General features: G+C 36.6%; 7 protein-coding genes and 1 long non-coding RNA gene across 11 annotated transcripts in view; 5 read left to right on the forward strand and 3 right to left on the reverse strand.

The window, feature by feature from the left end:
- The first annotated feature begins 11,063 nt into the window (after positions 1-11,063).
- On the forward strand, positions 11,064-11,945 carry LOC132791760 (odorant receptor 47b-like). The gene is made up of 4 exons (XM_060800811.1): positions 11,064-11,150; positions 11,223-11,439; positions 11,504-11,672; positions 11,736-11,945. Exons 2-4 carry the CDS (start codon positions 11,309-11,311, stop codon positions 11,853-11,855), a joined length of 420 nt encoding a protein of 139 aa, XP_060656794.1. The 5' UTR covers positions 11,064-11,150; positions 11,223-11,308; the 3' UTR covers positions 11,856-11,945.
- LOC132791759 (odorant receptor 47b-like) lies at positions 11,842-14,037 on the forward strand. The gene is made up of 3 exons (XM_060800810.1): positions 11,842-12,257; positions 13,482-13,845; positions 13,902-14,037. The coding sequence occupies exons 1-3, from the start codon at positions 11,929-11,931 to the stop codon at positions 13,953-13,955; spliced, it is 747 nt and encodes a 248-aa protein (XP_060656793.1). The 5' UTR covers positions 11,842-11,928; the 3' UTR covers positions 13,956-14,037.
- An 8,730-nt stretch (positions 14,038-22,767) lies between these two features.
- On the reverse strand, positions 22,768-58,397 carry LOC132791968 (dual specificity tyrosine-phosphorylation-regulated kinase 1A). Its single transcript, XM_060801137.1, has 4 exons — positions 56,989-58,397; positions 26,057-26,722; positions 25,818-25,946; positions 22,768-24,702 (listed from the first exon to the last, which is right to left on the reverse strand). The coding sequence occupies exons 2-4, from the start codon at positions 26,520-26,522 to the stop codon at positions 24,104-24,106; spliced, it is 1,194 nt and encodes a 397-aa protein (XP_060657120.1). The 5' UTR covers positions 26,523-26,722; positions 56,989-58,397; the 3' UTR covers positions 22,768-24,103.
- A 3,507-nt stretch (positions 58,398-61,904) lies between these two features.
- LOC132793129 (chymotrypsin-2-like) lies at positions 61,905-64,909 on the forward strand. Of its 2 annotated transcripts, none has more exons than XM_060802809.1 (3): positions 61,905-62,176; positions 62,245-62,510; positions 64,202-64,909. In XM_060802809.1, the coding sequence occupies exons 1-3, from the start codon at positions 61,938-61,940 to the stop codon at positions 64,489-64,491; spliced, it is 795 nt and encodes a 264-aa protein (XP_060658792.1). In that variant the 5' UTR covers positions 61,905-61,937; the 3' UTR covers positions 64,492-64,909. The 2 variants fall into 2 exon arrangements, with proteins under 2 accessions (XP_060658792.1, XP_060658790.1); XM_060802807.1 differs by lacking the exon at positions 64,202-64,909 and adding an exon at positions 62,564-63,155.
- A 28,851-nt stretch (positions 64,910-93,760) lies between these two features.
- Positions 93,761-96,120, forward strand: LOC132793282 (uncharacterized). 2 transcript variants are annotated; one of them, XR_009633107.1, is made up of 3 exons: positions 93,761-94,268; positions 94,327-95,950; positions 96,028-96,118. It is a non-coding gene; the product is annotated as an uncharacterized LOC132793282 (long non-coding RNA). The 2 variants fall into 2 exon arrangements; XR_009633106.1 differs by having other exon boundaries at positions 93,763-95,183; positions 95,285-95,950; positions 96,028-96,120.
- Positions 96,121-105,770: 9,650 nt separating this feature from the next.
- On the reverse strand, positions 105,771-107,231 carry LOC132790850 (uncharacterized). The gene is made up of 2 exons (XM_060799587.1): positions 107,138-107,231; positions 105,771-107,071 (listed from the first exon to the last, which is right to left on the reverse strand). Exon 2 carries the CDS (start codon positions 107,024-107,026, stop codon positions 105,830-105,832), a length of 1,197 nt encoding a protein of 398 aa, XP_060655570.1. The 5' UTR covers positions 107,027-107,071; positions 107,138-107,231; the 3' UTR covers positions 105,771-105,829.
- An 827-nt stretch (positions 107,232-108,058) lies between these two features.
- On the reverse strand, positions 108,059-109,049 carry LOC132792736 (E3 ubiquitin-protein ligase RFWD3-like). The gene is made up of 2 exons (XM_060802192.1): positions 108,836-109,049; positions 108,059-108,760 (listed from the first exon to the last, which is right to left on the reverse strand). Exon 2 carries the CDS (start codon positions 108,730-108,732, stop codon positions 108,130-108,132), a length of 603 nt encoding a protein of 200 aa, XP_060658175.1. The 5' UTR covers positions 108,733-108,760; positions 108,836-109,049; the 3' UTR covers positions 108,059-108,129.
- Positions 109,050-136,753: 27,704 nt separating this feature from the next.
- LOC132792466 (uncharacterized) overlaps positions 136,754-144,179 on the forward strand; it is an 87,197-nt gene continuing 79,771 nt past the window's right edge. For both annotated transcript variants that reach the window (XM_060801863.1, XM_060801864.1), the window contains exon 1: positions 136,754-137,423. The gene's annotated coding sequence lies outside the window, so the exon portion shown is untranslated. The remainder of the gene's footprint in view (positions 137,424-144,179) is intronic.

Here is a 144,179-nt window from a genome sequence, read left to right on the forward strand (position 1 = left end):
GCTGTGACCCGGCCTGACAACAAGCGTTTGCATTTTCGATTTTGCCACATGCGAAACTCAATATATGTTATGTTATGTATGCAACCCAAAATGTGGCACGAGACTTGCAGCTGTTGCTTATAGTTGTTGCCAGTTGCTGCCGCACTCTGCCAGCGGCAACAATGTTGGACCAACACCTTAATAAGCCATTGGGCAGCACTTGGACTCGAACCTTAGTTTTAGACCTTTGGCTAATTGCGAGGCGTTTGCTGGGCGACTATTTTCGCGCCTGCCACATGCCGCATGCCGCGGGGCACAGACTGGAATCGAGGGCATCAAGGATTTGCATAAACATGCAACGTGTCTAATACAACGTGTTTTTGTTGGCGGCCCAACTTCCGTCTCAAGGCCAAAACTAATACGAAATTTCAATTAGCAATTCGCCTAGCCAACGACACGAAAAGGGCGTTACCACCGGCTGAAAATCCAAACTAACTTGCCCGAAATCGTAAAGCAAACGCAAAACAAACACTAAACAACTTTCAGGCTGAATAAAAAGTTGAATCGATATCGCATAGTTTATGAGACGACGTTAAAAGTTATACTAACCTCCTGTCGTGTTTTGTTAGGTAGAATCCAACGTTCTTGAACTTGCCCCTTGTTTTGTGGCAACAACAGTGGCAGTGGCAGAATGAGAAAAACTACCTACCGCATTTTGTGTGCGAACCGCGGGGCAGCCAAAAATGGTTGACGACGTCGACGTCTTCGGCGGCGTCTCGCAAGTGGCGTTTTGTCAAATATTTTGCAGACGATTCTACTTGCCTCGATTCGCCAGCTCTTCACGACTTTTATTTAATGAATTTCGCAAATTTTTTTGATGCAACTGCCGCAGCAGCCGCACTGCAGGGGCAGCAGCATCTCACGCATGCGGCTCTCGCTTCAACGGCAACTTGTCTTCGCATACACGATGTGCAAATAATTGTCTCAATTCCTCAGATTCCATGATCTGCAAGTCGCAAAAAGAACTGTTTGCCATCGAGTCGAGGAGGGGGGAAGGTAAGGCCTCACTTGCCACAAGATTATCGCAGCGCATGCTTAGGTAACACACACAAACTTACCACATGCAATCTAGTAGCAAGTTGGCAATGCCACAACTGCCACAGAAACATGCTTAGAGGGCATTATATGCCAAACATTTGATCAGCATTTCGCAGATAGCTAATAATGTGAGAGAACATTAATATCCATGGAGACCACAATGTGCGTTTCAAGAGATTTAATATACTGCTTTATAATGAAGACCTAATGAGAGCTGGCCAATTTATGCGAAGAGCAAACTTAATGAAATAACTAAAATTCATTATTTTTTTTTAAATTGTCTTCAATTCAATATAATTTTGTCAATAGAAAACAATTCCACTTTTATTGAGTATTACGAACATCATCAACACGAGAGCAAACTTAATAAAATACATTTAATATTTCTTTTAATATTGTCTTTATACTCGAAAGTTCATAAAAAATAGTAAAAAAGAAAGCTGTAAATAAATTTCGCTGAAATTTTTATACCCGCTACCCATAGGGTAGAAGGGTATTATAACTTTGTGCCGGCAGGAAATGTATGTAACAGGTAGAAGGAGGCATCTCCGACCCTATAAACTATATATATTCTTGATCAGCGTCAACAGCCGAGACGATATAGCCATGTCCGTCTGTCCGTCTGTGTGTCTGTCCGTCTGTCCGTATGAAACACTGGATCTCAGAGACTATAAGAGATAGAGCTATAATTTTTTTGCCACGCCCACTTCCGCCCCCGCAAATCAAAAAAATCGAATAACAAGCGTAATTTTAAAGCTAGAGTTCCGAATTTTGGTATATACAATAATAACTGAAAATTTGGTTGCAATCAGATAAAAATTGTTATTAAAGAAATACTTTTGTATGGCCAAACGCCTACTTACTAGGGGTCTAATTTGCTTTGGCCGACAATCTGGTACATTGTGCCGTCTATGGTATATTTTGAATGCGGTACTATGTCGATATACCAAATATACCATTTGGTATATTTTTAGTATTTTTGCAGTATATTCGGTATATTTTGAGAAAATACCGCAAAATATATTTCTTTTATTCAAAATTTTTGTGTAGAATAGATATCTAATTTACTTTGAAAATATCTAAATACACCTTTCTGCAATAATTAATAAAAATAAACATAGCCTAATTCACTACTTAAATAACAATTCAGGACTGAAAGACAATCCTTGATATAAAAGTTTCAGCCTTACAGTCCGGCTGTGTTAGTTCTTCATTTAATTATTTCCTTTTTTATCTTTATTCTTATTAACTTAAAATGTGATTCAACGGTTCTCAAATCTATAGTAAAATTAATCGTAAGAAGACGCTTTAAAAAGAAATCTGAAGTATAGATTAAAATTAAAACGTAATGCCTAATTAGGCATCTAATTAGATGACATTACTTTATATGAAGGATTCGGGTAGTGATAATAGCTTTTTTTCAATCATTAACTCCAATAGTAATTCTATAGACATTCCACAAATTAAATGGAAAATAAATCGTTTGAAGCCACTTTATAAAAAAATCGAATCTTTACACTTAAATTATAATTTAATGAATGATTAGAAGACAATCATCAATATGAATGTTTTGGGTAAGGTGTAGAACAGTGATAAGTGATATTTAATTAAATTTTATTGAATAGACAGTTCAAAACACTTTCTGAAATGAAGTCTGAAGTATAAATTTATTATGTAAGTTCTAATTTTTTTAAAGTATACTTATGTATATTAAATACTAGTAGTGCTTCTTAAAATTGAAGCAGCTTACCTCAGACATTTGAGGCTTGAGCAACTTGCCACATGAGTGGGTAGACTGTGAGCTGCAATTACTATGGACTTTAATAGTTTTGCGTAGTCTGAAGCACTTCACGATCTACGTAAATTGCCAATGAGCCGAAAACAGTTGGCCATTTAGGCTCGTCTTCGGGCGGTTTGGCTTTGCGTTCACTAAACGCAGAAGATGACAATGAGCCAAGTGAGGCCGGACAAACTTGGCCCTGAGAAGGGGAAGCAAGTCAAGGCAAAGTTCTCCGCTTACTCTCTCTCGCCACAGAAGAGCGAACAAAAAAAAGAGAGAAGCTAAAACAAAAGAAAAACAATCGTCAGTCAATTGCTAAACGATTTGGGGTATGCGCGACAGGTATGCCTATGAGGCTCGGTTTTGTTTTGAGTCGCGAGGTTCAGCTTCAGCTTCAGGTTGAGGTTCAGTTCGTTGCGAATCGAATCGAGTTGGCGACAATTTTGCAATTGTCTGTGGCCAAACAGAAGAATGGCAAACGACAATGACAACGACGACGATGGAGGTCGTCGCATTGCTCGCATAGCCGACAATGAAAAGCGCCGCAAATTGCAACTTGCAACTTGCAACTGGCGAAACTGGCAAACTCGCAACTTGCATACAAAAATCTGTTTTGGGCTTTTTCGGGCTCTGATAATTGCCATTGAATGGAATACTCGCTGAAGCTGAAGGTGAATGGTTTTGCTTAAAACCTGACCAAAACACATTTAATTGTTGTCGCTACGGTTTTCTCGCTTCCACCTTGAACCTGTCTCTGGGTCGATGTCAGGGTTAGCTTACCAATTGAGGATTCAGTTTTCGGTTTGGTATTCTGTATTTTGTGCGTGGGCAGCTTCAATTATGCGCTCTCGCTCCCGCTGTGCTGCATGCTTCAGCGAGTGCGAAGCACGGAAAAAACAAAACTAATTAATAAATTAATTATGCTATTACAATAATACAGACACACACACACACCGAGTCAGGTGTGGTCAGAAGCCACCCTTGTGTGCACCAAAGAAAGACGCACACGCACTTTAATTATGAATATTTTCATGCTGAAATATGCATGCACTTGTTGTTGTTGTCGATGTTGTTGCTGTTGTTGTTGCCACGGGAGTTGACTTAATTAGCCACCCAGTGAGACAGTGCAAGGGCTTCCTTCTCTCTTTCTTTACACTGGAAAAAAAAGAACAGCTTCTAAATGTTGTTCTTAAAAGAAGTCCACTTTCCAAAAAAATTACTGAAACTTAGAATATTAGTCTAAAAAATACCAAATTCTCGAAATGAGACCGAAAATATTAGATAATAGATTACAAAATTCTTTAACCCATCGAAATTCCTCTAAAGGTTGGTATATTTTGTACTCTGTGGTATATTTCGAATTTAGTAATTTATAAAAATACCAAATAGAGCCTCGGCTATATTTAAGTTTTTTGTGGAAGAAATACAACAATAGTTTGTATTTTTTCTCAAAATGGGTTGTCAGGTATATCAAAGTCGAGCACACTGGACTGCAGCTTTCTTACTTTATATATAGATTTTTGTGTTTCATCTTTTCTTTTTTTGTAGTCTATGGCTGACTTTCTGATTTCTAATGCTGCGCAAATCAATGATAAGTATTTCGTAAGAAGAGTGATCAACAATATTCAATTATGTAATAAACTAATAAAAATTAAAAAAAAAAACAATATAATATAGTGTACTTTTTTATTTAATATTAAGACTTGTGTTTTTAAAACTATTACATTTTTATCTCATATTAACAAGAACTTTCTCTTAAATGAAATTTTCTTGAAATTAAGATGTGTTTGCAAACTTTAAGATATTCTTGAAAACTCTTAGTACTAACGCCAAACTCTTGATTTAAGATTTTATTTTCAGTGTAGCTATCTCTATTGTGCTGCTGACTGACATGAGCTTCAGTTGCGTTCAGTTTTCAGTTTTCAGCTTCAGTTGAGTTTTCAGTTTTCTATTTTTTCGGGTCTGCTAATTAGCAGAATTTGTATATATTATAAAAGAATTTTCATGGCATTTTTTTGACAGCGGAAAAACTGTGTTTACCATGCCATAGAGAGGGAGAGCAATAGAGAGATAGCATGCATTTGATTTGAATTTTATTTCCATGTTAACAGTTCTATTATCCTTGTGGCTGTATCTGTCCAGACACCAGACTGTGACTGTGACTACGACTGCGACGGCAACTTGGAGAATATGGGCAGACAGGCTTTGGCCAGGCACCTTTGACTATGATAAATCGCGCCATTTACCTGTGTGCGCCCAGGTAAATATATCAGCTAGGCAAGGTCATAAATATTAATTGTGTGTTTCGGGTTTGGGGCCGTTCAGGAACTGGAACTGGCCTTTAATTTTGCATGTCTCGCCTGTTATGTTTGCCTCTGGCCAGTGCTTGTTGTTGTTGTTCTTGCTGTTGTTGTTTCTGTTGTGGCTTAAAGTTGTTGTTGCCATTATCAATCGATCGAACGCGAGCTGCATTTGCTTAGCGGCCACAACGCCACTCGAATCAATAACAACAAACACAGAAGAACAACAACAACAAGTTGCCAATATATTGTTAATAAATATTCCAGATTGCAGTCGCTACAGCATGTGTTCTATCAGCTCAACTGATACTCTGCAAACACATGTGACCAAATGCAATTGCAATTGTGGACACGGATATTATCGCGCCATTATTCGCATAGTTGGCAAACAACGATTCTTAATATGAACAGCAACAATTTAAGGTATTTTTCATAGTAAAATATTTGAATTTTAATTTTTGTATACAATATTTATTAATAAATCTCTAGAACAGATTACCTTTTGACTTTCTATTTTTAACACCAACCAGACTAAAAGATCTTTAACTTCTTGAATAGTAACAAGACTAGAGAATTTATTTATTGAAGTTGTTTTTGTTCATCTTATCAATGAATCGTATTAAAAACGAATTCTTAGATTTTTCATTTCATCGTTCTGAATACAATTCAATATAGCAGCTACGTTTAATCCTCACTTAAGATTTTGCTTTCTTGGTTCAATTTTAAAATTTTTCTATTCTGAAAACAAGGATATAATCTTCCTATAATCTATAGTCATAATCAATCTTATATCAAATATATTTAATCTTAATTTAACCTGGAACGTTTAATCTTCATTTAAGATTTTGCCATATTGGTTCAATTTTAAGATTTTTTCATTCTTAAAACAATATTATTATCTTGAATTTCAAAAAAAGGCAATCTAGTTTTTTCTATAGATTTTTGATCTAGATTTAAGAATAAACCTTCCTTGTTTAATTTTGGCATACAAACAATCTTGATTTAAGGTTTTATTCTTAACTTTATTGTAGTACATTTTTCCTTTCTTTGTATGATTAAGTATATATAATTCAGATCATATTATATTAATGACTCTTACATCAATAAAATGAATTATACATCTACAAATCTTACTACTCTTCATACCACATTTCAAGCATGAAAATAAATTTCAATGTGTCTTTTATTGCAAAATTTACAATGTGCAATAATGATCTTTATTGAATAGCTTTATTTTTTATATAAGTTTCTGACTGTCACGTTTGCAAGCTTTAACTTTGCAATTTTTTCGATTTAATAAAGCACAGAAAAGATACTCGAAAAAAAGAGAAGTACCAGCGAGTGCTTGGAATGGCTGAAATAAAGCGTAGAGAGAGTTATATGAGGGGGGAGTTGAGGAGTCGAGAGTTATTCATAAGCGTGGCGCTGCTGTGATTAATATCCGAGGAATGCAGTTTATTGTTCCATGGTGCAGGAGCCGAGGCGTGGCAGCAGAGAGAGAGAGGGAGACACATGCAAGTGCTGGTCAAACCAAGAGTGGGAAGGGGGCAAGTGGAGAGGTGGCATATGTTAGACAGAGGGGGCAGGAGAGTCACTGAGAGCGAAAAGCAAACTCGACGCTCGAAGTTCAACGCAAATTTGTGTGCATTATTTTTTGGTTGCCGCAAAGCTTTTTTCTCGGCTATTTTAGCTCAGTTATAAATTACGACGGCCCAAAGGCAATCTAAGCGCGCGAGTGTGTGTAGAAAGATATACTACTATGTGTGTGTGTGAGTGTGTGTGTGTTGCCTGTATAATCTGTGTGCTGAAATCTTTGGCATCCACTTGCGCATATGCAGAGGCCAAAGCTGTAGCCAAAGCAAAGGCAAGTGCAACAATGAGCGGCTCCAGACTCAGCACCAACAACTACAACTACAACTACCTTTCCCCCTCCCCTTGTTGCTAGAACAATAGCCACGGCTTGGTGCACCACAATGGAGCCACAACGGAGCTGTTGGCGGGAGCGTAGCTGGAACTGAATAGCCGCCACTCTCATAATAGAGTCATAAAATTTTAGTGCGCCGCTTGGCAAAACTCTGCTACGCTTCCCTCTCTCTTTCTTTCTTTCGATCTCTCTCCATCCCTCTCCTCCCTCACTCTATGTTTGTCCATGCAACCCCCCTGTGGCGCCACAACCCAAAGTCCAAGTCCAAGTCCAAGTTTAAGTCAACGTCCACATTCAAGTCAAAGTCGTTTCGCATTGTTGGCCATTGTCCGGCCATCATTTACTTTGGACCATAGAAATATATAATTGTGATTAATTATACGACATAAAAATGTTTTAGATTCAACATTTTGATGCATTTATTAACCGAAAAATCACTTGAAATGAGCGGCTTTTAAATAAAAAACACACAGTCCAATATCCCGCAGGGAATGTTTGGTACGATCTGCACACTCACACTCACACAGATCGTATTATCAGTTGTAATAAAAACGAAAAGTTTACTTTATTTCGGGGCGTTGCAACGTGCAATGTGCAACTGCAACTTCGAGGCATGTCTTTAGTATGCCATCCAATAGAGTTTTTAGTCTATCATCATGAATACTTTGGAATAGTTTCGAATCATTTTCGAGGAAACGTAAACAAGTAGTTGAGTGCCTCGCGATAGGTGGGCTTAAGCTTAATTGAGTTCATAGGCTGTGCAACATGTTGCATGCTGCAATGACTGACTGTCAGATTGTCCAACTGACTGACTGACAGAATGACGGACTGACGATCTGTTTGTCTTTTGCGTTTGTTGCCGCGACAAAGGCGCACTTAAGAGGCAGCTTCGTTATCACACAACATGTCAGCACATGGGAATTGTTGCCTGCTGCAGATGCCGCCTAAAAACAATGAATGAGGACAACAACAGCAACAATACGAACAACAACAACAATACATCAACTGTGCCTGGAGAGACATTTCATGCCCATCAAATGCATTGACATTGAACAATTGCGCGTAATGTTGTCGTACACTTGACAAGCGCGCAAATTGTAGTGCTACCTGTGCCAGGTACCACGTTGCAAGTTGCAACTTACCAGTTGCTAGTTGCCTGTTGCCTGCTGCAAGTTACCAGTTGCCAGTTGCTGGCTGCCAAGCTGCAACAAAGTTGTCTAGCTTTCAGCCTTGCCTCTGTCTACCGACAAAGCGAAAGCTACAAACTCAAATCTCGAGCAGCCGAAAAATACGATTGAGGATAACTTTAATGTGTCACTGATGAAATGCTCTTCAAAATTCGCAGCTAAAAAAAACTATAATTTTTGTAGCTCTAAAATGTAGCTGGAAACAAGTAACATATAAGAGATTTGGTTGAATGAGGTATCTTAAAATAAAATATTGGACAACATTTTTAAACTTTAAGGAAATTATACACTACTTATAAAAAGTTTTTTGAAAACCGATATAAAACTATTTCATATTGAAATATTAGTGTTAAGCATACGATAACTTTATGTTTAGATATCGATATTCAACTTTGAGCGAAATAAGTAAATATCAAATGAAGTAAAAATAAGAATAAAGCAAACGTAATCCAATCGTGAAAAACTGGTACACAATATCTTTATAAATTGAGAATAGTTTCATTTATTTGTCTTTGAACTAAAATTTTGTCTCAATACTTTGCAAGAAATCTTTATCTCGATAGGTTTTCTTTTAAGAAAAATAACATAATTATATACAAAATAATTAAATAAATAACTTCCATTGTATTTCGTTTAAGTTCAAAGTATCTTGTGGCCAAAGTATCTTGTGAAACACAGAAAATATCAAATCAAGATCAAAAAATCTAGAATTATTCTGCTTTAAATAAGATTGATTTTGACTCAAATATGGAAAACAAAAACATCTTTAATTCAAGAATATATTCCTAATTCCAGAAATGATAGAAAAGTCCCAAATATCCATATTTGTAATATACTTTTCCATCTACATTTTTTTCTCTGTTCAGACTTTCATAAATAATTTAAAACAAGTTGATGTCGATCTGTTTTCTCTGAGTAGTCTTTTATCTACAATTTGATTTACAAATATTTCGTTTAATATAATTCTAATAAAGTTTTCTTATTATTAAACATAAAATCAAATAATTTAATTTAATTTGATCCTAATTTTAAAGTTTAAATACTATATATTAAAATACTTATGTATTTTCTGTAAAGTTTAGTTTTTTAATTTCAGCAACGTTTTCTTAGCAAATAATTTCCAAGGACCTGCCGTTAGTGTATGAAGTAAACACACAAGTTGAGCAGAATTTGATGAAAATTGTCAGAGTTTGCCTCTTCGTAGAGCTGTCGTGGTTTCGTTGATTCAACAATGTTGCGCTGGTTGCTGGTTGCTGGTTCCTAATGAAGCGACGACGACGACGACGTCGACGAAGCTTGCAACGTTGGACAAGCAGCGACATGTCAGTTGCATTGGCCATTTGCCAAATACGAATGCGAATACGAGAGTAAGACAAGGCTCAGCTAAATGCTATCCAGATTAATAAGACCCGTGTCTGGTGTATTGCGGGTGACGACTGAAACAGTTGAATTGAGTTCGGGTCGGAAAAGATAGCAAAAGTCAAAAGTCAGCAGAATGCACAAAAAGAACACTAGCTGGCCAGCTTAGCTAGTTGGCTAGCTAGTTGGCTAAAAGGCAAACATAATAGAACCGAACAGGCGATGCGATGCGACGTTCTAGACTTCATCCATATCGTTGACTACCAAATTTGGCATTGGCAATATTTTTGCAAGCCGTTAAAGATTTGCGCTTGCAAACGAGAGGCAACAACAAAAGCAAAAAATGGAAAATGGAAAACGAACTGTAAAATGCATTTTTGTTGCCTTAAAAGGAGCCGAGGAAAAAGTAAGCAAAACGCACGATAAAAAGTGCAAACTTTGTTGCCACTGCATCCAACGTGCCACATGCAACATGCACTATACACCACCATTCACTGAGATATCTACGGCGGTGTTTTTGTTTTCCTTTTGCTCAATGCTGAAAATCGTGTTATGGTTTCTTGATACTTATAACAGAAACTGCGTATCAGTAACCTAATTGGCGCCCTCGACTATAATTTTCCTTTTTGCTATATGCATTGTTTACGTCTATGCCAAATGCCATAACAATCATCGAGTCTCTCACCGCAGCTGGAAGCATTCTATCGCGTTTCTCATTATGTGGGCGTATCGCTGCAAATTGCTTGAGAAATTTACAGAAAACAGGGCTGAATTAATTCTGAGATTAAACTAGACTCAAGACAGTTTGAAGCGTATCCGAAATTTACAGAACTCTCCATATTAATGAATATATATCAAAAAGAGTTATTTCCTATTAGAACAGAAAGAAACTAAAAGAGTAAAAGCTGCCTTATAAAGTTATACATATCTCCTTGAAACTTAGAGAAATTTGAAAGTCAATATTTGTATTAAACATCAATCTATGATACAACAAATTGTTTGAGAAATTCATAAAAACATTTCTGAAATAATTCATAGATTGAACTGGGCGCCAGAGTGAGAAACTTATGGAATGGTTAAACAAAAATTAAAAAATTTTAAAATATCGCTAATCAAAATTAGAAGAATTTCAAGAACGAAAGGAAATTAAATCGGCAAAGTCAAAAAACTCAGCATATTGGTGAAATTTTTGAAAACACTTGAATTATTTCGATAACATTAAACACAGTTCCCAAAAGGATCAAGAACTGTATAATTTTCGAATATAAAGAAAAAAAAGAGCTAAAAATTGAATCAAAAGTCATCTTAGAAAATCTTGAAATTGATGAAATTTTGAATAAACATGAAATATAAAAATAAAAAAATATATATTTGTATATTAAAATAAAATCAAATCATATAAAATAATCTTCATAGATTTAAAAATCAATCATATAAAATAATCTTCATAGATTTAAAAATTTAAAAATTTCAATTACTTATACTGCAGCCCTGTAAAATGTCCTTGTGATTTATCGTGTTAAGTTAGTCATGCCTCTCCCATTCATTAATAATAATATATAATACTAATAAGCTCATACTCTATCGATTTGCAGTTTTGCATCCCTCAAGTTACGTCTATATAAGCAACTGACAAGATGTTTTCCAGTTGTCAGTCTAATAAGTAGCTAAAACACGTGCAATGTCTCTCATTGATGAGCTTCAAAGGATATGGAGATTGCTCCGCGTACATCCCATGGAACTGTGGGTAGTATTACACAGCAATGTGCATCCGGAGCACACATCCATCCACTACAATCGCCTGCAACTAATGTAAAGTATTGCACATAAATTTAAATAAATTAATGTAAGTCATACTTTGTTTTCTATTAAGCAGCGCCTGGGGCAGCTTTCCGATTAAGTCGGAAAGTCGAACGTTGATTCAACGGGCTTGGAACCTTTATATTTTATTGCAAATCAATTTCTTCATTGTGACAACTGTGTGGGCGCTACACGAGGACGAAGATTTTGTGGCCTTAGGTCAGGATCTTTTGTGGAACTGTGGAGTAAATATTAAACTAAATTCTATATATTATATAAAAAAACTTAAATTAAACTCTCTACCTTAGATGGTTTACTTGATGACCAAATGGCACTTTTTGTACTTTCGTGCCGATAAAGTCGATGATTTAGTCAATAGATTGGATGCCTGTCATCGGGAAGTGAAGAAAAAAACATTCAGCCGATGAAATTCGTGCTATACAACGTTATCATTATACCATAGAATCGTCTCTAAGTGTGCTTTGGTTCTTTGGTGTCGGCATGTTTATCGGCTTGATTGCGACTCTTCCTGTTTATACGAATCAAAAGTTGCCCTTTCATGCGATATTTCCATTCGGTTGGCATGATCCCGATAGACATCCTTATGCTCACGCTGCTGTCTATGTGTGGCAAATTTTTGCATTGATTAACAATATGTACGCATTGCTCTTCTTAGATTTGTTGAGTGTACACATATTTTTCCAGCTGGCTGCCAACATGAAGATCCTGTGTGTGGAGCTGCGTTGCATGTCCAAGCTCCATCGTCACGATGTGCCACACTTTCGTGCCGAGCTGCGACGAATTTGCATATTTCACCAGAAGATCCTTGGGTGAGTAAAAAGAAAAGAACACCAATTTCAATCCTTTCAAGTCAAAGTTAAAGCCGAACAATTTAAAAGTGAAGCTAAAAATTCTACAACATTTTTGATTCTCGAGACTTCTTTTATTTATTTATCCCATTAATTCAAAAATATTTATTTTACTTACTGATGAGCTAAAACGGCAATAACACTAGACATTAGATCGCAATTTCAGAAAAAGGAAATTACAACTTTGACACTCCATTTCTTGATGATTCTTGTTTTAAGATTTTTACCAAAGAAGTGTTTCAGAATGGAATTTTGTTACAATAAGTTTTAAAAATTAAAATCTTGTTTTTTTTTAGGATTTAAATACTAGTTTTTGAATTTGAACGCATTTAAAATAATTGTATTTTTGTGACTTTGGTCGCACTTAAAATATTTTTATTATTATACCCGCTACCCATAGGGTAGAAGGGTATTATAACTTTGTGTCGGCAGGAAATGTATGTAACAGGTAGAAGGCGGCATCTCCGACCCTATAAAGTATATATATTCTTGATGAGCGTCAACAGCCGAGACGATCTAGTCATGTCCGTCTGTGTGTCTGTCCGTCTGTCCGTATGAACACCTAGATCTCAGAGACTACGAGAGATAGAGCTATAATTTTTTTTCGACAGCATTTGTTATGTTTGCACGCAGATCAAGTTTGTTTCAAATTTTTGCCACGCCCACTTCCGCCCCCGCAAATCAAAAAAATCGAAAAGCAAGCCTAATTTTAAAGCTAGAGTTGCTGTAGAATAACTATATTAGTTATGATTCCTGAAAATTTGGTTGCGATCAGATAAAAATGGTCGAAGATATTAAAGACATACTTTTGTATGGGCAAAAACGCCTACTTCCTAGGGGTTTTAGTTGCTTTGGCTGACAATCTGGTATATTGAGCCGTCTATGGTATATTTTGAATGCGGTACTATATCGATATACCACATATACCATTTGGTATATTTTTATTATTGCATTATTTTTGCAGTATATTCGGTACATTTTGAGAATAATACCGCAAAATATATTGCTTTTATTCAAAATGGGTAGCGGGTATCTCGCAGTCGAGTACACTCGACTGTAGCTTTCTTACTTGTTTTTTTTTTTGTTTCATCATCAAATTTTGTTTTTTAAGATCGAAAAGTTATCAAACTTTAATCTGTATTCTCTCTATAGAAACATTCCACAATCACTAACTTTTTATTACAGCCTTGTGGAGCTCACCAACGAAGTATTCTATGGACCCATGATCATGCAGATGATCGTGTCCTTTTTCTTGATCTCCTTGTCCACATTTATCTCGCTGGTGGCTCGTCATGATCCCTCAGTGGCCGCAAGATTCATGCTCTTTATGGTGCTCAGCTTTTTGCATCTATCCTACTGGTGCATCGCTGGCAACATGGTCAACGAACACGCATTCAATGTGGCAGGAGCTGCCTTTGATGCCTACGAATGGTCGCCACCTGTGCCGGAGATTCAGCGTGATATCGCTTTCATAATACGACGGGCACAGAAATCACTCTCAATGGGTGCAGCTCCTTTTCCGCCCTTAAATCTCACTAGTTACATGGCTGTAAGTTAATGCTTTCTGTATATGAGGATATTGAGTAATATTTGATATTTTTGCAGATACTTAAGCAATGCTACAGCATACTCACATTGATGTTGGAGAGCCTGGATTAAATACTCTTGAAAACACTTAACAACGTATTTGAAATGCACCTGCTTAATATTATTCTTGTTGCACATAATACTCAATAAAATACACAAAGCACCAACCACTCTGGCGTATACTTAATGCATCCCTTTAGCTAATTTTAGTTAATTTTAGCATCATTTTTGTCTGTGTCTTTCAATCGCTGCTCATAAAGCAATCACAACTACTTATTCCCAGCTCTTTCTTGGCATGTTCGTTAATCGCAGCGGCTGCTGGGATTTGCCTCAGAAACCAATTTGCAGACGGTTCACTTTGGCAGCTCTGCAACAACTAAACAACCGAACTATAAGCGTTTTGTCTTCATACTCTTTTGAAGGGTGTAATGAATTTAGCTACAATGCTTGCTTTAGATTAACCTCAGAGTTTTGTATGCTTATTAAGTGCATTTTGACTTTCCAAGTCTGTAAAATTGCACACCTGCAAACTAGGCAAGTATGTAGCTAAATTGGTGTTTTATATTTTTAAAAAAGAGCTTCCTTTCTTAGCTCAAAACGTGCTAAAACCTTTTTGACATGAAAGTGTTCAATAATATATATTTGAGTGCAATAGTTGGTTACTTAAACCAGTAAACAGATCAATATATAAAGGAGCTTGATGAAAGCACGGAATAATTGCAAGCTTAAAGAAGCAATAAAGCTACAGTCTTGAACGCCAAAACAGCTTAATTGTGTAGCTCTAATTATGCAATATGCTAACTAACAGAATTTTAAATTGTATATTGTCATACTTCAATACTCGATCAAAATTCTGAAGAATTGCCTCAGTCGAGCTTAGTACCACCTATTACTTTGCATCTGATATATTGTCTTAATCAATGTCCTTAGCAAAGATTGTCTTAGTAATTCCTTTTCTCAATATCAACACCAAAGCGAAACTTTCACAAGATGTCAAGTGGCAGCCGTAACTTCTTAACACACATTTAAAACAATCCGGGGAAAATGGAGGCAACTTAAGAGCAAGAGTATCAAGTCTTCCGCAACCTGAACTCGAGAGTTCTTTGCACAGTTTATCAATAATTTGGGGCTATCCGAAGAAAGTTTTTGCAACGAGGTTGCATATTATGCATGCGACCCGGTGAGATTGCCCTGCGCCCCCGCAACAGCCACAGCTAACCAGCAGCCAGTTGCTGCGGCAGCGACAGCAGCAACTTGTGGCAACATGGAGCAACTCATAAATTGCAATTGTGTAGAGTATGAAGAGCATGCAACACGGCGAGAGCGCGGAAGGTGGCAAAGGAGATTGCAGCAGGTACTGCAAGCAGGTTTTTGGTTAGTTCAGACTGCTCCGTCATTAGCTTGATTGAATCTTATTGTTGGCAATTAACCTGAGCAGCTACGAGGGCAAGCATCTGCTGCAGAAGCAATTCTGTGGCAAGTCCAGGGGTAATAACTTCATTTGTTGCAACATCCAGCGGCATGACATATGACACAACATGTCATCTGCTTATGCCACAACTAATTGCCAGCGACAAGTCGCCACAATTAATTAGCAAAACGCCAACGGATCGGCAGCCACAGCCCTGTTCTGCTCTCAGCTCTCTATTTGCATGCAACGTGCAATGAGGATCATGACGTGCTGCAACCACAAAAAAGGCAAACGAAATGAAATGAACCCTCGCATTCGCTTATTGTACACCGAATTTCACTTAGGAAGGCGCAAGCAGCGCCAATCCCAGCTAGACGATGCAACAGACAACAAGACAACAGGACAGCAAAACGATGGCTAAGTCGAACAGCAAACGATTTGTCAGACAGCCATCTCTTGTGGTTTTGGCTGTCTTTTCGTTTTTCTCCTGCTTCTTTTTAGCTTATTTAAGACTCCACTTCCTACTTACGTTTGAATATTCGCAATTGCAATTGCATTTTGCCAGTGTTTACTTACTTAGCACAAGCGCAGCTTCCACTCCTTGCGTCCCGCACAGCGCACAGTGGCGCTGAAGTTGAGGAAAATGTTAACAAGTTTATTTAATGAATAAAATCATAAAAAAAAACATTTAATCGATTTGTGAAAATTATAATCTACTTTAAAGATTTTCTTATTCAGCAATATTATATTTTTGATATGATATGAACGAATCATTTTAATATAATCCAATAAAAAGCAAGAATGAAATTCTTAAATTTAGTTTAATAAATATTTTTCTGATTCGGGTATGACATCTAAATTTAGCTTAATAACAAATAAAAGTGATATAAAAGAGGTAGTTATAAATTTAAAATACAGCACATACATTTGGAGCAAAAAATTGTATGATAACTCTTAGCAGAAGTTCTCCTCTTTAAGTCTTCTAAAAGTGATATAAAAGAGGTAGTTATAAATTCAAAATACATCACAAACATTTCTCCTTTTTAAGTGTTCTATTCTTAGGGACATTTGTTTGATGTATAACAAATTTGCTTCAACTAACTTGAAAACTAAAAGCAAAGCTCACATTAATGTTAGCGGACAGACAAACATATTAAGTATACGCACATTATTTTTGTTCTATATCAAAACGCAGCAATATAATCGAGATATTACTAATGTATTTAACACATAGCTATAATAAAACCGATGTGTGGCGAATTTCAGGAAACTAATTTGGAAACTAAATGTTAGCGGACAGACAGACGGAGGCGGCTATGTTAAGTATACGCCTGTTATCTTAAGCTGCCGTAATATTAAAATCAATTTTCATTTATTTATTTAACTAATTTTGTCATTACACTCTTAAACGCATAATGCTCAAGCGCTTTTCATTTTTGTCACACTGTGCTGACAATTGCATGCAGATGCAGCGCCTTTGTCATGACATGACAGCAGCCTAATTCATCATTATGGAGCTACATGGCTTTTGCTTTTTTGCTTTAAGCCTCGGCAGCTCAATGAGAGTTTTGTCGCGACTTTCGCTAGACGTTTGCATGTTGCAGTTGCTGCCTGCTCCCAGTTCCCAATTCCCCTCTCGCTCGCATCTCTCTTTTCAGCGTAAGCATCTAAGCAGCGATCTCGTTAGACGGCGTGCCCGTAGCCTGGTTCCATGTGGTGGAAGTCGACAATCGTCAGTTGGCAGCTTCGCAGTCTGGCTTGTTGCACAGAGCAGTGCAGTACAGTGTCTCTATCCTCCTCAGTGATTCATTCATGCGCAGTAGTTGAAATTTTTTCGCTTGCATGCAGCTGACAATGATGATAATAATGATGATGCATGTGCCAGCATTTCGAGTGGCATTCGATCGTGGATCGAAGCCAAGGCAGGCAAAGAGAAAGAGGAGGGAATGATTCGCCTGTCGGCATCAACGACGACGACATTATCGTCAGCCTCTCAAGTCAGAAGTCAGCGATGTCAGTTGTGTGCCTCGTCTCCCTCTCTGCTGTGTACTTCTGCTTATCCGACAATGTATCTTTCGGTGTGGGCTTGCCACAGCCGAAACCAATGGAAAGTTATTGAAAGCCTGTAAACGTCAATCTACGAGCATTCATTGTGTACCTTGTTTTCCTCAAAATATACATATTGCCATGACTCTGATGGCATTGCTGAGGTCGCCTCAATAAATCAAACTAATCGAGCTGCAGCTTTCAGTAATTAAAGTGCAAGCTATCTAAATCTAATTAACCCCAGAATATATAACTTTATACTCAGAAACCAATAGTGCACAAGATTCAATTAAAATTTTAAAGTATTATTGTTCAATAATGAAAATCCCAAGTGAAACGAATTATTTTAAAAATGTTTAACTACTGAATTTATAGTGCTCTTTATTATTATTTTTTTTAAGATTTTGAACTAAGTAGAAGAGCTTCAATTTCTTAACAGGTTAATCTTCTTAGTTTATCTAATAAATTGTATATTTTAGGTATATTTAAAAGAACCCAAAAGTTAAGCAATACAATCATATTTTTTCTAAAATGATGTCTAAATTTATTTACAGATCTTCTTTGACTAAATTTCTTAGATTTACGGCAACCAATCTTCGTTATCTTCTACAATGTTAATTACCAATAATAATAAATTTAATATTATTATACATTAATAAGTAATTAGCATTATTATTACAAAACAATTTTTACATCAACATAAAATATCGGTGTCATTCTACGTAATTTATATAACTTATGTAGATAAAGTAACTATAAATTGTTTATATTAATTTTAAATAGTAACCCATCTCAAGTTAAACTTGATACCAACTATTAATTAATTTGTATGTCATTGCCAAACAATTGTCCAATTATATATGCATATAAATTATATAGACGACACAATCCTAAATATTTTTTGAGGATAAGTTGTTGATTTTAACCTCTTTTCATAACATTAACAATATGCTATATAATAAGTTATAATGAATTACCAAGCAATTCGTTTTTGAAGCTTTTTTATTAATTTATCTTAATTCTCTTAACCTTTTTATTAACAACTATTATAAATTTCTAATAAATCCTTTCGATTTACCTTAACAGTTCTGTATTCAGATAATTTAACATATAAATCTTTCTTTTACATTTTTTAAACTTTTATTAAAAATTTTCCCTTACCCTTTATAATTATGTATTTAGTTTTTTTGCTTAACTCTCACTCAATTCCCATTTTAAGTAGTATTGTGCGCCAATTCCCGCGACAAGCAAAAAGGTGTCAACTATTCAGTTGAACGAGTTGCTTGGTTAATCATCGAACCGTAGACAAGCTGTCGTATTTGGCATGCACGACTTCATTATAAGGCGACCTCATATGCATCATCATCATCATCATCGTCGTTGTCAGCTGCTGTTGCAGTTGCAGTTCCTGTGGCAACTCTCATTTGTGGCTGCTCATGGCTCGTGACATGTCGACCAGGTTCTGCGATTAGTTGGCCAAAAACTTCTGATTAGTTTTGTGTTGTTGTTTCTGGTTTGCTAAACTTTCGTTTTGTTTGACTGCTCATCAAGCGCTTGGAAAATGCACGAAAATGTGCCACAAATTTGTTTGTCAAACAACAACAACAGCAACAACGGCAACAACGAGAACAGGAGAGTGCAACTGCAACTGTGCGACAACTGTGCATGGAGTGGCCATTAAATTCCTTGACGGTTGTCGCTAATGAAGTCATAAAACCGCATGACATTTGCGCTGCCTCCACACGAAAAAACAGATCTCACTTTTTTCCCCTCCTTTTTTTAGTCAGACACAATCCTGTGTCTGTTTTTGGTTTTTTGGGCGCTGTCGAACACACAATTGTCTGTTGTCTGGTCCGAAAACGAAGCCTGGACCTGGGACCTGGACCTGGCTCAATCGTTCCAATATGCAAATCGCAAGTCGCCGCCCGCTGCCACCCACAGACAGAGCGACGTCAGAGGACCAAGTCGATCCATGTGTCCATATGCTCTCCATATCGTCTCTGAGATCTTTCGCTTTCGATTGGCTTTACGACGTCGTGGCTTAAGCGCGATGCAAACAGAGAGAAAGAGAGGGAATTGGCTGCGCTTTATTTTCGGCTTAGCTTTATCTGGCCAACAGATTTTTCGTTGTTGGTCTTGCTTCGCTTCGTGCTGCAAATATGCAAAAATGTTGCAAGCGAAAGAGAGAAAAAGAGAGAGAGAGAGAATGTAAGCACGTCGATGGCACACGTTTCGAGGGCCTTCCGTGTCATAAATGGCATAAATATTCCATCTTGACCGGGCAACCCAAATATTTCATTGCACTCTTCGCTCAGTCCCTGTCATTGCCAAGAGTAAAATTATAACAATGTGCGATCGGAAAACTTTCACTTTTTTGCCAAAAGATCTTTCGGGACTTGGGTTTTTTTTCTGTTGTTCACTTGGTTTATGAAAATGAAATTAAATCGTTTTTCATTTTTATGCATTTGCTTATGGGGATCAGCAAAAGTCAAGATAAGCTTTATGTTGGCAGCTCCGGGTTCAAACAGGCCACAAGCTATCATATAAAGAAAAAAAAGAATATACAGAGGCGTCGCTTTATAAAGCAGCTGATATGATGAAGTGTTTTTAATTGCACCTCGAAGTTATGAGTCAAGATAAGAGTGTAAACGAATCTGTTTTTTTCTTTTTAACGTGCGATATAATATAACTGTAATTTCAAAGTAATGAATGAAGTTGCTTTTTATTTAAAAGCAAGTAAGAAAGTAAAATATACCAAACTAATGTACCAATAAATTCTAAAATATACCAAAAGATTAATTCGGTATATAAATATACTCATACACATTATATACCACGAGCAAGTAAGAAATGTACATATACCAAACTAAAATACCAAAAGCTTTATTTGGTATGGTATATATGCTTACACAAAATATACCATAAAGTGCAAAATATACCAGAATGTCAACCCTCGAGAAAAAGCAAGTAAGAAATGTACATATACCAAACTAAAATACCAAAAGCTTTATTTGGTACCAGAATGTCAACCGAAGCAAATTACCCTCGAGACAAACTGAAATTTCAGAAATATTCTGTAGATATGTGTCAACAATTATGACTGTAACGGGTATAAAACATGTTCGAAATAATATGAACGTATTTTTAAGGTATACAAAATAAATAAAGATGCTTTTAGTTCAAGAAAAAACTTTCAATTTAAAACGAATTTATTTAAAAAGTTTTAAATAAAAAATGTAAAATCTCTAGCATTTATATTTTATATATAAAGCTTTAAGACTTACCGGCAGTTGAGCACAAAAAGTGTGAATTTATTATGAATTTTGTTCAATCCGTTAATGGATTATTCATTGGCTCAATTTGCTAAATGGGTTGCCAATAAAATAAAATGAAATGAAATGAAAACAAAGCATTTATAGGAATTATTATTATTTTTTGTTTGTTTTTATTGTATTGTATTTATTTTCGTTTTGTTTGAATATTCATTTTGCATTGTTTTTTCAAATTCTCCTCTGTGTGTGTATTATTTTTTGCTTTATTTGTTGAACAATTTAATGGAATTTATTGTGAAAATAATTATTTATAATTGTCAATTTGATGTTGCTTTTGTTTTTTGCTTTTTGTTTTTCGTTTTTGTTGCACATAATTAGTTGGGCTAAGCTAAATTGGAACATTTGTAGTTGCATTTAGTAGTAGTTGAATGTTGAATTCGCTGCAGCTTTTTGTTTTTCATAATGTTGACATTTGAGTTATTAATTATAGTTGCTAATTATCATTAACATTAACATTAGGCGTTATCATTAAATGTTACCATTATCATTATCGTTATCATTATTATTGTAATTGTAATTGTTATTATGATGCGAAACTGTGTGCATGTAATGAATAAATATTTAAAATACAATATTGCAGTTGTGTTTTTTCTTTCTTCTTTTGTTTATCTACATATATTAAAGTTCGTTTTTTTTGTTTCTTACTATTCAAATTAGAGTCGAATGGAAAAAAGAGTTGAGTTTAATCGAATTATATTAACTGGTAGAGCGTTGTTTTTTTCGTGTTCATTTATTTGATTATGAATATTATTACTAAATAGTTTGTACATAGCAACATTATGACTAGTCTTTGGTTGTTGTTGTTTAATCTTTCTCTTAAATTTGTGTTTGTGTGTTTAAACGTAAAACTTGAACTTTGAAGAGGAATGTAACGTTAGCCAGTTGCTCCAGCCTTTCATTATTCGTTTCTTTTTTTATTTAATGCTAATAATAATATAATTGTATTTTGTGGTAACTGGCAAGAGGCAACTCGAACTTTTCATGTTGCACGCTCTTTCAATTAATTGCTAATTGGAGCAAATTGCGAATAACAAACTCGAATTTATTTACAGTGTATATACAATGGCGCGAGTTAAGTACTTCTCTATTTGCAGTTGTAGTTGTAGTTGTTAAGCTTATTTGATATGCATGACATGAATTGTTTATGATTCACCTGTGTGGTAAGCAGCATTCAAAAGTTTTGTTCTTGTTTTTGTTGCGTTGTGTATGAATGAATGCTTAAGCATGTTACAAAATATTTAAATTTAAATTTTCAATTTTAAACCATGGAAAATCTTTTCCCAGACAAACGAAGGCAGCCAACTAACTTCTTTTTTTTTTTTGAAAGGCCCACAGAACATTACCGATATTTGCAAAAGCTTTCTCTATGTTGTGTATTTAAAGTTTTTCTTTTCATTTCCTTTCCTTTTTATTTTGTGGGTTTTCCTTTTTGGTTTCCTTTGCTCGTCTTATTTCTCATTTTAGTTTGAGCTCGCTTTGCCATGGCAATCGAAACTATTTGCTTTTGTAATTACAAAACAAGAGGAATGAAGTGAAAAGCCACAAAGTTTGGTGCCATTTGCAGCCGAGAACATGCTGAACAGCAGATACCAGTTAACACACACACACACACTCTCCCACACACACATATTCTCAAACACACTCCCAGAGAAACCCACATACAATAAGAAGGTTTTTGGGTGAAAATTATTTTGTGTTGCTAAGCGACATTTAAATGCTCTGCCTCAACGTAAGCTGCTTAAAAATTCACTCACAAAATTCAATTGCAGTGTTGCCAAATATGGGAAATGAAAAATATTAAAAGTTCTCTAGTTTAAAATCACTTTTAACGATTCTTGAAAAGTCAATGGAATCAAATCAAAATTTCTCTTAAAAAATTGAGCGACTCTAAATTTTTGAAATTAGAAATGTTCGAAATCTCAGTAAATTGTTTGTTAACATTTCTGCAGTCTTAAACCATTTTCATTGTTTCGAGAGAAATCCATATTTTATTACACTTGAAGGAAATGTTCAAATGTGACTCTCATCTATAATATTTAATATTATTTGGGAATGCACTCAATAAAATTTTTGCGAATTTGCTTCATTACTTTGAGTAAAGTTTTTACTATGAAAAATTTCGAATATCTAACTTGAATTTACTTTAAGTAAAATTCAAAAGCCGAAAAGTTGTATATGAAATATTTAAGTACAATTATTCTTAACACTTTGAAGTAGGGAGTAAGGGAGTTAATATAAATATTTCACCAGGCTTTACACATATTTTATGAATGTGTTTAAGAATGTGTTTTTTGTGATGTTGATGGAAAAATCTTAATTTGAGTTTATTTAAGTACAATTATTCTCAATACTTTTCAGGAGGTTTTCCTGATATTTTATGAATGTGTTTCAGAATGTGTATTTGATTTTTATGGAAAAGATGCGAGTAAATTTTTGTAGTATTTAAAAAGTAATCACAGGCTTTGTAAGTAGCTCAAATCACAGGCTTAGAAATTTATAGAAAACAACGATGAATTTATTTTTGCCAAGAATATTGTGTTGCCTGATTGCGTATTACAAACTAATCACCTTGACTTGGCAAAACTGCAATATCAAGTAATTATGGGCAAAAATACATGTGTAGTGAGGTAAGACTGTGGCTGAGCTCTACACTTTAGTGCAGTCATGTAACGCTTCATGTTCAACAAAAATATACTTTGATATTTGTGTGTCTATATGCCCTTTGTCATGCTTTTAGTGGCAACACACACACACACACACATAGACAGAGAACGATTTAAACTTGTGGCATGAAGAGCAGCAAAGCCAGCAGTTGCCGGTTGGAAAACAAAAAGCACGCCTTTTATTTGCTTTAATCTGACAAAATCCCTGTACTAATGCCGAACGGCAATAAAGGATAAAACGTGCCAGGCATGTAAAGAGCATGATGTTCCCTCTTCTTTCCCCTACCCCACTTTGCCCCTCTCATGCTGTGTCCCTCGTTAGCTGTTAGCTTCGTCTGTCTGCGGGCTTTTGGTTTTCGATAGTTTGCAAAACGGAAGTGGAAGTGACACTAAATTCGTTTCGGTTTTCCCAATTGCAGACACACAAGCGATATACATATATATCGTATATAGTATATAGTATTGATAGAGAGCGTGTGCATCCTTATGGACTGCTTCCGTTTGCCACACTTACACAGACACACACACACAGATACAAAATAAACTTCACAAAATGTTACGTGTAATCCTTTTTATGATCTGCACCAGAATTTGTGAGCCGCATTTTAAGTAGACAACGATGCTTTCGCTTTGGCTTTGGCTGCCGCTTTTGCTTCTGCTTTTGCTTTGTTGCCGTGCAACATGTCACTGCCAAATCCAGCCGCTGCTCAGGCTGCTGCGTCGCGGACGCTGCGACCAAGTGCTGCTGCACGGCTCGTCAGCTGCCTCTCAGCTGGCGACCACCATGGTGCCGGCCTGCGGCCAATGGTTCGTCTCAGTGGGCGCTGGCGATGACGTGACCGACGACATGGAATTGCTATTCGAGTTGCTGTTGCTGTTGGTGGAGATGCTGTGTAGTTGCTGTGGCTGATGATACTCGGGCTCCTCATAGGCAGCATCCTCGTCGCAGTCATGCGGGTAATGTGGCAACGACATCGACGGCAACGGCGGCGGTGCGTGATGATGATGATGATGATGATATGAATGGAAATAATGTGCTGGCTGCTGTTGATGCTGCTGCTGTTGGCCTACTGTTGCTGCTGCTGCTGGCGACACGGACAACATTGATGTGGACGATGTGGCCGGCAGCGTGGGCGGCATTGGCAACGGCATTGGCATTGGCAGTGGCAACGGCAGCGGCAACGGTTGCAGTCCACGTATGCTGTCCGCCGGGTGCGCTGTGTAGATGTTGCTGCGTCTCAGATGATTGTTGTTATTGTGCGCACTGCCGCTGCCGGCAATCGGCGCTCCGCTGCCACTGCCACCCGTGCCTCCCGCCCCGTTGCCGTGGGCGCGTTTGTTGCGCGACCACCACTGCACATGTGTGTCTGCAAAGAGAGATAGACAAAAAGAGAAACACGCATTGGTGGCAACTGCAACAATAAATGTGGCAAGCTTAAAGCTAAACAAGTTAGGCGAGCTACAAGTGAGTGCTGCTTGACTTTCACATACGCGGTAGTTACTAATGAACAATGTAAGAGGAATAGAATTTTTTCAAGAAATAATTCTACTATATACTTCTCTAATTAGGCTTTATGTTAGTTGCATTGGGTGACTATCTGACATATTTTGTAATCTTAAGTATATTTTGAAAGTAATAGTATAAAGCCACAGCCGTCAGTATATTTCAGTATTTTTTATATTTTAAGTTGGTAAATTGTGAGAATAATACCGCAATACAAGCATAGTCTTCAGTATATTTTAGGATTTTTGGTATATTAATTCGCTACATTGCAATAATACCCTAATGCTTGTCATTTTAAGATTTCTTATTTATTATTTAGAAGACTTGGCTTGCAAAATATCAGTAAGTAAAGGCGAAATAATTATAAAATATAATAGAATAGTCAACTGTGACGCTCTATAAAAAAAAAAACAGATTCATGTATTTCTAAATTGATAACAATATTCAAATATACTTATCTACATTATTTTTTCAACTAAATAATAGTTTCATTTAAGTACAATTTTGCTCACCAAAATTATAATTTAGTGAAAAAGCGTCCTATGATTTATGTACATTCTGTAAAAGTTATTCATTATTAAATAATGGAAAGAACATATCTTTGGAAGCATTAACAATCCGAACATATTTTATAAAATACTATGTACAAAATATCATGATTATTGATATATTTTTGTAATTTAAGAGGTTAGAAGGTGGCTTTATCAAATTCCCAAACAAACTATAAAACAATTTTCCTTTCAAATTCTTCAACAATTTATAGAAGCTCCTAATAAAGAAATATACAAACGTATAATTTTTCAATATCAGCTTTTCTGATCAAACAGATATGTATTTAAAAGAATCAACTTTGTCGGCTTCTACAACTAAATGAATAAACCTTTTGCCTTGCCAACTACCGGGTATACAAAGAGGCTTTAGAATGCGGTAAAACTTATCTAACAGTGAAACAGTGCTTGACCCACTGTGCGTACTTACCATTGCGATTGTTGGAGCTCTTTTTGCGCCTGCAGCGCACCACGGCAATCATGATGATGGCGCCGAACAGCGCCGACAACACGGACACAATGATCAACGTCAGCGGCCAGCCCAATTCGCTGGCTTTCTCTGCAAACACAACAAGAGAAAGAGGAAGAGAGAGAGAGAGTTAAATTTAAGCTGTTGACAATTGCTGTGCAATTGGAGTATTGTTGGCTTGGCTTGACTTGTGGGCTTACCTATCGTGCCCTCGAACATGAATGTGCTCTTGGTGGGCATGGCCCAGGAGCATAAATCACATGTGGTTAGGCCATCGCTCAGCACGGGTTCGTCGACAAAGAACGGGGGACGCGGGGGCGGCGGAACAAAGCGTCCATTCCACAGTCCTTGTTCGCTGGCATCGAAGGCCATGGGCGAGCCAAACAAATCGTCATCGTCATCGAAGATGTCGAATGTCACATCCCCAAAGCTGGCCAAATCCTGCTCCGCTGAGCTGGCCACCAAGCTTTCGATGCGTGGCGGACTAAATGTGGGCAGAGGCGTGGACGGGGATGCGGAGGTGGAGGTGGACACTGAAGCGGAGGCGGATACGACGGCGGCGGCGGCTGTGACTTGATTTACAATGTAGCCGAGACGCGCATCCTGGCCGGGCAGGATGTTGACCATTGTCCTGGCACTCACACTGATGTTGGCAATTGATGGCATGCTGAGAGTGCTGCGGGGGAGTGAGTAGCGGAGGAAAGGCGAAGGAGTGGGAGAAGCAGCAACGATACTGCGATTGCTTGGGATTTGACGTTGCTGTGCTAACAATCCTTTAACGACGCTTCGTCTACTTCAGCTGCCGTTGCTCGAGTTGCTCTTGTTGCTGCCTGTGGCACATTGTGTATCGTGGCGCCTCCAAATCGCTGAAAGACAGAAAAAAAAAGAGAGCAAGGTTGCAATTGTTAGTGGATGCCAATTTAAGTCTTAATTGTGCTGTCAATATCATCGGCTTTTTTCCGAGCCTTTCACAATTCACATTTCACATTTTTCAGTTCATATCTAAGCTACACATACACACACACACAGATACAGTAACAACATGAAGTGTGGATGTGGAGCTCGTGCTAATCCTGAAGAGACGATACAGGCAGGCAAGAGGCAGACAGTCATGCATCAGATGCCAAAGCTATGTCAGCAATCGTTTTTCAATGACTGTTTTCTACCTATTTCCAATTTGTATCTCACAGATACAGCAGCTACAAGATACATGTGGCCCAACCTCCCCGACTCCCAACTCCCAACCTTCCACTTCCCACCTCCAACTCCTGCTGTCGATGTTTCTCTCTTCAGCTGGAAATTGAATTTTTGAGCAGCATCCACATACTCCTGCCACCTTCCTGCCTCCTTCCATCCATCTCTTTCTATGCTTGCCACAGCGATTGCCAGCTACTCCCCAAAAGCGACGCTACTAACAAGAATTGACAGCTTGACAGTTTGATATCAGTCTGAAAGTCAGCATTAGTTACAGTTGCCGCTTCCACTCGAATTTGCTATATTAAAAACATCCCAGACCCTTGTGGCACCCCCTCTCCACACCCCTCTTCCCATCCTCCACTTCTTCTTCTCTCTTTTGCTGCAACTGTTGACTAAACGAACTCAATTTACGAATCGTTGTGAAACAATAATCATGATAAATTAACACTAATTTGCAAGCGCCAAGTGCTGCATTTCTATTTGACTTCAGTTTCAACTCAGTGGCGCCACATTAGAGAGGGGCACAGATTGTGTATTTTATTCCCTTCCTCACTCCCTTTTTTCTTTTTGGTATTTCATACGCAATTGCTAAATGAGCTAATCAATAGGTGCGAATAGAATGAGCAGCCAATTTGCGTGGGATATTTCTATAGAAAGAATCAACTTAGGCGTCATGGGAAAATTCAACTGGCAGGTTAGACAAGTTTTGAAGAGTGCAGCTAAATTGAAAGCTGCGTAAAGTATTGAACAAAATTTTCTATTCAAAATATTTCGAGACTTGTTATTCGCAGTAATTTAATTAAAACCGAAAAATACTTCATAAATTGCTCATGAATAAACTCGCTTTTATAACGCTAATACTTTGATATTTTTTAGCGAAAAAGTAACGCCTAAATAACTCGACAAGTTTCAATTTGTATATGAAAAAGGCAATACTAATAAAACTAAAAAATTTTTATTATATGCGCTCTGACGCTGAAGCATATTAAATCAAATTTCAAAATTGTATAATTAGTTAATAAAGATAAAATACAGGAATAGAGCTGTATAGAAATATAAACGACACGAAATTTTCGCTTTTTTAATAAACAAAAATATATTGAAAAGAAGACAAACCAGGAATTTGTTTATGTGATACACATAGGATATTCATATTTGGTATTGATATACCAAATGTAGCATTCGGTATATTTTGAAATTTTTATTTTTAGTATTTTTAAATATTTAGTGTTTTCAGTATCTTTCAACAATTATATAAAGTTTTGTATTTAGTATATTTAGTATTTTTGATACACAAGTTTGGTATATTTTAAGAATAATACGGATTGTTGTATTTCAGTATATGATTTTGGTATCTTTTTATAATTTTATAATGTTTTTATTTAGTATATTAGCTTGATATATCTTAGTAAATTTAGTATTTTCGGCATGTGAGTTAGGTATATTTTAAGAATATTATTGCACTCTTTTGCTTTTATTAAAAATGCATAGCGAGTATATAACAGTCAAGCATATTCGCCTGTAGCTCTTTTAGCCATCGTAATTAAGCCATCGTAAATTTCATATTGAAAAGTAATGTCGAATAAAGCCAAAATATTTTTTATAACAAGCTTAAATTTTTACAAATTTTTGTTCATTTGTAGAGTGCTAAAAAACGCGGTAGCTGCATTTTTAAGAGCATTGTTAAATAAACATCTGTGTAATAACGACTTAAAGCCGAGAAGTCGTAGCTCTAAGAGAGTGCAAAGTGAAGGAAGGTTTTTATCGACATGTTACAGTCATTGCTGGCCATTTTTTTCCAGCCACGATTTGCAGCTAAAAAAAAGGTACTAAAAACTCACAGACAGCATTGAGCATGATTATTCAGCATGTTGTCGTTTGGATAAAAGTTTATTAAGCAATTAAAAGTTAACTTTGTGCAATCAACTTTGCTTTCTTAGAGTTATAAACAAACTCTCCCCCGAAACCAAACCAAACGTTGTCCTCCCACAGCAGATGACGCCTCTGTCTCAACGCGAGGCATGTGGCAAGAGGCAAAAGAGACAACGGGGCAAGAGAGAGTGCCATCCGGATGCAGTCGGCACGTTTCTGGCATTAGCAGCTCGGGCAGTTGCCGAACTTCAACGCCAAATGAAATATGCAACTTCAGGTGAGGTCTAAGGCTACCAAAAAAAAAAACAACTCCCGTTGCACCTGCCACACCCCGCAAAAGAAAGAAAGAGAGAGAAAGGTTGCATAAAGTTAAAGTTGCAAACTTTTCACGCTGCAAATGGTTAAATAATATTTTTTGCAGTAGCAGCAACTGCAACTGGAAATGCGATTGTGCGGTGTGGAGTAAACGATATTTAGTCATTCTCGAAAATGAGAAAACGTGATGCGCATAAATTGACGCAAGTTGCAAAGAGCGAAAAAGAGAAGTTTTGCGCTTCACGCAAGCGAATTGCGAATTGTGAATGCGAATGTGAATCTCTTCTTGAATGAATGAACAAACTCAGACACACAGCTGTGGCTTGGGTGGAGTCGACTACGATGATGACGACGACGATGAATACCTGGTTTAACCGGTGCTGTGTGTGTGTGTGGGTGGCAGTAATGCTTCTTCTTCTGGGCTATTAATAAATTTATATTGTTGCATGCCGCAAATAAATTGTAAAGTCACGTGAGTTCCCCTTTGATTTGGCTTTGATATGCCACGCAAAGTGGAGTTGACGACGCTGCTTGTTGCGACAGCTGTCAGCTGCCACAGTTTTGCCGGCACAGCTGCCGCATGCTCCATGCCACATGCCACATGGCAGTGCGTGGGCGCCGTCCAATGTCCAAAACGTCTTCAGTTTCAATCGCTTTCGTGCCGCGGGCCTGAGCGCACAAATGTTTTTCTGCCAATTCAATGAAATCGCCCACCCAAAAAAATATGCTACAATGTAACAGAGCAATGGAAACAAAACACAACAATAACAATTGCGACAGCAACTTCAACAGCAACAACAACAACAGGAACAACAACAACTTATTGCTGCATTGTTGGGCTGAAAAGCAATTACACATGTCCTAGGACTCGTTGTCTTTCTGTCTCATTGCGTTGAATACTTTTTGTATTTGCACGCAGTATTTACACACACTCCCCTTATGCACACACACACACACATACGCACTCACCCACACACAGCTTTTTAATTAGCGCAAATGTTTGAACATTATTTTCGCATATTTTTATTTCGTGCCCCACAACGCAGCATAAAATGTGTGTAAATATGAATGGGGCCATTGCATATTGAAATTTAATACAACATATACGAAAAGCCACTCCACAACAACCCTGCAACACGCTCCCCTCTCTCCCCTCTCTGTCTCTGCAAAACAACTACATAAACATGGCGAGAATTGCCAAATGTTTACAATGCCAGTTGACTTTTAATTTCATACAACAATTCACTGGTTGACGTTTGACTCCAACAACAACAACGAAACAAACCCACATAAAAATGGGTAAAAGATTGCAGCTAGAATTGTGAAATAAATTTTACTAATTAAACCCAGTTGGAAACTGCCAAAATACAGAAGTTGTAAATTGTAATATGAATTTATGCATTAAATATTAGAATAGATAATAACTAATTAAAACAAGTCAAAAATATCAGAAGTGAAAGCAGATAGATAAATAAATATTGTAATAAATTTTAGATTCAAAATTAGCAAAATATTAAATATGCAATTTATAAAAATGAACGCATTACATTTTTAAATAGATAATATCAACTAAATCCATTTGATACTTGACAAAAATAATAAATACTTATAAAAACCAGTAGAAAATGTCAACAATGAAAATAAAATATTATGAATATACAATTTTGTAATGAATAATATTAAATAAAGATAGTTAAAAACTTCCAAAAATATAAATTTAATTGTCCACTTATTTATGCATCAAATATGAAAAATATGAAAACAACTATTAAAAGAAATTTAAAAAAGGCCAGAGCAGAAATAAATAACATTTAAAATGGCCAAAAATCAATTTTTTTATTAATTATATTATTATAATTATAAATTTGTGCATTAAATATTTAAATGCTTACTGCTAATTAAGAGCACATGAAAATGTCCAAAATGAATCTTAAATCTTGCAATTAAATACATAATATTATAAAAACACAAGTTTAATAAAACACAAATTTATCCATTCAATATAGACATAGATAATAGCTGATTAAAGTCAGTTAAAGTAGAATATTATAAATAAATAATGTACAAAAATAAAAATTAAAGCCAGCTGAAAACAAACCAAAAATAAAAATTGTAATTTATAGAAATTTATGCATTAAATATTGGTTAACCAGAAAAAGATGGCAAAAATATTTGCACATACCCAATTTATTCTGGCTGAGTTAGCATTATATAATGGAGCGTCAAACAAGCTGCGTGGGCGTTTAATTTCAGCAGCAACTGTCAGTTGGCAAAGGACATGAAAATGAACATGGACATAGACAAGCATTGAAACTGTGAGTGAGACTGCGACTGAGACTGAGACTGAGAGACTGCCACTGACACCCACAATCAAATTTGATTTCACTTGGCTGTCCGTTTCGACTGGGTTTTAAAGCATAGACAAGGATATACATAGAGAGAAAGAGAGAGACTGTCGTCCTTGCACTCGGCAACCGAGTGTGTTCATGTTACAGCCGAAGAAGGAAACGTGCCTGGAATTTGCTCCTTTTGCTTTTGCTGTTTTCTCTTTCTATGTTTTCTTTTTTTGGCCGCATAGAACTTTTTGACTGTGGGCGACGAGTCATCAACTCAATTCCCAGGGAATGAAACAACAGTAGGCAGTAAAAAGGACAAAAAGGAAGTAGAGAGAAGATACCATAATTTGCACTAATAATGAAGCTGGGAAATAGATAGACTTGGCCTCGACTCGACTCGCCTGTCATGATGACTGGACCGAAAGCAGCTTTCGATGCTCCTCTCGCTCTCTCCCGCTTTGCTTCTGGTGTCGTAGGTAATGGCCAAAAGCATTTGCAACAAAGTAATTGAGTTAACTAGCAAAAATATAATGGCATTGCCAAGAGAGACAGACGTTCATTCTCTCCATCTGTCTGACCGTCTCTTTTCTTTTTTCATTTTTTGGAGTCTGTCCCCTGCAGACAAGACAATGATAAACGGGGATAAACTTTCAGTTAGTCGTTTTGTCCAAATCGAATGCATGAAAATTGAAATTTTATTCAAATGCCGCGCAACGATAAAAAAAATAGCCAAAAGTCGAATACACACAGATTTACATTAATTATGGGGACACAGAAACGATATGCTCGAGTCTCACTCAAGTAGTTGAGTTGCATTTCAAAAGCAAATTAGTTGATTTGTATGCACATCATTGCATTGGGAAAACTAATAGAGTTGTATAACAAGTTGTTCGAAGGGAAAAACTGGTCAACATTCTGTCACTGTCTCTGTTTCTGACTCTGTCTCGAGAGGAGAAGAGACACTTCAACAACTGATAAACTTGGCGTTTTATTGCCAATTCGTATTCAAATTCAAATTCGAATGAAATTTGGTCGATCTCTTCTATCGATCGTTGGAGATCGTTGTATTGTCAACGTCCGCATAACATTGATAAACTGAGCTAATGAAGTAAACTGATGTTGCAGCTGAAGAAGAAGAATTGAAAACGGAAAACTGAGTTTAGATAAGCTGAAAGTAGATGTTATTTAAATGTAGCTATTAAAATTGTTGCTTAGATTAGACAGAATTGTTTGTCTTGTGGCTGCAGATAAGCCTAGTCACAACTATTTGAACTATTTGAATGTCATTTTTAGGCAACTTTTGAATCACATCGTTTCGTATGTTTTTCTTCATTCCTCAAACTGTCTCTAACTAGCTCAACTATAAGCCGAAAAACAATTTGCCTAAGCCCAATGCTCAAGTCAAAATTGATCAAAATTTATATAAAAGAAAGGAGGTTAAAGGCATTGCTGCGTGTATTTCTAAGCTGAAATATACCCTTTGTTTATTTGAGTGTAGTTTCTCTGTTCATGAATAGAAACTCATGAAATTTTCAGAATTTGAAGCTTAATAGTTAATGCATAATTCTGGAAATAAATTTGTAATTAAACTAAAGTATTGACACTGCTATAAAATTATTCTGCTTTGTTCAATTCTTGTAAAAATTCAATATTAAGGGAAGCTTCTTTATAAGAGATGCTCAAGAAATTTTTCGAATTTAATGTAAAAGTGTGCAAACTAATTTAAAATATAAAAACAGCTAATAAAATTTTCTTCTATCCGAAATATTTTATATAGCTTCTTTGCTTATTAACAGATACTCCCGAAATTTTCAGAATTTAAGATTTAATGCATAATGTCTACGTTTACAAAATTAAATTATAATTTCAATGACATATTGAGTCAGCTATAAAATTATTCCTCTTTCCAAAAAGTCAATAGTATTTTAACGAATGTTTATTTTTGGGTCAGTCGCAGCAGGTTTTGTATATTTGCCTACCCATTTGCATTGTGTGCAGGGTATAAACAACATAAAGCCGGCTTCCAAACAATTTCAGCAACTTTGGGGATTGGCCACCGACGACCGACGACTGAAGACTGAAAACTCAAAAACACTGACGCTGACTGACAGACAAGAACCACACACAGCGTGTGGGAGAGCTGCTTGAGAGCTAACTGACTTGAGTTGAGCTGAGTTGAGCTGTGACGACTTGCTGCCTGGCTGTCTGCCAGGCTTCCTAGCACACACACAGAAACACACACAGATTCATAATTTTCGACAAACAAATCGCTTTATAATCCCTTTTCAAACACACACACACACACACTACAACAGCTCACTCAGCAGGGCAGCCACTTGGCTTCATTCTAATCCTGAGCTGTCAATAAGACATTAATGCTGCAGCTTCTCACACAGCTCAACTGGGCTCAGCTCAAGAGCATTTTGAGTTTTGTGTGTGGGGGAGAAACTGGAGCTGCAACTGGAGCGAGAGAAGTGCTTAAGAAACCGAGAGAGAGAGAGAGCGAAAGAGAGATAGATAGAGAAATGTGGGCGATCGAGTTACAAACAAAACGCTGCCTCTGCCTTTGTTCTATGCGCCGTTTGATGATTGAAAAAGGAAGCCAACCAAACACACACGCACTTGTTGAGCCACAGCCATAAAAAAAAATGAAAGAAAATTCTATATTTTATTTCATTTTTCAAATTGAATTTGGGGTCTCTTTTTTTTTCGTTTGCATATTTATGATATGATATAATAGTTAAATGTGAAATGTAATTTCGAGTTGCAGCTGCAGCTTCTTTAAAGCTTGGCCACAGTCTTTCTTTCTCATTCTCTCTGTGTGGCAAGTGTCTAATGCAATTTGCTGGCGCACAAACTCAATAAAGAAGCCACACACACAACCAGAAAGAGAGAGAGAGGGAGCAAAGATGGCAGCAGGAGTTGATAGATTTGCCAGGCAGCCGCGGGCCACACACGCAGCAGCAGCAAAAGCAAAAGCAGCAGCAGGACTGAGAACGGGATTGGGATGCGGCTTCAGGTGCTGCTCACCTTTTGCCCAGGCACTTTGCTTGCAATCATTTTTCTTGCAGGAAAAAGCAAAAAAAAAAAATGAAATGAAAAAAAGCTTGGAACATAAATAGAAGCAAAAGCGGGAATAGGAAAAGGCGAAGTGAAGATGAAGACTACGCACAAAAGGCAGAGCTGCAAGGCACAAAACAAATGTCGAGTTCGAGTTGGAGAGTTGGAATCGTCTTGCGAGGTCCACAGGGCCAATAGAAATCATCAGCGAAATGTAATGAAAAGCAGCAGAAAGCGCAAAATAAATACGAAAATCAATATGTAGGCGTAAGCAGCAGCAGCAGCAAAAGCAGTGCGTGTATCCAAGAGATACACGCTAGATAATGCACTGCGAGAAAAGGTGGTACTATTTTATTTTTTGAACAAAAGTGAAGTGTATTTAATATTATTATAGTATTCGATAGAATTCGAAATTGCATATAACTATCGTATTCATCATTTATTTTTTTATTTAATGCCGGCTATAAGCAGTCACCTTTGAGTAAAGAAGTTATCATAATTAATTTAGTTATATAAAAATGAATTTAATTAAATTATTATAGGATTATTGTTAAAACTTTTAAAGAATAAAACCGATAATTGATGTATACGAAATAAAATATTATTTATGTTAAAGAAATTTAATAATTAAAAACTATGGGAATATATCAACTTGGCATTTTTTGCGTGGTCTCGGAGAAAAACAAAAATAGAACCGCATCAGATTAGATGAAAGGTTAGTTAATCAGTTATTTTTAGTATTATTTTCTTCTTTTCATCTATAATTGCATTTAATTAGTTTCTTATTGAACTTACGTAATAAATTTATCATTTTTTCCCCTGTTTTCTACGAATGTATCAATAAATAGAATCACCTAAAAAATTTAGACACATTCAAATCATGTAATTTTGTTGAATAAAATTAAAAGGGGAAATGGTATTTGTAGAAGCTAGCTTAATTATCATTTTAAAACCAATATGATGTGTATTTAACGTTCTTTACAATTAGCACACTCTATTTTCGCGCAGTGTATTTAGTCGTAAATACATTGAACCGCCATTGGGACAGGAAACATAAAACGAATTAATTCCATGTTGTTAGCAGACGCGTTCTAATCGAAAAGCAAGTGAAAACAAGACCTCCACACACACACACTCTTTGTCTTCGGGCGTAACAATAACTGCTATGCGAGTGGGCGTGGCAGGGCTAGAAACATGTTTAGGGCGGCTGAGGCAGACACAAAAAGCTTCAACACGACAGAAGACACAAATCTTGGCACATAAAACAATTAGCAGGCGCACATCGAGTATGAGGGGGGGAGAGAGGGCAAGGGGAGGCGTGGCTGTAGGCGGATTATATGGATTATGCAGCGGGGATGGCCAAGGGAGAAGAGCAGAGCGTGTGTCTTAAACAAATGACAAACCAACAGTCCAAATTAGTCAGCTTTATTTCGCAGAGAGACAATTTCCACACTCACACACACAAACACACATACACACACATTGCTGTTGTCTGTTTTTCTTTTGGAGCCTTTTTCCTGCTGTGTTTTTTCCAACTCAAAATTTATGAATATTAAATGAGTAAAAGCCAAGCTCGTGCCGCACAAACTCAACAATAATTTATAGCACATGCAAATGCCTCATATATCAAGAGGCCGTGAAGTCATAAACTACGCAGAGAGAGAGTGAGAGAAACCCCTTCTCTCTCTCTCCCACACACTCTGTGATTGCTGCGACAGGACAACGGTCAGCTTTGGCTACAAGGATAACACAATGTCAAGCTGGGCTGGGCAAACACACACAAACACACACAGAGCCAAAGACAAACAATTTTCCAATCGCCAGCAAAACATTTTCCATGACATTAATGTCCCAACTACAAGGGGGAAGACGGATTTCATACCCCCAATCCATATACAATTTAAGGCCGAGCCTGATATACCATATATACCATATATGTATTTCAGTATTTTTGTTTTGTCAGGCAAAAAGTGATAATACCAGCTGGCAGCGCGGAGTGGGAGGAGAGTATTGGATATGTCATCGTATGTTGCCTGCTTGGCTGCCAAAAACAATAGATTAACGCATGTCCTGCCACAGAGAGAGAGAAAGGGAGAGAAGGACGGGGAGAGAGAAGGTCAGCGAAAATGGCAAAAGGTCAACGAAACGAGCAACTAATAGAGAAATTGCCGAAGCGTGCAAGGCGAAAAGGGGCCAGAGATGTATCTATTGTGATATATGCACAGCTTATCAACTCATACTTAAACTATACCCCAGATCCAAGTGTGGCACTTGAGGGGACAGTTGTGAGAGTGGCACGAAAGATGGACAACTAGACGAGCTATAGAAAAATAAATAACAATGGAGGTGGATATTGTTGTTTGACAAACTCAGATTTAATTAAATATTTTTTGAGAGCAAGAAATGCAAACAAAATAAATTCATTCAAATAAATATGCTATATAACTATATTTATTGAGTCACCTTTGCCGTTGCAGAACAAAAAAAAAATAACATAATATAATTTCATAGAAATAAATAAAGTCGAAGATTTTGTTTGAGAAACCTTTGCAAAAGAAGTTGCAAAAATATAAAGAAATCAAATAAATTTATATAACTAAATTTAGTTCTTTATTAGGCTTAGGAAATTTTTTCAGAAGCAATTGCAAAACAAATACAAATAAAGTAAAATAAAATTAAATCATATAAATATATTAAGTTATAGATTAAGCCTGAAATACTTTTTCATAAAGTGAGCCTGAAGGAATAGTTGCTCTGCCTCGTCCCAGTGCAATAAGGAATTGCATTTTAATAAAATTAGCTATTTAATAACATATTATTAATAATAAAGATAGATATAGATAGAAATTATGTTTACGAACCCTTTAAAGAAGTAATTTCAAAACAAAGTTAAATGAAATTCCTATAAAAAAATGAAGCTATAAAATAGGCTTGAAAAACCTTCGGAGTTTCAAAACAAAAGTAAATTAAATGAAATAAATTCATATAAATAAATTTGGTTGAGAAATCTTGACAAATGGAGTTGCCAAAGTTGTCAAATAAAATAAAAGAAATTCATAGAAATATAGATAGAAATCTGACTTCTTCACTCCTTTGCAGACGCAGCTATAAAACAAATGCATACGACATAAATGCATATAAATAATTTACCCAATCACAATCTCTAATTAAACAAAGAGACATATTTCGCATAAATAATTATAATTATTTATCCAACTGTGCAGACTTTATTGAACATGGATTAAAATGCACAAATTCCAATATGTTATTGTCGAGTTTTACTGGTAATTAAATTAGCAACTAATTAAACCTCAAGTTAGTTCAAATATACAATTGTTGTGTGTGCAACAAAGCGAACACAAATCTAATCAATTCATAATTAAAATAATACGAATACGAACATTCGAATTCGCATGTGTGTTATTATTAAACTTGAGACTTGAGTGCATAAATACTTGAGAATTCAAGTGCAAACAAATTAAGTCTCTCAATGGACAAACAAGAGTCAAAGTTTATGCATAACTGTCATTTGAGCCAAGAGGAAAACTTTTGGGGTAGGGGTAGGGGAGGTTGCAGAATCCATCAACGAATAACAAGTTCTAGACTACGAGTCGACTTCAATTAAATTATAAGCAAATAAATTTATATATATTGCGAGGCGGAGGAAAACGGTTTTGAAGCTCGTAAAACAAGCAGAAGGCAGAAGCAGAAGCGAAACTAAATAAACCCAAAAAGCAGTTAACAATATTGGCTAAGCAAAACGTCAACAACAAGGCAGCAAACAACAACAACAACAAGCAGCGATGAGGAAAATGTTACCATCAACTTTAATTGAGTTGAAGGAAAATGGCAGGCAATACACAACGAGGTTCAAAGAGGCAACATGAACAGAAACATAGAGAGAGAGAGAGAGACGGAAAGACAGACAGACAGAGACAGAGACTGGGATTGGACTAAAGCGGAAGGAATTTTAGCAAATTAGATTGTTTTCCACTTGAGTTCGTTTTAACGCTTTCGAGTCGCAGTCGCCAGTTCGAGTTTGGAGTTGGACTCAAAGTTGTTGTTGTTGTCTTTTAGCTGGCATACCTTCTACTCCCCCAACAACAACAACAAGAACAATTGAGGCAAGTGGAGTGCTCGGTTTCCGTTAGGTTCTGTTTTGGCACAATCATCACTCACTCACTCGCCGGAAAATTGATGATAATAATCGCACGTAACGTAGGCTGAGCACGCCAGAGGAGGGAGAGTGGGTGGCGGAGTGGGGGCGTGGCACGCTCTTGTGGCCAGCGGATTAGAAGCTGATGCCCGTCAGCTGCTGCCACAGCTTGCAAAACACCTTGCGCTGAGGCATCATTAAAAGTGCTCGCCAAATGACATTGTCAGCGGGGAAAAGAAGAACGGGAGAACGGGAGAGAGGAGGGAAAAACATCTCCTCCCTCCCCTTTCTACTCTATAATCGTAGCTGTGCGTGCACTGCTCGTACTCACTGTACTCGTGCTTTGCTTTCAATTTTATACCCGCTACTCATAAGCTAGAAGGGTATTATAACTTTGTGGCGTCAGGAAATGTATTTAATAGGCAGAAGAAGGCATTTGCAACCTCATAAAGTATATATATTCTTGATCAGAATCAACAGCTGAGACGATACCAATGTCCGTCCGTCTGTCCGTCCGTCTGTCCGTTGACAAAAATGGAATAACAAGCGTAATTTTTAAGCTTTTCGGTATAGACAATAATAGCTACCATATAGTATTTATGATTTCTGAGAATTTGGTTGTGATGGGATAAAAATTTTAGAAGTTATTTAAATAAAAATTGGTGTATGGCAAATTAAGCCTACTGCAATGCTTCAGTTAACAATCTGGTATATTTCTACCTCTTTGGAATACTTTAAGTACTATATGAAAATACCATATATAGCCTTTGGTATATTTTAAGTACTATATCAGCATAACGTATATAGTATTTGGTTTATTTTTAGTATTTTTGCGGTATATAAATTCGGTATATTCTTTTTTGTTTTAATTCCCAATAGGTAACGGGTATCTCACAGTCGAGCACATTCGACTGATTTTTATTTGCTGCTTGCTGCTTGCTTTTTTTTATCACAGCCCGACAAAAAATGATGCGAATTTATCTCTATTACAGTTAGCTGCCGCTGTGTTGTCTGTGCCACGCCCACTCGTCGTGAAACGCGCCCATCATTTGTATTGTTGACATGCGGCGGGAGGCGTGGCAGACAGCCCATGTGATACGCCCCCTGATACGCATTCGAGTCGACAGCTCAACGCCACTGAGGCTGAGGCTAAGCTTCGTTCCGTTCCGTTCCTCTTTGGCTAAAATGATTGATGGCCAGGCCAATGCTCCACTTTAAAATGGCCAAAAAAAAAGCAGTACCGACAGATAGAATATAGTATAAAAAAAAAACAAAAACAACGCTAAGTAACGACGCAAATTGCAAAGCAAGCAAAGTAATGGAAATGGCAGCTATTCGACATTTCAGCAGATAAGTCAAGCTAGAAGCTTGGGTTATGAACGAAAGGGAAGGGAAGGAGGGGAATGGAAAGGGGGGCAGAGGGGGGCGCCAGCTGTTGACCCAGATTTCCCCATAGTACTTAGTTCCTGTTTCTGTTTCTTAAAAAGGCAAAAACAAGCTTCAACTATGAGAAGGCAAAGGAGGAGGCGTTCTCAAAACTATTATAATAGATATAATATTTTCGCAGCTGCGGATACCATTTATGTGGTTGTTCCCAACATAGTTCTAGTTCCTGCTAAAACACACACACTCACAGTGTTACGATAGTTAGTCAAGCGCACTTTTAACTAGGGAATATATAAATTGAATAGAAGTTCAAGTGTGGCAAGAAAAGCAGACTCAACTTTGACTAACATAGTTATAAGATTTAATTTGATTATAATCGATATATTGTACAATATAGAGCAACTGACATAGAAAAAGGCAAGTAAAGCTAAAATCTTTTAGAAAATATCTTTATAAAGAAATGTTTCCCAATTTTAATTGAAATTTCATTAAAATTAATTAGAAATAATTTATATAGAAATATATATATTACATATACGTTATAAAGAAACAGAGAAAAAAAATAAACTATGGATTATATATATTTCAAAATATTATTTGATAATTTCAATTATGATTAAATTTGAATAGAACAAAATCGAACAGAACAGAAATAGAAGTATATTATTAATATATTACATCATATTTTCTTATTCTTATTCATGTTTTAAATTAGTTTATAGTAAAAATTATGGTATACATTTTCTTCTTTAGTTAATATTTTTATATTTTTAAATAAGTTTTTTAAAAGAGCATCTTAATTTTAAAGTAGTTTTATTATATTTTCTATAACTCACAAAAAATATATATATTAACACAACTTACAAGTAACAAAAACATTTTATTCGCAACCTTCTGCATTTTAGAACAATTCTAGCGATCCAATATACATATCTCTAACATAGAATTAAGAAATATTTTAAACAAAAATTGGTTTCCTCCTTAAAAAGTTCTATTTTTGAAAATTTCTGTTAAACTAAACTCTTTGGGATAAAAAATAATTATATTTAAGCAAATTTTTTTATTAGTTCTCCTTCCTTCTACAATTTCAATTAATTTCCAAAAATATTTTAAATACCTTTTCTTTATTACTCTTTCTGTTGAAATCTCTAATGCGTCATCCCACATAAAGAAAATCCCACTAATTTATAAATTTGAAAATCTCAGCTTTCCAACTCAATTCTCAGCCTAAATAAAGCTGCCACAATAGTTTTCACATTCTTGTCGGCAAAGATCATGAAAACGAAAGAAGAAAAAACAATAAACAATTTTCCAAATGTAAATATCATAAAAGATTGTTAACATTAACTGTCTAATTTGTTGTCATTTCGACAGCAGAGCATTTCAGAGAGCTTCTTCAGTAGAAACTTCTGTCGGTAGTAGAAAGATAGCAGGAAGGCGGCAAAAGTGGCCTGCAGCGATTCTCATCTTCTCTTCTCTAAGTGGAAACGTGTTTGACAGAGAGCCGCACGCTAATAACTCGCTTTTGACGTCTTGGGTAAATTAATGACTGACGAAATGATTTTAGCCAACTTAAATCACATAAAAGCGAAGCAGATGAGCGAGAGAGGCCAAATGCCAGACAGACACTTAAATTTTTGGACAAACATTAATAAACTGTGGGCTTTTAAAAAAGTCGCCTCCCTCCGTCTGTTCCCCTCTCAGCTTCTGCACTCAGTCCGTCTCTAAGCAACTGCATGCATAATTTGCTGTCCAACGGTTTCCACTAAAAGTTTTCTCGAGTGACGAGACAGTTGGAGAAGAACTTACAAGTCTGATGACTACCGTTTTCTTCTAGCTGCTGCCTTTTTGCACCCCGGCTATGAGAATGAATTTCTGTTTTTGGTTTGAGTTTGAAATGGAGACGACATGAAAAACCTTTTATCTAAAAGTGTTCGCTCCACTCCGACCTCGGAGCCCAAAAAAGATGTCTGTATTAGCCCAGACAACTGCTGCAACTGCAACTGGAAATTAAGCGGCAGACAATGGCAGAGAACAACAACTAAAACACACGGCGGCTCAATAATTTGTGGTTGCAACAGAATGGAAAGAAAAAAAAGTGAAAAAATACAGAGAGAGAGAAAAGAAAGAAACCAAAACCCAAAACAGAGAGATGGCCGAAAAAAGTAAAAAAAGAAGAACGTAGCAAACATTCAACGTTGAGTATTTGTTGCTCTGCGGCCAGCCGCTAATTTAGTTACTAACACCCGCCTCAAAGTTGTGCCCCAGTGTGCGAGTGTGTGTGTGTGTGTGCGAGTGTGTGTAACCCTCATGTACCTGCGGTTTAGAGACGCGGCCAGAACCCAAACCAAATGCAGTTAACTGTTTCGTGTCTGATGGAAAATGTGTAGAGACGCCGTCGACGCCGCTGATGATGATGGCTAATTAGTTGGGCAGTTGCCCCTTCTACCCAAAACGAGAGGAAAAATAAAAAATATATACGAGTATATGTCTTCATTGCTGGTAATAGTTGCGCAGTTAGTCGGCTCTGTCCCATGGTTAACTCGACTGTCCCATTGTTGAGTGAAAATTGCTGCACATTAAATCGCAAATACTTCTCGTATATTTTACCAGATATTCAACTCTTTCTTTCTTTCATTTGTTGTTTTTTTTTTCTTTTTTGCGCCTCGTCTGTAACCACAATTTAATTGCTCTAATAAAAGTCGAACAATTTTTAATGCTAACGTGCACACATTTGGGCCGCAATCTACATTAATCAGCATTGGGACAAAACCAACAAAAACTGAAATGTACTATATATAAATAGCCGATAGATGCGTATCTCTTTAATTACGTGCTGTCTGTTTGTGGTTTTTGGGGTTGAAAAGGCAGTCGACACAATCGACTCGCTTTGTGTCTGCCTTTATAAAATAAAAGCGAATAAAGTGCATGAAAATAACCATCAAAAGGGCCAAGTTGAATAAACTACGCGTATAATTATCGTATATAGGGGAACTGTGGCTGAACTCTATTGAACCTGTAACCTGACAAAATCGTAGGTATTGAAACTATAATTACAGGCTAAGGATGATACTTTGATATTTATATTTGAATATTATTATTGAAACTATAAGTTCAGTTTAAGGATGACACTTTCATATTTATATTGTAAATTTATTGTTCACAGTTACCAATACAAAATATTGTGTTGAAACTATAATTTCCGATTATAGATAAAACCATAGTATTTCAGTATTTTTTCGCAGCTATTAACTCGAAAATTACAACATTACAAAAATGGTAACAAATTTATAATCTAATATAATTCCATACTTATAATGATGCACAATATTCCTTTTGCTTAATCAAATATATAATACAGAATTAAACTCACATTTTCAAAGCCAAGACTCTGATGTTTGCTAATCTACTCGTTTACTATTTCAAGTTAATATTCTGAAAATTTCAACAGAATCATTAAATTAGATAATCATATAACGTATGCACATTCTAAAACCCTTTCTCTCTCTCCCCCCTTTGCCTGACCCTTTATTTGTTTCACATTCTGTATGCTTTCTCTCTGGCATTTTTATAGGTTTCCACTTCATTTTGGCAGCCACAGAAGCCTTAACCCAAATCCAATTGCCAAATATGCAAAAGCGTATTACATTTCTTGGCTCATCGTACCTTTTCACCTTTTTTGGCTCACAAGTTCTTGCACCTGTCTGAAATTAAATGCGGAGTCTAACACCTAACCACACAATGAGTGGTATGAGTGTGTGTGTGTGTGTGAGTGTGTGTTTCTATTTGTTTTAATTTGAAACAAGCACAAGCCGCAAAAGTCGCAAAGTTGCAAAAGTTGCACCCACGCATGTCCGAGGCCAAAAACCCCTCAAAAAGCAGCCTTTGGCAAATGATGCGTGAAATTCAATACAGTCAACGCTCAAGACAAGGCAAGGAGTAAGGAGTAAGGAAGGAGTAACGAGGGTTTGTCTTGGTTTGTTGGCTTTGGGTTTGGGGTTTTGGTTCTTGGTTTAGCTATGCCGTTTAGTGTAAACACAAAACCACAGAAAGCATTAAGCGACTTGCTGCCAGGATCAAATGTTTGTCTCTATGCGTGAGCGTGTGAATGTGTGTGTGAATGTGTGTGATGGAATGAACTCAAGGATAAGCACACACATACGCACACACATAGACAAAAGACAAGTGGCAGCGAGCTGAGAGGAAATGGGAGGGGTCGAACTGACTAAGTGTTTCTTGAGTTTGGCTGTTTGTTTTCCGCTTCCTCGTGATGTGTGAAAAGGCATCAAATGGCGTTAAAAATGTTTAAGTACACACGCAGAGAGCGAACAAGAGAGAAATGTGGCAGGAGCAGGAGTTGGGTTTGGATTCGGGTTCAGTTTCGTTTCGCTTGCTCACTGCTGTGGCTGTTGCTGCCACATATAAATTCCATTGATTGTCGCACAGTCGTTTTGTATGACAAGTTGGCAGTTGTTGTTGTTGTCTCTCGGTTGTTGTTGTCTTGATGTTTTTATACCCGCTGCCCATAGCATAGAAGGGTTTTATCAATTTGCGCTTACAGGAAATATATGTATGCATACGTTTGTAAATTGATTGACAATGAGGTATATGGTACTTTATAGTATATTTTTAACGTTATGGTATATTTTGTACTCTTGACAGTATGTTGTCATAATTGTCTTGATGTTTTTATACCCGCTGCCCATCGCATTGAAGGGTCTTATCAATTTGCGCTTACGTTTGTGAATTTGTTGACAATGTGGTATATATTGAACGTTGTGGTATATTTTGTGCTATTGTCAGTATATTGTCTTGATGTTATTATACACGTTACCCATAGGATAGAAGGTTACTATATTTTTGGACCTACAGAAAATATATGTATATCTATGCGATTTTATTAGCTATCTGGTATATTTTTAACTTTATGGTATATTTTTCACGTTATAGTATATTTTGTACTCGGTGGTATATTTTGAATGCCATGGTATATAGATATAACAAATGCAACCTTTGGTATATTTTTAGTATATTTTTGGTATTTTAATTCGGTATATTTTTAAAGGAACACCGCACCGTTTTGCTTTTATTGAAATTGGTTAGCGGGTATATCACAGTGGATCACACTCGACAGTAGCTTTCTTACTTCTTGTTGTCTCTGCTGTTGTTGCTGCGTTGTTGTATGACTTCTGTGCTTGCCACGCCCGGTTTTGCGCTGCCACTCACCTGCCAAGCAAAAATTGTGCCCCTCGCCCGCATGTCACATAAACCGCAGCAGCAGCAACAACAGCAACTCTTCTGGCTCTCCCTGGCGTCCCTTGCTCCTGCCTTCGACCCCATTGCTCAAGTGAAGTGTGAAGCGGAAACCAAACAAAAGCCGCCTAAGACAAACTGCAGGTAGACACACTCAGACTACGATTTCTGTCCCCTTCTCCCTCTTACTCTCTCCAGCTTCTTTTGGTATAAGCAAATTTTAATATGCATATATATACAAAGACATTCCGCAGAGTGCTGACTATGTGTTCGTCTTCTTCTTCTTCGGCTTCTTCTGGCGATTCTCCAAGTGAATCGTCGCTTTGGCTTTTCTCACTTCCAAGCTCTGTTTGTTTGCATTGTCATAAAACAAAAAGCAGCAGAGGCGAACGTAGAAAAATCTCAGCGGAAAAGAGCTGCAAATAAGTTTTGGTCTTTTGTCCGGCATTTGCTGTACCTTTTTCACACCTTCCCATCGCAATCACACTCTCAGTCTGTCTCCCCCTTTTCTCACACACACACACACACACAGTGATACCTTTTACGCTCCAGAAACTATCCGAAAATATTTTTTGGCGCCTGTGTTCCATGTCCTCCTTCTGCACTTTGCCTCCCCCTTTTTGACTCGTCGGCCTTTTTATTTGAGTTGTCGCTGTTGCTTACTTAACAACTTGTCGCCTCGCCATCATCACACGCCCCTTCTCCCAACCCCTGACTAAACTGGCCTCCCTCCATCCTCAAACCTTCCTCAGTTAGAGGAAAATATTGCCATGTCCTTTGGGCAACGGCATAAAAACTTGACACGGGCTTCACTCCCGACTTTTTTTTTTAGCTGCTGCCCTCTTTTCTTTTCGTTTTTGATGGTTTCTTTTTCGTTTTTCTCCATCTGCTCTTTTTTTGCTGGGCTTTTTTGCATAACTCGCTACAAATTTCTTTCACACTGTGTGGGGAGGGGGGGAGTAAAAAGGAAACGAGGGGAGCGGGAGCGGGAACGGAACACGTTTGAAGGGTCGTCGTTGCCTCGTGAGGGAAACTAATTTTTTGACACGCGCTCAACGTTTTGCACTCTTTTTCATTTTTATTCTCCCACCTTTTTTTGTCGTTGTTGTTTACTGAATGACTTGCAAAATTTGTTAAGGTAGACAATTTGCTGTTAGCTGGCAGACAACAACAACAACAACAACGAGAACAACTGAAAATAGCTGAAAAATTGACAACAAAAAATGCTTCGAATTCTTCATTTTTTGTTTAAGTATAAATAAAATGTGCAGTGAAGCGGGAAATTATACCTGTTATTAGAAATTCCTTCAGCACAACGACAACAAAAAAAAAAAAAAAAAACTTTGAAAAAGGTAAAAATGAAGTCGGAAAACATTTTTGAAAGAGTGGGAAAGAGATATTAACTGACAGCGAAAGGTGGAAAGTTTCACCAACAGATTGTTAACAAAATGGGGAAACTACTGAAGAAATAATTGAAGATATGAGAAACAATAGAATTTAATAATAACATATAATTAAAGTGAGATATCAAATGGCAGCAAGGTTGGACAAGTTTTCTTAACATTTTTTTATAAGAAAAGATATAATAAGTTTTACTAATATAATAAAACAAAAAGTGGTAACATTTCTATAAGATCATTAAATTGCTGTTGATTCATTTTTAAAATTAACTATACTTCTCTAAAAAGTATCGTGGATAAAATCAGTAATAGGAAATACATGAAGTATACATTTTTAATTAATAATACAATTTTGTTATTATAGTTTATACATATACATATATTATCTTCTAAAATGATTGTTAATTCCTTTTAAAAAAATTCTTTATTTTTCCTAAGAAAATTTAAGAATCATAAGAATCATCAAATGGTAACGAAAAAATGTTTCTAAAATAAGATTTTCTAATACATTTTGTATAAATATATTAGTGCGAAATAGTGTTATTAATTTTCTTTCCATATGTTTATCTTAAGATTGGAAATAAAACTAAAACTATGATTGATAATACAATTTGTTTATTTCTGAATTATATATTTAACATAAAAATATTCTGCATAAACAAAAAAAAAGTAATCAAGAATGAAAATATTTATTACATATTTTTCATTAACAAAATATTATTTATTGACTGTCAAAATACCTCTAAAATTTAATCATTGCAAAAAACTTTTTGCCATTTTTAAGGAACTTGAAGCAAAGCTTTTGGTGCAGCATTAGAAAACTTTGCTGATTGTGTTTTAGAAACAACAACAATAGAAATATTTACACACACTTCACATTTTATGGTTTTCCTTGCAAAATAGTTTTTGGGCGAAATCTCGAACAGAACTTTGCTTGGCAATTCGAAACTTTTAGCTCCTCCAAACACACACACAAAACACACGCACAACACAACACGTGGCTAACATTCCAACCTGTTATCCTTTCAACTGTTCAAAAAAAAAAAAAAAAAAAGTGATGAAAAAAAATGCCAATCTCCTTTTAAGCTGTTGAACAAAAAAACTTTCACTTTGTTGCAGCATTGAAGGGGAACAGGAAAAAGAGACAGCTGAAAAAAGGACGAAAGACGAGTGAAACGATCAACGCTAGAAGTTTAGCACCGGCAACAATGGTAAAAAAAAACTAAAAAAAAAAAGAAATGGAAAGAAAAGAAAAGTTCTAAAAAGTTGCCGTATTAAGTCCATTTAACCCGCCATTGAACTTTACGCCTCAACGGCCACCTAATGCAACAAAAAGAATGCTAAAGGAGTTAAGAGAGAGACAGAGAGATGGAGGAGATGAGAAGATGAGGCAGGAGTGTGAGAACTGGGAGAGGGAAAAGAAAATCTACGCAAAACCGACAAAAACTAGCAAGTTCTTAAAAACTTGCCACTGGCAGCAACAACAAAGTAAATGAGAGCAGTGTGAAAAAGACGAAAGCAGTAGAAACAGCAGCGGGGGCATGCAACACGAGGCAAATGGACAAGAATGGAAAATGAAAATGAAATGGAAAACTTTGTGGCAACAATTTTGGCAGCAACAACAACTAAGAGAAGCGTTCAATGCAACAAAAACAAGTAAGAAAGCTACAGTCGAGTGTACTCGACTGTGAGATACCCGCTACCCATTTTGAATAAAAGCAATATATTTTGCGGTATTATTCTCAAAATATACCAAATATACTACAAAAATACTAAAAATATACCAAATGGTATATGTGGGATACCGATATAGCACCGCATTCAAAATATACCATAGACGGCACAAAACACCAGATTGTCAGCCAAAGCAACTCAGACCCCTAGTAAGTAGGCGTTTTTGCCCATACAAAAGTATTTCTTTAATAACTTCCACAATTTTTATCTGATCGCAACCAAATTTTCAGGAATCATAACTACTACAGTAATTATAGTATATACCAAAATTCGCAGCTCTAGCTTTGAATTTACGCTTGTTATTCGATTTTTTGATTTGCGGGGGCGGAAGTGGGCGTGGCAAAAATTTGAAACAAACTTGATCTGCGTGCAAACATAACAAATGCTGTCGAAAAAAAATTATAGCTCTATCTCTTATAGTCTCTGAGATCTAGGTGTTCATACGGACAGACGGACAGACGGACAGACGGACAGACACACAGACGGACAGACGGACAGACGGACATGGCTATATCGTCTCGGCTGTTGACGCTGATCAAGAATATATATACTTTATAGGGTCGGAGATGCCTCCTTCTACCTGTTACATACATTTCCTGCCGGCACAAAGTTATAATACCCTTCTACCCTATGGGTAGCGGGTATAAAAAACGATAAAGAAAAGAAAATTCAATAAAATAACGCTTTCGTCTGGAGGAAAAACTAAAAAACTTTTGGCTACGCCACGCCCAACTGCGTGACGCCTTCCCTTTCCCCTTTGCGCACAGTAACCACAAAAGTATTTGCCAAGTGTGGCAGCAGAACCTGGGGACCAAAGAGAAAAAAAAGCAGAGCAAAAGGAGCCAAAGGAGTTGGTGAATTGTGGGTTGACACTATTTGTACTTAAAACAGATCTATTGCAGTTGCTGTTATTGTTGTTCTTCTTCGCTCTCTGCTTACAGTTGATATGGATAAACATTTTCGTTGAAACAGCAGGCGAATAGGTTCTAAGGAACCTTTATGCTGCAAAAATAATGGTGCATGAAGGTGGCGAGAGGGTGAGGAGGGAGTTCCTGCAAACTACAATGTAGGATTGCACATTCTATTTGCCAGCAAGTAGAAAAAAACTGGTGCCTTAACTGAGCACACTGCATTATGCTGCAAAAGCGTAGTTGGAAAGGGGTCGTTATATTAACTATTGAGAGAGAAAATATATAACAGCTACATAATAGTAATTCATAATGATGATTATTTAGTATTAATCACAATGCTTACACAATTTGAATGGGATTTAAGAAAGTATTAAATAATGTAATGTGTAGAAAAGTTAAATATTTATTTATATAATTTAACCCATATAAAATTTGTATAAATTGTTTATTACTTGCCTAATACCTTAATACCTTATTAGAAAAAAAATTTTGTGCAAAAGATCGTTGTTTAAATTAATACAGATTTATGCAGATTAGTTTCAATAAAAATACAGTAAGAAATTACTACAATAAGCATTCTTCTTAAGAATTAATCATTTAAAAAACTTCATAAATAATGTGACACTTTAATAAAGAAAATGCACATTGTCGTAATTCTTAAAGCAAGGTAAACTTTAATAAATATATATTGTGTATTTTCTTTCTCATAATTGACAGAAAAATTTTAATTATTTCAATAAGCAAGAAAAGAAAAATTGATTACATTTTATATTAATTATATATAAATTATAAATTATATAAATAAATAAATTCCCCTTCAAATTCTCAAAGTATTATGATTAAGACCAAATTATTTTGATTTATTTTCTTTTCGAGGAAGAAGGTTTTATTTTTTACGGTATTTAATGAGAGTTAATGAGTTAAGATTACTACAAAACCCGTTTCAACACTTACATATAACATTTATAGCAAACTTTCCTACACCTAATACATTTCTTTTTTTTTTTAAACTTAAGAATTCTAACAAACCCTCTGCAAAAGCTTTGTAAAATGTCTTTCAAATTACCAACAACAAAATTGGTTTTACTCACAGCTAAAAAAAAAGCTCTTCTCAATTGCTTAGCCCCATTTAGCGGACGCCACTGCTGACAATGCACAACTAACTATTATCACAAGATAAATGCCAGTCCCAACCCAATCCACAGCACTTCCCCCTCTACCGTACATAACTAAGGCTTATGCTGAGACAAGCAAAGGACCCGTGTCTCTCCCTCTGTCTCTTTCTCTCTGATGCTGTGCTGCAGCTGTGCAGTGAACAAAACTGTTAAGCCTTCCAGGATAAGGCCATGCGGAACAAAAAGGATGATAAACTTGTGCAACCTGCATGATGGCTGCTTACTCTCCTTTTGCTACTGCTGCCTGCTTCTCCTTTTGCGCGTTGATTGTGGCATCTGCTGCTGCTACTGCTGTGGCAAGCATTGCGATTGCGAGAACGCAGCCCAAGAAGATAGAGAGAGAGAGAGAAAGATGCCATAACGCCGCCTTGGAATTTTAATAGAGCAAATTTCAACGCAAAAATGCGAAGCGGCAGCTTGTCCTTATTTTTCTTGCGCTGGCAATAAAACTTCCAAATGAAGTTTAGTAAACTTTTTAAATGCCTTCTTAGGCGTGGTCCCAGTCTAAGTCGAAGCAGCAGCAAGACAAACGAATAGCATAAAAAACGGCAAGTGAAAGACATTAAATTTAAAGATAGCACGAATTACAGGTAAAGTTCAAGTTAGAATTATGGAAGAGCTTGAAAAAGCAAATAACAGTGTAAATTTAATGTACAATGTATCGACTGTTTAAATCTGGACTAAGAAATCAGCTATGATAACGCTGAGCATTAATGATGTTGTAAGGCTTTTAAAAGATAAGCTTAGAATTACAAAAGAAGAAAAAACAATCCATCGACTGTGTTCACTTATAGCAGGTAAAGTTATGCCAAGCATTATTTAAGAATTTAACAAGGATATTTAAAAGATAATCAAGGGTTAACAAATGCTAACCATTAACAAAATTTGAAATCATTAATTTAGAATTCATTAAAGCATTAAAGTATAAATGCAACTTAGATAAATATGAAGTGAGACATATAAAACATTTAAATTTATAGACGAAATAAAGTTGTGCTAAGAATTAGTGCTGCATTCATATGAAATAAGCAGCATTTAAGCTGAAGGTCATTGCAATCAGCGCCTTAAAAAAATCTAGTATTAATTTAAATTTTATTTAACTATTATAAATTAACGACAGTTCGGTCAGTTTAGAATCCAGACGTTCGATGAACATCAACATATTTTTTAAAATACCAAATTCGATTAAAAATATATTTGATTTCAAAAATAAGCATAAAAATAAAGCAGTTAAAGTTGTGCTCAGAATTAAAGAAGAAATTAAACCTTATCAGACTTTACAAATATTAAATTATTCAGGTAAAATTCAGGTAAGAAGTCATCTTAGATTAGCAGCTACTTAAATTTAAAAGAACAGAAAAGGCTGTTCAAATCTAGAACTCTAGACCCCAAAAGCCAAGTCACATTTATGTCGCTGAACTTTGAGAAACTTTTGGTGAAAGAGCCGATGATGTAGAGGATTTTAAATGGCATTTCCAACATTATGATCAGCCAAAGGGGGCGTGTGTTGCACCCACTAAGCGCTCGGCACTTGTCTTAGGCTCTCAGCCACAATGCCTAAAAGCCAAAGTCAAAGCCAAATCCAAAGGAGGCGTCCAAATAATGATGACAACGCCTACAAAACAACCAAAAAGACGCCCACGATAGACCACACCCACGCCTACGCTTTAACTTCGACTTTGAGTTCGACTCTGACTCTGACTGTGGCATCTTCATCTTCATCTCCAAATGCTCAGTGCAAAATGCTAAATGGCCCCAAAGGACCTTGCTGAGCAAAGGACGCGCAGCTCTCGGCCAGCTTTTTGCAAATTTACGATTATGATTATTACAAGTCAACGTTTTTTTTGCTTCTTTCCTCTTTCTACCTCTCTCTATCGTCTCTTGTTTTTAGCTCGTTGCGAGGGTTGGACAAGGGTAGTGTGTGTGTGTGTGTATTTGTATGCGTGTGTATTTGTTTGTTTGTGTGGGTGGCTCTGCTTGGTAGGTGAATTCGCAGCTTTGGCATTTGGACAGCTGCTCCAGCAGAAGAAGTGCAAAGAATGCGTCAAAGTATTTTAGCACTTTGCCACAAGAAGCAACGAGAAAAGAGTGGGAAATGGGGGGGTGTCTTAAGGGGACAAAGGGAGGAGAGGGGACGCATCGCTTTTTGCTGGTCGAGCGGGGCTATAACAAAATGTACAAGCAAAGTTTTCGGGCCAAAGTTATTACAACTCTAGGCGTTGTCTTGCCACATTGCTGCTGCTGCTGCTTACTGTTGCTACTTGGTGGCAAGAGCCATTGACCTCCTTCAACGGCAAACTCCCCCTCTCCCAATCTTGTGCTAGCAGAGCAGCCCCTGAAAATCCACAAATTCCATGGGGCATAATAAACGTAAGATAAAAGTCAAAAAGGGACAAAAATTATATAATAAACTGTACACCAAGTGAAATTATTGTATTTTTGTTGCGGGTAACGCCAAACTTGTCGAAAGGGGGACGTGGCAAAGAAACCGGAAGAAGGGGAGAAGAAAGGGAAGTTGAGATGCTCTTCAATTTGATGTAACTAATATAAAACATTTTTTGATGTGCAGCCTGTGATGCCTGCAATGTTGTCTGCAACTTTGTGTACAGGTTGATTTTAATACCCTTGTGAATAAAATGGGCAAAGGGAAGAACAAAGCGATGCTGAAGCAGCAGCAAGAGGGAAAATAGAGACAGACATCGGAGTATAAAGGAAGTTGGGCTTAGAATGATACTTGAGCAAAAGTTTGCTTAAAGCTGAATCAAATGCTCCTCAACTATTATGTTATATATTAGGTTGTTTGGTAATGACATACATAATATTAAGTAGAGCAACAGGAACAGGAATAAACAATGTGACCAGGCAGCAAATAAATTCGAAATGACAAATAATTAAACTAAAAACGTAAATCACTTTTTGAAGTCAGGAAATTTTAAATAACATAAGAGCAGTAGTTTATTGACAAAGTGTAGTAGACAAATTGTCTAAGATAAAAAAAGGAATTTTTACTAGTTGCAATGAGACCAAACTATAAAAATTATACGTCAAATTTAGCATATTTGAATATTATGAAAGGCTTAAGATTGGTAAATTCTGCACAAGTATTAAGAGTGGAAAATGATACTCATATTAAAATTACTAACATTTTAAAACATGTAGAATCCGAATATAGCATTAATATATCATATAAATACATTTTTTAAAACGAAACGCAAATTAATTTTATTTAGCAGTTGGGATCTAAAATGAAAATAACCAAATTGCATTAACTTTTACAAAGTTTTCATACAGCACAATGCGACGTGAAGTTTAAGATGCGTCTTTAAAAGATAAGTTAGGATAGGTTCGGTAAAAATAAATAAAAAGCGAAAGGCTCAAATCTGTGCTTGCAAAGTAAAGTTAAAATGCTCTTATAATTATCTAATTATACTGCAATCCTTCAGTTTGATAACTGTTTTGACTTTCCTACTTATTATCCAACTTATCAATCTGTTTATCTTCCTCCACACCATATTGTTCTAGGGTATCTCATAACTGGCATATTGCAGTTGAAAAATGTTGGCGAAAACTTTGTTATGCGAGACATTTTACATTTTGATATCGCGCAGGTACTCAAAAAAGTTTAGCTGCCTCTCAGCACGAGTTGGTCGGGGGCTGGGCTTTTGGACACACCTACACACGCACACACACACACACACTAATACAAGCACACACACACACACAGGTATAACAATAACTCAGCTCGCTGGGGCTTATCAAGTTGGGCGCATCGAATTCGGTAAAATGTAAAAAATAAAAAAAAAAACACGAGACGAGAGAGGAAGACACAAAAAATACCAACGAAAAATACCAAGCAAATCATAAAAGCATGACGACGAGCAATTTACGAAAAGCCAAATACTCTGTGAGAGGGAAGCCAACGAGAGATTCAAATCAAGAACGTGCGCCGTTCAAAAAACAGAAACCGAAAACCGAAAACAGAAAACAGAACTTGCCACATCTGAATAGAGAGTCAGAGTCGATTTAGACAAGTAAGTAGGTAACTACTTATAAGTGTGTAAGATAGATAGATATATTTATGTATACACAGAGTTTATTGCGTTGTAAAAACAACAAGTAAATGATTAATGATGCGCAGCATTTCACTTTTCTCAGCTGCTGCTGCCCCTGTGGCAGCAACACACACAACACACAACACAATTGAGATTCGAACGCAGTTGAGAACTGTGTGTAACGAGAATTGAAATTGTTCAAGTTGAGCTTTGATTGCCGCTTTCTAAGACGGCGACGCAATGCAGTAATCACTTTGTCATTGCCATCATTTTTCAGCATCAATTGTTGCAGCCACATGCGGCATAAATTCACTTTTCACTCAACGCCGCATTTGCTGTCTAATGGAATTGAGAGATACAGACAGACAGAAAGACATCGAGTCGAGCCGCGTTGTCTGGTTTACCCTTTTGGGAGCATCGCATCGTGTTGCATCGCATTGCGTTGCGTTGCACTGTCAGTGTCCAAGTGGCACATATGGACAACAAGTCGATAGGTTCTTGAAGTGAAGAGACTTCCCTGGAATTGGCTTTCGAAGCTCACAAGCGTTCGATGCTCTACGCCCTGGTCGCTCTTTCATGTACCGACTTTAGCTGCCCAAAACTTCAGCCTAGAACAAAAGATCAAAGCCACAACAACCACAACAACAAGAAGCAGCAACAAGAATCGAGAATCGAGTTGCTGGAGTTGCTCTCTAACAAGCCACAAGAACTGTGGCAGAGTGCCTCGCTTATTGCTGTGCATAATCGAAAATGTTACGCTAAATGCATTGCATCGATCCGTGATCCATGAGCAATAATGGGAGCGTGCAACGAATTGTGGTACGCAAATGTTGAAGCAACTTAGCGCCTAGTTATACCAAAGGGCAACTCTCCCTCTCTCTATCAATCTATCTCTCTTACTCTTTCGCTGACAGCAGATTGATCTCTCATTCTGTTGTTGGCATCCTGCAGAGCATTTGATCAAAGCACGAAGCACGAAGTACGAATCATCAGCCAGCAGTCACTTCATAACAATGTCTTCAACAACAACATCAAGATGATGCGTAGAAAAAAACAAAGAGCAAATCGAATACTTTTGAAGGATTGAGTTAAGTAAGAGGGAGGAAAAACAAAGTTCCATTGGGAAATATTTGTATGTCTATTAGAGCTGCCAGAGAAAGTAGAATTTAATGTTTTGACTGAAATTCTTCAATTGATTGAGCAAAAAGTTGAACAAATTTTAACGATATTTTATTCTACTTTTAATTTCCAAGAAGTTGAAGTTTTATTTGTTAATAGGAAATTTAAATGGTTATAAATTTGATTTTCCGATTTTACTTCGAAAAAGTAGAAGAAGGTAGAAGAATTTTGATGCTAATAAGAAAAAATATTAGAAGTTGAAAGTCTTTGCTAATAAGCAATTGAAATGATTGTAAATCTAATTTTCCGATATTTTTTGACAATTTTACTTCGAAGAAATTGAAACATTTTTTTACTTAAATTGTTATGTTTCTTTTTCTATAAAAGTATTGTTTGCTTTGAATTTAAATATGCCAACTTAAGGAACAAATTAATCGAATTATCAGTCCATTTTTAATAAAGCTTATAGTATTGTCAATAAAATAAATTACAATTTTAGAAAATTCCGTTTAGAAACTTAGAAGCAAGTTCAACAATATTTTTGTCTATTTTTAGTTTAGAAATATTGAAGAAGAAATTGTTTGCCAGTACGAAGTTTAAGTAATTGTTATAAGCATATTATGTTTAGTGTATATTTTGTGTTGAGAATCAATTGAGTTATCATTTCAGTTATTTATAAGAAACTGTCTTTATTGAGGGTAATGTCATTCAATCGAATTGAAATAAAAGTCCCATCAATATTTGTATTCCTTTTTGAGGCTAACAACAAATTAGTCACTTTAACAACTTCACAATTTTAAGGAAGAATACGCAAGATACTAATACGTAATTTTTTTGAAGATTAAAGACGGGAAAACGCTTAGTATTTAATGCTCTTTCAATTAGAAGTCATTTTATTATTAAGCCAAAAACTTCTATAATTCGCCTTAGCATTATCCACAAGAATCTCAGAAAATTAAACAGCGTTCACTTCTAAGTTGCCCAATAAAATCTTACAATGTCGTAACTAATTCCTTGTAATACCATTTCTCGATCTTTTGCCCAATAACATTATGATTCATTTACTAGCTAAAACTATTCAAAGTCTGCAACGGTTTTTATGTGCTGGCTTTGGCAGCAAAACTTGCGGCTTAAAATCAAGTCAAAATCAAGTCTATAAAACTCACCTGCTGCAGTTGTTGTTGTTGCAATTGTTGCAGTTGTTGATGTTGCAGTTGTTGCCAATTAGCCGCTTGTTGTGGCCAATTGGAATGTGGCAACTGCCTTGAATTGTCTCCTTCCCAATACTGCTGTTGTCCTTTTGCTTTCACACACGGCGTCAAATGTAATCCCAGACTTGAGTGCCGTTTAGTTTGCTGCCAGTTGCAAGTTGCAAGCAAGGATAACGGTAATTAAACCGCAGGCTAGCCCGTTTCAGGGGGTCGCCATTGCATGCACTATGATTGTTGTTGTTGCTGTAGCTGCCTCAGCAATTGTTGTTGTTGTTCTAAGTGGTTGCTGTAGTTGTTGGTTGTTGGTTGTCGCTGGGTTATTGGCCGCGCGCCGCTTTGCTTGACACTTTTCAAACTTTTTTCGTTTGGTTAGTTAAACAACTTTTTTCTACACACACACCTACATATATACACTCACACACACACACACTTACACCTGTGCACTCTCACACACACCGATGCACTTGCAGTATGCGCTAATTTTTTTCTCTTCACTTTTTTTGCTTGCCTCTTTTTTTACACTTTTTGCTTGACTTCGCGTTGTAAATCTTTTGCTGAGCGCTGTTTGCTTCTTCTTGATGTTGTTGTTGTTGTTTTAAAGAAATTCTTTTGCTCAATGGCAAAATGTTTGGTCGTCGTTTCTTATACACGTATTTGGCTGGGTTCTGTGTTTTTTGTTGTTGTTTTTGTTGCCGGATCTCCTCGCGCTCTGTGGCGCTCTGACTCTTCCGCAGAAACAAGCTTACAACAAGCTTGGAAGCAGGTTGCAAGCACGGAGGCAGGCAGGCAGGAAGGAGGAGAACAGGAGACGACGGAGATGACGGTGTTGGTTGGTTACAGCAATACAGCTAGCAATCTGCAATCTGCAATGTTTGTGGCATTAAATCAGTGAACCAAGACGCGCAGCCAGATTTGTTTATGCGGCCTCGCCTTGCCTCGACTTCGACTCCAACTCACTTGCAAGCGTTGCAAATTTGTATTACAAATCAGCACTTACAGCTCAATTAACGCGAATTTTCTTCTCTTATTTATTTTTTGGGTATATTTTGGCAACACCGACACCGATTCACTCACTACACTTCAAGAGAGAGAGATCACATAGATCACAAAATAATTTCGAGGAAATTTCGAGGATTACGTTTTAACTTTTCTTTAAGCCAACAAAATTCTCTTAAGTTGTTATTTAGTTGTTTGTTGTGAACTCCGCGCACCGGTTAGCAGACAAAAAATGTTGTTATTATTATTGTGTGTTGTTATATTTATTCGTAGACGTCGTCGTCGGATATTTCGGTGTATTATTGTCCGGCTTTCAGTACCGCACGCCTCGACGCTTCACAGTGAACAGAACAAGTTGCGAGTTCGAGCCGCTGCCTCGCTTGCCACTCACTGCAGATACATTTGTTGTATCCATCGGATATTAAACGGTCTGCGCAACATCGAACATGTTGCAACGTAGCCAGGTTCGTATTTTATCATTGCCACGCGTGGAACGTTTTGGGAACTCTGAAACACACTCAATTCCCGTTGAGTGGAAATTTCGGTTGAGTCGAGTCGAGTTCAAACCACGAGTGACGGACGGCAGCAACTCGGTCAGGTGTTAGAGCCGTGACCGCGACTGTTGCTGCTGCTGATGTTGATGTTGCTGCCGCTGAAGCTGCTGCTGCGGTTGCTGCCGCGTCTAATTGTGAATGATTTATGTGGGTCGTCGCAGCGAGCGCATTTCTTGGGCCAAAAGAAAGTGAGCTGCACGAACTTTTGAATGCAACAACACCACAGCAAGCTCGACAATTGAAATTAATATCACTGGAGAAAAACAATAAGCAGAAAATATGTGTTAAAATCCTTTAAGGTCATTGGCTTGGCAACAGAGATGGAAAACTATCAAATGAGATAAAATATAAAAATAAAAGACATGATAGAACCAGCAATACTCTAAATTTATACAAGAAACAAAAAACAATTTAAAAGTTGCAACAATTTATAATATAATATTTTTATGAACTAAAAATGTCATCCAACTTAATTGAAAATATTATACTATTTTGTTAATCACACTTTTTATACAAAGCTGGAAATATCTAACAATCCAACAATACGATAATATCGTAATTTGAATATAATCAAATGTAATTAAATATCGAAATTTATAATATAATAAATTGTTTAAAATATCGTGTCAAGCTTTCTCATTTAATTATTTAATATGCTTTTCACTCTGTACCCACATAATCATGAAATATGTATAATTAATATGCAATAAATATTTAAATATGATTAATGAAGTATAAATAATGCAAATATTATCTCTCATATTAATATAATATATGAAAAAAAAAATAGTTGCAGCAAATTTTAGTTCATAGAAATTTAAGTTAATAATAAAATAAATTTAAGTTAAATTTAAAAAATCCAATAATAAGATATAGGCAATTATTTGGTGTTGTTTCCTTACATGTAAATATATATAAATGTGTTAAGAAAAAAATAAAATCTAAATTGAATACATGCCTTTTTAATGTAACATATAAATACGATATACTCGTATCTACTCAAGTCTAAGGATGTCTAAACTTCTTTCAAGTAAAGTTAAGTTAGCCTTATAAAACTATGTAAATTAATAAGCAAATAAATAAAGACTAATATTTAGTTTCATATTGATTTATAGTTTAATTTACATCTATATGAAGTATATTATTCTTAGATTGTTATTTTATGATTTCTGAAAGTTAAGTTGAAAAAAAAATTAACCAATTGTACAAGTTATTTAAGAAATCATTTTATCGGTTGCTTTGGTAGACAATCTAGTATGATTTGTGTTCCTTGGTATATTTTGAATATAATAGTATATCGCTATTGCAAATCTTAGTATCTTTTGATCAAATCTTGTGATAAACTTGTATATTTAAAAAAAATAAAGCAATTTTAGTACTTTTTTGATAAAATCTTGTAATAATCTTATACAATCAAAAATTAATATGTAAACAAATATAGTAATACTCTTTGATACTAAAGCACTAAATATTTACTAAGCAATATTTGTAAAAGTGCATTAGAAGCAGTTCTGTAGTTCCACAAATTCATAAGTTTCTTAGTACTGTTAGATAAGCGCTCAGTTCATTAGCTGATAAGCGTATTCAAGGCTTTGGCATAAGCAAAAACACTCGCTCTAGTGTAGTATAATAAGTCGAGAGTGTTGTGCACACACACAATCACACACACATAGAAAAATAGTCGCAAAGTCGGAGTTGAAATTACCGGGCGAGTGACTCAGCTGATTGTGAGTGTCTGGCAGAATTCGCGTAGGTGGAACAGAGGACAGCGACAGAGGAGGGTCATGGGAGTTGGCCACAAGGGCAAAGGACAGCACTGGGAGACGAGGTGGCTGAGTGCACGGAATGCGGGGAGCTGCTCTCGAGTGCACCTGTTTTGCTATGCAAAGTTTACCAGCTCTTTCAGGTGGCTGCCATGGAATATTCAATGCGGAAAAGGACACGAATGCGGACGCGGACGCGAACCGTCCGTTTCATTTGGTCTAATGTGCAAAGTTGGCCCTGCGAACGAACGAGCGAAACCACAGTTGACCCCATGCTAGCACATTAAGCTGCACCGAATGGGCTTATAAATACATAAATACCCGGCGCACACACACGAACACACACACACACACAGACACAGACAGCGACAGACACTGTGGAAAAGCCGCTGCCACAACCACAGACAGAGTTTAGAGAGTAGTCTATTAATAGTCCTCATGGCAGCTACTGTGAGCCACTAAAGAAAATTGCAGACGAGCACTCTATGCTAACAACAGAGTTTGTAAATCGCCAACATAAAATGAACAAAGCTAAATCCTTTCTTTCAATGATTAACACATTTAAGGCATCAATAAAGTAAGCGATGCATCTATAGAGCTGCACTTAAATCTGCAGAGTATTGACAGACTGAATTAAGGGACAACTTTATGGGCAACAAACGTTTAGATGAGTTCGTCTATGAAGACTTATAAAAGGTTAGAGAAATTAAAATTATCTTTCATCGGAGTTTATTGTATATTCTTATCGTGATCTATTGTCTAATAAAATAACAGAATACTTTTTTAAAAATGCTTCAAATATTTTAAATAAAATCAAAACTAATTCCAAAACACTCTCATTTGCTGGTAATATTTTTCTGTGTTTCTAATCGGAATACTATGTAAAATATTTTAGTTGTTTTCTATTCTATTCTCCACATTATTTTCGTAATTTTTTGTATATAATCGATTGTATACTTTTTTATTCTCAATATTTATTATATTATACGTTTCCCAATATTTGATTGATTTACTTTAAATTTTGCATTTTTGCAGATTTTTCTGAGAAATTTTCTAGAAATTTCAAAATACTCATTTTCTGCTTTGTTATTCTACGTTTTCGAAATCAACACTTTGCTCTATTTTTTTAAATGTTGGAATATATAGTATTATACTCTATATATATATATTTTCAATGTTCTTGGTATTTGTTAGTATATTCTTAATGCTCTCAGTATATTTCAATATTATTTTGGCACACTCAGGTTATTTTTATTTAAGTTATTGAATGTTTATTGAGCAATATCAATATACACCAAGACCGTATTACTTAAACTTTAGTTGAATACTAATGAATATGACAATATATCGCAGACTTCATACTGCCATTAAAATAAGTTTTTACTAAGGTATTTGTATATTTGGCCTTATCTATTTTAAGATAATATAAATAACTCAAACTCCACATTTCTACAAAATTGTTACCCGTCAAATAAAAAACTTATGTTATGTAAAGTGTTAAACAAATGTAAAGCAAACTCAGTTCCGCTACTATATATAAGTCTGGTCATGCCTTAGATTTGTCAGTCTCCCTTTAACCAACAATTTCGCCATGAGTCAACTTAAATGGCAGCTAGTCATCGTCATATTTCTATTGTACCAAAGGAGTCTCAGCGCCCAAGATACTCCTTCGAAACGCATTGTAAAGGGTTTCAATGCAGATCCTAAACAGTTTCCATATCAAGTATATTTTACAAATCTAGTGGATTCCTACCCTAGCGGCGGATGTGGTGGTGTGATAATATCAAATCGCATTGTTCTTACAGCTGGTCATTGCTTAAGCAGAAAATTGTAAGTGGAAATTTTATTTCAATATATAGCCCAAATAATCAAATTTTATATTTTACAAAAAAAAAAAGTGATGCTGTCGAAATGTACTTTGGAACTGTGGACAGATCCAATAAAAGGGAAGTCGGGCAACAACGATTAATAATAAAATCAACAAATATTGTCGTACATCAAGATTATCAGGCCCATCCATATCTCAATGACATAGCTCTCATACGACTTCCAGCCGATCTGCTATTTGACGAATATATTCAACCTGCCAAGTTACCCGATGCAAATGAACTTTATGAGAACGAAAGTGCTGTTGTATCTGGTTGGGGACAAACTTCGTTCAATGGTAATACTATTTTTAAGTCTAACCTATTTTTAAAAATATAATTTGTTTTACAGGTCCTCAACCAAATCACCTGCAGTATTATAATGTTACTGTGTATTCAAACGAGGAATGTAAAAACAAATTAGTACATCGGGTATTTCCGTTATCATATATCTGCTTGAAGCCAAGTCAAAGTACTCCATGTTTTGGCGACTCTGGTGGTCCATTGGCAATTCGGAATGATGATGGAAGCCACACTTTACTGGGTCTAACATCATTTGGAATAACGAATTGCGAAAAATATTCACCTGTTATTTACACCCGAGTATCATCGTTTTTACAATGGATAAAACAATATGAATGAATGAAAAATCTTGAAAATAATGAATAACTACATTTTTGTTAAGTACTATCTCCCGGACGATATGTCCGTCTCTCCTATATCTCGGAGACTACGAGCTATAATTTTGTCATTATTACCCGCATATTATGTTGGGTTTAAATAATAGCCTTCGGTATATATTTAATTGAATATTTTAAGACAAATATTGCACTGTTTTCCTTTTATTCAAAATTGGTAGTTGGTATCACGGAGTCGAGCACACTCTACTGTAGCCTTCTTGCTTAATATCAAATATATAGTACTTCATATTTAGTATACAATAATTTAGCATTTTTATTCTTTTTTTTTATACTGAGGTTATTTTTATTTAGGTTTATCGAAAAGATTCAATATGCACTAAGACGTTAGAACTTAATATTAACATGAATGCTAATGAATATTTCCCGACTATATATATCAGATTTCAAGAATTGCTTCATATTCATATTTTCATTAAAAGAATGTCTTACAAACGTATTTGTATAATTGTTAAAGTTGTATAATCTTTTTATATATTTTAAGTTACTATAAATAACTCAAATTTCACAAACGAAGATATCTACAAAATTGTTACCTGTCAAATAAAAAGCTTACATAACATTAAGCAAAGTGTTAAACAAATGCAAACTCTGTTGCTTTACTATATATAAGCATGGTCGTGTCTTGGATTTGTCAGTCGTTCCTTTAACCTTAACCAACAATGAGTAAGCTTAAATGGCAGCTGATCATCGTCACATTTCTATTGTACCAAAGGAGTCTCAGCGCCCAAGATATTCCTTCCAAACGCATTGTAAAGGGTTTCAATGCAGATCCTAAACAGTTTCCATATCAAGTATATTTAATGATTCTGAAAGACTCCCATCCTTTCACTGCATGTGGTGGTGTGATCATTTCAAATCGAATTGTTCTTACAGCCGGTCATTGCATACCCACCAAATTGTAAGTTATTGTAAAATGTGATATAAAATATATAGCTCAACTAATCAACATTTTCAATTATTAAAAAAAGTAATGCTGTAAAAATTAACTTTGGAACTGTGGACAGATCCAATAAAATGGAAGTGGGACAACAACAGTTGATAGTAAAAGCAAAAAAATGTTTTCGTACATCCAGAATATGAGCTCAATAATAAACCCAATGACATAGCTCTCATAAAACTTCCAGCCGATTTGCTATTTGACGAGTACATTCAACCTGCCAAGTTACCCGATGCAACTGAACTTTATGAGAATGAAAGTGCTGTTGTGTCTGGTTGGGGTACAACTTCGTATAATGGTAATATTTTCTTTTTAAGTGTAACTTATTTTCAAAATATAATTTGTTTTACAGGTCCTCAACCAAATCGTCTGCAGTATTATAATGTTACTGTGTATTCAAACGAAGAATGTAAAAACAAATTAGTTCCTTATATATTTCCGTCATCGTATATCTGCTTGAAGCCAAGTCAAAGTACTCCATGTCATGGGGACTCTGGTGGTCCATTGGCAATTCGGAATGAAGATGGGACCCACACTTTACTGGGTGTGGCATCATTCGTTTTTGGACCGTGCGAAATTAATACACCTGCTGTTTACACCCGAGTATCATCATATTTACAATGGATAAAACAATTTGAATGAATGAAAAATGTAAATAAGAAATTGCAGGAACAACTATTTTTACACAAATAATGGAAGGAAGCACCTCCGACACTATAAAGTATCTACATAAGGTTTATCCGCATATCCGTCTGTCTCTCTGTCCTTAATTTCGTAGACTAACATATAAGAGATGAAACGCGCAAATTTAAGTTTGTTTTAAATAATCATAGCCTTTCGGAATTGGTATATTTTAAGACTAATGCCGTACTAATTTACTTTTACTGAACATGGGTAACGGATATCTTAAGGTCGAGCACTCTCGACAGTAGATTTCTTACTTCTTCATTTTTTCACATTAAAGCTTTTTGCTATTCTATTTATTTTCTATAATTTGTTTATTTGTAAAAATATATAAATATTTGCTAATCAAATATATATCTGAAAATTTATATTCTAATTCCGTATATGTATATTAAAATCAATAACAATATTATACCACTTTATTTAATTTAACATCCATTCCATTTCTTAAAGATTTAAGCTTATCAGTTGCCTCAACTCTTAACTTTTCCTAACAAATCTCCTGACAACTCTGACGAATTGCAGATGGAAAATCCCTTGACAAATACTTAAATATTTGACAATATTTCCAGATTTAATATATTTAATCTTGAAAGCCGTATGTTTTCTTCGACTGCTCAAGGGGTTGTGCTTTAGCTTTGCCATTTCCATTTCCATTACCATTTTTTCTATTTTCCTCTTCACTTTTGCGAAGCGAACAGAGAACACACACTGGTCGTATCTCAAATGCTTTCCATAACAAACAGACGACGAGTTGCGACGAGTTGGACAAACCGGCTGACACTCAATGCTAGACAAGTTCAATGCCATGGATGGGCATCAAAGCAGCGATTGCACTCGGGACACGCCTCGTCTCTGCTGCGCTGCGTCGCATCTGCTGTTGCCATCTGACAGCCACGAGAGACGTCGTCGAAGCTGCCGTAATGCTTGGCCAGAGCCTTGGAATGATTTATGAGAAATGGCAAAGCGCAGCGCCGAGACGTTTGACTGTGGTTGCTGCTGCGGCTGAAGCATCAAACTAAAGCCTGACGCCAAGAAGGTGGAGCGCCAAGACAAACAATTGACATTTGATGGATGCGTAACTCGTGCATTCAAATGCAAGCTGACAACGAACAGAGGAATGAGAAGAGAGTGGAGAGTGAAGAGGCAACATAAATTTGACAAGCGACTGGACGCCAGATGGACACAGCTTGTCGCAGGCGTCGGCTAATTGTTATTGATAATCACAGTTGACGCTGACGCAGTTATGTCTCTCTTCAAGTGGATCCGAATGTCTCAGTTCTCGATTAATTAGTCCATCAATAAGGTAAAGCAGGCGGAGGCAATGTCCGCCTCAAACCTCAACGACCTCCATCCTCAGGAGGCCCTAATCAGATGAGCTTCCACACAAGACACAGAGTGAGTGAGCGAAAGACAGAGAGAGAGAGAGAGAGGCCTTTAACTTGAATTATGTTTTGGCATACTCATTGTCTGCAGGCTGTGTTTGGTTGCCTGCAAAATCACGGCTCCATCCTGCGCCTAACTGCAAACAAACTTCTCTATTATTGATTTATACCTTTCAACGATTCTCTGTATTTATCATGAGTGCAAGCCACATTTATCATTAATAATGCCGCAACGACTGACTCCGGCAGCAGCAAAGGCAATGGCAGCGGCAACAGCAACAGCAGCAGCCACAGCATCAGCATCAGCAACCGCAGCCACCGTCGCCAACCAGACACACAAAGTGGTAGCCCAAACGAGCGGCAGCCCCCAAGCATCCGCATCTAGGCAGCTGCTAGATTCGATTCTAAGCGTGCACAGTGGTCACAAGCTTATTGTAATGGCAATTGGGAATTTCTTAATGATCAATTAAATTTTGATGTAGACATTTAAAAAATCAATAAATAATCAGAAAAGAAATAACTATAGAAAGAAAATTAGAAAGGAAAATAAGTGAGGTGTAAGGTAAGTAATAATAAAAGATCATAAAGTAAATTCGAAACTCAACAATCAACAATAATATTTAAGAAAAGGTTCAAATTCCAATACTAAATACCTGATGATTGTAAAAGCTTATAGTTTTTAGAGTGCAAAAATTTGAAAAGGTTTTCATCAATAAGAAATGCAATACAATTTGTTAAACAGTAATGTTGCAATATGCAAAAAAATTTTGCAACAAAATGAGTGAAAATTAAAATTACCAACAATCTATTGAGCACATTTTGCAAAGAATTAAACCACAAGGAAACTACACTGGTTTATAATAAAAACCTCATGACAGCTTAGGTAAATTAGAAATTGAAATAAACTAAAATGTTTATAACCCAATCTTAAAATAGAAGATTATAATCTTCTTCCAAGAATGGAAAAATCTAAAAATTGAGCCAGGAAGCCTAAAAACTTAAAACTAAAATTTTAAAAATAATTATTTGCGATCTACTTTTCAATCTGGATTTTTCTCCCTCCGTCTGTTTAAAGCTAAGCGTTCTAAATTTTTTCAAGATTTCTACTAGAAGGAATTTTAAAGATACCATGAAAACACAGAATTATGTACAATTACTACAAATTAATTTGTATAACATCACATAAAGGATTATTCGAAAGCATTTGCAAGACTTTAAGCATCGCTGAGATTATTATAGAGTCCATAACAAGACTACAAGGCAATGAAATTTGATAAGTCGGCTAAAAAGCCAAACTGTTCATAACCAGTTAAAACGGGGCTTAAAGTCAAGAGAGCGCTGCGAGAACATCAAGTCAGAGGACTTATTAAAATGGAAATATGAAATTAATGTAAAACTAAAACATGCATATTTACCAGCAGTTAATTATAAATTTATGCCCACTGTGCAACGCTTTAGCCAGGCAAACCAGGAGGCACCCCCGTTGAGCTGTTGCTGCTGATGCTGCTGAAGCTGCTGGCTGAGGAATTGTGGGTCCATGGAGTTGACTGTCTGGCTGGTTGGCTTGGTTGGTTGGCTAGAGTTAGAGTTGCGATCATTTTCCGTACATCATTTCTATGGTGTATTTATTGCCTGGTCGCAATGATCATCGCGTTCGCTGGGCCTCCATTTCCGTTCGTCGCTGCACAAAAGTTCAGGCCCAGCGAAAACGGACGAAGTCGACAACAACGACGGCGGCAAAATCCATTTTGGGAAGGTGATCTGTGGGATTGTGCTAATGTCAAATCAAGCTGTGCCCCCTTGTTATTTAGCCAGCGAAGGAAGAAGTTGCCAGTTGCAACTGTTGCTGCCGCTGCCGCTGCCGCCTGCAACTAAACTCCATGTTGATTTTATTGTAAATTGCATTAAAAGATTGCATATAAAGAATTTTATTTATCACCTTGGTTGTTAGGGAAAACGCTGTTGGAGACAAAAGTTCTTCTTCTCATCCTTGTTGTTGGCTGAGGCGGCATTGTTGCCGCTTTGCTGTTGCTTTGCCGTTGCCGTTGCTGCTGCTGTTTGTTATTGTTTGTCTTGGCATGATCTCAAGGTCTTTCTGTGGCAATTGGTTCTCTCTTAGCCCCCATCGAAGAAGGTGTCGCTTTTTGTTTAGCATTGCATGGCACCTTTATTTTTGTATTTGTTTTGTGCCCACTTCAACTTCAATTCTTCCCTCTCCTCCACCTCCTCCTCCTTGGCTGCTCTTCTGGCTGTGATCTTTGCCAAATTTGTAAATGTTCTTTTAATGGAATTTGAACACTTGCTCTCGCTGTGTACACCATAGGGTTTTTTTGTTGTGTTCTGTTCTGTTCTGTTCGATTCTGTTCTGTGCGCTGTTTGTTGTGATTTAAGTAGAACGCCTTGACTATAGGCAGACCTCTCTATGGTACGTCGCACTCCAAGTCGTACTTAAACTTGTACAGTCTGCTTGCTGCCCCGATCGATACATGGGGGCTTGTCAGTGTGACAATCTTAAGGAATTGCTGGCAACCACTCAGCCATGAAACAGCTACAGAAACTACAAAAAAGCAAAAATAACTGCTAAACACATTTTAGTTTTATTTGTAAGCACAAAGTGAAGGGTTACCCACCGTATGTGTGTGTGTGTAATCGGAGCAATCGAATCAGCGACCTTAACAGCAAACTATGCAGCGTCTTTGCTTGAGGATCGATTTCACAGAAGCTTGTTACATGTTGCCGGACTGCCAGATGCTGCCAGATAGAATACCTTGCAATTGGTTACACTTTAGCTCTCATCCTAAGCATGCAAATCTTAAGGTATTTTAAACGATTCTCCCTTCTCACTCCTGGGTTCAAATCTTTAAATCTCTGCAACAAGCCATCTTCAAATGTTCGCTCTCTAGCATTCTATATAAACTTTTCTTGCAAGTGCAGTTCAAGTTCACCTGGAAGAATAAAAGGAAAGAAAGTACCAAAATGTATAAAATATTTAATTTTGAAAAAAAAAAATCATTAAAAAAATACATCAAAGAATATATTTAAAATACACTAAATAAATATAGCTAAAATACCAAAAATATACTACAATATATATATAATATATTTGGTACAACGATATACATTCATGCTTGACTGTGATATTTAATTTAAATAAAACATCTTTAATATGTACTAAATAAATATAGCGCAAAAAGTACTAAAAATATTCCAAAATGTGTATTTGTTGAAAAGATATACTTTTATAATATACCATAGATTATAAAATATATCAGATTTTCAACTAAGGAATTGATCCCAAATATCTTTAAAATTATTCTTAGTTTAAGAGTTTGAGTAAAGTTAGAATTTAGGAAAATGCTACATATCTTACGAATATCAAAATTTATAAGAACTCATTTAAATTATGCAATTCCAATGATGTTCCCAAAAACGTGTCTGGAAAAAACATCAAGAAAGGAACCTACAAAAGCATACAGAAAAAAGTTTAGAAGATTGATCTATTAATAGTGAAAGTAATAATAAAATATGCTATATGCAATATATCATAAGCATATCATAAAAAATTTATCAACAACAAAAGAAAAGAAAAAATTTCTGAAAAATAACTATAAAATCAGGGGTTAAAAGTTCAGTATTGAGAACATTAAAACTTTAATTTAAAAATCAAAGTTTACTCTCAAAAATGTGCTAGTTTAGAAAATATAGAAACACAAACTGAGTTTTTATATATGAAAATTAACTCGTAATGTTCATCCTCAAGCTAATGTTTTTAAATTCCAAAGCAGTTACTCAAGCGAAATTCAACCAAATCGTTTGCTTAGAGCTTTAAAAAATATTTTAGTTTCCCATACAAAAAAAAAAATTGAAGGCATTTGTTTGATAAATGCGGCACTCAACGCATCTTCGTCATATTCAAAGGCACTCACACAGACACACAAACATACATACACATAGAGATATACCAAATGTGGAACAAGTAAGCGAATGTGTGTTTTGACAACTGTTTGGTGGAGGCTCGTAGGAAGTTGCCTTAAGTAGTTGCTCGAGCCAAAATGTAAGGCTCCAAATGCCTTTTGAGAAAGCGAATTTGCAGACAAATAAATCAAGCCACCTATTTTCAAAGAGTGTCCATTGTGTGTCCTGCCAGGGCTTTAGCCTGGGTCTCTCTCCGTGGTCATTGGGGTGCCGACAACAACGACGACGACGACGGCGACGAGTACCTTAAAATGGCAAAAGCCGGTTCACAGATTGAGAGGATCGCAGTGATGCTGTTGTTGCTTTTGTTGTTGTTATTGTTGTCGGTGTTGTTGTACAATGCAATTGTTAACAAGCAAAGTTATGCGAAGCAAGCAGCAAGCAGCAAGCAGCAGCAGCATCAAGAGGAGAACGCTGCACAAACAGGCAACATCAAAGGGCAGTGCCAACAGAGCCTTTTTAAATCTAGTGAAGATGCTGCTGCTGCTGGAGAGATGGAGATGCGAGTATTGCCAAGATGTTGGAGAAAAGAGCGAGGTCATCGAGCTGCTGCTGTGGCTGTTTGCCCAGGGGCTGAGCAGGGCCTTAAATCTTAGCGAGGCCGAAAAACATGACAAAGGATGTGCAGGAAGGCACACAAGGAAGGCGAAAAACGGAGGCGATTGCAGCCAAAGCGAACGTGTAGTTGGAAGGTGTTTAACAAACAGCAAAACAAACAATTGTAAAACAGGCGAACGACAACAGCGAACGACAACAACGAACGACACACAAAACTGAAAATGAGGCGTGGCATTGGCATTGCCCACGCCCACGCCCCCCAGAAGCCCCCGGGGGCATGTGGCAACGGGCAACGATATCAGGGAGTGACCCGACTCTCCATTTTTGCGGGTGCGGGCACCAAAAACGTTTTTGGGGCTGCATTTTTTTTATTCGTTCTTTTTATTTTATCAGCGATAAAAGATCAAGACACCGTCGAGCTGGGAGTGAAGAGGCAAGCAGACAACGAGAGTAAGCCACTAAAATAAATACGAAGCGCATTTTTATGCGGAAACACACACAAATTGAAATTCAATGCGAAACAAAAGTTGGCAACGCGTTTTGCGACGTGGCTTAAATTGCCTTTTGCAAATAAATATAAAAAAAAAAAACACAGCAGTGTGAGAAAGAACAACAACAACAACAACAAGAAGTACAACAAATGCAACCGAAAAAGGCGCTTTCAAAATAACTGACCAACCAACTCGACACGCCCTCTGCCCCTTAAGAAAGAAAGAGCGCCTGGGTCAGTGATAATTCGATGCAGACGAAAAACGAAAACCAAAACCAAGAAGAGGAAGAAACGAACGGCGCTCGGGGCGTGTTCCTGATTGCAGCTTGTTAACAAGTGTTGGCAGTTTAATTGACTGTGGCGACAACTGTTGAGGCCCTCAGATTGTGTGCCACGCACATCCTTTTTTTTTGTTTGCGCCAAGCACAATCCAAAAGCAAAACCAAGCCAAACCAATCAGCTGTCAACGTTTGCCAAGTGTCCCAGTTAGGAGGACACACGCACTTCCTACTTGCAACTTGCAACTGCATCGATCGCCTGCTCAATGAATCGTGATCATGCCGAGAGAGCTGGCGATTAATTTGAGCAAAAGGTATTTTTATTAGGCCATCAACGATAAGCCTAGAAAGAGAGAGCTACGCTTGTTAATCCTTCACACACTTGCAAAACAAGTTGTAGTCTCTCTCTCTCTCTATCTCCCCATTTAATAATAAATGGTGCAACATGATGACGCAGGAAGTCGCTCGATGTCGATGTCGATGCCGGCAACCAACAAGAAATCTTTCTTTCTCTCTCTCGGCAACCCTGAACTAACTGTGTTATAAATGATCTTATTAGCTTTTTTGAAACAAGACATTCTGAAGATCATTATTCAAGAGGCACGCAACGAGAGAGCGAAACTGGAGGATTGCGTGTGCAACGGCAGCAATTAATCATCGCACACCTAACGCAGCAGCAGCCAACACAGCATCTCCAGCAGCACCAGCAGCAGCAACCACAGCATCTCCAACAGCAGCAGCAGCAGGAGATGCATATTTGAAAATTTGCAAATCATAAGACCAGTGTTGGTCCGACGGCTTTGGACGGGTTGAACTGGCGATCGATCTTTGGGGGCCGCCTGCTGCACTTCACTTCACTTGCTTAGTCAGCGCTGCCCAAAAAAAAAAATTATACAAGTGCGAAAGCTACTGGCGAGAGTACTCGACTATGAAATACCCGTCAAACATTTGTTGGGCAATAAACAGAATGTAGCAAAAATGGATGATAGCAGAACATTAAAAATTAATATTAACATTATACTCATATATAGTACTGAGAATGTTAAATAACAGAAAATATGAATGTTAAATAACCGATGTTAGCATAATTGATGTTAGCAGAACATTAACAAACATTCTAGACATACACTAAGAATGTTAAAAACCAGAAGATATATATGAATGTTAAATTACCGAGTTGTTACTAATTGGTTTTTTGTTTCTTAATAAAAAATACAACACGAAATTTATATAATTGTATATTCACAATAATGTATTTCAAATACCTCAAAAACTTCAATTCTAATTTCTAGACGATTCGAATTTCAAAAATTCTAATTTGATCAACATTTTTCTTATCTACCAAAAGTATGGAAAATAACAGAATTTTCATGTATATTATTGCTTTTAATTAACTAATTAATTTAAATTGAAGACTACTGCGTTAAATTCTAGAAAGTGATATGATGATGGCATGGCTAATTTTTAAAAGAAGCTTAATGTTCATAGTACTGTGCTCAGCAAGTTTTGTGTCAAAAGTTTTTACATTGATCTAGGTTCTTATAAAGATTTGTAAGGACAGACAGACAGACTGGTTATTGATGCTGATCAAGAGTATACAAACATAAATTAAAATTTTCTACAACTCGAATTTTCAAATTCAAATACATATTTGGAATACAATTTTGATCTAATATACATATGTACATATTTACATAAAGTGATCATACCCCTCAACCCTTTGTGTAATCGGTATAGCAGAAGAAAACGCCCCCAGCCAAAACGATGCAACCTCAGCGCTGAACTTGGAGCTGAAGCTGAAGCTGAAGCTGGACTTAGAGCTGGAGCTGGAGCTGGAGCTTGTTCGATTTGCCTCTGATCGCTGATTGCATTCCATGATATCAGGAGGCAACGATTGCTGCTCCTTGCGCGCCTGGGAACACAGCGTGTTCCCGCTTTTGCTTTGCGGCGCTTTGTACGTGACACTCGTTTGCTAAAGCGTTCTCCCCTCTCTTCGTTACCCCCCTCTATTGCAAAATCCAACTCTGAATCCAACTCCAGCTGCGTTCCCTTAATAATTAATTAATGTAATTGGCCTGTCGTTGTTGCGGCGATAATGATCTCATCAAGATGTGTGTTTCAGATTTCGAATTCAATTTTGAATTGCGCTCGCAAACGCTTTACTCCCCCTTTACTCTTTCTTCTCCTCCTCTCACAAACAGCTGCTCGTAATGAAATGGCTTTTTTTTGGGCACTCACCTGGATGCCAGATTTGCAGCGCTGATTTGCGTGCACTTCCAACATGCTCAGATACAAATACAGTTAAATCACAAGTCTAATAAGACAGAGTCAGCAATGCACAATTTAAATCTTTTCATTTCACCACAAAATTCATTGACACGCTCACAAAAAAGTGTTGCGCTACACGCAATGATTAATCCAGTGTGTGCACACTGTCAGCCGCAGGATCATCATGTTGACTGTTAAGCAACTGTGACGTCACAGCATTCACAACTTAACAGGTAAAAGTTATCGCTATCGAAGTTGGGGAAAGTTTGTCTCTTTACAAATTTGTGAGACATTTGCAAACATGTGTGTGATTATTGTGTTCAACTTTAATTTAAGTCATTATTGTATTGTTCTACACAAAATAAGTGCAAGTAGAGCGAAACAATGCGAGCTCGTCATAAGCAACTATGACCATTTAACAGCACCTGTTAATGTTAACAGCACAAAGTTATCGTTGCAAAGCTATTGAAGTCGGGGATATGTTAATTAGTTTGCCACCGCCAAATTTGTCAAAAACGCGCAATTTTAGTGTGTTGAGAATTTATTTTCTTTTTTTTTTAAGTGTTGTGTTTTAAGTGAGTGATCGCGTGGGGTCTCAAGCGCACTCTGTTGTTGCGTTTAATATTCACCTGATTAGCCGAAATGGAGCAAAATTAGTGCGAGTCTCGTTTTTAACGTGCATCATATCGCCGCTTGGCCAAAGTGAATGTGCGCCGCGCATTTTTTGGAGCATTCCTGGGCCATTATTTGTGGCGGCAACTATTGTCAAACAGCCCCCACCACCCCCTTCAAAATCAAATGTCACAAAGGCGAGGTCATAATGCCCGCCGCGTGGTCATAACTATAAATTTCACGCACCCAGCGCAGCGCATAAAGACAATGGCAGCCAATTTTCAACGTATGTAATTGAATTGAGTTTGACGGCGGGACGCTAGATGGCGACACTGCGCTGCAGCGCAGAGTGAGATAGGAAGAGTGCCAAAAGGCAAATCTCGGCAATGTGGAATGCCGAATGCAAGAGAATGGTCGATTGGTCGAATGCTCCAAAACCAAAACGGACCTTGCACAACATTGCGTAGATTTCACGACGCGGCCGCCTCGAACCAAATATAGAAAACAACTGCGTGGCCTGGGCCAACTTGGACAATAGACAATAGTACGTATACGCACAATTCTCAGGCAAGAGTCGAGTCACCAAAACGGGCCACGCAACCGCCATAGTTGTCATACTAGACTAATGCATACTCTACTGAAAGCACTGTTGCCAATATGTGTACAGAAATGTACCGTTTGTGTTAAAAATGTGCCTGTAGGAAGAAAATGTACCAAATGTACCAATATCGTTGAAAATGTACCAAATTCTTTTAAAATGTAATATTTGTGCAAAAATTGTACCAAGCAGTGAAATAATCATTTACTGGCTAGACTTTTATCTCCACACTAACAAATTAAAAAATATAATTCATAATTCAATGATAAACAAAAAAAACAAACTCAGCTTAGAAAAATTTAACCATTTTGGAAGAAATAAAAATGTGCAAGCCAACAGAAAATGTACCGAATTGTGACTCAAACTGGATATTTTACAGTAAACGGGGTAAGTTTTTGAAATCTTTAAAAAACTACAAAGAGTATCAAGTAGTTGGTGTTTTTACATACATTATTATTTTTTTCTATTGTGTGGTGCTTTGACTTGCCCCGGGGCGCACAAAATGGGCCATGCAACTGTCTGGGGGCACGCTTACGGTTAAAAGTCTTTCGCTGTTTGTTTTTGCGAGGGGTTGTAGGTGGCAGAGAGCAGGGAGCAGGAGATAGTTGTAGATATGGCTACCGTTGCCTCTCTATATTAGATTTCGAGCAATACCGGGAAGCGGATCGCTCATGAATATATTATAAATGCCATTTAATGATATGTATTTAAAGACAATTCATAGAGCAGCACAACAAAGTCGAGAGGCGGAGACAGAGAAGGAGACATTCTGTGCTGGGGAAAATAAACAACAGCAACGACAACAGCAATCAGCAATTGCATCGATATCGAACTAGGGTTCAATGTTCCAGGCCATAATAATTCTTTGAATGGGCCCAGGAGCCGCGAGCCGTCGCAGTCGCCGGCCAGAGTTGGACCGACTGGGCGCATTTCTTTTGTGCAGATTGCACATTTATGCATTTTCAATGAACAATTTTTATGCAAAAAGTGAACAAGTTGCACAATTTACTCTTGTAAAGTCTAAACTGCAGTCCAGACTCCAACTCAGACTCAGACCCAGGCCAATTGTTGCTCTATAAAAGTGGCCTTAGGGGAGAGGAGGTAGATGGGATGGGATTAATCTGAGCTGTACAGCACAGCGCAGCGCAGCATACAAGACCTTGCCTTGTTGCCTCGCTTAAGGTCCTCGGCCCTCAGGCCAAACGACATTGGCATGGGGCAGGTGCGCCTTAGTCTTCAACCCAAGCTCTGGAGAGGATATCGAGCTTGAGGATGAGGATGAGGATGACGATGGGTTTGGTTGGCAAACGCACTTCATTTGAATTTCATAATTTCTTTGTTAGCTCCAATTTATGGTCACGGTTTGCTGGGCAATTTATGGTCATAAGCTCTCCACAGCGTTTACAAAACTGAAAGCGAATAAAAGAAGACAAGCACCCAGAAGAACAACAAAACGAAATGCTCTCAAAAAAGCACAACAAAAAAACGATGCACAAAACAAGAAAAAAAAAAAAGAAATACATACAGACTTTACTAAATTAACGATAACGATTCGAAATGGAAATGAAAATGGAAATATGGAAATATTCTTGCCAAGTGCTCACATTCATAAACCTATTTACATATGATTCAAGCTATATCTCTGTCCGTAGAAAGGGAAAATCGAGTGTAATTTCGCTACCATTTGAAACATTTAAACAAGATTTTATAGTTCTTAACTTTCTTTAAATTTATGGTACACTAAAATTCTAAATTTTCAAAATAAGTTTATAAGTGTATATTATTTTCTGATATGTAGAAAAATATATTTGTTTAAGATCAACTAAATTAACGTAACTTTCTTCATTAGTGTTAATTCTTTTTGATTACAAATTTTATATAAAACTTTACTTTACAATAAATAAAACCCCGACTTATTTCTCTTAGAAATGCTTCTAAGTTCTTGACCGATATTTAATCTTTCTTCTACTAGCTTTTTTTTATTCCACTTCGTTTAAGCTGCAACATGGTCTGTAATTGTAATTCCCCTTCTAATAGAGACATTTAGTGGGGGATTAAACAGCTTGCTAGAACTGTAAAACTTTAATTCATTGCATATAAAGCGTGACAGTAACAGATCTTAATGTGCTGCAAACGTTTGCACGTCGCCTTTCGTCTGTCGTCTGTCGTCTCTCATCTTTGGTCTCTGGCACACAATTCCAAGCACAATTTGAGTAATGAAAATTTCTTCAGTTCCATTTTGGTGTCTCGTCTACATATTTGAATGCCAGTTAGTATCTAAGTAGAACAAGCCATTTAACTGTCTGCGGGAGACTGTTAAGAACAGTGTTGTAGACACGCCTCTGATTAGAAATAGCCAACACCTGTCGCGCCTTTTGATCGTTGTCGTTCTCATCGCTGTTCTTGTTGCTGTGGTTGTCGTTGTTTCTTGTTGTGGTCGTGGCCAGCTTGTCCAAATGCAGAACCCTAGAATGCAGGAATCAGTCCCAAAGACCGAAAAAACTAATAAGAAGACAAAGAGATTGGTTTTGTGTGACGAGAAAATACCCTGTAATAAGATAAAGTAGTTAAACTTCTGACTATATTATAAAGTAAATCTACTTTCTGAATTAAACATTAAAAATATTATTATGATTTTTAATAATTTGGTAATTTCACATCGGACAAAATTTTTAGTGTTTATTATTTTTATATTTTATTATGATCTTAATAGTTATTCTGAAGTGTATTATCTATACTTGTCGTGAATGTTTTGCTGATTTAAAATTATTCTCAAATTTATTAGTAGACGACTCTTAATAAATAAAGAATTCATTTAGTATTTAGCACTACAAATAATAATATACATAATATGCAAAAACAATCAAAAACATAAATCGAATTCCTGCTTTGTCCATATTAAGTTTATTATTTATTCCGAATTTGTCTTCAATGTTTTGCTAATTAAAAATAATTCTTAAATGTAGTCTTTATCCAACTTTCAATAAATAAAGAATTCAGTTAATAATTGAGCTTTCATAAAAAGACTTTTTGATGTATCTACATTCAATTGATTTTTTCATAAATTAGATCGGTTTCATAGCTCGACTTCTTTCCTTACATTCTTCCTTGTTATACCCCATTCTAATCAAGCACTTTTAATGGGTACAGGGTATTAAAAAAAACACGAGCTAGGTGTATATTTTCACAAGTCATGACATGAGTGAACGCGAAGCTGGCAACTGGCATTTGGATGTGAATGTGGATGACTCTAGGAGCGGATGGAAGGGGTGGGGGAAGAGGGGGGGAGAATGTTGAAATGGACGCAGAGATGGCGGAACCCGTTGGCCATTATCAACGCCGTCGTTGATTTGCGTTTAGCGAGCTCAAGTTGGTGCGCCTTAATCAAACATGGAGCCGCCATGACAAGTCCATGGTCTGCACAAAAAACCCTTCTGGGCTTAGCAAAACCAAACAACAACAACAGAGCCAAACTCAGACTGTGGACTTGCAGTCGAATAGAGAGACACAAAGAGAGAGAAGGCTGTGGAGCCATTTGGCATATTTTCTAAACAACTTGGCGCATAAATCATTTGGGGCGGCTGCTGTTGCTTTCTGCCACACCTCCAACGACAGCAAGCAGCTGGACGAAGCTAGTAGTTGCTGCATGCATCCATCGAAGGGAGTATGAGGCAGAGAGACAGGGAGGCAGAGAGGAAGGAAGGAAAGAAGGCTGCAAGGCGCAGCCAGGAATTTTGCGTGCAGCGACGAGTTGCAACTAATGAATTTATGATGAGATTCTGAGCAGCCAAAAAGCCAGTAGCCAGTAGCCAGTTGCAACTGCTTGCCTGTTGCCAGTTGCAAGTTGCAAGTTAGCAATTGGCAGACAGTCCAGGAGCAAGCAAAGCATCAAGCACACAAGCACCGGGTCCAATTGAAATGGTAGCCCCAAAAAGCTCAGTCTCCTCTCGACTATGGGGCGAGGAGTTGAGACAGAAAGAAGGCTCTCTGTGTGTTTTGATTTAGGAGCTGGGTGTAGCGAACCGGGCGTTGACCGTTATCATGGCATTTTTATGGTAGCCAGACATGCTGGCATCAAAAATTCTATTACGTGGCAGCATTTTGAATAAAATACGGGAACGTCGACGTCGTCGACATCGTTGTTGCACCATGTTGAAACACAACACTTTCGACTGCGGTCAGCTCGACTCGCTTCGCTTCGAGTTGAGTAGCGTTGAGGCAGCTTGAGGAAGGAAGCAGCTCGGTGGCAGGAGCAAGGCCAAACCGCAGGCAGGGTTGTGTGGCTGAAGCTGCGACTGCCACAGCGACTGTGGCACTGTTCCTGTCGCCATAATTCAAAAAACAGCAACATTCGCACGTAAAATGTAAACGAAACCATTCGAGTGCAACCCGGCAACCGGCAAAGAAGGGGAGGGAGGGTGACGGAGGATGGAGATGGGGCATAACGAACGACCTGGATCTGAACCGCAGCCTGGACAAAGGGCAGTCGTTGTTGCAGCCGGCAGCCACCGAGAGAATCAGAGAGAGGGTTAAACAAACGTCGCACGCATAACAAGGAAATCCTTTGGGAGCGAGCGGCGGGACCTTCGAACGTCGTCCATGCAACCAACACACACACACACACTCACACACAATGCTCTGGCAAAAGAGACCTTCATTACCCCAGCAACCACAACACAGGAGGCACACAGAGTGCTGCTCTCCGTCTAGCACTTTTGCCTCTTCTCGGTCTTGTCGAGCTGCTGCTGCTGCTTCTGTTGCTGGTCCATGTTTGCATTTTGTTTTGCTTTTCGGCATTTTTCGGGTAGAGCCAACAGCAAATAATTGAAAGGGTCGACCCAAACGGGGCAACAGTCGACCAGTTGGTCATTCAAGTGCTGCACTGTCGATTACGTTTCAAGTAGTTCACCTCCTGATTCTCCACCGCCTCCGCCTCGTCCTCCTCCGCTTCCTGCTGCTCAATTGTCGAACTGATGTCCTGATCCGGGGTTAAATTGCATAGACAAATTCGTAAGCTGCTCGAGTTTGTTTATATTTCATTTGTGATTCTGATTGGAACAATTGTGCGAGTTCTTCGTGTAGCTCAGGATTAGTATATGCCAGCCAAAAGAATGTTGTTTATAAAGCACACAAAACGATAGAGTTGAGAGATGGTTTAGGCTAAAAACATTTTGAGAGAATATTAGATTTTTAAGCAAAACAGAAAGCAGAAGAGGATGTTACAATGTGCAGTTTTACTTTAAGGAGTAAATAATGCCAGAGATCGATAAAGTTAATAGTTGGTTTAAGCTAAAAATAAGTGAAATAATGCCAGACATCGATAAAGTTAAGAAATAGCTAAGAACAACCTGAGGGAATATTTGATTCTTTATCAAAATAAAAACAGATAAAATGTTGATATGAAACCAGGATTGATATGAAAACGGGATTAAACTTGTACAAAGTAATTTTAAATATTAAATAAGCTGTTAACATAAAAAGTGGATATTGCTACAGAAGACTTTGATGTGAACGTATATTTTATATACATATAAAAACTATCTATAGAATGCTTGCTTATTTGGATTAAGGAAAAACAATTTTAAATTGTTTTATATTTTATTTTATTATTCCAAAAGTATGTTGAGAATGAAATATTGCGATTCTACCTCAGCTTCTGCTTCAAGAGAAATAATAGTAATATTTTATGAAAATATAACAAAGAGAAAACATTAATATAATAATAAAATATTGCCGCAGAAGAGCTTTGCGCGATAAATAGATTGAAATCGTATATAAATTTGAGAAGAGAGATTTATAAATTATATTTAACTCAGAAAAGGATGAAGACTTGTGTTTCTACTTAACTTTTAGCTTCAGCTTAAAGAGCAGCGTGTGAAGCCAGGCTGAAATGTAGTCAAATAATACAGTTTACTGCTCTTGTCATTTTTATTTTTACACAATCTTAATGCACTATAGTAAAAATAATCATATACATAACACATACATGTAGCCGTGTATGTTTATATGAATTTATAAGCAGAGTTTCCTTGGCAGCTGAAGTAACAGCGACCTACATCCGAGTACAGTCGAAATATGTCACACTTAAATCGCTGAACATACTCGTATATGACACTCATAATGAAGTTTTTAACAGCGCTTTTAGCGGCTCAGTGCCAAACCGAAAGGGGGACAGGACGGGACGGAACATGACGGAGACAGAGGGAATGAGAGTACAATATTAATGCCGTGTGGTTGGATTTCGGTTCGTTGCTGCATTTCGGCTTAATTTGTTCGCGGAATACATGAAGAATAAAAAAAAACAACAAGAAAATATGAAATATAAGTTAATGAAGTCATTTTGCGGCTAAGCCAACCGGTCGACGACTGTCGACAGACGCCCGCATCCCGGAATCTCTGGCAGCAGCGTCACCCACTCACCGAAAACCACAAAAAAAACATGTAAGAAAGCTACAGACGAGTGTGCTCGACTGTAAGATACCCGCTACCCATTGGCTTGTACAAGCAAAACAGTACGGTATTAATATTTTGAAATATACCATAAAAATACTTAAAAAAAAATAACAACGGCTGCATTTTGAATATTGATGTTTTATTCAAAATATACAAAAATCTACAATTGGTATATTGATATAGAACAACATTAAAAAAAAAACCAAGGAGGGCAAAATATACCAGATCATATTGTCAATTTTGATTAATTTGCGGGGCGGAGGTAGGCGTGGGCAAAATTTTGAAACAAACTTCATCTCATTACAAACATAACAAGTACATTCGAATTAGATTTCTATCTCTTTTAAAATCTGGGATCTAAGTGTTCATACAGACGGACGGACAGACAGACAGACAGACAGACAGACAGACCTGGCTATATCGGCTGTTGATGTTAATCAAGAATTTATATACTTTATAGGGTCAGAGTTGCTCCATTCTGCCTGTTACATATGTATATTTCACGGAGGCACAAACTTATAATACCCTTCTACCCTATGGATAGCTGGTATACAAAATAAAAGCAGTAAAACCCGAACTGATGATTTATAAAAATAAACGCAAGAGGCACCTACACAATAAGAAACAAAAAAAAAACGACAGAGATGAGGTGAGTATTATATGAATTTTGACTGGTTGATTGTGGCTTATCAGTGGATCGCAGCAGCGGCCCACATCAAATGGCCAATTGAATGTCTCGAATTCTAATTGTAATAAGACAATAAAATACCTTATCAAGCGGGTCTTTAGCTGCGAGCCATCGAGTGTTTCCTGCAACGCAACCCAGACGCCAACGCAACGGTTCAAGTTTAAGGTATTTTTTTTGTTTTTTTTTTTTGGGTTTGGGAATTCTGACTTAAAACAATAAATTAAAGTTTTGGAATTTGGGGTTTTTCTTGGACAATTAATACGCGTCGTCACCACCGCGAACACCGGAAGCGACCCACGCAATTGGGGGAAAAACTTTCGCCGGGTGCCGCTAATTAAGTGTAAATCACTTGTAAATCGTTTGGGGAATTAATAAATCTTGACAGGAAATTGGGTTCACTCGGCGCGGCGCGGCGCATATGCAAATGCTTTGACCTTTGACCTGCCAGCAGCTGTTGTGCCACTGCTGTCTGCGTATCTAAGTTGTGTAGTTGCGCATTTACCTACGATAACAATCACTCGTCGCTCTTCTTCTTCTTCTTGTTGGCCATGTTTACTGACCATTTTTGGTGCGTCTGCTGCTGCTGCTGCTGTTGCATCTGGTCAGACTGACTTTGGTCGGCTGCCTGCTCTTTGGCCATGTCGTCGTTATAATCAAATGCAGTTGCTCCCGAAAAATTCAATCAACATATTTCAGCAGCACTAACGAATTTACAAAATAGGCAAGCCAAAGGATGCGCCGCCACAGAAGCCACTGATGGCCAGCCTAGGATGATGACGATGACGACGACGATGACGACGACGACTACGATGATGATGATGATGAGACGTTGGGTCTTTGTATCGGTGTTGGTATCGCCAACATACGTTGAACCTTTCACTCTGGCTCTTCTATGTATATCTCTTTTGCTCAAAGCGTTTTTATGTTGCAGTTAGAGTTGAGCACGTGACTCACGACACGCACAAAATGTTGTAGGATTGTAATTAATTTTCTAAATTTTGTCGAGCATTAAATATTATATTATATATTATTATTATACTTCAAGTTATTATTCAATTACAAAAATATTTGAAAGAACTTTTTATTTTCACTCAAAAACTGAAATTAATCTGTCGCGTATTTTTATTTAAATAAATATATTATTGCTTCCCTTAAAAATGTTTCTGAGATTGACAAAAACTTTTTGTGTCCGCTCTCAATTTGTAATACATTTTGTAACATTTATCGAGCATTTATTTTATTTGAATAATATTAGCGAAAAAATAATTATTGAAGTTATAGAAATGCAATTCCATTTTATAAAATTTCGTAACTATTTTATTTAAATAATTTCATTTTATATCATTATTATTTATCTCCGCTGTATAGAGCTCTCTTGCATATATTAATTTTGTTCATTTTTGGAACAGTAGCCAAAGTAACTGTACATTAGGGAATTTTGTCTGACCATTGGCCACGAACTGGACTGCGTATCATCTTGCATGCTGTCCAATTCCAATTCCAAATCCCAGTCTCAGTCTCAGTACTCGTTGCAGTATCGCGTCTTCTGCAATTTGTAAACATTTCCATATTTGGGTTTACCTTCAGTCTAGTCTGTGCTAGCGGCAGATTTCACTTCCGTCTTGCCACAGGGCAACTTTTGATTAGAACTTGCCCACGGTTAGCAACGCCAATGAGTGGAGGTGGAACGCGAGTCATAGTCAGCAAAATGCAAGAAGCAATATCGATTTGTGGCGTAGAAAAGTATATATGTAGATGTATAGATTGGTATAATGCATATATAAGTAGTTGGAAAATTCAAAATACTCTTGAAATAAATTGCAAAATAATAAAAAATAATTTATATACATTTCTATTATTGTTGAATTTTGTAGAACTTGAATTTGAATGTGTGTAGAAAACAATTAAAAATACTCTTTGGTATATATAAATATCAGTATACCAAATATAGTATTTGGTATATATTTGCGGTATTAATTTGACATATTTTATTTAAAATGGGTAACTGTCTAACATGTTTTCTTATAAGCAATTTCCAATTTAAATTCATTCTGTTGCTTGTCGTACATAATTTTATTTTTCAAAATAGTTCGAAGAGTGTCTAATGTCCTTTGGGATCCCACAATGTATTGATGGCTGCGGATATTCAACGTGTCTTAGATTCTATTTAGTACAGTGCTTAATGACTTTTGTGCACACTAGTTGGCTGTGTTCATTCAGAGAAAGAGAGAGACAAAGAGAGAAAAAGAGTCTTGCAGTTCAGTTATGCCAAAAGCTGTTGTTGCTGGTTGCTTGACAATTTCTTTGTTGGCCTCCAAGAACAAGCGGGCAACAATCCGCAAGCAAAGACAATCTATGCCTGTGAAGGCCCTTAATCAGAGGCAGTCGCCGCTGTTTGCGGAATCTCGGCGCTGCGGTCTGAAGCCAGGTTAAACAACTGCAAAAGATTTAATTGTCATGGCAGCTGCTTAGCGCACACAGAACACACAAACATTGCTGAAGGGGGAGCTGCCAGACTTGCCAGAGTTGCCAGTTGCAAGATGCAAGTTTGCCGGTTGCAAGGCAGCCAGCTACTGTATCTGTTGGATGCGCTAAATAGTTAGCATCATTCTTATGCCTTAGTTTGCCTGGCTAAAGCGATGCTGCCTGAGCGCATGCCAATTGGCAACTGGCCGGCAAAGTAGCTAAAGAATTGTCATTTAATTGCGTCGCATACGTGATCGAAGCATTGCTCCTGTTCCTCCACCTCTCCCTCCCTGTTCCGCTCTTTGTCCTGTGCTTGTCTAGGGCATAAATTTAATGCGTCTGCCGCTTGCAAATGCCTTGTTGTTGTCCTTGTTGTTGCAATTGATGTTGCTGTTTGCTGTTGTTGCTGTTGTGTTGTTGTCCTCTGAAAACAGGCAACAACAATTCGTTAATAATCCAAATTCCCACATCGCCTGTGCTCCCTGACTGCCCTGGCTGCCGGGGCCTGTCAATTATTATTATATTTTTCATTGGAAAATCCAAAGCGGAAAAATGAAATGCCAAAGAGAATGCAGTCGAAGTTGTCGATAGTCTTAGTTGGGTTTTCTCTCTCTCTCTGTGTGTGTGTGTGTTGGTCAGACAAACAGTTGGTTAACTCGAAATGTCGATAGTTTCTACATTTTTGCTTCTTCGGCTTTGGCTTTTTTCTAATGCGTTTGCCACTTACCAGACACTCTTAACCCATTGTTGCCGTTGCGTTGCTGCTGCTGCTGCTCGCGCGTGATTAAATCTGCTGAAAATTGGCCTTTGTTCTGCGTTTTCAAAAAACTAAAGGCACCAACAAACAACAACAACAACAACAAAGTGCACACGCATCTCTTTCAGCTGCGAGAGGCAAATGTGTTGAGCCAAAGGGTGGGGAGGGAAGGGACGGGAGCAGGCGGAATAGGCGATCAGTTGGCCAACATCGGGCGACCAACTTACCATAAAGCACCGTTACATTCTTCCGCTAACAAACAAAACAATGCATGCGACCAACATTGAACCCACAGGAGCAGTTCCACACTCGGACTCGGATTCAAACTCAGTCTCAAGCCCAAGCCCAGGGCCGCATGAAGTAGGAGAAGGAGCAGGAGGAGGGAAGACGTCGTATGCGTAGCCAGAGGCACATCTAAAGCAAACGCAGCTTTCCAATTGCCCCACACTGCACAGCAAAATAGTGCTCCCATTTCTCTACAGTGAAACTCTCGATGCACGAATTTGCAATACTGCAATTTATGGTTGCCATATCTACTCATATCGATAAGTTTATACATACTATATGTGAACTAGTTTATGAAAAGCATAATTCAAAAATTTTTTTCTTCTTTTGCAGTATTTTATATAAGCTAGAATTATAAATAACACAACTCAATTGAGATTATTAATTGTAAAATTCGTTATTCCTTCTGAGGAAACACAAATAAATAGATCAAAATGTTAGAACTTATTCAAGAAATAATTTTCTATGACAAATAACGCCAGCAACTGTCGGGTTGGTTGACAAATTAGTATATTTTGTAGTCTATGGTATATTTTGAAAGTATTAGCATATCGTTATACTAAGTAAGTATTTTATCGATATATGTCAATCTGTTAGGTATTGTTATGGTATATTTTGAAACTGTTAGTATCGATATCATAATATTACATAATTTAAGTTTTTGGTGTAGTTAAATATTTTGTCCGTATATAAAAGTCTGGTATGTATTGTACCTTAATGGTATATTTTGGATGTGTTAGTATATCGGCATATACTGCATATATCTTTGCTACGGTATATTTTGAAAGTATTAGTATATTGATATACTGAATGTAGCTTTTGGTGTAGCTAAATATTTTGTCGGTATACAAACATCTGAAAGATATTCTACCTTTATGGTATATTTTGAATGTATCTCGATATACTACATATATGTAGCTTTGGTACAATTATGTTGTTTGTTGGTATATTAATTAACACAATTTTAATGATAACTGTTTTGCTCGAACTGAATCGAATGCAGTTTTCTTACATGTTTTTGATTTCAATATTTTTTCCTTTTTACATTTGTTTACTTATTTTAATGAGCTTTAACAACACTTGCTTGTGTAGCACACTGTAATGAGTTGATTTTAGCTATGAATTTCGGCAACCAAATTGCGACTCGAATTGCATATCTAAGTTAAGCAGAGTTTTGTGGTATGCAGCCTAGGTCAGTGAGTGGTGTTTGGTGGTTGTGCTTGGTGTTTGTTTTTGGGGCGCGTCTTTTGGCAATTGGCCAAGTTCGAAGCGGCCGATTTAAACTTGAAATGCATTTTGGTTAATTAAGCGCGTTCCGGCGGCGATTTCCCGCTGCTTGGCAACCAATTAAGTCGCCGCCGGCGCAGCCAGCACCATTTGTAGACTGTAGAATGGCCAAGGATATTTCCTGTCACTTGAGTGTAAGCGTGCATGTGTGTGTGTGTCGGCAGCGTATAAATTTCAGGCAGCTGTATGCAAGACAGTCGTCCAGCCAGGCAGCCAAGTAAAAGCCAGGCAACAAGCCTGTTGGCCTTCCTGCCTGCCCACGGCTTTTGGGCCGGGCCGAGCCGGGTTTTCTGGGCCTTTTGACTAGGAGTAGGTGTCATATTTATAATTTACAACATTAGCTCGCCATGGGGTAGCTTCGCAATCTTGCTAAATTTATGCATAAAGTAGTTGAGGTTATATATTTTCAAGCCATCGTCGTCGTGTGCATATGTAACACACGTTTACGAGCATGTAAAATGCGTGTATTTTATTTTTGCCTTTAGTTTTCGTGTGCTCATGGAGAGCAGAGCACTGCAGTTAAATTGGTCATTGGCCATTGGCCCCTTTCGACTGCTAACGAGCGAGCCCTGCAAAATGATGGTTAATGCTAATGTCGACGCACACAACTAAAAACTAAGAACTGTTGCCCTTGGGAAGTGAAGAAGCTGCACATTTTTTGCAAATATATATTAAAATATGTCAGAAGTTGGCGCAGAAAACAGTTTTGCATAAATCATTTAAAGATGCTTTAAAAAAAAAGCAAATAAGAAAGCTACAGTCGAGTGTGCTCGACTATGAAGCAGAACAGTGCGGTATTACTCTAAAAATATATCAAATAATATACATCAAAAATACTAAAGCATACAAAATGCCATATTTGGTATATCGACAATTCTAAATGTACCGTAGAGGTCATAATATACCGTAAATATTTTACCCTAGCTGGTATAAACAGTTGAACTCAAGATTTAATTTATGCCAAATGGATTTGCAGTTTGAACTGGGTGAAAGTCGTACATTTGATACTCAGATGAGATGATGATACTATGGCTATCTCTGCTTAAGTCAGATCCATATCAACTGCTGCCAGCATTGTCAATTAAAACTCGGAAAAACAACAAACCCAATTTGTAATTGAAACTTATCTGAGTTGGGAATGCGTTAAGTGCATTGGAATGCAAGCAGAATGCTGAATGCCCATCCCAAGCAAACAAAAAACAGAAAAACAACAAACCTAAGAGAACCAAAATCCGAGTTCATTTAAAAGAAAAAGCAAAAAAAAAACCAAAATAAAACCAAGCCCCAAAGTCATTTGCGAAACAAAGTCGCCAAGCTGCATCCTCCTGCATCGAAGCGGCGTTTGCTTAACGGTTTAAGTGGCAATCACTGGCACCAAGCAAGCAATGATAACAGTTCCAGTCAGAAGCAAAAGCAATGCCAAAAAGGCACCGAACCAACAAAAAAAAAAATCAGTAAAAGATCAGCAAACAACGCGCAAAGCCCCAAAAGTGCCAGAGAGTAAGTAGTGCCCCATCCACAAGGCCAGAAGGCAATTACGAAATTCCGAAAAATGAAGAAATTTTCAAATAAACGAAGCAACAGTTTACTATATATACTATATATACGTACGAAAAGTGAGAACTCAACTGACTAACTGGATGTGTGGGACCCGCAACCGAAGCTAAGAATCCAGCATCCAAGAAAACGAGTCCAACTCCAAGAGTTGTGTTTTGGAATACACTCTGAGGCCAGCAATTACAGTCGAACCCCAAAAACAGAACAGAGTTCGAATCGAACTGATGCGAAAACAACTCCTTCATACCATTTACTTAGCCCTTTTTCGCTGGAATTCATCATCATGCGAATTATCTGCTGGCCAAAGACTTCTGCGCTCTCTCTCTCCCTCTCTCTCTTTCTCTGCCTTTGTCTCTCTCTGCTCTTCTTTCTGTTCTTCACAGTTTTCTGCCGTTTTTGGGGGCAATAGTTGTTGCCGATTCTTTTGGCCATAGGGTCCTGGGCTCGCTCTGGCTCTAAAACTGAACTGAACACTCTCTGGGTTTTTGGCAAATACGGCCATGGCAATTTAGTTGTCATAGCACTGAAAGAATTATCGCTTGTGGCGGGCGGTCCACCAAAAATTTTGTTGTCAACTCGCCAATTGGTTGAGAGAGATTCTCTACTCTCGAGCAAGGTCGGACAGTGTGAGTTTATTATGATGATGCAGCTGCAGGCAGCTGTGAAGGGTATAAGCAACTTGATGAAGTGAAAGATTGCTTAAAAAAGAAAATTGGGAACAGCTTACAGCTCACTTCTTTCATAGTTTTGCAAAATAATTTCCGAAAAGAATTTACTCTAAAATGTTCTACTATGATTCGCATCTTCCTCAACATTTATATTTATTTATACTTATTGATTAAGTATCATAAAAAGTTAAAAACTCAAAATTTCGAATTAATTTTCTGACATTTAAAATCAATTTTAAAATTTTATAGTATGATGCTATATGATATTTTTATAATCATTTTTAATTATAATGTTATTTTTTTATTACTGAACATATTTTATCATTATTCTACATCATTATTTTTTTATTCATATTGATAATGATGCACTTTTCTCCACCTGATCTTAATACAGGATGACTGATTGTTTTTCTTTTTGATGAAGAATATTATAAAAAGTTTAAAGTAGATAATAATCAGGAAACAATATTATACAATATATATTTTACTGACTTGGTTTTGATGAAGAATATTATAAAAAGTTTAATGCAAGTTATTAAAAAGTTCATTCATAATCTTAAAAGTGATTTATATAAAGTAAATTGGCTACTGTGATTCGCCCTTTCTTCCAAAAATATTTGACTTTAGCGTTTGACTTTTCTACAGGATATATCATAGTCGATTAGCAGCTGCATTATCTCCGCTGTCTGATTGTATTTTTGGCAACGATCGCGGTGTGTTTAAGTAATTTGCCAGACTGGACACACCGTAGGTGTTGTTCTGGCCCGTCCCGAGCTTTCACAAATGATTATGTTTGATGTGCAGTTAATTTGTGCTGTGCCTCTCGACCAGTGGAATTGTGGTGCAGTCAAGTCCAAAGCACCAGCAGCGTCAGGCAGCGACGCATTAGAGCTGGATGCGGGGTTTGAAGCCAGTGATTAAGCTGGGGGAAAACAGCGATGAGTGGCCCTAAATAGCCGTTATGCGGCATTATTGCGCCATATTTCATTAGGCATGTGTGCACCACTGACTGAAGTGCAACACCAACAGAATTGCATCAGGAGCAGCAGCAGCAGCAGCAGGAGAAGAAGAGACGTCTGCAAGCCTGTCCGGAACGCAGGAAGGCATTATCTCTATAGGCCACATTTATTTCCATGGGTCACTGATAGTGCGGCTATCAAAACACGGGAACACTTTTAAAATCGCAATGAAAAGCGGCAAATGGGATGCACGCGCTAATAAAATGCCGATATTTTATGGTCGAATCGCAGGGAACTGAGCCACAGTCTGGCCAGTGGCCACAGACTGTCTGCCAATGCGCAGATGGGGACGAGGATGGAGTTTGACTCGCGTTGGAGTTTGCGAGTTGGGCAAGTGTGAATGTGAGCGCGTCGCTTCTTTTTTGCATACTCGTCTCCAGCCCGAGGCGCCACAATGGACCGACACTGCAACGATCTTTTCGGTCAGTCTTGCCAGTTGCCCGTTTGCCCACACAGACAACTCCGAAAATGAATTGCAAGTCATCGGGTTTGTGCTGCAAATGCGCTCCATGGCCATATCCAGAACACACGTCACTCTGTCTAGGATAAAGGCCGAATCGAGCCGAAGCACTGGAGACTAGTGTGTCTGGAGCGCAACTCTGAGGAGATTCCTAGAGAGTGCAGTTGGAGGGTTGGCGCGATGCACTGCGACCGCTTAAGTGCACATTACTCGAATCATTTGTAATGCTAATCAAAGCAGCTGCAGCTAGAGATGACAGCGTGTCACGATCGAGTACGAACCTATGCCAATAGTAGGGCATAAATATCGAGAAAATTACACTAAGACTCAATGTCATCGATTGCATTTAAATAGATTACCTACATATTTCTATGTTTGAATATATCTAAAATCTGAAAATTCATTTGTAATGTAATTGTACACGAAATTTCCCCTTATGGATATAAAATTTCATCTCTAGACTCAGCAAAGTCTATAATGAAGCTCAGATGCGATTTTACACGATTATTAAAAGTTGAAAAGAAATAAATTACTGAATACTTCATCTTAATACAATTAAATCCAATTTAAAAAAGAAAAGCAACCTCAAATCTATACCAGATTCATTTGCAAATCAACGCGACACGCTGCCATCTCTAGCCACTGTCCAAATCGAGAAGCATACCATATGTGCACCTTGGACGTGTGTCTGGAGCATATCTTGAGTTGTGCGCGGAATTAACCTACATATAATGCTGTTGCCGCTTGACAAATCTGCACGCCTACCTTGATTACCAATCGCAGCGGCAACAAACAACTGATAATGAGCGATTGGACGCTACAAATACGAGCTATCCTGCTCCTGCCTTCTTCCCTACCCTTCCCCTTCTCCTTCTCCTGCTTCTCTTCGTCTATGCCGAACCTTGCTGCTGTCGATGGTTGCTTCAATTAGGGCAGACTCGACAGCAACGAAGTACCTTAAGTGTGATCACTGATTAGCTTTATGTAGCGCTCTCGTCTCCGTCCGGTGGGTGTGGGTTGCAAGCATGCAAATGAAGCTGATCTTGTAGCTATGTGTATAATTGTGTGTGCGATGTTTTAGCCAAGGAATGCAGTGAGTTGCTTGTTGTTGCCTAGCTCAAGGGGGCAGTGAACCCATCTTTTATAGTGAGAGTTAAGTATGCAAAAGATTTCAATACCTCTGTTGATGGTATTGCATTAATATTACTGTTGCATATTATTATTACAGTGATTTTGCTACTATCAATAACTTTATATCGCTTTTATTAGCATTGTTATTTTCAACATTACGACCTGTCTTTAATTAATTCATATTACGCATTAAAGGTTTCATGAACATTAGTATTTGCATTAAGGCTTTCACTACCACTAATATTAGCATTATTATTACCAACACTATTAACTTATTAATACTGCATTTATCATTGATATTAACGTTTTATTTTTTATCATTATTATATTATTAGAATTTTCATTAACACATACTTTGTTTATTACCATAACACATTATTAATATCAGATTTTATTTATTATTCAAATTTGCATCATCGTTTTGATGATAATTTCATTATCATTGTTAACAGTTTTACCTAATCAGTTCTCAATTTGTTATGATCATTAATATTAGGCATTATCATTTGAATCTTTAATCAACCTATCATTATCTTTGATATTAACGTTTTTCTAGTCATTTTCATTATCATTAGTGTTTGCATTAGGATTTTCATTAATTCTAGCATACAAGCGAGTATCTGGACATTGAGAATTTGCATACACATCTGCAGTATCCAATGAATTGGATACTTAAGACATTATTAGAATTAATATTTCTTTAAGCACATTATACATTTTAATGAATATTCGGCATAATAATTCGCATTTCTGAGTTGTCACAAATTTTTTGCTAGCTGCAGCCATTAACATTAATAATGCAGTCCAGAATAATAGTTAATTACTATAGACTTCATTTAGATAGTTTCACGCTCAGTTTATGCATTTTGCAGCCCCTATTTAAATAACTATTTAACTCAGCATGGTTATTACTGTGGCCTTTCTCTTTGAAGCAGCTTTCATTCGCCGCTGCTCAAAGCCATAAAAATCACTTTCCTAAATCAAACATCTGCACATAACCTACAAGTAAAGCCATAACAGCAAATGTACCGTAAAACAAACATGTATCCAGCACTTAACCATATAGAGTCATATATGTACAATACAAAATGTATGGATGGATGGATGGATGGCTGTATGGAAGTAGAAGAAAGCACTTTGTAGAAATGCCGGCAGAAAAGCAACGTCAGCAAGCAGCAACAGCAGTAACAACAACAACAATCGCGTCATAATCGTTTGTAGCGACTAATTTATGATCTTAATGGCGTCTAATTAACACCATTTTCCACAATTGAAAGATTTTCCATTAAATAAAACACTTTATGGAATTGCCCAGCAACACGCAGTGTGTCCATAGACCGTGCTCTCGTACTCTCTTACAGCTACAGCTACAGTGGCAACTCATCCGCATCCACATCCACATCGACATCGAAGTTGGCCGCTTCTCGCTCCACTGACCGCGTCTCCTCTCTGGGCACGGCATTCGCGGAAGTTCTCCACCTCAAATGGAGCAAGGCAGCCATACACATACACACATACAAAGAGAAAACTCTAGACCAAGAAGTGCAAACAAAGCAGACCCCAAATCAAGGGACAGCAACTGCAACGAGCTCTGCCCAGGAGCAGCAGCAGCAGCGTTTGCCTCAACTGGGGACTGCAAATTGACGGCGCTGCAGCAAATGGACAAAAGTCGAAGGCGATTCTTAACGCATGAATGGCAAAGGCGGCACATAGAACAAGAAGCTACGCAAGAGCTGAAATGAACGACTGGCAAATACCCTTGCAAAGCAGTCAAATGTCAAGGATATAAGCTGTTTTTACAAGGCTTTTATTATAAGGTATTTCAAATACTTCAACAAGGCAAAAAAAAAAAGAAAACAAAAAAAAATTATTTACTATTTCGAAAAAAACCATGTCGAAATTAAACATAGAAAATATTTTCTTTAATCAATAACTCTAGAATAAAATTCTTATTTCACGAATGGTAAAATAGTAAGTAATTTAATATGAATCCATGTCAAAATTAAACTAAAACGTAAATTCTCAACTAACAAATTCTAGAATACGAGATTGTGTTTTTACAAAAATATACATTTTAAAAATTCACGGAAAAAAAAGTGTCTGAACTGAACCCAGAACAAAGAATTTCTAATCAAGGACAAACACAAACATAAATTTTAAAAACTCTCGGAAAAACAATGTAAAAATTAAACCCAGAACGAATAATCTCAAATGAACTGCAAACATTCTTGAATTTAGATTACTTACAATGGATACAAAACAAATTTGTTTATTCTTTCAAAATTTTCCAACTGCTCTTGAGTATGCTTTGAAATACTAATTGAATAGTGAGTGAAAAACACCCACCTTTCTACAACACTTTCTACAGGGTATTGCGAACGACGAATAGAAATAAAAAGTGTTTGGGCAAAAGCATTTGAAATGCATTTCGTTGGTTTCTCTCAAGAGCGCCAAGAGCGAACCCAGGGGCAAGGCAAAGGTTGCACTTACCCAACTGTCTGCTGACTGTTGGGTGTCCAATCGCTTGTGACGAACGATCCGATGCGATCTCTAAGTCAACGACGACGACGACGACGACTGCGGCGGCGGCGGCGGAGTTACAGTCACAGCTGACAACTCACTGAGCGCGCAATGATTAATCGCGCAATTGTCCAAAGAAACGGCAGCTAAAAAGATACAGCAAACAGATACAGATACATTGCCACGATAGTGAGCGACCGAGACAGACAGATAGACAGACAGAGAGACAGAAAGTACGAAACGCCGAAAGACAGCGAGAGATAGAAGAAGTAAATGGTCGGTACGTTTTTTCTGTGCCCTTTTTCTGCTAGTTTTACGTTTTTAATTGCAATCAAAAGTGTTGCCGGAAACCATTTACAAAAGCTGTCACCAGAGTGCGGCCGGCCACTTTAATCGGAATCAATCAATAGAATCGACTCAAATCGATCAGCAGAGTCAGTTTACGCTCTGATTGAAGGGTTCGAACACATTGCATAATGCTGCTTAAATGCTTAAACATTTGCCCACGCATCAAATGACCCGCACCCGCTTTAGGTCAACCAGTTGGTTAACCCTAAAAAGAAGAGTGAAAGAGAAAGAGATGGAGCAACACGTAGCAAGCGTGGCATGTAATTGTATGTACATTAAAGTTGCTCCAGCTGATTAAAATTCCAATGCAACATTCAGTTCGATTCTTGTTAACATGCAGCTGGACCTGGAGATGGGGCTGGGACAAGGCATGTCCAAAATGTGGCACCTGCAGCACCACCATCACCACGTTTAAGGTCTGGCAGCTTCGAGCTTATCAGCTGCATTGCGATCAATCGATCGCTGAGCCAACGACGATCAAGCATAGAAAGTGATCGTTGCAAAAAAAAACGAAGCAAATGAAAATGTCGACAGAAAAACTAGAAGAAAATGTTGCTCAACAAGGACGCAACATGGTCGCCGAGACATTCTAGCAAAACGTCGCGTTCTCAACGATCGCATCGACGGATGGCCAACGATCGCCGGCGGTGACATCTTGTCAACTCGCAAATAAAAAAAAAAGGAAAACAATCATGATCAACAAAATGCTGGAAAGCTGCCTTGAGCCCTGGACTAACCATACCCTGGACAATTCTATTCACGGGCCACGCAGATCCAGCCTAGCTAACGATGATCATCATCTAGCGATCGTTACAAACAGGCAGCGGCAGCTATTGACAGCAGCTTGGTAGGTTCACACATAAGTGAGGCATCATTCAAGCCGTCAATGCAACCGATTAAAAGTCGAACACACATTCAATTTTTTTTTTTGTTGCTTTTTGTTTTAAGGAGTTGCACACACGCCGTTGATGGTGGCCGATCTCTGTGTTGATCGTGTCCAACTCTTGACATCGGTCACCTATCACCTGTCACCAGAGAGCCATAATCAGGCCAAATATCACAGTTCGCTTCGAAGTTGGAGGCGGCCAAATCTGAAGATCAGACTATCAATCTTCAGCGCTTGTCACCGTAGAGCAAACAGATCAAATATCAGCAGGGCGGCTGGTAACATGAGAGTGGCCTCAAATATAACTGTTGATTGAATTATGATCGAACTGATAAGGAGAAGAAAAAAAATAAAGAGAATCACATACCAACTTGGATGACACATAATGTACGATATAACAAGTGTGTCAAGAAGTGAACAACTGACAATTCCAGCCAGCCAAGTGATAAAATTCTCTAAAGCAGATTAACATAAGAAAAGAATGAGCGGAGTGAGCACACACATTGGATTATTAGAGAAAGCTGTTTAGGATCCAGAAATACGTATAGAAGAGTTCTAATTAAACGTAATAAAAATAGCTTGGTTAAACTTAACTTTGAGCAACTAAAACCATTTTAGTTAAAAGTTCAATTATTCTTGAATTTGATGCTTACTTTTATATCAGTTTATTATATAGCATTTTGCTGAAAAGATTGTACACTCTACTCTTCATGTTAATAGATGTTCAAGTAAGTAATATCGAACTAGTACTTTATGCTCGTTAAAGCACAATAAAATGCTAAGCTCTTACCGTTTAATTTCAAAGCGATGCACTCGACGAACAGAACGGAGGCACTTTAAACTGCCCGCCTGCAGTTGAGCTGAAGAAGAAGAAGAAGTCGGTGTAAATCGTGTAACCGCTATGCAGTGCAACGGTTATAAACCAGCTGGCAGGCTAGTTACCGATTTATTGATTTTAATTGCAACCTGAGACATTTATATGCTATAAGAATGCGCAAAAGGCCCCGAAACTGTTAACAAAATTCATTGCAAAACTGGCTACCAGTGTTGCCGACTCTCAGAAATATGCCCAGAAATTTGAGTTATGATTTTAATTATACGAAATTTCGATGAAGGCATTTTGTTAATGGGCTCTTAAGCTTAAAGATTGATAATCGAAATTTTATAGATCAGAAGTTATATGTGGAGAATTTTGTTATATTAGAAATATATGTAACTACTAGATTGATTTTGTATATATTGAGCTACATATAGTAGTGGATTTTTTTTGACAATGATAATGAAATTTAATGAATCAGTTGGATGATCGTAGTCAGTTATATATCCCGACAATTTCGTTATACATATAACCTATTTATATACAAATGTATTTAAAATATGTATATGAAATCAATAAACTGCTTTATATATAATATAAAATTATGTGTACTTATGGGCCTTGGGTAAACGGTTAATAATGAAATGAAATAGATCAGAGGTATTTCTAGATTGTTTTTCTATTAAAATGTATTTATGCTGACTGACTAGAAGTGTGCACGTTGGCAAAGATGGCAACACTGGCAGTTCGTGCCTGACAGTGGCCATAGTTTTGGACAAGTTGAAAACAAATACGAGTAACACAGCCAGCGAGCAAAGCGGGGCACAGGAAAAGTGGCAGAGGCAGTGGCAAGGTCTTGCTTGGCATTCAGACAAGCCCAAGCGAGGTTCAAGTAATCAGGGAAAAGTGTGGGTAGGGGAGAGGAGAGGCGATGGGATCCCACAGAGCGTGGGGCATATCATGACATTTTATTGTGTTGTCAGACGGAAAAGTGCTTATTACGCATGCGCGACAGCGTTCGCAGCGACGTCGCGACGTCAGCGGCGCTGCTTTTAATTGTGGGGTGCCTGGAATACCTGGAAGAGTCGCCGTACCCGAGGCTGAATCCAAAGAGACAGAGACTGAACCTGAAACTAAACCTGGAGGATTGGCGATGTTGGTTGCTTGGTTGCCTGGTTGTTTACGCTAGCGATTGTTTTACAAATTAATATTATTTTATGATATCGCGTTTGTTTTGCTAATTGTTGCATGTGTGGCGCAGATAGCATTTCAAGCCGCCAGCTAGTTGAACAGCAAGCAGTCAGAATAGACTTCAAGACAAACAGAAAGACAGATAGAGAGTCGAACAAACAGATAGTTGGGATATGTACTCGCATACTACATATATAGTGAGTAGAAGCAACCGTCCGGTAGCCGGTGCATTTTGACAGTTTTACGAGCTCGGCCAGCGTTGAAATGAATACTTGCTAGTCGTCGGGAACGCTTTAGCCTGCCAAGTCCCCAACCCCCTATCCGCACTCCTCTCCACTTCACTTTGTGAGTTGTGGCCATGTCCGTGGCCAAGGAATGTGGCAAGCCACCCAAAACATAGGAAGCTTCTAATGAATGCGTAGGCCAGCCACAATAAATTGATGCCGCATGGAAAGAAAAGCTAATTTTGGACCAACTTAACGAATGCTCCTCACAGCATCTAACTGACAGTTGGCATACGATTATTAACTTTAATGTTCAATAGAATTTTTAATCTTTGAGCGAAAGAAGAGTGGAAAGAAATTCAGTTTTTTATTTGATTTTTCTCTGTAAGAAAGCTTTTCATTACTGTTTTAAACTTGTGATCATTGGTAAAAATACAATTAAAATTACACGAAGATTCTAGTTAGTGAAAAGAAATTTGTAGATCTAATGAAGATAGGGGAAAAAATCAATATTTTGTTTAAGGTTTATTGAATATTTACTTTATTATTTTTAAAAGATGAAATTATACATAAATCATCACTGTGGACAATCATTAACTTTTCCGATCAATTGTGTAAACAATTCTAATATTTTAAGTTTTTTTTTCTTCTTAAAACTTGAAAATCTCAAATCCATAAATTAAAATTCATGCGTTTTTTTCACTTTACTTCACAGACGAATATTAACTTGAATGTTTAATAGACTTTTATGAGAAAACTTTAGTACAGAAAGAAAGAAGAAAGCTACAGTGCTCGACTGTGAGATCGAATTAATACAACGCAAAAATACTGAAATATGCAAAATTCTATGTTTCTGGTATATTGATATAGTATCATAATATACCATATTGACAGCCAAAGCAACTAAGGCCCGTAATAATAAGGCGTTCTTCCTATACAAAAGAATTTCTTAACTTCTACATTTTATCTGATCGCAACAAAATTTACAGAAATCATAAATAATATAGTTATTATTATATATACCAAAATTTACGCCTGTTATTCGATTTTTTTTTTCAATTTGCCAACTAAATCTGCATTCAATTTCCCAAAAAATATCGCATCTCTTTTAAAACCTTGTGAGACACTCTAAAACTTAAAATAATTGTGATCAATTCGCTCTTCTATCATTAGAATAGACCACAAGTCAAGCGTAATTTCTTGATAACATTTTGGGTTTGTTGTCTTCCTTCTATTCATTATTTGATTTCCATTTCAATGACAACCTTTTTCGGTAAGTTTTCACACTTTGCTTTTGCCTTAATTGTCAAAGGTTGCCCTTATCTTTATGGCAACAACAACAACAGCAACGACAATGCTAGCAACAACAAATTGAAGGAGCCAGTAGACAGCTTGGCTGCTACGAAGGGCAGCAGATCCATTGATACTCCAAGCAGTCCGAATAGTCCCTGGCTGAACTGTCAACTGTCAGTCAGAGTCAAAGACAGAGTCAGAGTCAGAGTTGGTCGTCTGTTGTTTGTTGCATGCCCCCTCTCCGTCTCTCTCCGCCACTCTGACAAGCAACTGGACATCAATATGTGGCACTCACTGGACTCTTTTTCTTTCTCGCTTGTGTGTGTTTGGAGCATGTTTCTTTTGCCTGCTGATAACTGATATTTGACAACTTTTGATGTGCTGACATTGACAGCGGCAGGCGGCCCTCAGTCTGGTTGTGCACACTCTCCCTATGTGTGTGTGTTTGTTTGTTGTATCGAGCATTTAAGAAATTGGACAGCTGCCTCACAGAGCGGCATCTGACGCCAATGCAAAAGAGCTATGAAGACTTTTTTACTTTTATTTATAGTCGATAGCAAGCGCTTAGTTCTCGGCTATCATCGCATAAGGATAAACCATCAGCTCAAGGCAATAAATCTCTGCATTATTTATGACCAACAGTGCTGTAATTTGTTTTGTTATGCAAAAATCTCACAGAAAAAAGCGACGAAAATGCAAATTGCATTTCAATGCGGAAGGAAAATCCTTCAAAACAAAAAGTCTCAAAATTCTATGATTTAAAGAAACAGAAAGAGATATTTTCCGATAGCTGTAATCTCTGTTAATGTTTTCATATGAGCTTTGAGTTTTGCCTGGTAGCTTAATGAAATTGCCAAGTTTAGCATGAAAACATAACAATAAACCCAGTTTTTTACTCCAATACGTGTGACGTGTTATTATGCCGAAAGCAGGAAGGCGCAACAGGCTTTCCGGTAATGATTATGACGGTTAACAGAGCCTCCCCGCGGTTGTAATATGAGTTGAGGTGAAAAACAGAAAAACGTTTCATTGAAATGAGCAACGATCGAATTGTGCCCCAAATGAACTTGTTTCCATTGCAAACAGCAACAACAACTTGCAATTTTTTTTTTTTTGGTTTTTGTTGGTTGGATCTTCGAAACTGGAAGCTTTAATACTTTGTTGGGGTCTTTGAAAGCCACCGCATCAGCGTTTAACGAGGTGGTCAAGATTGTGCCAAAAAAACGATGGGTAATTACAAGACCAAAACTGTGCGTGCTCTTTCACATACGCGAACTCGTATTCTCGGGTTGAAGGAGGGAGGGAGTGAGGGAGCAGGCACTTGGGGCATGCCGTTTAAGTTGATGAATATGAATTTTGTGGCAAGTTTTATGAGCTACCAGGGAGAAAATCAGCGGCAGCAGTTGATTGCGCTTGTCAGAAGCAGCAGAGAACCCCAAAGAGTTTCGACTTAATTCTATGTAATGATTTTACTGTGCTAGTTGCAAGTACAGTGAGACCTAGATAAAGTGTAACGCTAACTAAATTTATTTATTAGCATTCTAAATTGTATTTGTTCCACACTTGGCTTTGTTTTTCAATACATAATGTTGAAATATAAACAAAGACCATACTGCAGTATAGTAGAATATTAATATAAAAGCATTAAATGATATTTAAATTGCAATTACTGGAAATTAATTAATTAATTAACTTAAATGCATGGCACATAAATGCACATTACGGATTATTGCACAATTTTAGAGGCATAATACAGCATACTGTAGATCAAAGCACTTAGAAGATAAGTGCATTAAATTATATGTAAATTGCAATTATTGCAAATAGTTTAAGATAAATGCATTGCACATAAATGCACATTACGAATTGTTGCATAATTTTTAAGTAAGCATATATTTTGATTGGCAGTCATAATAAAATAATATACAATCTATTTATTTGTCTAAACATCAAAAAATACTAGTGCTTATTCAACATAAATAGAAATAAATTTATTGAAATGAATGCAGATAATTGCATAATTTATTTATAAGCACTTATCGATGTCAAACTTTATTTACATTTGTTTATTTATATTAACAGCCAAGTCATATTACTTAGTATTATGTAATAACATTCATTATCGAATAACATTTCAACAAATCAAGGCAAAGCGTTTAGTAATGTTATAAAAAAATAGATATGTATATACTACATTCACAGTCTCGTTAATTATAGCCAGTTAGCACTGTAGCTGAAAAGTTTTTCTAATTATAATGAGCTTTGGGCACGAGCACTGCTAGAAAGTCAACCTAATTATTAATAAACGCCAACGTTTGCTTGTCATTGTCAGTGGATGTGGCACAGTGGTTGCTGCTACTGCTGGCTCCAACTTCCCACTCACTCTATCTCTCTCTCTCTCTCTGTGTCTCACTCGCACACACACACTCCGCTGGGCCGTTGTTGATCACTCCCCCTTGGCGCGCCAACTATACTTATAGTGGCTGTCATCATTTTAATGCCAACTCGTTACTTTATTTATCATCAACATCATTTCGAGCTCAAGCGCTGACAAGTAGACAGTAGCCCCGGCAGTAGCTGCTGCAACTACATACATACAACGACTACTCCACTTAGAACCTAGAGGGACGCCAACCGGAGGAGGGCAACTTGTACAGCGGGGAGCGCCACCAGCCCAGCGCCCGTAACATTGACTACGGCGCAGATAAAAGCCTTTCCATGTCGCTTCAAATTTAAGTTTTCAATTAAAAAAGACATAAACTGCCAGTGTGTGTGTGTTTCTGTGTGTGTGTGTATCTATGAATGACGTAGCGGAGGCAGCGTCGATTGTAAAGTAGTTTGACTTTGACACAAGCGTCATAACTGTTTTAGTGCCGTGCAGACAACGCAGCACCACAACAACAACAACAATAACAACAAACGCAGCAGGAAGACTACAACAACAACAACAATCTTAGGCTAGGCACTTGCCAATGAACTATAGGAAATGTTAAAACTGGAGCTGTACACCTTTTGAACCTGCTCTGATCTCTGCCGATGCCACAGTTCTCTTACTTGGGCGGAACGAAGTGGAAAATGGCACAAAGGTGACAGCGGAAATGCTGAAAACGAGCAAATTAGAATGCTCTGCAATGCAAATTGAGTGAAAAACTTGTACTAAAACTAAGTGCTCAGAACTCTTCAGATGTTAGTGGTAATCCAAATAGAACAAAGTTAAATTAAAACAAGAAAGAAAGTTACAGTCGAGTGTGCTCGACTGTGAGATACCCGCTACCCATTTTGAATTAAAGCAAAATATTGCGGTATTTTTTTTTAGAATATGTCAAAATACGAACATACTAAAAATATACCAAATGGTATATTTGGTATATCGATATAGTACCGCATTCAAAACATACCATAGACGGCACAATATACCAGATTGTCTGCCAAAGCAACTAAGACCCCTAATAACTAGGCGTTTTCGCCCATTCAAAAGTATTTCTTTAATAACTTCGACAATTTTTATCTGATCGCAACCAAATTTGTTGGAATCATAACTATTATAGTAGTTATTGTATATACAACTTTTCGCAACTCTAGCTTTAAAATTACGCTTGTTATTCGATTTTTTTGATTTGCGGAGGCGGAAGTGGGTGTGGCAAAAATTTGAAACAAACTTGATCTGCGTGCAAACATAACAAATGCTGTCGAAAATTATAGCTCTATCTCTTATAGTCTCTGAGATCCAGTGTTTCATACGGACGGACGGACAGACGGACAGACACACAGACGGACAGACGGACAGACGGACATGGCTAGATCGTCTCGGCTGTTGACGCTGATCAAGAATATATATATACTTTATAGGGTCGGATATGCCTCGTTCTACCTGTTACATACATTTCCTGTCGGCACAAAGTTATAATACCCTTCTACCCTATGGGTAGCGGGTATAAAAAAAAAGCTGAAGGCTTTAGAGATATGTGAGTGTTTATTTCAATAACTAAATAATTAAACAAACAGATTACAGATGCATATGTAATATTTATGTTAAGAATTAACTTTATTAAATATTGCATTTGACGTTGTTTTACACTATTATGGGTGTTTACATGGACCGCAACTTAAGGCAAAGGTTGACATATTACTTCATAGATATTTGTTATTTTACAGCCAAGCGATTGAATATGAATTTTAATGTTTGCAGAAATATCATATATTTCCTTTTACATAAGATCTAATAATATAACAGAATATAGTAATATTATACAAACTTTAAGCTTCAAGTATAAATCGATTTAACTTTTTTGTCAATCAGTTCATCAGGTCATCATCATGCTTTTAGCTCAAAACTGGCAGCTTATAAACTTTGCATTATAAATACATACAAATCAGGCGCTGTTTTACTTTTGTTCATTTGCATCTAAAGATGAAGCTGTCAATCTCACTGTTTTTTATTTTGTTTTGTGGACAACAAATTCACGTTTTTATTATTGTTTCTCAAAGTTGAACAAAAAGATGTGAGGCGTCGCTGAGAGCATTATCATTTAGGGAAAAGTTCAGCAAATGTGTAGCATTTATCAAGTTTTATGACTCCATTTGGACCCTGAGTGCTTGTTGGTTTTTTTTTCTTTCTTATAATATGTCTGTACATTATTTTCTTCTTCATCGTTTTTGTTTTGGGGGCGCCCCAATTTGCTTGATATGCAAATGACAAAAAATTGTTGTTTTCAACACATATTTTTGTAAATTTTATTGCCTAGCTTTACCCAAAAATGTATGCAAACTGGACACTGTGAAACGTTTTGGCTATTTCTATGATAAAAGGAAAAAAAGCAAAGTATCTATAAGCTCTCCGGGCCCATTGTGCGGGTCTGGGAAAGTGTGGCAAACGGGGCAATTGTATGGATTTTCATAGTTAGACAACGGCATTGGGAATTCACTGCGGCTGGAGATGGGGATGGAGTCGGAGATGGAGCTGTGTATAGCTTGTGCTTTGAATGGGCCTTGTGGCTGATTTTGAGCTGAAAAGATAATGACAATTATTATCGCTATTATCGCCAGCATCTGTTATTGTTTGCCGTTGTGTGTTGCTGCCACTTCCTAGACCTGAAAATGATATGCTGGTGCGTTCTATGTAGTGTATTCAATGCCGCCACAACAGTCGCATACAAATTGGCAATAACCATCAATTGGCAGCAGCAGCAACAACAACAGCGACCAAAGCCATTGCCAAAGGTGACTATGTTGTCTGCTTCTTGTAGCCGTGTCGATGTTTGCATTAGAATGAGCTAAACCAACTCTATTGAGGAATGCCGATTACAGTTTAACGCAGCCATTGATTTGCTTTCTTTGTTGGTTGCATTTTCTATTGCAGATCGTGTTGTGATCAGCGGCCATAATTGTATTTTCGGCATTTATTTTGCCCGTTCTCAATGCAATTTGAACAAATGGCACTCGCCGCAACAATTTTGCAGCTTGCAACTGCATCCGGCGCATTCAATGACCATTGTTTTGTTCCATTGCAATCGCAGCTTCTGTTGAATCGGCTCTTCAACTATATCGTAGTATGTATATAGCATTTTCAGCTTATTTTCTCTGCACATACATAATTGTTGACTTCGGTATGATAATTTGTTAGTATAAAACATTTGCAGAATGTACAACTAAACTTTGGATTTTGCTGCGCTTTCAGCTGTCGTTAAGACTTGAAGATCAACATACATAAAAATATATACATATACATATATATAAAAAAAAGTAAACGATAATTTCAGCAAAACTTACTTAGAAAGGAAAAACAAAACCCTTCTCATATTGAAAGACAATTAAATGTTCAGAAGTAAAAATAAAAAATTGGTAGAATCCTCTTTTGAGGCAAGAGACAATATGGTTATTCAAAGTTTTTAACACAAATAGTTATTAATTATTCAGGTTGATTTAAGAAATTACAAATAGCGTGGAAACAAATAGCGTATATCATTTACTGAAACACGAGTGCGACATTCTGGACATAAAGGATTTCTGCGCAAACATTCTCGAACGCATGGATCACCGAAAAGATGACCACACGACAACGCTACCAAGCGATGATTGGAAGTATTGAAAGTTTCCATACATATGCAACAACAAGCACTCAATTCCAGACGCTCCTCGAGAGCCTTTATTTGCCGCTCCTTCTCCATGCATATGTTTTCTCCAAGATCCAGCTTCTGGCGCATCTCATTTATTTCTCTTAAATGAATTTCTTCTTGACATTTAATAGTGTCCTGCAATTGCTGTCGCATTTGAATGTATTCTGGATTTTCACAAACACGGAAAATATCTTGCGCCAACTTATGGCATATATCATCTTTAGCCTCCAGCTGCTTTCGAAGCTCATTCACTTCTTGCAAATGCAGCTCTTCCTGTTCCTTAAGTTGAGTAAGTAACTGTCTGCGCATTTCTATAAATCACAATTGATTTTATTATCTGTAAGTACATACATTTTTTTGTGAAATAAAATAATAATAACTCCCGCAGTCTTACATTTCCAAGTATTAGCTGAGCAATGTCATGCAACTATGCAAACAATTTAATGTTGTGCTGTCAAAAAGCTCGATGCTTAGTTTTATTTTTAAAGTATCGAGTAGTGATGGCACGATTAATCATCTGATACATATTAATCGATTAATTTATTTCAATTAGCGATTTAATTGTATCGAAAAATTGGTTTCGATTAATTGAATCATTAATCGATTATACTACAATTGCTGGACCTTCGCTTCAAAAAAATATGTACATTTTCTTGATATTTTGGCGTTGGCTTCAATAATGAAACACATAAGGAAAAAATTGACGGCACTTTCAGAAATACATGAAAGTAGTTAGTTGCGATAGCTTTGTACTCTTTTTCGCATTGTTTTGTATCGTCTTGAATATGTGCCATATTTTGTTGATTTGAGGCAAGAGAAAATATGGTTATTCCAATTTTTCAACACAAATAGTTATTGATTATTCAAGATAAACGTTATTCTTTCAAAATAAAAGTACAAAATATGGTTATTCAAATGGTTCAACGTAAATATTTATTGCTTAATTATTCAGGTTGATTAAAGAAATTACAAATAACGCGGAAACACAAGGCGCATATTATTTACTGAAACACGAGTGCGACATTCTGGACATAAAGGATTTCTGCGCAAACATTCTCGAACGCATGACTCACCAAAGAGATGACCACACGACAATGCTACCAATCGATGACTGGAAGTATTGAAAGTTTCCATGCATATGTCACAAGAAGTACTCAATTCCAGACGCTCCTCGAGATCTTCTATTTTCTGCTCCTTCTGCAAGCATATGTTGTCTCTAAGATCCAGCTCTTGGCGCATCTCATTTATGTCTCGTAAATGAACTTCTTCTTGACATTTAATAGTGTCCTGCAATTGCTGTCGCATTTGAATGTATTCTGGATTTTCACCAACATGGGCGACATTCTGCTCCAACTTATGGCATATAACATCCTTAGCCTCCAGTTCCTTTCGTAGCTCATTCACTTCTTGCAAATGCAGTTGTTCTTGTTCATTAAGATGATCGAGAAGCTGCTGTCGCATTCGAATGTATTCTGGATTTTCACCAACATGGGCGACATCCTGCTCCAACTTATGGCATATATCATCTTTTGCCTCCAGTTCCTTTCGAAGCTCATTCACTTCTTGCAAATGCAGCTCTTCTTGTTCCTTAAGATGATCAAGTAACTGTTTGCGCATTTCGATATATTCTGGATTCTCATATACTTGGGATATTTGCTGCTCCAACTGGTGACATATATCATCTTTTGCCTCCAGTTCCTTTTGAAGTTTATCGATTTGGAAATGAAGTTCTTCTTCTCCAAGTTCTTCGTCTCCTAGTTCTTCTTCTCCAGGTTCTTCTCCAAGGTCCTCTTTTTTCTGCATTTTAAACAGTTTACGCTCTAGTTTAAAACATTTGTCATCCATTTTGACCAGCTTGGTCTGGCATTCATAAATTTTGGCCAAATCAAGTTCCGCTTGACCTTTGAGATCATGGATTAATGTATTTTGATGGCGACATATGGCAACTTGGGTGTCCAGCTCCTTTTTAAGCATATGTAATTCGTGATTCAATTCAAACTTGTTCTCCTCAGTAATAGGTTTTGGATCGTCCAGTAATTGCTGATTCTGAGAACCCTCAGGCTGACCCATTTGCAAATTGGCAGCCGCCTCTTGCAATTGTTTGAGCCCATCATCTAATTGTTCGGCCATCATATTTAAAATAGCTTGTTTTAGATCTTCCATTTTTTTTGTTTCTTTTTTGGTTTGCTTGGGTGCTGATCTTATTATCTGTAAGTACATAAATTTGTTGTGAAATAAAAAGCTTTGTATCTATGCTAATTCACGCAGTCTTACATTTCCAAGTATTAGATGAGCAATGACGGGCAACTATGCAACCAATTTAATTTAGTGATGTCAAAAAGCTCGATGCTCAGAGTTTCATTTCATAAAGTATCGAGCATCCACGTGCTTGTCGATATCGATTTTGATAATTCTTAGGTTTACGACACTTGCATACCCTGTATCGACCTAGGGCATCTGCTTGATTGATGCGATTCTAAGATGCAAGTGTTCTTTAGGTATGCAAAAGATCAGGGTGGAACACGAAAAATATTAAAAGCAATAGAATCAAATCATCCAAAAGAGTAATTTAATAAATTATGTGCCACTAAGGGCAATCGAAAAGTATAAGATTAAAAAAATTAAGTTTATTGTTCATTTATAGATTCTACTAATTTTCATTTCCCATCATATTAAGCAACTCGTTATGTTGATTTGTTTTAAATAAATCAAGTGATATCATTCATGCCGACGCATTTGATCTAAGTAAAGCATAAAACATATGTACCATTTACTTAAAAGATGCAAATCTGTGATGCCAAGTGTCTACACTATCAGTTTAGGTGTGAACAACTTAGATAGAATAAAGAATATCAAAATAAAATAAATGAAAACAGAATAAAATGTAAGAAATAATAAAAAAATGTCAAACTTAAGTAATTGATTTTATTATATTTGAGTGATATTAAGAAACTCGCATTGTTTAATCGGTTGTTCTCAAAAAAACTGCAAACACGCATCGATGTTCTGATAAGATGATTCATCGCACCACCGATAATTCTCTTGGAAATCATAATGTTACCAAGCTAATTAAATTGGTTAGTCCAGGGAACTTAACAGATATCGAATTTTACGAAAACGGACGGAATTTGACGGATTACCATAGTGATTGCTAATCTAATTCTATTGACGTGTTGGGCTCATAAAAAAAGAAAATAAACTTGATAAAATTTATTTAACATTTTCAACTGAAACTGAACATTAATAATAAGAAACCAACAAAATTATTATAAAGGTCTTCCGTAGATATATCGAATATCTTTTGGATAAGCATTAGCTCTGCAATTGGGACACACCTCTGCCCTCTGCAGATAATCCCGAATACAAGGCTCTCCAAATAGATGGCCACAGTGCAATGCTACTAAGCGATGGTGACCGGTCAATGTCAATGGATCCAAACATATGGAGCACGATGTATTCCGCTCATTGTCTTCACGTAGGCGCAACAGTTCATGCTCGAGCTTCAAGCATCTTTCGTCCTTTGCCTCCAGTTCGCTTTTATGTTGTTGCTTTAGTTGCTCTATTTCACGCATATGGGTCTCCTCTTGATTTTTAAGATTATTCAATACTTCCTCACGCAATTTGTCCATCTCCAATATTTGATTCTGAAACTCTTCAGCTTGTATATTTTGAATGGCTGTGAAATTAGCCACTTGCTCTTGCCACAAACGGTAGAGATCGTAAAAGCAGTTAATGTTTTGCGATCCAAATTCTACCTGTTGATTTGCAACCTCTGGCTTAATCTGCAACACAAGTTTTTCGAAAGTTGCAGTTAGCTCTTTAACTTGCTGTATTATTGTAGCCAAATCAGTTGCTTGAATATGTGCCATACTTGTTGCGTTGGGTGTTGATGGTTTCCTGGAATTTCATTTAATAGTGTTTTGCTAATTTAATTTTCTATACAAATAATTGTAGTTCGGAATAAATACTTACTGGAGAGTTGCAATCTTCAAAAGTCCCAAATTATTGCAACGCAATATATACGATATAGAATGTCGATGGCTTAAGATCGATTTGCCTGATGATTCCCGATGAATCGATTATTATGCAAAAAAGGTTGAATATGAATTTTAAAAAGTGAGTTTTGCTTTAACATTTAGAAATGTCAATTTGATTTCAAAAGTTTTAAGATTCAAATATGCGTATATCTTATAAAAAATAAGCTGCCGAACATGCCTACTATGATCCTCTGAAACAATCTTTTAAATTTTTGAATTGCGTTATATATTTAATATCTTTTTGTTGGAATCATCAAAGTGTAAATATTCTTAAGACGATTTTTATTTTGAAAGCATCGATTGAAGTTTTAAGCAATGCTTTTAAAAAAATATCTGGCAACTCCATTCTTCAAGTGAGTCCATATCAATTATAATTTCCATTCACGATAATCATTATTTATTAATTCTCGGTTAAGTAATTACCAATTTTATCATGTTGATAATAATATAATTAAATTTGAATTTCCAGATGTCATCCAATGAATTTCTTAAAACATTTTACATGGATTGTAAATGAATGTGCAATGACTGACTGGCGTTTTATTTTTAAAAAGATTTTGTAAATGGCTTCAATGATACGAAATGCATTAATAATAATGTGAAGGATATATTAGCCGATGTGCGGAAAGGATTTCAACTTATAAAGTATGCAATTCGCTATGAATATGCAAGATGTTAAGAATGCAATCGTGACGAGAAGTTTGTAATGGACTGACAAATGCTAAATGGTTTTTCATTCTAATAGACAATTCATCAATTCATCGCCCTTTAACGGACTGTCAACTGCAGTTGTTTGCCTATGATGCCCCCTTGCTGTTGGTGTTGTTGCTGCTGGTGTGTAGCTCCATTAGCCATCAGTATGAGAAGTGGCAACGCATTGCCTAGGCCCAGACTCGAGACTGTGACTGAGACTGAGACTTGGGCCCTCGATAATTGCGCTGTCACTTGGTTGAAGACATGGCAATTTGTGGGCATAAAAGCGCGCAAATTTGTTATGAGTTCTTATTCTCTGGTGCTCAAAGCTATGGCTGGAGCCAAAGTTGATGCTGATGCCAACCTCATGATGAAATGGAAATGCGAGCAAAAGCGAGAACGAAAGAGAGAGAGAGAGACGACAACGATAACGACGACTCCGCAAGTTGTTTGCATTGAAAGCCATTTAATCGAGCCATCACACTGTGGCACGCTGTCTTCTTCCATCCGCATGTCCAATGCCACCATTTGTTGATTTATGAAATACTTGCTGCAAATGAAAATCCATTGGCCAAGTTGGAGTTGCAGTTTGTGTTCCGAGTTCGGCTTCGGATTGCCGGGCCAACAAGTTGCCACAGCATCTCGGAGCTGTCCATGATCACGCGCTAAGCAGCTAAGAGGCGTTGCACATAATTTGCTTTGATCTGTTTCGCATTTGGAGAGCTGTCAACTGAGGCAAACGGCTGTGCTGCTCTCTGTTGGATACGCCAGACCGCCCGGACAATAGAGGACAAGCTGTTTCTTATTCGTTTTTGGCGTAGGTTTTAATGCCAATTGGACAGTTTTTTGCAATCAACTTGAGTGTCAAAATTAATTTGTTATAATAACAAATTGAAAGTGGCCATAAAATGCACTCGGATTAGCATATATGAGTCGCAGCCATCGCAGCAGCAGCTGAGAATCGAGAGGTAAGTCTATAGTTTATTCTCATTTGGTTATCGATATGGATCTTGAGCTTTGGTTGGGAAGGAGAGTGGAGGGGAGGCAATCGGCCCTCTCAGTGCTCGCTTTAAAGTGCAACAACAACCAACTTTATGTTAATTTCATGACGTTTCAGATTTACACACAACATTTTTGTTGATTCTCCAATTTGTACCGACAAAATCTAAAACAAACACTTGAACAAAAATATGAAAGCGCGTCACGTTTAAAAATTTTTAAGTGGTTTCAGCCAAATGAATAATTTTTTCTTGTGTGTGGTGTGAGACTCGAGGCCCCGCTCTTAAGATAGACAGAACTGTAACAGACTGGAGATTAGTGACTGAAAAAACTAAACAAAAAAAATTGATGTTATGAAAATAAAAAAACAAATCTTCATACTTTGAAATGTGTAACAAATTGCGCTGAATTCAATTCAAGCTGCGCCCAGCCTTGAGTCTTGTATAGTTTTTTTTGTTTTTGTGGGCATCATCGATTGTCATTATCAGCGTGATAAGCCACCGTGATGATGCCGCACTGAAGCGATGTGCCATGTGCCCCCACAAAAGTTCTCCGATTCTTCTCCAATATTCTCAAATCTCTCAGCAGCCAGCCAGCCAGCCAGCTTCTCCGTCATCTCGCTGTGCATTGCAGCTGTCAGTTTGGCGGTCAGGCTACGAAATACTTCGAATGCACTTGAGACATTTCTCTTGAACTTCAACGCCTGCCACGCCGCTGTCAAAATATTTCAATGGGAGTTCGTTTTTTTTTCTTTCAATTTCATTCCATTTTTTTTTTTTATCAATGTGTTGGGGCTTCGGGGTATGGTTCTGTGGCAACTTGTTGTGCGGTCTCTTGATGAGATCTCAATATGACGGCTGTCTGTCCGCATTGTGTGTGTGTGTGTGTTTTGGTCTCGCTGCAGTTTGTTAGACAAATTAAATCTGTTATTTTCAATTCTCCAATAAACAGACACAGCAATAGCAACAACAACGACAGCGACAGCGACACAAGCCGAACGATAAGAACTTGCTTCTAAGTGAAGTGAAACTTGTTCTCTTGCGGCTTGGTTATGGCCATGCCCAGAGAGCTGCATTCCCATGTCGCGCCGTAACCACACGTTGATCGGGATCGAAGAATCGGGATCGGGTGATCGGATGATCGCGCACAGCAAACAGAAAACTGCAAACGGCAAAACATATTCTTGTATTTATAAGGTTTCTGTCATTTCTGTTAAGGATTGAGTTATTTGCCTGGCTACGTACCACATCCACATCCACCACGTTTACAACACATCTGTGAAGCGTCTACCCATGTGCCTTGGGGAGGTTGTCACTTCTTCTTCTCCATATGTTCGACTCGGCATCTACCTCTTCTTCACTTTTTGTTTTGGTTTTTTTGTGATATGTGTTCGCATGCAGAAAATGCGGTTGTTGTTCATTGTAATGCGATACTCTACGCATTTGATTGCAAGATAAGGTCACAGGTACGCCAGCTCACATAATGCAAATATTTGTATAAATCATAGCTTGAAATTTTAATGATAACACAATGTACATGAGAGACGCCGCACTCGCTTTTTTTTTCCTTTTACAACAGTTTCATATAAGGAGTGTAGATATGAATAATGCTTAGCATAACGATATGGACACAAAAAGGGAAATGCAACTATGTATACTTAAAATATTTTGACTATTTAAAGTAAAAGAACACAAATGTGTTTTACAAATATTTTTAACAAAGGGAAGTCTATAAGTTCTATGGTATATTTTTAATGTATAAGTAAGTCAGCCAAAAATAGATTTTTATATATTTCACTATTTCTTCGATTGTATTTAAACTTTCTTACTTTTTTTTCGTACAATAAAAGTAAGTAAAATCATGATTTAATCTGATTTAAAATAATAGTTGCTAAATGGAAAAAGTCTAGAAATAATAATTTATTGTTAATTATTAAATTCAAAAAGTATGTCTTAATGTAAATATTTTTTTTTTTTACATTTTTCGTGAACCAACTTTTGTTTGAATTAGTTTGTTGAGACTTTTTTTACAATTTATTTGTTTAACTATGCTTTTACCTTAATATTCGCTTATGGTCTTGCAGAGAGCTGAGAAGTAAATGCATTTGTGTAATCACTGAATCGGTAACTGTATAAATATTTAATTGCTATTCGATAAGCACAATATGGTGTAATAATAAAAGTAAAACCAACTACCAAAAATCTCGATCAAATTGCAATTACAGTAGATTCTGCAGCTCTGGTTGAGAACACTAGACCAGTTTTTATTGACATAGTGTTATCATAACTAAAATCATTTGCATGCTGCCGAATGGCCAGCAACAATAACAGAGTGTCGCCTGGCCAGTCTGGTTGGTTGGTTGGCTGGCAGACCAAAACATGAAAATTCAATAAGCATAAGAATTTCAAATTTACGATGAAATTAACAATAATATTGCAGTTGTCCCAATGGGCGCTGAGGGCGAACACGAGATGCAACTCCAATGTGAATTCGAATGCCGTGTGCAACTGCAGCTGTAGAAATGTTGGGGACACCCCGTTGCTTGACTTAGACTATGAGGTATGACACCTATAGGGTAGCTTGAGTACCCTGCTTTTTTCTTAAAATTGTATTAAGCATAATAATGATTTACTTTGTATACGATATTGTAAAGTTCTCTTATATGAGAACAATCAGTTGTTGTTGCTGTCATAATTGCTTTAGTTGATAATATGGTATATTTTGTACTCTATGGTATATTTTAACTGTAATTGGTAGTATTTTAATTAAATATGTTTTGTTGCTGTCTGTCTTTATTGATTTTGGTATATCATGTACTTTGTGGTATATTTTGTAATGTAGCTTTTAGTATATTTTGACAAGGTTAGCATACCGTTTTCTTTTCTTTCGGTCTTAATTTCTTTATTTAACAAAATGGTATATTTTGCAATTTATGGTATATTTCGACTGTAATTCGTAGTGTATTAATTTGATATATTTTGGTGCTGCCATTTCTATTCATTTTAGTGGAAAATATGTTAAATTTGTTCTTTATGGTTTATTTTTTAATAAAGCTTTTAGTATATTTTGTAATGTTTAGTATACCGTTTTCTTTATGACAAAAATTGGTGGCTGTTATCTTAATTGCTCTAGTTGACAATATATTTTGTAATATGTGGTATATTTCGAATGTAATTGGTAGTATATTAAGTTGATATAATGCTGTATATGGTATATTTGGCACTTTATGGTATATTTTGAAAAATACCTTTTAGTATAATTTAGTATATTACTGATAATTCCGCACGGGTATCTCACAGTCGAACACATTTAAGTGTAGCTTTCTTACTTTTTATTATTATAGCCTAATGCATTTATTTAATAAATTCATATACTACACATCTGTATGTAGAAAGCGCAAAAAGAGGCAAATGCTGTACAATGCCTGCGGCATGCACATGTGTCTTAGGATGTAGATTGTCCGACTGAGTCTCGACGACTGTGTCAGAGACACGCACACGGAAATTGGCAGTTGAATGGGATTGGGAATGGGAATGGGAATGGGCAGCCCATTGGGTCGCGCATATGGTTGGGATTGTAAACAATTTTATGAGCTCGCTTGCAATAATCTACGCAATTTTATTGACACTTGGCTTTTGTGTGTGTGTAATTCATGCGATTGTCTCTGGCGGCAAGATGCAGTAAGCTGAATTGCTTGGTGGCCCTAAAAAAAGAAACGAACTCTAGAATCAACTGTAGACTTTCTCCACTGAAAATCTCCGAATCTATCACATCAGGCTGATAAGCTGGCGAGCTGGCGAGCTGGCATCGACTGTGTTGACATGGGGAAATGCTACAGGTTGTGTCCCCATTTAAGTGGATAACAGTTAACAGGTACCCAGTTAGAGGTGGCCCTATCTGATTGTCACCTAACGTTTGACTAATGAACAAAGAATGTTTGCCACTCTCGTACATTCAATTTCGGCACCGACATCGCTATTGGAGAAGGAACAGGAGGAGGAGGAGGAAAAGATTTCATTTCGACAGTAGCCTCCTCTGCTGTGGCAGGCCATTTTAGATAACCCTATCTAAATGTCAGTCTTGAGTAAAACAAGCTATCTGTTTATGGCATCTGTGCTACTTAATTGAGCCGCAGCCAATAAACGAGAGAGCTCTGAGAGCCAACTGCTGTAGCTCAAGCTGTAACTCTATTGCTGATGATGGCCAACTGCTGGCCATCCATCGAGCAAATATACGAGTATATAAAATGCTTTTGCATAATTAAAAAAAAACACGAACTCCGCACGAACGAAACTTTACTCAATTCGCCGGTCATGCTGTCATTTTCAATTTTAATCGCTTGTCATAAACTGCAATCGCATTAATTTCCATCGCTCGACATGCAATTATATGTAAATAAATATTTATTTAAATTCCTATTTATTTATTCACTGCATTTATGGCCCAGGCTCGTAGCTCGAAGCACAGTTCTCGCATCTCGCATTTATTCTATAAATTAAAAACCGTATTGCAGTTTATGACTTGTATTGATTTAGTGCCATTTTTATCACAAAAAAAAAAAATGTGGCAAACAGAAGATATACGAGCAATTCATGTGCAGTCGAAAAGAAAATCAATAATTGAGTATTTTCATAAATAATATTTTCGATATAATGCATGATTTGGCAAAGCAATTTTAGTGTCAGTTTCATGCACGCTTTGCAAATATTGCACAATTGCTGAACATCAGTTGGTTTAGCAAAAAATAAATACATTTCAGAAATAATTAATTTTAGAAAAATACAGTTTGTTGGTTCTGTTTGAAAAGAGTTTTAGTTGAGCTTTCTATTTATTTCTGCTTCCTTTCTCTTTTCTCAAGCTTATTTTTGAACAGAAATGTTTAAAGCCTAAGTAAATTTAAATTAAAATAATTTTTATACCCGCTATCCCTAGTCTAAAAGGGTGTCATACATTTGTGCCAAACCAAATTGATACAGGCAGAAAACACCATTTAATATATAGTTGTTTTCATTAAAATAGCAGTGTGATATAAAAAATCATTTGGCTAAGCAATTGTCGTGTCAGATTCATGAACGGTTTGCAAATATTGTATCGGTGCTTATCAGATGATTTAGCAAAAAATTAATATTGTACATTTCATATATAATATTTTAGAAAAATACAGTTTTGTCACTAAACCAAATAGAAATAATTTAGATATAGTTTACTATTTATTTTTACCTCCTAAGACTAAGAAAAATTTAATTTAATACAATTTTTATACCCGACATGCCTATCATAAAAGTTTGCCATAACTTTATACCAAACGAAAATGTAACATGCAAAAGATATCATATAAAATCTATTTGATCAGCGAACTATTAGATTTCGATAAAAGGCTTAGAATTAAATCAAGAAATCATTTTATACGGCAAAAAAAAGGTTGACAATGTGTATGGTATGTTTAGAATGTAGTAGTATATTCCAAATATAGTTTCTCAGTTACATTAGTATTTTTCGGTATAAATAGTAGTTTTTTTACTTGCTTCACGTACCTTTAGTTCTCACACAATAACAATCTTTGTTCAATGAAGTGAAAGACAATGTTTGGAGTTTTAGTTCAGCTTTCTATTTATTTCAACATTCTCTCTCCATTCTGAAATCGCTTTTTTCTTAACAGAAATGTTTAAAAACTAAATGGGTTTAATTTAAAAGAATTTTTTACACGTTTGCTTAGTTCTCACATTTTGAAATTAAACAGCATAATTATTAACCTTTAGCATTTTCACGCATGAGATTGATGAGAGTTAGTTGGGGTTTTTTTTTTTTGGGTATGTTGTTATTTTGATGTTATTTATGAGCAGCCATTTTTCAGGGAATGCGCAGTGAGGCGTGACTAATCAGGCAAACGGAACTCGACTGCTAATTGCCGTGAAGGCGCCGCCACATTCGCAATATAACTAGATATATACAAACATATATAGTATATATGTGTGCGACTTACTATCTGTAGATTGTGAGTCATTAAAGCCATGCAAATTGCAGCAACAAGTGCAGCCTCGTCCTCGGCTTAATTATCATAGCGCACACAGAGAAGTTCGACTCTCTCGCTCGTCTCTTGGCTCTCTGTTGGATTGTGTGTACAACCAATCAGCGGCAAAGCAAGACGCTAAATGAGCAGCCACCGTTGCAGCAGTTGCAAGTGTCACCACACAGAGTCAGAGGCACTGTTGAGGCAGAGAAGAGTGGAGCGCAGAGGCGCTTAAAGTGTTGCGCTAATTTTATATGCAAATTATGGCAAAAGCGCGGCTTGTATGCTAATTTGCAGCCCAGGCTCAGAGACAAGAGCGACAAGCGACAAGAGACTGAGACAGACAGCGGAGGCTTTAGGGGTCTGTGGCCGGTGGCATGCCTCAGCGCTTGCCCCGCCACTTAACATGCTTTTTAATGATGTGCAGTCTGAATGCATATGCCAAATATTTGGAGAATGCTGGGCACCAGAGTTTCAGCCAATTTTCTCACCCGGCTTCCCGGTTCGTCATCAGCTGCCTGTGTGTTTGGCTTTTTATCTGGCGCAAAAGTGTGAAATTTTGACGCAACGTCAAAGTAATTTTTCGCTTCACTTTGCCACGATATGTGGATCAGCAGCAGCAGCTCCTTTCACCATGCAACTGTTAATGATTTTTGAATACATCATGCTGTGCCTCATTTTAACACACAGCCCCTCACTCACACTCTTGCAAATGTCTCTGCAACGTTGCTTGTCGGTGATGTTCTTCTTCTTCTTATTCTTCGCTGGAAATCTGTTTCGCTGTCTTAATTAGATGTGCCACATACAACCTGTCACATTTCATACATTTCTTTCCTTTTTTTTTGTTGGCAACAATGATACTGTACTTATGACATTTTTGGGCCATCCTTTAACTGCAAAATAAGTGTGTGTATAAAATGTATATAATTATGTTTAATCGAACGTAACCCATACTTAAGACACAACGACGACAGCAACTGGGTCAACTGCGTTGTATGTATTTATTATTATAGCCATAACATTTTGGCTAAAACGGCTTTGGCAATCGTTCAAAGCACAAACAAGACGAACAACAACAACAACAACAGCAGCAACAAGACATGTGAATACCCCAATAGCAATAAGTTTTTTTTCTTCCTCGGTTCAATTTGTTGCTTTTTATAGCAACTATGAATCAGCAGACAACGCTCAATTAGAATGGGGATGAACACAACTTGAGTATACCCTGTTTTGTGAATTTTCCTAGAAAAATATACAAGGATAATATAAATTTGTCGATTGAATTGATTATTAATAATTATTTAATTGGGTATTTTAACTTTGTACGCAACAGGTACGCCCTATTCCGTCCCACGTTACTTTGAAGATTTTTTGGTATATACAATAATAATTACTGTATTTATGATTTCTACAAATTTGGTTGCAATCAGATACAAATTGTAGAAGTTATTGAAGAAAATGTTTTGTATGTGGAAAAGCGCCTACTTATTACGGATCTTTGGCGAACAGTCTAGTATATTTTGCACCCTATGATATATTTTAAATGTAGTAATTTATCAATATACCATATATTTAAGTATTTTTGAGGTAGTAGAGCACACTCGACTGTAGCTTTCTTACTTGTTTAAATAGAAAATATTATATTTAAATTACAAACTTTATTTCAATTCAGTCGACTAATACTATCATCTAAAAGGAATATCAAATAAACAAAATTATAAATAATAAATCTTTCTTTAATTGACATCATAAATTTAAAGAGTGAAATTATTATGCTTTTTTGAATAAAATTTCAAATGATAAGTAAATATAGAAAATTAAAAATTTCATATTTTATATAATAAATAACCGATAAATCTTTAATCCAAAAATTACTGTAAATATCTAAAAAATATTATAATTCAATTAATATATTCTGTAAATTACAATTCTTTGTTTTTCTCTTTAATGTATTTTTTTTTTGTCAATTATTCTACAATGTAAAAATATTTAAATTTTTCAAAAAACATAAACTTTCATATACTCCTTTAGCAGCTATGTGTTGATCCAGGGTATTATCGAAAAAAAGAGTAGAAACAATTTATGAAAATTTATAGAAAACGCCAAACGCAAATCAAGTGTTACTAAATTGTGAATAATGACTCCATTGAGCCACACCACAGACAGCTCCAAAAAAAACCGTGCCACAAACACACACTCATCTACACACACATGAGAATGTCTGTGAGTATGTGTGTGTGCTGCCCAATTTGATGTTACAAAAGGCCAATACAAACTCTAACGAATCTAATCAAAAGATAAACTCACGCGCAACAACAACGACGTCGACGACGACGAGGAAACCCTCCTAACGAGTATTTTAAAGTTTCAATCAAAAATTCGTTACACTTAGCAGGGGAGAAAGATGAAGAGAAAGAGGGGGGGCAGAGAGAGAGAGAGAGAGGGAAAGAGTGTAGAGCTCGTGCAGCTAATAAGCCGTGGCTTACATAAATGCGGCAACAATCAACATTTTGGCCAGCGGCCGGTCGCAAACATGAAATTATGATTTTTATTGAGGAATTCGCACAGCGGGCGGTGTAATTAATCAGCGCGGCAATGGAAGCCAGTCAGTTGATGTTGTTTGTGGCTGATGCTGCCCCATCTGGTCGCAACACATTCGCGTGAAACGGGCGAGGTCGCGAGTGTCGAGTGGCAAGTTGCTTCTGCTCCCCGTTTTCCTCTCCCCTTCCTTCTTAAAAATCAACTACAAGACGGTGGCTGCAAGTTCTCGGGGTCAACGGGTCAACGTATGAGTAATTTCGTTGAACTTCGTTTCCCCCCCCACTCCCATTCCCCTCTCTTGCGCTTCTCCACCGTGTTGCATCCCGCTGTGAAAGTGAGTTTAACGGTAGTTTGCCTAACAACAATGCCAACGCGATCAACGCTGTTTGATTTAAATTGTTGCCATTGTTGTGAGTGTTGTTAGTCGCTTAGGTGTTGGCCCACACACTCACACGCACATACACACACACACACACACCTCTTTAGCTATGTATTTTCAATCAAAGTGTCCATTTGCAAGTGGCTTGTTAGCCAGCGATTGCAACTGCAACGGGGAGGAATCAACAAAAAAAAAACCTCTTGCCACTTAAGCCTTACCTAAATTACGCCAAAATCGATTGCAATTGCGTCGATTATCGCTGTTGCAGCAGCAGCCGTTGCCAAAATTTATCGCTCGCAAATGCATTTCACGCGATATTTATGTAGTTTGGCCCAAAATATATTGGCAAGTTCGTATATTTTTTTTTGGTAGCTCTCGCGCTGCTCTGGCCACCGGTTTTTAAGAGGCCGCCGCTCTTATCGCGGCAATTACAACGAGAGATTTATATGGAACCGCGTCGCGCACTCTGCCTTCTCCCTCTCCCCTCACTCTTTCTATCTCTCTCTCACTCACGCTCTCGGTCTGTCTTTAAGCCAGGCCAGCACCCGCACGAGGCGCGCGAGTTCAAACGTTGCCAGCCGGCAGCCAAAAGCGTTGCCACTAATCGGCAACTGTTTCTTTTGATGCTCTTTCCCGGCTTGAGCATATTTTGTTCTAAGCGAACTCAGCTCTTTACGAAAGGATAGTGCTGAAATTTTGTATAGTTAGTTCCTATGACTAAAGCTAACATATAAGTTGGAGTTGAAAGTTCTTATTATATGTAGTATTAGCTTACAAATTGGAATTCTCTAAAATGCAAAACTTCTGAAAATTAGCATTAAAGTTTTTGAAATTAATCTTTATGTTTTATCAGTTATACTGATTGTATTAAAAATGTAAAAATAAATAAATTATATTATTAATCTTCGGTTTTTAAATAAGTTAACTGTATTTCATTTTGTAGTGTTTTTCTTTACTAATTATTATTATTATAAAAGTAAATTAATACAATTACTTATTCCCGATTTTTAAAAAAGTTTACTGTATTTCATATTGTTAGATATTTTTTAAAAAAATTTACTGACAATAATATTTCCTTTTAATTTGGATTGAAATCTTTTTAGGCTTAAATTTAAAATAATATCGAACTTTGTATGAAAAATTAAGAAATGGGTTTGTAGTTTTCTTGTGTAAAAAAAATTTGTATTTTCAAATTATTTACTTACAAATTATGTACAAAATAAGTTTATTGTTCATTAAATAGAAATTCTTTAAAATATATTTATAGTTCAAAGATACCAATTATTAATTGAATCTCTGGAAAAACAATATTATTTTACTTAAGTTAGTGTATTTAAACTGCGACTTGCTCCCAACGAATTTCTTTTGTAATTTTCGTACGATTCTGTTGCCTTTGTTTTGGGGCCACAAATGTCGAATTAAATGGATTTTTATTGAAATCAAGTTGCGGGCCAATTGGCCAGAATTGTGGAACATTCGATAGAATCTAATTGGCCAAGATTGGCAAGAGGTCAAAGCAATGTTCAGCTGGCCACATACCACAGCTGTGGCTGCTGGTTGTACTTCTAACAGTAGTTGTTGTTGTTGTTGTTGCCACAGCGGGTAGCAGGAAGTGGGAAGTGAAGAGGGAAGGAGGGAGAAATAGCAAGCGAATTGAGTCGTCACTTTTGTCATCCAATATTCTGCAGGGCTAGTGCGTTGCTAATTGGCAAGCAGATCTTTATCTAATCGAGCCATGAATTACAATTCCAACTAATTACGGTATCTGTGCAGCGCTGCACTGCACTGTACGTTGCACGCCACAGACTCTCTATATATGTTTGGCTTTGCAACGTGAGCTGTGCTGCGAATGATTTATTCGTTTGTAATTTCCATTGGAGCCCACAAGCTCTGAGCTGAGCGCCAATGAGCCGCGCTGATCTGCCAAACGAGGCAAGAGTGTGTGTGTGTGTGTGTGTGTTTGTTGCAAACATGCGACAGCAAAGGCAAACATGGACACTGATCGCAGAAAAAAAAAGCAGCAGAGCAGAGTTTTGCCAGCAGCGATTTGCTGTGGCCAACTGTCTAAACTGGGCCTAAAAATGATGGCCTAGACTCGTGCAACGTCCAAACGTGGCATCGTGTGGGCAATGGCTGTGTGACACTGCAACAGCATTGCGCCGACTAATGAAGATGCGCGATGCATCATGCTTGCCTCAGACTGAGCCGGTGACTCGGACTCGAGTTGTGGCTGTGGCAGCCAAAAGCCCAGAAGCAATTTTCGTAATCAGAGAAATTCATAAAAATTAAAAGAGTCATTTGCATGTTGTTGCAAGGAGCGACAGACCACTACACTACTACCACCACTACCACGAGTATGTGGCAAGTTGTGGCAAGTAATGCAAGAAGGATTTGCTCCCAACAACAACAACAACAACAACTGGTTTGCGGGGAGCAGAGGAAGGAAGGCGGAAGGAGGAGAAGTCAGCTCTCGGCATTTGGGTGTAAAATAAAGGAATGACTAATTTTTCAACGTTTCGACGAATGATAAATGTGGCATGTGGCGAGCCCGAGAGCAATCATGTTGCACTGTCACTTGGCCACAGTCGGCAGCAAAGACATGCAGCAAGCAGCCAGGCAGGCAGGCAGCACTCCTAAGCTCACAGTTGCGGTTGCCTGTCGCATGTATGTACATGCTGAACGCTGGAATTGTTGCAACGTCATAATTATCCATCCACGTCCTCGTCCAAGGCCCTGAGAATGAGTAACGACTGCGCCGGTAAATGGACAACGCCAAGCTCAATCCCTAGCTCCACAAACACTCCACTCCACAGTCCACATTGCTGCCCCCTCGTATGCTGTTTATTTCATGGCATATCTGAGAGTTTCTTTTTGCTGCTGCCACAACTTGGAATTTAGTCAAACCCATCCACAGCAAAGGGACTGACAAAAATTTGCATTTTACCAAACCAAAACAAAGAAAACCAAACTCTGACGCACATCCTTTTTGCTTTTCTAGAAACAGCTTAAGCCATTAACCAGGCTCGTGACAGAAGCTATGATGGAAGAGATTTACAGCCAGCTCAAATGCCAAGCAAGCTCATTGCGCTAACCGAAGAGCTTTTCACATGCACAGCAGCAGACGAAAGCTTAAGACTTACAAGTGCATGTGCCTAGTTGAAAGCCCACTAATACTAGCACAGCTGCTGCTAATTGCTCACTAATACCTGTAGCTCGTGTGTCTTTTGATTGCCATTTAATCATTTTAAAAGACGCAATTGTGTGATGATGCTGAAAAGCAAAGAATATTGAAAGTTGTACAGTCGATATTATCTGAGAAATAACAAATTTTGTCACAATGTGGAGCAAAATGTACATTATTTCAAAAATCTTTCGCTGCTTTCAAACTGCAAATTCAGCAATCAAAAATACGAAACAACTGCTCTTGTATATCAAACTTTATAGCTTTTTATTAAAAAATCAATCACTATAAAAAAAATGTATTTCATAACAACATGTTCATTATCATTATTATGATTGTTGTCATGAAATATATTTAAAGCTTGGTTTGAAAAATTAAATATAAACTGATTAAACAGTTAATTTGTTTAATGTAGTGCAGAATAGGTCTTTTGCATCTGTATAATAATGTAAAGCTACTTCTGAAATACTTATAAAACATTGATTGCATAGTCTTTTAAGAGAGATTTTACATCAACATCTAGATTAAACGATCACTCTTGCAAGAGGGAACCTTTCGAATAAACATTTTGTTTATTATTACATTTGAAGCTTCTGAATAAAGTTTAAAATGGCAACAAAACCAAAAACAATTAAATTTAACTATAACAGTTATTATTTTTAGTGTGATACAGCTTTAGTTTTAAGCTGCTAATGAAAGCTCACTAATACTTGGATAGCTGAAGCTGCATTGATTTCTAAGAGAGCTTTCACATCAACAGTGACTGCTGCTTGCATTTTAAAGCTGTTCTTTAGTCTTAGGTTGTTTTCAATGTATTTTTGAGGCCAAAGCGTAGCCATGGTCATTCAAGGTGGTCTCGGGGCACGACATCTTTCATTTTAAGCGATGCCAACGACTCAAGTGCCAAGTAACTGATGAAGAAGAAGAAGAGTACGAAGAAGAAGCAGAAGATGCCCTAAAGGAATCATTTTATAGTCATCATCGGAAGTAGTACAAAGGCTAAACTGGACACGAAGCCAGATGAAGACGACTTGTACTAGCCGCGTTGCTCTTAGTTGCTTAAACTAGTTTTGTTTTGTAGCCAAGGCTCTTTACTTTTGTTGTTGTTGTTATAGTTGTTGTTGTTGCCTTCGTTCGTCGAGCATTTAATGAAGTCATTAAAAGCGGCGCGTGTGGCGCGATCTCAAATTACTTCGCATAACCGAAAATTATATACACAGTGAAGGCCGTTGACGAGGAAGGCCGAGGGAGGGCAGAGAATGAGAAGCAGAGACGAAGAGATCTAGGAGAAGTGTATGTGGAGTATTTTTACTAGGACGCGCCCAGAGACTGAGCCAAGAGCTGAAAATAAACGCGGGAATAAAAAAAGAATGCAAAAAAAGAACATGCAACATGCGGCTGGGCAACACAACTAATGGAGTTGCAGATGCAGTTGCGCCGCAACTCAACTGGACTGAGCGACTGTCAAACCGGTAGACAACAACAGCAACAACTGCAACAGCAACAACAGCAAAGACAACATCAGCAAGTACAACCTTCAACGCTGACTGCATCCGCGAACTAATGGACTGTGCAAAAATGAGTGACGCAGCATCAACTGACGACGACGGCGGAGACGTTGCATTGCTGAATCCTGCCGCAAGCAGCTGCCCCACCAAACAGCGACAGCAACACAGCTACGACAACGACAACGGATGGCAAGTCTTTATATGCAATGGCCATATTTAGATAAGGTAACGACAAAATTTCTACAATATATACTACTATACTATATTGTTGTAGTCAAGGCGGAGTTGCAGTTGCAGTTGCAGCTTGCAAAAGGTTTAATAATAAAAACTGATGTAAAACGCACTGGGAAATGGAAATGGAATGAAGTGAGGAGCAACGCGCACTCAAGCACACACGATGAGAGTTAAATTCGTGTTGAAATAAATTAATTGCGCTAACTTGCAACTCATGCGGCACATACAGCAGAGACCCTTTTGCCTTGCCTTTCCTTGCCCCGCCCTTCTCTGATACTGGGCCTAGCGACATACCTTCCATACGTGTTGCATGCCCCCGTCTGTTTGAAAATGTCGTCGTCGGTTTTGGGAGCTTCTTCTCAGCAGCATCAGCAGCCTGCAGCATCGTGAGTGCCATCGATCAAAGTCTGCGTGCAGTTTTGAGTCTCTCTCGCGATCTTAGCTCGCTTGGCTGTTTTTTTTATTTTTTTTGGCTTGTCTCGCCTCGAGTCAAATGTCCACAAATTAATTTTCTTTATTAAATTTTCAGCATGAAAAATGACGCGAAAAACGCTTCCGCATGCGCAGCAGCCAACGAAATATTCAACTCAGGTGTCGGACTCGCTGCCTAAGTCTAAGACCAGCTTCGGTTCTTCTCTCTTCTCCTCTTCCCTCTTCATGTCAGACAGTCAGCAGCTTCTCCAGCTGAGTAAACTTTAATTTGGCCAAGACAATGTGCCGTTTTGAATGATTCGAACCGGTAGCCAAAGTATTTAATTGATGCGCAGCTTTTCTTTAAAAAAACTTTGCAATTCCTGTTGCTGCTTGATTAATATCCACTTAGGATTTAACAAGGATCTGCCAAACGAGTCAGCTTGACATTTGGTGAACTATTGAGTTAATAGAAAACACATTTTTGAACATTCTTCAATTTGAGTGATTTCTGTGATTGATAATCCAAATGGAATTTGTAGGGTAAATCTCTTGTCACTTATTAAATTTATTCATCTTCATTAAAGGAATAATCGAGTAATAAAAGATTTTATTAAAAAAATTTTTACACATTTTTGGTATATACAATAAAAGCTAAAGTATTTAAGATTCCTGCTTGCGATCAGATAAAAATTGAAGGTGTTATTTAAGAAATTCTTTTGTATGAACAAAAACGCCTACTTAGTAGGCGTCTTAGTGGCTTTGTCTGACAATTTAGTATATTTTGCACTCTATGGTATATTTTGAATGTAGTACTATTCAACATACCAATTATAGTCTTTGATATATTTTCAGTATTTTTGCGGTATATTAATTTGGTATATTTCAAAATTAATACCGCACTTTGGCTTTGTCTGACAATTTAGTATATTTTGCACTCTATGGTATATTTTGAATGTAGTACTATTCAATATACCAATTAAAGTCTTTGATATATTTTCAGTATTTTTGCGGTATATTAATTCGGTATATTTCAAAATTAATATCAGTCTGTTTTGCTGTTATTCACAATGGGTAGCGGGTATCTCACAGTCGGGCACACTCCACTGTAGCTTTCTTACATGTTTTCTTAACACATAATAAATGAGTGAACACAATCTTTAAATAAGTGTAAATAATAATCTACACTTAATAACTACTGTTTCTACAACTATTTACTTAAAATATTATTTGAAAATCTCATCAATATTAATATTTTAAATATGAACTGAAAATATGTTAAAATAGTACTAGAATTATAATAATTTAGAAATTTTGCTATATTAAGAAGATTATATTTATCATATTTTCAATGACAACCCAAAGTTTATAAAAAAGCCTAAATTTGTATATATAGTTTTTTTAAAACTTCATTCTCAACCATATCTCTGATCATCACCTCAACACTTTATGGATTTTATTGATATTAAATTATGGTATGAGGAATCAATACAAATAACTAATTACTTTAAGCACTATCTAACACTCATTCAACTAATCAAAAGTGAACTCTCTATTCGCCGGCTAATAAAGCGACTCTATTGTAGTTCAAACAATAGTAAATGTTTTTATTTTCACAAAGAATTAGATCTATTATGCTGAAGGAACTGTAAATAAACTACTAACATGAATTGAAACCAAATGAACTTTAATGAGCCAAATGCAGTGTTAGTTGAGCACAAAATCGAAACCCAAGAATAGAGACAGAGGGTGAGAGAGGATGAAGTGCTGATGGCAAAGGCAAAGGAAAGATCCAAGTCATTTCCAGCCAACTTCAATTAGGCGGAGTTCAATTCAATTTTGGAGAATGCCGAGCCAGACAGACAGAGAGAGCGAAAGACAGACAGCAAAAGGAAATAATAAGGCGTAACTAAATAGGCGCTTTAGTCTATAATCATGACACAATTTCCGCCGATGTTGAATCGCATAGGGGACGAGGCGACGACGATGAGTGCTCGGGTTGGATTGTTGAGTTTTGTTTTCCACTCCAGGAAGTGCACATGACTTTTGCCTTCTGTTGGCGACGATGACTTTGCGAAAAAAAACCCCGAGAATATTGTATATTGGAGCATTAATTCCATTTTCGAAGCTCACAGTTCGCTCGCGTCACAGTTGAGAGTTCATCGTCGACTGATTGTGTAAGTAGCAACCTAAATGATGATGATGATTCGTAATAAATTTAATATTAACCAGCATTTTGTACCCGCCGCGCATTGTTTGCCAAATTGCCAGCCAGTGTTTTCGAGGGGGGGAGCGGAAGGGAGAGAGAGGCAAATATGTTAATTCCTATCACCTTCGTCTATCAGTGGGCCAAGTGTCACTCATGGCATTTCATATTCGTGTATGACAGGTGCACAAAGAGCCCAAAAAGTATGCGCGGTCTATAATTAACATAGCTAAGTGCTGTAAATGCACATTGCTGGGGCGTCAACTCTTCTTACCTACCGAGTATATAGGGTATAGGAAGTTCCTGAACAATTACCGCTTTGTAATAGCATTTAATGACTTCATTTTTATGAAACGTGCACAACCCATCAACAACTAGCGGCGCTTTCCATAGCAATTCGATCTTATCGCCTGCTCTAGATACCCGAGAGAGATACAACCCGAGATCCATTCAAGTTGGGGTTGCTAAAATGTTGCTATATATTTAACATACTACATTGTGAAAATTATAGAGTATTTCGATTCTCTGGCTCCCCTTTAAACTGAGTATTCAACCCTGCAAATAATGTACTTATAAAAGTATGAACTTTTTTACACCCTTTTTTTTTTAGCGTGTACTATAATTTTGATACGCTTTAGAGAGGCGTAATAGACTTTTGTGTATGTATTCTATATGTTCGCTAAAGCTTTGTTTGTCTGTTTAATAACTTAATAGTAAAGCTATCGTAATGGTATTTAGATTATATGATTATTTAAGTTATGTTAAATATAACACTAAATAAGTTTATTGTTCTTTTCAACTATATTGCTAAAGAAACTATACAATTTCTTATATGTATTTTGACACTAGTCTTTTTTCCTTTTTTTGCTGACTCTTTCTATATTTTCATAAGTTAGATAAATTTTTGTTTGTTTATCTGTTTATTTTTTGAAAAATATGTTTTTACAGCTATCCTAAATGATAATTGGCATAGATAATTTCTCAAGGTGGATTACTATATTGATGGAAGCGTGATAGACTTTTATGTATGTATTCCATAAGTTAGATAAAGCTTTGTTTATTTGTCAGTTTAATTTTTTAGAAACATGGTTTTAAAGCTATCATAAATGATTTTTGGAATAGAATATTCCGCAAGTTAGTATTACTATATTTATAGAAGCGCTATATAAGTATTCTATAAGTTTAAACCTGCGTATTTAAAAAAAAAAATGGGTTTAAAACTATCTTAAACAGTATTTGGAATAGTAAGCAATTCTTATATGCACCTTGACTTTATACTGACTTTTTACACTGTATCTTTAGCTGTCCAAATGTATATTTAATTTTCAGTCTAATCTCCCATGCGAATCACATAAGTTTCACAGCTGCCAAATATATCGACTCATAATCGTTATCTTTGCATCTCGCTGACCAACCCAAGTCGTAAATCCCTTTTTTGGGGCGCAAATAATGTTCTATTTGAATGTGCATAGTTATGTGTTGTAATATTCCCATGTCCTTGGTTAAGTGCAAAATAACTCGAGAGTGAGAGTAAGAGTCAGAGAGAGAGAGAGAGAGAGAGAGACGTCCAACAACAATTTGTATTTGCAAATTGCAAAAAGCTTTTAACATTATCTGAATGGTAATCTGATCCGATTATCATTGACTGGTCACATAAGCAGAGAGCAAATCCCAAAGCCAAATGCAACTCATAGACCAAGTGGAAAGACTCGAGTACCAGTTTTAAGCCCTAATCCATGGCGATGTCATTAAAAGTATTTAAGAGCCTGGTCTAGAGACAGCATTGTGGCGACTAAGATTGAGAATGGAAACTGAGAAACGAGACTAGAGACTAAAGAAAGAGAGAGAGAGAGAGAGAGAGAGAGAGAGAGAGAGAGAGAGACAATTGGCAAGTTGTTGACGTTGCGTTGACTCCGATCCCAATGCATAATCGTAAACATCACTTTGCATAAGAAGAATGCTCCATCAATGGCTGAAACGAGGCTCGTTTTACGTTTGCGAATTGTGCGTTTCTCGGCTTCTATCTAAAGTGATATTAATTAAAAGATCATTTATATCAGTGCTCATAAAATAGCAAAATGTTCAACCGCCACACGAAAAATGCTGCTGACATACGATGGCCTCATCAGTGCCACTCGGAATCAGCCAAGTTGCGGATGAGGATGTCGATGTCGATGTGGATGTGGATGTGGATGTGACTGTGGATGGGGACAAAGTCAACATGGCAGAGTAGTTGAGGTAAACAATAGCGAATGCTTGATGCTCTAGGAAATGCTTAAAGATATATAAAACTCCTTGTGTGGTGATTAAGCTAACAACGCACAGCTTTAAAGGTAAGAGCAGGAGGTTCACATATTTGCACAACACAGTCTTTGTAATTTTATCGTAGAATAAGTTTGAAATATTACAAATATTTCCCTATCTATCTTAAATCGCATTTTAAGAAAGAAATGAACGAAATTTTCTATGTATATATGCACCTCTTAAATGGTAAAAGCTAGGAGGCTGACATTATTTACGTCATTTTATCGTAAAATGCGCCTGGAATATTCAAATTCCATCTCTAACTCTTATAAATCACGCATAATAAACAAAATGATGTGTATTTTTATAAAAATACATCTTAAATGTTACGAGTTAGGAGGCTGTAATTTTACAAAACATAGTTTACTTCATTTCATCATTCAATAAGTCTAGAAATATCAAGGTTTCTAATTTTTACCATTTTAAGTTGCGTATTAAGATCTAAATAAGTGGCTTGAAGTATACCGCAGCTCAAATTGTAAGAGCTAGGAGGCTGAAATTGGTACAGAATACAGTTTCCGTAATTTAATCGTACATTAAGACTGGGAGTTATATCAAATAAAAAATAGAAGAAAAAAATAATCGTAATATTATAGGCTTATGTGTATATTGGCACTGCTTAAATGGTAAGAGCCAGGAGGCTGACACTTATTATACAACATAGTTGACCTTTTTTATGTGCAATAAAACTGGCTTACTATTTAGAATCGCAGAATTATAGAAATATGAAATATTTTCGAGAGACTATAAACTTAAATGTACAATATATCGTCTTTATTTGTAACATATTAAAATGTAAATTGGCATACAAAACAACATGCAGTTAAAAAACAACTCAAATAAAATATAAATAATTATAATTAATTATATATTAGAATTCAAAAAGTGGGGCAAACTCAATCTCAATCTGCTATTTAATCAATATTCTTTTAAATAAGTAGCCAACCATATTATTTATTAATTTTTTTAGCAGTATATAGTTTTAACACCCTGTTGGCAAAGGCATGAAAGACTTTTCTATATAAAGGTAGACAAAGGTTTTGTTTGTCTGTTGAATTTCGTTAAAATAAGAAATTTGATTTTAAAACTATCCTAAGTGATTACTTTACTTTTGTTTATTATTTCTTTGTTAAGTATTGAACCAGTACAGCAAAAAGAATAGAGATTATAGAGACTATAACAGGAAAGGAACCAAACCTCATATTGATTTTTTTACTAGCACCTAAATTCTCTTTAATGTCTGCTTAGTGAGTGTAACTCAAAGTTGGGATGTGACACACAAAATGTTGACGCTCAGCGCGTTGATATTTATTGATACTGACAATGAACTCTGCGCTGGCTATGACGATGACGATGTCGACGGCGATGACGATGGCGATGGCGATGACGATGGCGATGGCTGTTCCTCCTGCTTGACGTCGGCTGAAGATGACAAGTTATGCAAATCGTGGAGACACCAAGATCAAAATAAACTGAACTGAACTGAACGCAGCCATACAGGTGAGTGGGCAGTGCAAGCGGACAAGGACAAGGTCGATCGTTGCTGTCGCAAACGAGTGCAAAAGTGCAAGATTGATGGCGAAATTACTTGAAATGTTTGTCGACCTGTGGCCACATGACGTTGCAAAGGCCAAGAACGGAAAGGAGAGCAACAGCAACAACAACAGCGTAACTTAGACAAATGTCGCGACTGTCTTGTGAGTCCAAGTTCGGTTGATCAATCTGCAACGCCTACCCGAAAGTCAAAGCCAAAGTTAAAGCTTGTGGCTTGTGGCTTAGTTAGTTGTCCTGCCCTGCGCAGTAAAAAACCTGTCTCTCTTTCTGTCTCTGTGCCACAAATCGTCTTGTGGCACTTGCCTTTTTGCCTACTTTGTGGCCTGGACTATGGCCAGGGATGGGCATGGGACTCTGGCATGAGTCTCTGTCTGGTTGTCTGGACTGGGTTGGGCTGCCTTCAATCAGTCGAACGCAATTCGAGTTGACAACATGTCGCAAATGCGTGCGGCATGCGGCAAGCGACGGTCGCTGCTCCTCTCCACTGACTATGTTACAACATGCTGCACTCTTATGATTATATAGATTATATTGCCTGCCATTCTTCATTCCACTTCGCTTCTCTCTCTCTCTCTCTCTCTCTCTCTCACTCTACTTCAGCGTCAACGTTCGCTCAGTCAGCCGCATGTAATCCGCATCGTTGCAACGTTGCAGCCTTGCCTCTGCTCTGTGTTGCACTGTGATTGAAAGATTGAGTGCCGGGCACAATTAAAGTTCTGTATGATGTATGTACAGCAATTGTCGCAGTCCCAATTTGGCATCAAGTTTGTTAAAGCAAATGCCTGCAAAACAGGTGACTCCTCTCCTCTGCAGCATGCAACATTGTGGCAGCAACCAGCAGCCAGTTAGTACAGGTGCCATATGGACTGACACTTTGAGTTATCTATATGTAATTGATTTGCTGCCCAAGTGTCAACCATTAGCTGATCAGCACAAAAGGGACTCGCGACTCATAAATTTAAATGGAAGTTGTCGCGAGTCATTTAAATTTAGAACACGTCCGGAATAGTTAATTTAATAGACACTTTTTATATTTGAAATTATAAAAAAGTGTTAAATAAGCAATTAATTATATTATTGTCGAAAATCCGCTTGGTTTTTAGCTAAATTAAATGGTGATTTTAATGATTTAAAAATAAGTATTTATTATTTTTTTAAACTTATTGCAACGACAAATATATACGTATTTATCTTTATAACAAATTAAATTCAAGAATAGATAATCTAATTATTATTATTAATTAGTATTATCATTTTTGAAAACTCCTTGACTCTACAGAAGATGTCATCTCCGGATATATTTATATTCTTAACCAACGTCAACTGCCAAGACGATATAGCCAAGTCCGTCTGTCCGTCCGTCCGTCCGTATGAACACCTTGCTCTAATATAATATTTGCATGCAGCTTAAGTTTCAAATCGGTAAAAATCTATTTTAAAGCTAAAGTTTGGTGCATACAATTACAACTATAGTCCTTATGATTTCTGAAAGTTTGCGTTCAGATAAAAATTGTATTCCAAAAAACTTACACTAGGGTCTCAGTTGCTTTGACTGTCAATCTAGTATATTTTGTTCTTTATGGTATATTTTAAATGCAGTACTATATTAAAATACCAAATATAGCCATTGGTATATTTTAGTATTTTCGGTATATTATTTTAGTATATTGTAAGAAATGTTTTGGTTTTATAACATAGGTAGCGGTTAACAATATTTTACAAAACATTTTACAAAATTATTAAACTATATTACACATATTTGCTGTGTAAACATAAAAGGAGTACTACTCTTACTTTAAGTTAAGAACTTGACAAATAATCTAAAATATATATATATAATACTTTAGTATTATACATATTAAAAATTCCTAGAGATTATAGGAATCTAAAAAGATTAAAAACAAATATACAACTCTCTTACTTATTTTTTTTTTGTATGAAATAACCTTTTTGAATTAATAAATATAACTATAATATTATAATTATTCTTTCCGAAACTTTATAATACCAAGCTTTTATAATATAAATACCAATGTTTAAATTAATGTCTAAATACTAGTAAATTTAGTTATTTAAAGATTGTGTGATCTTTATTCTAAGCCGACTTTTTTGTTGTTTATAGAAGTCGCATCGAGCAGGAAGTTTGAATGAATGGAAATTGCATAAGTTATATGACTTTATCTGGGCGATAAAGTTAAATGCAAGAGTGAACGGAGAATATTTGTTGTTGTTGTTGTTGTTGTTGTTGTTATTGTGCAGACAACATCCTCACATGCGTGTTTAGTAAAAGAAATCATTAAATACATCACTCTTTGACGCTATCAAACGCTTTTCAATGGCCTTCAGCGCACACCTGTCCACACACACACACACACACACACACAGCTCGGAGGATTCTGGGGAGAATATTAGCAGATGCGAGAGAGGGAGAGACAGAGGAGAGGAGAGAAGTGGAGGAAAGCTTGAACAAGTTGGCGGAAATGCGCAATGCCGCATGTTGCATGTTGCATGTTGCGGCCAAGAGATGCATTTTGGTGGCATAAAAGACCGGCTTATTGACATAACAATAAAATGCGCAACAATCAAAATAATGCTGGATTTACAACAAAGCATATTAAATAGCCAGCAAGCAAAAAGTGCCATAAAATGCAACTTAATAAAAATAAAAATACGAAAAAGAATAATAAAAATAAAAGTAAAGGGAATAATGAAAATAAAGATGTGCAGCGCGAATTTTGCAGTAATTTGAGATTACGTTGAGCATTATGAATGCACTTCCTCTCTCTCTCTCTCCCTCTCCCTCTCTATACCGTCTTCAGTCTTGACCAAGTTCAAGCCGAAAGCGTTGCCAACTTTTTTTTACAGCAAGCGGCTAATGAATGGCCACGGCTTTTGTTGTTGGTAATGAAGTGTTGGCCATAATGCCAAGGCGACGATGATGATGTTGATGACCACAACAACGTTGACACTCTTCAGATAAACCAGATAAGAAAGCTGAGGAGCTAAGACATAAAACACTGAAAAAAAAAATGGTTCTAAAATTATGATTTTGGTCTTAGTAACATACTGAGAAGTTTTGATCTAAGAAAGCGTGAAGAATATGAATATCTTAATGTTAGAAAAAGCATCTTGATTTTAAGAATATTTGATTCAAGTTCTTATTGATGAGGGGAAAATCTTATAATTTTAAGACCAATATTCTTATTATAAGATTAAAAAAATTTTAGTGAAAACAAGATGAGGTGCTAAATAGTTCTGCACTGTAAAGAAACCAGTTTCTTAAATCAAAAACATTTGTCTTAAAAATTGTCTTGTTAAAAAAGTAATCCTTCAAGAAGAAATTCTTAAAACTAAGAATATTAGTCATAAAATGCCAAATAAGACCAAAAATACTAAATTTGGGATCCATGTAATGTTTTTATCTAGCAGTGAGTGAGTGAGTTTTGTCTTTCATAGTCGAGTTGTCGCGAATTATTCTTCATTGCAGTCTAAGAGAGGAGATCCTGGGTTCTACTACTGGCCGAATCGATGATAAGTATTTCTTTAGTTGAAGATGAATTAAACAAGATGAACGCATCGTTAATTAAATAGAAAATGGTAGAACAAAAAGAAACAAAAAATTAAATACATTTTTTGACCTTATAATAAGATTTTTGATCTTAAAACTACATACAAGATTCTTTCATCTTATCAATAAGAACTTGTGTCTTATATCATATCATGTTCTTGACGTAGTTTTTAAGTCAAAAATTATAGTTGTTTTCCTCTTTTCAATAAGAGTTCGGGTCTTATATAAAATGTTCTGAAAATAAAGAATTGTTTTCTTAAATTATGATTTCCATATTGTTGATGCACTTTTTAGAAGAAAATTCTTAGTACGAAGAACAAAATAATGATTTTTTTTTAGAATTTTATTTTATTTTAGTGTTGATGTCTTGCAAAATCCATAGTACTAAGACTTAATTTGAGAACTTTTTGTCTCAGTGTGCAATTAAAAGACACTAAAATTTACAGGGTATCTGAGACCGAGCCAAACTCACAACTGAAAGCTAAAGCTAATGTTGTTTGCTTGTGGGCAAATATTTGGCTTTGACTTAAGCCGAGGCCGAAGAAGACGGCTTTTTGCCTTTGACCAGTGCATTCATTGTCTTGGTCACGGGGGGAAAGGGCTCAAACTGAACTCGCAGTTAGGCGGCAATGTCCAAATGACATGCAAGAGACAAATCATGATTTGTAGTCAAAAAGGAGAGAAAGAAGAGGAGAAGACGTAGAGGAATCGTTTACAGCTGCGCCTTGCAGCGTCAACAATGAAATTGTCAAGTGTTGACAAATAAATTTGAGGATTTCGAGAAGATTTACTTATGCTAATGAAAGACACTTGTCACAAATATCCACACACATAAATCTCGCCGCCTCTCTCTCGCTCTCTTGCTGTCTCTCTCTCTCTGTCTTGCAGCATTATCCCATGCGGCATCTTCTTTAAGTGCGGACCGTTTGTCGACAACGTTGCCTTGCATAAATATGCGCCACTAGCTAAAAGTTTCAAGACTGAGCTGAAGCTGGAACTGAGAAGCTGAAGTGATACTGACCGAGGAGTTTCGGTTCCAGTTCTGTTGTGGAAAATAGCAAAAGTACCGTAACAAATTGCCAAGTTAAAGAATTTGACGAGAGATGCAAAATGAGCGAGAAAGAGTTGTTCGTGGAATGGAAATGGAAAATGGAAATGTCCATACAAATGGCTATAGATATGAGTTTTGTTGGCTTTGACTTAGTCTTTTGGGGGTATGGGAATTGGTGTTGGGACACTCACAGAACATGCACCACGAATACCCACATAAATATTTATGAATGTTCAAGTGAAATGACAGAATTCATCTATTCTGTTCGCTTTGCTGCTTGCGCAAAAAAAGTGCAACAAGTTGCTTGGAAAAGTTGTTAGAAGGTGAATTTGTACGACTTGCAGATGCTGTATGACTAATGAGAGCTTTAATGGATACTCTCTCTCTCTGTGAAGCAATCGTGCTGAAATTTTCAGAATATTGAAATTACACATTTTTCTATTACAATGCCAAAAATAAAAGTTGTCGCTTTAAAAATGCGATGCTGAGTTGAATTTAAAGAAATATATTAGGTGAAAAAAAAAATTATTATCTTACTTTTATTATTCTGCTCTTGCAGCTGATCGAGCCTGGACTGAACTGTTGATTCCTCTGCACAATCGTTTCATTTGATTATTTACAACAGCTCTAATAATGGTAAAATTTCACACGCTCGCAACCTTTTGAGTTGAAAAGTCCTCAACTACAACAACATTGTCTGCATCAGGTAAAGTGTAATAAAAGCAGCGCCAACATTGTAAACTAATCAAAAACGAAAAAAAGGTCTCCATCTCCAAGTACGGCTGGATAAAACAATAAATTTCTAAAATATAACCACTAAATTGCATAGCACACAACACAATTCGTATGTTGTGTATGGCCCTCTCGCTCTCGCTTAAGCGCACGCTGGTCTGGCAGCATAATTGAGTAATTAAACAAATTACGCTCAAACTCAGAAAAACGAAACCTGTTTGCACTCGTCGTCGGCACTCAGCCAAACAGGTTACCCACACAACAACAGTGTGAGCTCAATGAACGGAACGTTGTGGGAAACGTTTTGGCAATCGAAACGAACTGGAAAGCAATCAGACGGGTTCGTCGTTGCGTTGTGTTCGACATGCAACGTGTTGCGTGTTCGCGTTCGCTGCGTTCGCTGAACGCAACCAAAACGTTCGAGTGACAAAGCAGCAGCAGTGGTGAGTGCAACGATGCTTGAGTGAAACGACGCGCTGCGTTTGCGAGTCAGTCGATTTTTAGCGTTCGTACGACAAAATTCGCCGCGGCCGCACGTTCTGTTCTTTCGCATTTCGTTCGTCGTTCGCATAAGACGAGATAAATTTCAAAACACACACGCAAATATCAAACTCTACATTTGATCGGCAAAAATAATAAATACAAATTGGAGAATAAAAAGTCAAATTATTGCGTAGAAATTTTGTGTTGTGCCCCCAAATAGTGCCTCAAAAAAGTCAACAGCTGTCTGTTTTACACAATTAAAAATAAAATAACAAATTTACAGTTATTATAAATACACACATACACACAAACACACGCATACAAATAGATAACAAAATTGATCAAGTGCCAAAAAGCAACAAGTTCGAGTTTGTGCAGCAAAAATTTTGCAAATTTCTCAGTGCAATTATTCACCCAACAACAACAAAAAGTGCAAAAAAAATTAATACAAATTTTAATTACAAAAAAGCAAATTTCGCTGTTATTTTGTTGAAATAAAAATAAATTGGTTTCGAGGAAGAAAGGCAAAAGAAAAGTTTTCCCGCTGTGACGCCTGCGCAGCTGCAAAATTCTAATTGGATAAATTCTTTTGCGGCACGCCGCCAAAACAGGAAACGGAAGCGGCTGCACGCCATTTGTAATACCGCAACATCGAACGCAGCATAAAAGGTAATACTGAAAAAAAACTTAATACAAATAAAAACTACAAACAAATCCATTGAGATATAAAGTTTACATTTTTATCTGATTTATGTGCAAATATTTCAACTGTAATTAGCCAAAAAGAGAGAAAAAAAAAAACGAGAGAGATGACAAAGCCATAAGCCGCAAACCTGACCAAATTATGTCAGTCAGTCAGTTTGTCAGCAACAACAAAAACAACAACCAAAATTATGGGAAGCATGACAACAAGTGAGCAATGTTTTGATCTCAAGTGTGCCGCCTTTTTGATACCCTGTCCCAAAAAGTGTTAATGGAATGTGGGAACAATTTAGACAGCTGTCAATCAAAGTCGTTTTGGGAGAGTTCATTTTAGATATTTATTTTGTTTAGACATATTTGTCTAATAAAGTCTATAAATGATACATGATAGTCAATTTCTGTAAATAATTGTATTTGCAAACAATTTTCTTATTTAGTATGAAACAAAGACTAATAACAAAATCCACTTGCGATCGATAAGATAAGAAATATTTCATGAAATTTCCAATTTTAATATCGAGAAATGTTCTATAATACTTTGCAATTTTAGTACAAAGAAATGTTCTATTATATATTGCAATTTGTGTGGTAGAAAATGTTTTTATGCAGTTTTTATATCAAATGTTTATTTATTCTTTGCAATTTTTGTTCTAAAAAAATGTTCTTTTTATTTTTTTATGCAGATTTGATATTAAATGTTTTTTGATTCTTTGCAATTTTTGTTCTAAAAAATGTTCATTTTATTTTTTAGTATTGACCATTTTTGGGATTGAGTAATGTTTTATGAAATTTGAAATTGTAAAGCAATGTGTTTTTATTTTTTGCTGTTTTTGGTACGAAATATATTTTTTTTTTTTATAAAATTTTGATATGGAATGTTTTATGACATTTTGCAATTTTTGGTCAAAAAAAGGTTTTTAAATTTTGTGTATTATTAAATGTCTTAGTCTTAAGAAATGTTCTATGAAACTTAAATCTTAATATTTTAGTGCAAATTAATATTTTATTATATTTGGCAATTTTTGTAGTGAAAGATCTTCTATATCAAATCAAATTTTTTGTTGTTCTATTACATTTTACAATTTTTGTTTAAGAATATGCTCTGTAAATTTTGCATTTTTTTATGAAAAGAATTGTTCTATGAAATTTTAAAATTTCGTGTTGAAAAATGTTTGATAAAATTTGCAATTTTTGTGCTAAAATTGTTCTATGAAATTTGTACTTTTAGTGTAGAGAAACGTTCCAAGAAATTTATCATTTTAGTGTTAGAAAATGTTGTTGAATTTTCAAAATAATATTATATTTTAAAGTTTCGTTTGTTTGATAAGTCGATGATGTCCACTTCATATTAATTATATAGCTTGCAAAATGATGCCCTGTGAAATTCTTTCGCTAAGATTAACAATTTTCAATAATTTATATCTCAGTTATTGAAAATGTTTAAGTGTTAACATTTTTTTAATAAAATTGTAGTTGAAATTTCAATTTTCTAGTTTGCAAATTGTTATTTTCTATTCTTAATATTTTGCACTATTTGTGCATTAAACTAATTTAACTGTTATATTATTAACTTGTTGTATTTTGCAATATTTATACATTAAATTAAGTGAAATCGATTTGTTCAATTACCATTTACGCTGTCAATCAAAGCAGCTGCAAATTGCAGTTGCAGTCGATTAAAATAATTAGTGCAAAAATCAAAAGAATGTGTCACATAAGCAATGACAATCACTTCAATACCCTAAAATGCAGTGTATAACATGAAATCTAAACGACACTTTGACATTATTTGAAATTTTGCTTTAGCTTTTGTCTTGTTTTTATTTTGCTTTGCTTTGCTGTGTGTTTGACTTTGTTTTGATTTGTTTGGCTTTGTTTTTGGTCGTGTTTTGCTTGTGTTTTATCTACACATATCTAACTGCTTATGTTGAATCAGTTTGTTGTTGTTGTGGCTGCTTTTATAATATCCATGATTAAATTTGACAGTTGACAACTTTTCTCGTTGTTGTCTGTCATTTAAATGTGTGTTAATGTTGCACGTGTGTGTTTGCATTTTGTTTCAAATTGACAATTCAACTGGCGTTTTACATGCCACGCACACAAACACACACATACACAAATTATCGGCATTGACCTGAAGTATGAGTGTGTGTGTGTGTGTGTGTGTTGCAAGCTACTTGATGTTGGCATAATAAGCACATTAACTAGAGCAGCAACCAAATGACAACGCATTAGGCTCACTCTACAAGGGCGTGATTTAATGTTCCCCCCTCCCACTTTGGCTTTACATTTTAGATATTCAAGTCATGACAAAAGCCTCTCAAAATAGGAATTTTAATTCACAACAGGATCGTGATGTTTCCTGGGTTTCCATATGAAATGCAAACTCAAGCGATTTTTATTAAAAGTGTGTGTGAAACTGTTTACATTTTTTTTTATTTGTGTTGATCTATTGAAATGATAAAGCTATGCAAGACAAACAGACTCAGTTTAGTAAAATCACACAGTGATTTTAAACTAATATTATATAATATAATCAGAATGTATACATATTTATATATATTTATTTTCTAGCGTCTACTTTAGTATTTTGAAATTCGAAAATTAAATTTCTATGAAGCAATAATCAGAACTTCTTCTTATTCAGAATTTAAAAAAATCTTGCTTAGCATAGAATGAATTTTTGCCTAATATTGAAAGATACCAAATAAATTTAAATTTAAAGATATTCCTGTTCTAGTTTATACTTTAGCGTTGATCTATTAAAATGATTAAGTTATGACATGAAATATTCCTAATTCCTTGTTCTTCAGTTTACTCAAGTTTGTCGAATATTTGGAGACTTGTTAAACTAAATGAAATAAAGCAAAAACACATAAACTATTAGAAAAACTTATTGAAACTATCACATTTTAGAGATATTTATATTTTAATTTTATTTACAAATCGAAGTTGAAATTTCCATATTTAATTAGAATTTTTTTAATGGATTATCATGTCTGTCGAATGTTTTCAAACTTATTTAGCTAATAAAATAAGAACAATAAAGAAATAATAATCAAGTGAATTTATGGATATTTAAGTTTTCATTTATACCTTAAAATGAATTTTAAATCAAAGTTGAAATATCTCGTCACTTAACCAACTTGGATAAACCTTATTTAATTAGAATTTGGCTAATGGATTGCTAATGTTTGTTGAATAAGTTTGTTGAATATTACATAATATAGTAGAATATCAAATTGTATGTAGCAGCAACTTTAGTGCACAAAATAATAAACAATTTGCGTTATCATTGCATTGTTAAACTAAGCAAAGGCAGCTTAAAGCCAACAGCTGTAACAGAGAAACGCAAAAGTCAACTATTATATTTTATTATCAGAGCATTATAATCATTGGCCAAACATACAGCTGAGCTTAAGGCCAAAAACAAGTAGCCAGAAAAGATGAAATGAACTTTTGGCAAACACATTTCTCGTTGTTGTTGCTTGTTGTGGTCGTAAGAGACATGCATATTAATTAGATTTGCAGCTCATGTTCATGTGGCCTTGTAAGAAACAGAGAGAGTGAGTGAGAGAGAGAGAGAGAACGATAGAGCTAAGCTTCCTCGTTACAGAGCACAACAATAATGATGTTGTAGCTGTGATAGTGATAGTGTAATATGACTGAAGGCACGTGCCAATTGCATTAGCATTAAGCTACTTTGACAAAAGTTGCCAGCAGCAGCAACAGCAGCTGCAAGCATATTAAGTATACGCACTGTGCTCAACTTTCAATTAGCAGACGAGACAAACTCAACTCTCAACTGACTGTCAAGCAATTGAGGAAGTTCAGCTGAGAGTTTGTGTTGTATAAAAATAGACTGGCATCAGCATAGATAACAAATGCCAATAGAAATCTGTAATTAAAAGCATGACAATAGTAGTTGCAAGCAGAGAGAGAGATAGAGGCTGAAGAGAGCTGCCACAGTCAGACACTAAGCACCCCTTCGTTTTAAGCCAGACATCAAGAAATCTCGTTTGGCCAAACAAAGGTGTCTGCCTCCATCTGTCTGTCTTTCTGTCTGTCTGTCTGTCTGGCTACTTAACAGCTCCCTCTTCATTTCATTTCATTCATGAATATGTTTTGTTTTTGCGTTTTTTTTTTTGTGTTTAGAATTTGTGCACATGAGGGTTGCATGCAGAATCCATCCCTTGGTTTTGGCCACTTCCATGTGTCCATTGTGGGGGGTCGTCTCAAGTTCAAGTGCAGCTTGTGTGTGTTGAGGCTTCCTTCCTTCGTTGGCCGTCGTCTAGACGAGACTTGCGCTTGCCCCAGACAAGAGCTCAGAGTTCAAGAAATTGTCGAGCTAGAAAAAGAACGTTTTGCAATTTGAATAAACATAGGAGAGACAGCGAATGGCAAAGACACTGGAGACAGAGATAGAGATAGGGAGAGCGATAGCGGCCTGACAGAGTGAGAATTATAATGGCGATGTGGTCATAAATTAAGAGTCGCAGCATAAGAAATACCAACAAGTAAGAAAGATACAGTCGAGTGTGCTCGACTGTGAGATACCTGGTAACCATTTTGAATAAAAGCAAAATAGTGCGGTATTCATTTTAAAATATACCGAATTAATATACCACAAAAATACTAAAATATATACCAAAGGCTATATTTGGTATGTTGATATAGTATTTACTAGGGGTATTAATTTAAAACTAAACCATATTCATATACCACAAAAATACTAAAAACTATACCAAAGACTATATTTGGTATGTTGATATAGTATTTACTATTTTCAAAAAATACCATAAAGTGCTAACCATTTTAAATAATAACAAATTGGTGCGGTATTTATTTAAATATACCGAATTAATATACCACACAAATATTAAAATATATACCAAAGGCTATACTTGGCATGGTGATATATTACTTAATACTTTTAAAATATACCATAAAGTGCAAATATACCGAATTAATATACCGCAAAAATACTAAATATAAAAAGGCTGTATTTGGTATGTTGAAATAGTACATACTACTTTCATAATACCATATTTTTATGAAAATACTTTTGTATGAACAAAAGGCATCTTAGTTTCTTTTACTGACAATTTGGCATATATTGCACTGTAAAGTATATTTAAAATGTAATAGTTTAGTATATAGTATATACTAAAATTCGATTCTTCCTTCTATCCGTTACACACGTTTCCTGAAAGCACAACGTTATAATACCCTTCTACCCTCTATTGGTGGCGGGTATAAAAAGAAGCCGACCAAATAAATATAAATAGCTAAGAGATACACATATGTACACACAACGAGCTACAGAAAGATAGATAGAGATATAGATACAGATACAGATATCTGTAGCCATATGCATATTGAATAAAAACAGCCCATCGACTGAGACATCAACGAGTTCGCTTTATAGAGAACGCGACTAATTTGAATTAAACGAGACAAAGAGTCAAAGCCGAAGCAGCTTCTTTCCCACTTTGTCAGCTTAGAGATTAGTTCTTCAGACAGCTTCAGTTGTTGTATGTGCTACGTGCTGCCTGCTACGTGTTGCAAATATATTTTGAAAATCTAAAAATTTCTGTGACGGAAGTCGCAAAAAAAACCGAAAACGAAAAAAAATAAATACAAATAAAATACTCTTGTAGTTCGTGCGCTTCATATGGAAGAACTTAGGCTTAAAGGGCGATTGGCAACGGTTTCAACGGTTTTCTTTGCTCTGCTTTTGGCCTCTTATCGTTGTTGGCCTTGTGCTTGTTTTTTGTTGTTTTATTTTATTTGCTTTATGTAATGTTTAAGATTGTTGCATTTTTGTTGCTATCAACGCATCAAAACTTTTGCCGGAAAAACAAAGTTGGCCAAAAGAAAAGTTTTGCGCTTGATTTTTAGTTTTTTGTCAGCACGTTTTAGTTGCGCTGAATGTGATCACGCAACAACTAAATTAAACAATTGCTGATTGTTTTTAATTGCGAATTTAAAGCATTTTTATTACAACTGTTTGAGAATTTTATTGTCAGTTTGGGGCTTATTGTTAGACAATATTTATTTAATTTGAAGTTTTTGATAGTTACGGTTTTGTAGCACACTTTTCAAATAAATCAAGCATGATTTTGAGAGCTACAAAGTATGAGGAAAAAGACACATTTTACTAAATAATAAAGCTTGGTTTTAAGAGCATTAAAATATAATAGATTAAAGACATAACTGCTTAAGAATTGACACAATTCCTTAATATGTTGTCTAACTGCTTCAAATTATATTAAGATCAGATAATTATTGAGTTCTTTATATATATATTTTTTATATATCATTCATATGAAATAGGAAACGTTGTCAGATAATTTTGAATTTTTTATATAAGTTTATATTTACATTTTTCATATACTTTTAATATCATATTTTTAATACTCATATTTCTTATATATGTACGTTTTCATTAAAAATAGGAAACGCTATAAAAAAAAATTGTACAGTTTTTAATACAAATTTATATTAATATGTTTTATATACTTTTCGTATCGAAAAGCTAACCTTTTCTCATTATTAAAGGTTTATTAATTATTAAAATTAAAACTTCCTATAAACTTCATAAGAAATAGGCAATGTTTTCTCATATTAAGAATTACTATTTCCCATAAACTTTTATATTTTTGTACATTTTGTCCATACAAAATATGGAAAACGTTTTCACATAAGAAAAAATCCAATTAA

The sequence above is a fragment of the Drosophila nasuta genome, chromosome 3 (genome assembly GCF_023558535.2).
Source record: "Drosophila nasuta strain 15112-1781.00 chromosome 3, ASM2355853v1, whole genome shotgun sequence".
Taxonomy (NCBI): Eukaryota; Metazoa; Arthropoda; class Insecta; order Diptera; family Drosophilidae; genus Drosophila; species Drosophila nasuta.

What these genes read in the sequence shown, in the direction of transcription:
- LOC132791968 (XM_060801137.1), bottom strand. Translation starts at nt 26,522, where the DNA reads ATGCCATCAATTGCCAACATCAGTGTGAGTGCCAGGACAATGGTCAAC. An exon ending in CATGTTCGAGGGCACGATAG is followed by an intron (nt 25,947 to 26,056) that starts GTAAGCCCACAA and finishes TTGTGTTTGCAG; the next exon opens with AGAAAGCCAGCGAATTGGGC. An exon ending in GAGCTCCAACAATCGCAATG is followed by an intron (nt 24,703 to 25,817) that starts GTAAGTACGCAC and finishes CTCTCTTTGCAG; the next exon opens with ACACACATGTGCAGTGGTGG.
- LOC132792736 (XM_060802192.1), bottom strand. Translation starts at nt 108,732, where the DNA reads ATGGCACATATTCAAGCAACTGATTTGGCTACAATAATACAGCAAGTT.
- LOC132791759 (XM_060800810.1), top strand. Translation starts at nt 11,929, where the DNA reads ATGTTTATCGGCTTGATTGCGACTCTTCCTGTTTATACGAATCAAAAG. An exon ending in TTTCACCAGAAGATCCTTGG is followed by an intron (nt 12,258 to 13,481) that starts GTGAGTAAAAAG and finishes TTTTTATTACAG; the next exon opens with CCTTGTGGAGCTCACCAACG. An exon ending in ATCTCACTAGTTACATGGCT is followed by an intron (nt 13,846 to 13,901) that starts GTAAGTTAATGC and finishes ATATTTTTGCAG; the next exon opens with ATACTTAAGCAATGCTACAG.
- LOC132793129 (XM_060802809.1), top strand. Translation starts at nt 61,938, where the DNA reads ATGAGTCAACTTAAATGGCAGCTAGTCATCGTCATATTTCTATTGTAC. An exon ending in CATTGCTTAAGCAGAAAATT is followed by an intron (nt 62,177 to 62,244) that starts GTAAGTGGAAAT and finishes AAAAAAAAAAAG; the next exon opens with TGATGCTGTCGAAATGTACT. An exon ending in GGGACAAACTTCGTTCAATG is followed by an intron (nt 62,511 to 64,201) that starts GTAATACTATTT and finishes TTTGTTTTACAG; the next exon opens with GTCCTCAACCAAATCGTCTG.
- LOC132791760 (XM_060800811.1), top strand. Translation starts at nt 11,309, where the DNA reads ATGTCTCTCATTGATGAGCTTCAAAGGATATGGAGATTGCTCCGCGTA. An exon ending in TACAATCGCCTGCAACTAAT is followed by an intron (nt 11,440 to 11,503) that starts GTAAAGTATTGC and finishes TCTATTAAGCAG; the next exon opens with CGCCTGGGGCAGCTTTCCGA. An exon ending in ATCTTTTGTGGAACTGTGGA is followed by an intron (nt 11,673 to 11,735) that starts GTAAATATTAAA and finishes TCTCTACCTTAG; the next exon opens with ATGGTTTACTTGATGACCAA.
- LOC132790850 (XM_060799587.1), bottom strand. Translation starts at nt 107,026, where the DNA reads ATGGAAGATCTAAAACAAGCTATTTTAAATATGATGGCCGAACAATTA.